Source organism: Bidens hawaiensis, unplaced genomic scaffold (genome assembly GCF_021521415.1).
Source record: "Bidens hawaiensis isolate Kalapana, Puna unplaced genomic scaffold, B.hawaiensis_p1.1 tig00020924_1, whole genome shotgun sequence".
Classification (NCBI taxonomy): domain Eukaryota; kingdom Viridiplantae; phylum Streptophyta; class Magnoliopsida; order Asterales; family Asteraceae; genus Bidens; species Bidens hawaiensis.
In genome coordinates this window covers 235868-380046 of record NW_027493233.1, presented here as the reverse complement: position 1 = coordinate 380046, position 144179 = coordinate 235868, and the positions used below count along the sequence as shown (strand labels likewise).

At 35.6% G+C, this 144179-nt stretch overlaps 10 protein-coding genes, 1 long non-coding RNA gene, 1 other non-coding gene and 6 pseudogenes across 17 annotated transcripts; 9 read left to right on the top strand and 9 right to left on the bottom strand.

Annotated features, from left to right (window-relative positions):
* Positions 1–10633: 10633 nt before the first annotated feature.
* On the top strand, positions 10634–13620 carry LOC143562303 (cytochrome P450 734A1-like). The gene is made up of 5 exons (XM_077050139.1): positions 10634–10915; positions 11806–12029; positions 12106–12347; positions 12435–12807; positions 12881–13620. The coding sequence occupies exons 1-5, from the start codon at positions 10648–10650 to the stop codon at positions 13328–13330; spliced, it is 1557 nt and encodes a 518-aa protein (XP_076906254.1). The 5' UTR covers positions 10634–10647; the 3' UTR covers positions 13331–13620.
* A 5396-nt stretch (positions 13621–19016) lies between these two features.
* On the bottom strand, positions 19017–35670 carry LOC143562302 (protein arginine N-methyltransferase PRMT10-like; annotated as a pseudogene).
* A 1834-nt stretch (positions 35671–37504) lies between these two features.
* LOC143562301 (deSI-like protein At4g17486) lies at positions 37505–39284 on the top strand. The gene is made up of 4 exons (XM_077050138.1): positions 37505–37723; positions 38429–38716; positions 38955–39032; positions 39157–39284. The coding sequence occupies exons 1-4, from the start codon at positions 37555–37557 to the stop codon at positions 39282–39284; spliced, it is 663 nt and encodes a 220-aa protein (XP_076906253.1). The 5' UTR covers positions 37505–37554.
* Positions 39285–43776: 4492 nt separating this feature from the next.
* LOC143562299 (uncharacterized) lies at positions 43777–46066 on the bottom strand. The gene is made up of 8 exons (XM_077050137.1): positions 45789–46066; positions 45679–45715; positions 45474–45543; positions 44593–44697; positions 44289–44439; positions 44110–44171; positions 43945–44038; positions 43777–43861 (listed from the first exon to the last, which is right to left on the bottom strand). The coding sequence occupies exons 1-8, from the start codon at positions 45923–45925 to the stop codon at positions 43777–43779; spliced, it is 741 nt and encodes a 246-aa protein (XP_076906252.1). The 5' UTR covers positions 45926–46066.
* Positions 46067–48425: 2359 nt separating this feature from the next.
* On the bottom strand, positions 48426–53374 carry LOC143562298 (uncharacterized). 2 transcript variants are annotated; one of them, XM_077050135.1, is made up of 4 exons: positions 53181–53374; positions 51462–51646; positions 49005–49057; positions 48426–48705 (listed from the first exon to the last, which is right to left on the bottom strand). In XM_077050135.1, the coding sequence occupies exons 1-4, from the start codon at positions 53337–53339 to the stop codon at positions 48695–48697; spliced, it is 408 nt and encodes a 135-aa protein (XP_076906250.1). In that variant the 5' UTR covers positions 53340–53374; the 3' UTR covers positions 48426–48694. The 2 variants fall into 2 exon arrangements, with proteins under 2 accessions (XP_076906250.1, XP_076906251.1); XM_077050136.1 differs by having other exon boundaries at positions 48426–48702.
* Positions 53375–70101: 16727 nt separating this feature from the next.
* On the top strand, positions 70102–73325 carry LOC143562308 (protein kinase PINOID 2 pseudogene; annotated as a pseudogene). Its single transcript, XR_013140464.1, has 3 exons — positions 70102–70658; positions 71541–72440; positions 73260–73325. The product of XR_013140464.1 is annotated as a protein kinase PINOID 2 pseudogene (transcript).
* A 5945-nt stretch (positions 73326–79270) lies between these two features.
* On the bottom strand, positions 79271–83795 carry LOC143562297 (uncharacterized). Of its 2 annotated transcripts, none has more exons than XR_013140462.1 (3): positions 82884–83795; positions 82723–82796; positions 79271–79442 (listed from the first exon to the last, which is right to left on the bottom strand). It is a non-coding gene; the product is annotated as an uncharacterized LOC143562297 (long non-coding RNA). The 2 variants fall into 2 exon arrangements; XR_013140461.1 differs by lacking the exon at positions 79271–79442 and adding an exon at positions 82540–82635 and having other exon boundaries at positions 82884–83794.
* Positions 83796–92990: 9195 nt separating this feature from the next.
* Positions 92991–96338, top strand: LOC143562296 (NADH-cytochrome b5 reductase-like protein). Its single transcript, XM_077050134.1, has 11 exons — positions 92991–93189; positions 94249–94291; positions 94382–94457; positions 94542–94601; positions 94708–94758; positions 94843–94968; positions 95058–95108; positions 95568–95646; positions 95734–95823; positions 95908–96021; positions 96122–96338. Exons 1-11 carry the CDS (start codon positions 93031–93033, stop codon positions 96245–96247), a joined length of 975 nt encoding a protein of 324 aa, XP_076906249.1. The 5' UTR covers positions 92991–93030; the 3' UTR covers positions 96248–96338.
* A 961-nt stretch (positions 96339–97299) lies between these two features.
* LOC143562295 (adenine nucleotide transporter BT1, chloroplastic/mitochondrial-like) lies at positions 97300–99986 on the bottom strand. The gene is made up of 3 exons (XM_077050133.1): positions 99401–99986; positions 99151–99312; positions 97300–97924 (listed from the first exon to the last, which is right to left on the bottom strand). The coding sequence occupies exons 1-3, from the start codon at positions 99947–99949 to the stop codon at positions 97451–97453; spliced, it is 1185 nt and encodes a 394-aa protein (XP_076906248.1). The 5' UTR covers positions 99950–99986; the 3' UTR covers positions 97300–97450.
* A 2941-nt stretch (positions 99987–102927) lies between these two features.
* On the top strand, positions 102928–104298 carry LOC143562318 (chaperone protein dnaJ 49 pseudogene; annotated as a pseudogene).
* A 2502-nt stretch (positions 104299–106800) lies between these two features.
* Positions 106801–109732, top strand: LOC143562316 (uncharacterized). Of its 2 annotated transcripts, XM_077050153.1 has the most exons (5): positions 106801–106925; positions 107130–107250; positions 108215–108318; positions 109315–109446; positions 109534–109732. In XM_077050153.1, the coding sequence occupies exons 1-5, from the start codon at positions 106923–106925 to the stop codon at positions 109558–109560; spliced, it is 387 nt and encodes a 128-aa protein (XP_076906268.1). In that variant the 5' UTR covers positions 106801–106922; the 3' UTR covers positions 109561–109732. The 2 variants fall into 2 exon arrangements, with proteins under 2 accessions (XP_076906268.1, XP_076906267.1); XM_077050152.1 differs by lacking the exon at positions 106801–106925 and having other exon boundaries at positions 107124–107250.
* A 1429-nt stretch (positions 109733–111161) lies between these two features.
* Positions 111162–111243, top strand: TRNAS-AGA (transfer RNA serine (anticodon AGA)). The gene has a single exon. It is a non-coding gene; the product is annotated as a tRNA-Ser (tRNA).
* A 172-nt stretch (positions 111244–111415) lies between these two features.
* LOC143562294 (pentatricopeptide repeat-containing protein At4g32430, mitochondrial pseudogene) lies at positions 111416–113756 on the bottom strand (annotated as a pseudogene).
* A 1811-nt stretch (positions 113757–115567) lies between these two features.
* Positions 115568–117500, bottom strand: LOC143562293 (putative sugar phosphate/phosphate translocator At5g25400). The gene is made up of 2 exons (XM_077050131.1): positions 117127–117500; positions 115568–116299 (listed from the first exon to the last, which is right to left on the bottom strand). Exons 1-2 carry the CDS (start codon positions 117425–117427, stop codon positions 115698–115700), a joined length of 903 nt encoding a protein of 300 aa, XP_076906246.1. The 5' UTR covers positions 117428–117500; the 3' UTR covers positions 115568–115697.
* A 2830-nt stretch (positions 117501–120330) lies between these two features.
* On the top strand, positions 120331–122083 carry LOC143562292 (UDP-glucosyltransferase 29 pseudogene; annotated as a pseudogene).
* A 1734-nt stretch (positions 122084–123817) lies between these two features.
* LOC143562315 (SPX domain-containing protein 1-like) lies at positions 123818–126160 on the bottom strand. Its single transcript, XM_077050151.1, has 3 exons — positions 125805–126160; positions 124502–124628; positions 123818–124408 (listed from the first exon to the last, which is right to left on the bottom strand). Exons 1-3 carry the CDS (start codon positions 126087–126089, stop codon positions 124023–124025), a joined length of 798 nt encoding a protein of 265 aa, XP_076906266.1. The 5' UTR covers positions 126090–126160; the 3' UTR covers positions 123818–124022.
* Positions 126161–130940: 4780 nt separating this feature from the next.
* Positions 130941–134876, bottom strand: LOC143562314 (phospholipase D alpha 1-like; annotated as a pseudogene). Its single transcript, XR_013140465.1, has 3 exons — positions 134699–134876; positions 131914–133789; positions 130941–131374 (listed from the first exon to the last, which is right to left on the bottom strand). The product of XR_013140465.1 is annotated as a phospholipase D alpha 1-like (transcript).
* Positions 134877–141969: 7093 nt separating this feature from the next.
* Positions 141970–143163, top strand: LOC143562307 (uncharacterized). The gene is made up of 2 exons (XM_077050142.1): positions 141970–142322; positions 142916–143163. The coding sequence occupies exons 1-2, from the start codon at positions 142175–142177 to the stop codon at positions 143161–143163; spliced, it is 396 nt and encodes a 131-aa protein (XP_076906257.1). The 5' UTR covers positions 141970–142174.
* The last annotated feature ends 1016 nt before the right edge of the window (positions 143164–144179 follow it).

Below are 144179 nucleotides of genomic sequence, written 5' to 3'. Positions count from 1 at the left end.
ATTTAGAACATAAAAACAAATGTTATTTAAGTAGATAATATGTAAACATATATAGTAATAGGTCGAAAGAAAGACGGTTTCATGTAAAATAAATAATTAAATATAAATGATCAAATGTCATGTTAAGATATAAATATTTAAATTTCGAAAGCAACCCAAGCTTTATATAAACAAAGCATTTATATAGACAAATTTAGAAACATGTTATATTCATGTAATATACATTTCTAAACATGATAATCGTGCAATTGAACTTCTGGTTCAACGACATGTGGATGATGGTTAAGGTTTGTGAAGTCTTAGATTTGAAACTTGACTTAACGGGAGGTTTTTTCACAATGATGAGTTTACTTTTTGATGGTGTTCTTAGATGAGTTAAGTCTGGTGAGTTGAAATCAATACATACTATTGGCAGCCAATCTCAAGGAGCTCACCCGGGTATTGAGGTAATTCCAAACGGTGGTAACAAAATAATCGTGAAAAATTACACGGTTTGTCAAAAGTCAAAACTGTTCTTTAGCACATGATTTGGAGGTTTTACTCCCATGATCCCAAAAAATGCATGAAAGAAAAGTAATTCATAAAGGTTTCTTGTGATTTTCATTGCCATATAGGTATGTTTTCTAGAAAAAATATTAAGTTGTTTGGTAATCATGTGTTGAATTAATAAGATATCTGACTGATTAACAAGTAACACATGTATCATTCAGCATGTCATTAAAATTAACCATTAAGAGGCTTCATACGTCATTAAGAGGGGTAACCAAACATACTTTACGTCTGACCGATTCAGGGATAATATTTTAATGAAGTAACTAATAGACTACTAAACAACCCCTTAATGATTTGTATTTAATTAAATAATCAAGTTGATGCCTTTTGTGTTACAAAGCACAAATTATTTCAATGGAAAGACACGTCCTATGGTATTTTCAGTTGTGACAAAGATTGAGTGGCCTACTTCAATAACATTCCAATATATAAATTATAAAATTATAAAACTTGATTTTATAACTCATTTTCCAAACTATTTTTAACGACATATATCTCATCACTAGACACTAATAATTCTACAACTAATCATCACATCAGTAGACATAGCACGTGTTTACGATGGCTCAATCATATATGGTAACTTTCACTTATCATTTTCCTTCTCATTCACGGTTTATACTTGTCTTGTAACGATACAATAATTGCCACCGGAAAATTAAAGCCGTCACTTTTTTATAGAAAAAACTGTTTGACATGCACTCATACGGACAATCCAGAACAAGCTAAAAGCCTTGGAAACTAGTGTCGGATTTTGAAAACCGATAAAACAATACTTTTTTTTTTTGGTTCGACACTCGTTACTTATGACCAGTTGGGTAATGATGCTAATAAGCTTTCGGTTAATGATGCCTATAAACCTCACTTAAACGGGTGGAACTAAACATAGATACATTGTAACTACCCTAATGTATCGCTATTACATGTCATCATATTTTTCCTTATAAATTAAAAAAGTGACAACTGTTGTGAATGGTTTGTAATTTTGTAGGTGGTAAGTTGTAACATCCTAACTTTTTTGTGTGTTATATCTTAAAAAGTATTTTATTTTATACAATAATGATAATAAACATCCACTCAAATTGTGTGCATGGTCTTAATTATTGTTAAAGTTTGACTAAAATAGTATAATGTCAAACTATAATTTCTGAACTTCTATGTTCATTATCAAACTAAGATAGTTTAGGGATTTAAGTTGCCAAATAGGTGAACTTAAATGTCGGAAACACTTACGTTATCGTTGTTGAAATGTTACCATTGATAATTTATTTGTTTGAAATCTTATATCAACAAATTGGTAATTAGGTAGACCATGTTCAGTTGTGACAATTAATCGGATTAGGTTTGTGTATCAGCACGACCAAACTACTATATCTAGTAATTTCTTATCAATCTTAACTGATGATTCATGTCTATCTATTTATCCAAATAGTTTAGTCTTGCCTCTACATGATGAACAGCTCGATTATGTGTTAAATGGATGAAAGCATGGATGAACCAATGGTTTGGGAGCTCTGAGATGGTGTAAAATTGCCCTCTAGGTCGCCAATGGTCTCTGAAAAGATAGATAGCTCGAATGTTGGCTGAATATTATTTTAATAACAATTAGGTTATTTCCCCGTCCTTGAGCTCCTTCGCGTAGTGCGGACAAAAGAATCGTTTTTTGCTTTCTATCTCCCTCGCGTTGCGCGAGGGAGTGTGATCTAACCCGTCGCGTAGCACGATGGGGCTCCTATGCAAGATTTTTTCCCACCTTACTCGTTTAGGCCTTGAAATGTGTGCTGGTCATTTTCATTCATTTTGAAAACGTCAATGCAAGCTCGTATCTAGCCTCAATAAGCATCATTAACATTTAACACCCTGAAAAAAGTATCATAGTTCACAACAAAAACTTAATAAAACTAAAAGTTTATTACACTAAAATACAGGAAATATACCCAACCATCAACAACCAACAACACATCGTTTAAATATGTTTTATTTTGTCATAAGCTATACGGGAACCACTATTATTCTAGCAGTTTCTTTCTATGGTTTATTATTGTTACCGTTGCGAATTTAACCGATATCAACCAAATTCGCGTCTCTACTTGTCGCAACGTGTCAGGTTTTGTTACCTAGTTAAATTCAAAAGTCAAAATATGTTTCCTGTAAATAAAAATATGTTATGTTAATTTATTATGATATGTTAAGATGAAACAAAACAAAACGAAAGTGAAAAGAAAAAAAAAGGTTGGGGTTTTTAACTATCCATAGTTCATAAAAGAGATGGCGGGCAGCATTCCTTGAGGAACAAAATGCCAAAAATGATGTGTCCTTCCAACTGTTTACCAGCTTTATTCATCAATATTAATATTGTTTAGTTACAGACCAATAGTGTCATCCACAAACGTCCAAAGCAAAAATAATTAATACTAGAATTTATATGATCTATATCTCTCTAATAATAGAACACATTTAAGCTTAAAAGATCGATTTTTTTAACACCAAAATTTAATCTTTACCTTATATTTATAACTTATAAGGATTTGAACTCACAATCTCAATCACATTTGTAAGAAAGGATTCATACCACTAGACCAATAATTAATAATAATAATAATAGACCAAAAGATCGAGTTAGATTACTGAATTATATGTTTTGCTAATATTTTGCAAATTTACAAGTAATGAATATATACCATACTAATATACTATATCAACAAGTTTTTATATAAATAATTAAAAGTTTTCCGTCTCGACGCCTCTAGTTCAAGTTGAGTTCTAGTTGTTTTGACCTATATCTATAAGACTCAAGTTCAACTTGTGTATTGTATAAGCTTGAATTTAGCTTGTTGGTATTGAATTGTTAGTTATTTTAGTTATTTGTAGATATATTTTTCATTTAGTGATAACGGAATCAAACACAACGTATGGAAATTTGTCTCGTATTTATTTATTAATGAGTATCATTCTAGGTTAGAGCTAAACTCAGTCTCATACAACCATCTTTTTTTTTGAGAGATTATGAGCGACTTGACTCGTTTACATCGAATAATTAAGTACATAAAACTTAAGAAATAAAATAATAAAATGTCTTTTTTTTATAAATAGATATGTACAGAAATATTTGTTTGTTTGTTTGCATGCTAACAAGTTCCATCAAGTGAAGTGGGCAGTGAATTGGCAAACTCAGAATCACATCCATATTGAAGTCAGTAAATAATAAAAATCAGAGTGAAAAATTATTAATAGATCAAATCGTTGTAGTACAAACAAAAGTAGTGAAAATTGTATCAAGAGCACACATAATGTTTATTCCATTTCATATTTTTTATAGTAGAATACTTTTACTACTGTAAATCTGTGTATAAGTTAGTGTCACTTTCGGCCATAAATTGATTTATAAAAACCACTTGTGACCGAAAATGACGATTACTAATTTTTTGATTTTTTTTCATTCTTAAAATTCGGCTGACATGCCGAATTTGCAGTAGGGTTCTAAATGTTTATAGTTCGAAAAAAAGAGTTTCGGTGACTAGCGAACTATACATGAATTGGCTGGAATTATTTATATTTTATAATAAAAAAGTGTATTAATAAAAATATTTTCTCATACACAATATGATTTTTGTAAACCATATTTCCTACACCACAAAAACTGTTGTAACACCACATCATTACAAGACATGTTAAGTTTCTTTTTGTCTTTTTTTTAACTGCAAAAAATATAAATAAAGATAAAGTTAGAAAAAACTAACCCACATTAAAGAAAAGTTTCTTTTTGACGATCTATTAATTATTTTATATTTATGCACACATCATATTTTAGTTAGTTCGTATAATTGTAACTAAAATAAAATGAAAGTTACTATAAATAAAATTTAACAAGTTAATTTTTATATTGCATATACAATCTTTAAAATCGTATAAATAAGATAATATGTTTTTGGTTTTATAGATAAAACACATTAGCTGAAATAAACCAGTACACACGTGCGCGTGCTCACACACACACGCATTTATATATATCGATGAGTATGTATGAAACAAGCTGACATTGATTTTTGGGTTGAATATCGGTGCTTACATCAAACTTTAATCATAATATTTTCATACATATACTTAGAAAAAATACAGCCTGCACTCTGGATTGTATCAAGGAAAGAGTGATATCAACTGCTAACAAAGTCAAATCTATCCAAATCAGATAAGATATGTTGTCAGCAACTATTCTACATACTCACTCACTCACTCTCATATGTATATTGTTATCATATATCCCTTTACATATGTTTATCGTTGTTCATATATGTCTGGTATATCTATCTTATGTTTGATTATTGCGAACATAAGGAGCCATATGACATCCCTTTTGGAGTCAGACTCATCTCTCATCTCAGACTTTGTTTTAGACGTCAGTATGGGCTCCCTAAAATCCGACCTGATCCCCTCAACATTCTTTGCTTTGTCCCTATAGAGCATGGCCGGCAACCCGACATGGTGTGGAGATGGAGCCCTGGACATAAATATACATCATCAATTTGAAATGAGTCATTTTCTTTAAAATGTGACAAAAAAAACCTGGTCGGGTCAGAGTAACTCTCAACTACTTGTTTGTCCATCTTTATGAACAATTAATGCAACAACTATAAAAGCAAAACATAAAATAACAACAATCTGAATCTATGAATCATATGACAAATATTTCATCCACTTTATATTACAATATTGTGACTGTCTCATACTTTCTGGATTGTCATCATCATCATCGTACTCAGTATATCCCACCAATAGCAAAGCTATGGTAGGGTCTGAGGAGGGTAAGATGTAGACAGCCTTACCTCTACCCCATGGGGATAGAGAGGCTGCTTCCGGTGAGACCCCCGGCTCTATAGTAGTTTTGCATCAAGCCTTGGACATAAGGCACATAGCACTCAATCATCGGGACGCTGGCTGATCGGTGCATGTACCCTTGTCTTTCGGCTATCAACGCCACCACATGATGCATGATTAACCTTCCATCACTTTTAACGTAATTTTCACGAGATTAGTAAAATAACGTCAAAATTAGTGCAATGTTACTTTTGCCCACCCGAGGGTTCACACATATATATATTATATGCGCGCACCACAAGCAGGGCACTCTTTCTGAATTGTGTTTGATGTAAATAAACAAAAACAAGAATTAGCAATTTAAAAGTATATATTTATTTAAAAAATAGTGTGGGAGGAATGAAGGACACATATCCCAAACATGTTTTGGTATTATTAGAACAACATTAGAGGGCAGTTGCCCTTATGTGGGGTAGTTCTTGTTTGGGTGCACCCAAGCATCTTTCCCTACCCAATGCAAAGGAGCTCTCAAATAGACACCCTTGTTTCCATGTGCATAAATTTAAGATCAACATTCCAACTTCACAACCCTCTTTGCACCAACCCCTCACCAATAATATTATTTTAATTAATAATTTCATACCCATCACCAGGTGGGCTTGTCCGGACAAAATTCTACGGGCGGCCCTTCCTTTCATATTCCTTGTCCTTACCAGCCCGTTACCATTTAGATATAGGGGCTGTCTGTTTACATATGAATGGAACCATTCAGATGTAAACATTTGATTCATTCAGACTTCAGACTGTTTGGTTCCAAACAAAAAAAAATCTGAATGGTTAAAATTAGGTCTGAATCATTCAGACTTATTGTTGTTGCTGAATAGGATAAATGCTCATTCATATTGACTCATTTAGATCTAAATGAACCAAACAGCTCATACCTCTTAACTATTAAGATGTTATGAAACATTAAGATGTAGCTTCTTAATGATTGTTGAGAAGCTACCAAACAGTACGTCTCTCAACTTATTCAACTCACCTCTCTTCGTTTCATATCAGACGCACCTTCTCCCCCCTTCATCTCTCTTCCAGATCGACCATAAATTTTTTCCACTGCACCAATGATGCAGGCAGTCTAATATGATTTTAGTTTATGTAAAAACAAAAAAAAAACATTTTTTTTTATAATTTTGATCGAGAGTTATAACAATAATCGTGAAATAATTGTGTGGATCTAATATTAAATAAATAAATAATGTTCTTATAGTTTATATACAATATTTAGCTAGAAATTTGTTTTTATGTGATTAATCATTTCATAGGCATTATAAGAAGGTACGATGAAGTACTTTTACTACCCTTTTTTAACTAGGGTAAAAGAATATAAAAATCTTTTCTATACAGCTTGAAACCTTATGGGAAATAGTAATTATCCTAGTTAAAACATACATATATATTATCGAAATGACTACTTAAATTTGTTAAGCGAGTTGTATGATCAATAATCGTACTATATGTGTCATGTTACTCGAGTTATTAACTTATTATATTTAAATTTGTTAAACATGTCATGGTGTTTATCGTATCGTATTGTGTAACTCGCTTATCAGACATGTTCATACTTTTACTAACATACGTTAAATGTGTCTTGTTGGGTTTGAATTGAATAGTCAGGTTAAACATGTAGTGTTAGACACGTAAATTTAACACGCCATGACACACTGGCCATAAAAAAAAAATTATGTGACATAATCATTATCGTATAAATATATAAAGAATATCATATAACATGTTACTGTCATAGCTTTCTTGCATTTATGATCATAACCGATATTAGTTGGAGACTGATCGACATGCATAATTTGATAATGACTTTGCATAAATAATCACTCATGAATCTTAACCGTTTGCTCATGTCTTGCGTAGTCACCCATAATATATATCCATTATTTAAAACATTTAAAATAACGGAATCATTACCTTTTTGGCTACAAGTCCTTGATATAACAAATAAATAAACTAAAGATGATTCTAAACTCATAGGCCAATCACATATCAACTATAAACATAAGTAGGGCCGGCTCCGAGAAAGCAAAAAAAAAAAAATTTGGGCCGAATGCGAAATTTTTTTCAGGCTTTAAGCAAAAGGAGTATTTTGTTGGGTTTAAACAATTTAATTTTTGTATGGGTTTACTTGGTTATAATTTTGGTTGTGTAAAAAGTTGTTTGTATAAAAATATGATTAAACATGTCTAAAATGAGACTAGAACTCATAACCTTTTGGTTGAGAGTTATACCCCTTTGTCACTAGACCATTGGTCTAGTGGTTATGTAATTGCGTTTAAACATTAAATATACATATTGTTTTTAATAAAAATACATATAATTTTTATAAATTTAAAAAATTCGGGCCTAGCGGTGTGTCGGGTCTGTGGCCGTCGATCACCCCGTCACCCCCAAGGGTCAGCCCTGAACATAAGAGATTCTTGGTTCATAAAATATGAACGGTCTCTCAAATGACACATTTTGAGCTTAATGCTAGTGGATGCATGAGAAAATTAACTTCGCTGGTAAGTGTGCAAGATAGAAGTTGTATCAAGATAGGTGACCTCTTAAAAAGTCGTCGCCTTGACAGCAAAAACAAATGTTGTATTTTTCGTAAGCAAAACGAACAATATTGATGGTACAGGAAGCCATATGCTACAAACTATTATCAAATCATATTCAATTAAAATCTTCAAACTATCACCTCAACCACTTTCACTTTCTTATAGTTTGTTTCAGAATTGACCCGTGATCTTTCCTGATAATCCGTTTCAGGATTAACTTCTAATATCAAGTACGAATTAGTTATAACTAAAAGGTCGAAATCAAAAATCCAGAAGATACTCCTTTCAAGTAACTTATCATGATATTATCTTAACCATTACCAGAATCTTTGATTATGATAATTCGGTAGACCTTGTACTTTTGAATTTGATTTAACCGTTTATTTAAAAAATGTTTAATTCTTGTTATACCCGACATGTTTTCTATTCTCACTTATGAAAAATGTTTTATAACCGACAGTTTTTGTAGCATTAAAAGTGGAACAAACGGAAGATCATGAGAAGCAGCATGAGCCCTGGGAACATATACTTCGAGTTACAAAAAAGGTGTATGTACTTTAATTTATTACACTTTTAGCACTCACCTATAGAATCTTTTAGCATTTTGTTCTGTTACTCTATAAAAAAATAAAGGAAAAATGAAAAGCATATAGGGTTTCCTTGAAATTTTATATATTTATTTTTATGAGGTTCTCTAACATTTGCAAGTGAGATACTGCCAGTTTTTCTTTTAACGATAAACTAACTCACTAGTAAATATTACTATAAACCATCTAGATACGTACCTTACAGAATTTGAATCCTCCACCTTTATTATAATAGAGGGAAGATACCTTATCAAATATTTAACACCTTAAAGTAGTCAAATCAAAGTCATGCATGCTTGTTGAGCCCGACCTTGGTTCGTATATATAAAGTTTTTGTTTAAACCCAACTTGTTTGAACTAAACGAGCTCAAGTTTAACTTGTTTAACTTAACATATTTTGACTAGGCTTGTGAGAAAACTTTTAAGTTTGAGCTCAGCTCAGTCTCAACTCGTCCTTATTTAATTATATATATTAACATACCTAAAATTTTACATACACATAATAATATAAACTATTTAGTTATTTTTATTAGATTTTTATATAAAGTAATTACATTTATATCAATAACAGACTTTTTTATGTTTGTGAGTTTAACCATGCTCAGTATATAAAGCTCGGACTAGAGCTCTTTTATTAAACAGGTATATTTTTTTCTTCGAGCTCATTTAAGTTCGACTCGATTGTAGCATTTAGTCATACAAACTCAAGTAGCTCATAATCGGTTCCACATATACATATTTTGTTATTAACTAGTGTTGTGCCTGGCGCGTTACGCTGGGACAGTTGGTAAAACCTCAACGTTAAAATCGGATATTGATAAAACCCGAGCATTATGTCAGTGAGTCGATGAGAATTCGGTCAGTATCGTTTACGTTCGTTATGGTAAAGACACCATTGATCAAACCTTAGTGTTTAACCAAAAAACAAATTCGTCAAATTAACATATAAATTTTATTTTTTTTAAAATGAGTTTGTTTGTCGGTAAATCCGGGCGGTGGTAAACCCAAACAATGTCGATCCCGGGCATTGAGGCGGTAACTGAAGACGAATTCGGTCGGTTTCGACTATGTTCGTTACGGTACCGGAGCTAAAAAGGGGAAATATAAAAACTGAGTGGACCAATGAGGTGACGAGGTCGGTAAACAAGGGCGTTGGTAAAACATGAACGTTGTTGGTCACGGACGTTGAGGCCATAAGTCCATGCGAAGTCTGTCGGTTTGATGAAGGCCCAAGTATTGATGAACAGGCCATGTTATATTTGGAGGCCCATGATCGTGTCTCCAAATGTGGCCCACGAAAACGGGCATAACTTGGCCCACGAAGCTCCGTTTCAGGCCCATTACCAGTCAAATCGAAGCTTGAGACAAGGAGCACAATGTGGCAAACGCCTACGGCGGTTTGGCCCCTACCCGAAGCACAGAAACGACTCCTAAATAAAGTTTTCAGCCATTTTATGTTTTTTTGTCAGTTTTTATGTTTTTGTTTTTGGGTTTGTGTTTGGCCCACGGCCCATTTTAGGCCCATTTCGTATTTGAAACTCTATTTATATTATGTTGATGTAATCTGAAGAGATAGACTTGAATTTTAATAATTATCAATTTTCTCTTCATTTTCCCTAAACCTTTGGGTGGGATTTGGGAGTTTCGAAGTTCATCACGGGTATTCTCCGAATCAACGTGATTCGATCTTCATTCTTTTTTATACCGCTGCATCACGGTTCCTGTCACGTTCATTACGATATCGAAATTAAACAAACAAAATTGTTGTTCGATCGGCTTCCGTTATATTCGTTACGTTACCGAAACAAAAAAAATAACAAAATGTTATGGACAAGTAAGATGCCGCCAAGTGGCCCAATGACAACTTAGCGGCACCAAAGTTGTCTTTTATATATTAGATATATAGATAATAGATTATTAGTTTGGTATTTATCAAAAGACAAAAGCCGAGTGACTAAAATGTAAGATGTACGATAGTTGAAGGATGATTACTCAAACATAAAAGACAAAAGTTGCTGCATAAAAGGCCCAAAAGACAAGTATTTTAGATAGAGAGAGATAGAAAGAGAGAGAGAGAAAGAGAAATGAAAGGAGAGATGCTGATGTTAATAATATTATTGATAGGATTACTAATTTTTGTTGTGAAGATGTTATGGTTGAAACCAAAGAAGATTGAAGATCATTTTGGGAAACAAGGCATAAAGGGACCTCCATATTGTTTCTTCACTGGTAATGCCAAAGAGATTATGAGTTTAATGGAGAAAGCTTCTTCACAGCCCATGCCTATGCCTTTCTCTCACAATATACTCCCTAGGGTTCTATCTTTCTACCATCATTGGAACAAAATATATGGTATATATACTTTCATTTTCTTTTATTGGTTTTTGCTTTAAACTATCATCATCATCTTAATATATGGGTTCTTGATCATTTGATGCTTTCAATCCCCATGATCATATTGATCATGTTAATACTTTGTATGTCAACAGTTTTGTTTTTTGTGTAAGTTTTTATAATACTCTTTCTGGTCATTTCTTTTGTGAAGGTTTTTGTTATTTCTTGTGTTTTTCTGGATGGTACATATATATATATATACACACACACATATATAGCACATGGGTGTATATGTATATATGAACAAAATATATGGTGTCTTTGTGATGTTTAAATTATCCTCATGATTATGTTAACTGATCACGAGAAGATAACTAGATAAGTGAGATTCAAACTGAATATGATTATCTAAATATGTGTTCTTGATTTGATGCTTTCAATTACCATGATCATGAATAGTTTGAGTCAACAATTTTGTTTCTTAGAAAAGTTTATGATTTATACTCCTTTTGTTCATCCTTTTTATATGGGTTTGTGTTTTTTTTTGTATTTTTCTATTTATGTTTATTGTTTTGAATGGTATATATAGCACATGGGTGTTTGTAAATATGTACACATAGTCCTCATAAAACAACTCTAATTGTGGCATTTGAAGTTAAGACTATGTCCTTCAAGGGGTTATAAATACTCTTTTAAATCATAAACTATTACTATTCAAATACCATCATCATCATCTATATGTACTTGTTTATAAGTTTCTTCTACTTAATGATTACCAAATCTAGCTCCAATTTTGGTCTATATACAAATGATTGAACTCCTACATATGACCATTTCATGCAATTTATGTCACTTTATTTTAAAGGTACGTGTAATTGATATGGATTTTGTTGATGCAAATAATGTAGGTCCCATGTTTCTTGTATGGTTTGGCCCGATGGCACGTCTAACAGTTGCCGATCCTGATCTCATTCGAGAAGTCTTTTGTTTGAAATCGGAGATGTATGAGAAAAATGAAGCTCACCCTCTTATCAAACAACTTGAAGGTGATGGTCTCCTTAGTCTCAAAGGAGAAAAATGGGCATATCATAGAAAAATCATCACTCCCACATTTCACATGGATAATCTCAAAGTAAAATTTTCTACCTCCCAATGTTCTAATTATTACTTTAATACTTCAACCATTCAACTTGTTATTTTTTTTATAGTTATTGGTACCCGTGTTAACGGGTAACGTGATGAAAATGCTAGACAAATGGTTAGGCATGTCGGACTTTGGGGAGGTGGAAATCGAAGTATCGCAATGGTACCGAAACCTAACCGAAGATACCATGACTAGGGCCACATTTGGCACCAACTACATAGATGGAAAGCGTATATTTCAAATACAAGCTCAACAGTTGGTCTTAACGTCCGAAGCATTTAAAGAAATTTTCATTCCAGGTTATAGGTATGCATCTCGGAATTGATCATTGAACACATTTTTTTAAAATGATTTCTTATTGAAATTTATATTACAACTTTTTTGATTTTTTAGGTTTTTACCCACAAAAGGGAATATCAAATCTTGGAAATTACATGATGAAATCAAGAAAAGCTTATTTAGGGTAATTGAGAGGAGGAAAAAATGGGGCGACGTAGACAATGTAGATGGACCTAAGGATTTACTTGGACTGATGATTGAAGCTAGTAGGAAACAATGCTTGCCATTGATCACTACACGTGACATTGCGGAGGAGTGCAAGAGTTTTTTCTTTGCCGGTGAACAAACCACCACCAATTTGCTGACGTGGACAACCGTATTGCTAGCAATGCACCCGCAATGGCAGGTGATAGCACGTGACGAAGTGCTTAATGTATTCGGACCACGTGACATCCCCACCAAAGATTGTGTTTCCAAGCTTAAGAAGGTAATTTTACTCTCAAACACATGTTGTATCCTAGTTACATGAGTTACAAATGTTAACTAATATTATTATACAGTTGAGCATGATACTTAATGAGTCATTAAGACTATACCCACCAATTGTGGCATCGATTAGACGAGCAAAAGCCGATGTTGAATTAGGAGGGTACAAGATCCCAAGTGGGACTGAGCTTCTTATTCCAGTCTTGGCAATTCATCATGATCAAACAATATGGGGCAATGATGCTAATGAGTTTAATCCAAGTCGATTCTCAAATGGAGTGGCTCGTGCGACTAAACCAATGGCCTTCTTTCCTTTCGGGCTAGGTGTTCGTACGTGCATTGGGCAAAATCTTGCAATGCTACAAGTGAAATTGACTATTGCAATGATATTACAAAGATTCTCATTTGAGTTATCTCCAAAGTATCAACACGCGCCAACTGTTCTTATGATGCTTCATCCGCAATATGGTGCACCAATTATTTTCAAACATTTACGACATGATCCTAGTACCGAGGAGACTTGAGGGTCATATAGTTTGCCCTAGAGTAGTACCCTACTTGTGTGAGTAGACCATTTGCCTTGTAGTGCACATAGAAACAACCACAAAGAGCAGCGTGAAAAAAAAAAAACCAAAACTATCATAAAAAACCAAATATATTGAGATTGAGATTAAATAGTAAATTATTTTTTCATATCTACTCCATTGTTTCACTATATTATATAAAAATGACCCTTCTCAAGTACCAAGTAATGTATAATTGATATTAGTGTTTAGATTTTGGGCATGTAGCTAGTTAGATATCTTTATCCACTCTTCATATGTATTTTATGTAAATCTTGTTCAAATCTAACACCACCTTTTGTAAATATGTGGTCTTACTTTCTTGGTTGATCCTTTGACTTATATTTTTGTTCAAGCTTCTATGTTTGATATATTTGCCGTATTTTAATGCTTGATATATATAATGAATTGCTCTATCTACAAATCTGGCTATGTAACTTACATATGATGGTGTTGCGAAAACCAGACTCGCGGTAGTTTAAGCCATCAGTGCGCTACAAGATAATAAATCATGCCACAATGAACATGTTGAAAATCGTCAATTAAAGGCGTTTAAAAATCGTCAATGTTTGTCTTCTCCATTGTGAGCCAACTGGTTTTTGAACTTAATTGGTTGACATATTTTTAAAAACACAAGTAAAGGATACTCTTAAACTATAGGTACATGTTAACTAAGCAAATTTACCAATAATATAATTTAAACCTAAACAGATTTTCTCATAAATTCTAAGGCATAGAGAACGAAATGATGCCCTTTTAAGTTGAGTTGAGTTCCCAAAAATAGGGGGAAAAACAAAGTGTTGTCCTCTCAATTCAAGTACAAAGGAAATAAACAATGTTAATGGTTTCGTAGCTTTAATTTGTGGTCTCTCAAAGTTATATCTATATGTGTTTAGTACGAGTCTCTCCCGTAGCTCCTAACGCAATAAAGTAATATATCAACCTAATTATAATCCCTTTATTTGGTCAAGTGGCACGAAAATTTGGGTTCTTCATAGAAGACTCAAATTTAATTCTAACTTGTGTCACTCTGGATAAATAATGACAATGAATGATTTGAGCTAGACCATGCGAGGCTATAAGTTCGGGTCATGAGCTCACTCGAGTGTTCGTCCCACTGTGTGTTACGCAGAGAGTTATGCTCTTGTGGAGGCACGACGACTAATATGGCCAGAGCAGGTCAACGGTGCTCTCCAAATTAAAGAGTGGGGTGACCTAAACGTAAAAAAGAAAAGTCGCCGTTCGAAAAAATATTGTAACAAATATGAGATCTAATATACAAATTAGAATATGATGTATGTATGTGTGTTTATTCATCCATATTAACAATGCATAAAGTTAGTGGTCGGTTTACTTTTTTTAAATCAAATATATGTTACAACTATTAAAAAACTTATTTAGAATAATAACGATATTAAATAATTAACCTTGTGACTTTTCCCCTAAGCATGCTTTTTAATATAAAATCTTGAAGATGTCTCCCACGTTGCACTAAACAACAAAATTTACATCCTAAAACTCCATTCAACAAAGTTTCCAAGTACAAAAGTTATTGCAACTTTTAAGGATGTTGTCTTTCAAATAAATGTTTATCTTGATAAGAATTTATGTTTGTTATTGACACTTTAAACGTTTTGCTTTTTTTTTTCAACATAACTTGAAAATTGAAATTGCTAGTAAAATGACTTAGAATAGACATAACCCATGTTTAAGGTTGACAATGCCAGTTTGGAGTTCGTTTGCCATCCCTAAGAGAGGAAGGGGCGCTTGCGGGTATATATGGTACCCTCATGTGGGTACATTATCGCCTACTATATAACTTCAAATTTAGTTACCCAATTTCGAGTTATAGTACTCCGATCATCAATGCCTTATTTTTGGGTCCTCAATCTTATATACCCAATCATCAATCGCCTTTTATAATTTATTTATAAAACGGTCTTGGGTATTTTAGAGGGATGCTGTCTGTAATTAACATTCTGAGATAGTACAAAGTGTAAATAACATGACAGTATAGTATTGGTAGAACTTATGATACTTGAGAAGATTACTCATCTCTCCCTATAGGTGAATTTACCTCTAGTGACTTGAAAATAACTTGATTAGAGACTTAGAACCTTAACACGACAAATATTCCGGTCATAATCCAAAATAAGATTGGAACACAATACAAATCTATTGAAGGTATCATAGGGAAGTGTAAATATGTAATAAGTAACCAAAATGGGTAATGGTTGTTTCATTTTGTAAGTGGATCATCAACCAATCATCCATCATTTTTACAATTTTTAAAAGAGAAAAAAAAAAAGAAAAATGATTTTAGTGTAGTTGAGAGAAGTATTTTATGTGCTTTAAGTGTTTTAGGGTAGTTAAATGTATAAATGATATTGTAGTTCAAATTATATCAAACTTGGAGTATATGTGTTAAATGGGTTAACCAAATTATGACCATCTAATAAATAGGTTTATTCAAACACAACTCGTCTACCACTCATCTAATAAATTATATCAAATTTGTTGGCAATAATTAAAAGAGTCTACCACTTGCACTAAACAAAAAAAATTTACAGTTTTCGTTCAACAGAGTCAACAATATCCATCATCATCTTCTGGTTTAAAGTGTCGTTATTTCCAACTATACTGCATCAGTAAGTACCTTTTAATTATTGCCAACAAATTTGTTTTGAAGCATTTATACTAATTCATTCTTTGCTTTTTAAGTAATATATTATTAAAGATTTGTTTTTCTTCTGTGTTGGAGTTTAAAACCTATGCGTATGCGTGAAGCTTAACAATGAAAGTGTTTGCAAGGTGATTTTTTTTTATGTTATAGTGTTAAAAATATAAATCTGGTTTAACGCAGTTTGAGAACATATATAAATCACTTTTTTGCAACCAATATGACTAATATTTATTATGCATTAGAGTATGTATAGCTCGAGGTATGATTTTTAATAAATTTTTATATTCTATTTTGTTATTTAGGTATTCTGTTAAAAAATTTATAGCTTAATTATCAAAGTTTTCATTTATTATGAACTATGAAGACTACTAAATATGTCGCTAGAGCTACTGAGGTCACTGATTTGTTTCACAAACTATTTATTGTTGTGTTATTTTTTGTTGATTAAATATGAATTGTCAAAAGTTTTCATTTTTCTGTAATTTGGGTTATAATATAAGGCCATTAAAAAAAACTTATTGTATACTCCATATGTAATATTTTTATTCATAATATTAAAAGCATGTTGCCTTTGCTGCTTTTTAATTGTTTATTGAATTAGATGATAAATATTTTTTATAACTGCTTTTTAATTGTCATTTTTTTAAGGAATTAGTACTTTATGTTCTTTTTATGATATATAAGGTTTTGTGTATTAGAAATACACATCAGAAAACTTTCAATGCTTGGCTGCTCCACTATTGATGCCTTAACGCAAGTTTCGATTAGAGGCTGCTTTGGGCTGGGTTTTTCGGTTATAAATTAAGTTTAGGGAATGAGTACCTAAATATATCTATAACTTTGTTCTGTAACTTTCAAAATATTGCCATGATAAAATATAATGCTTTATATTTCTATTTATATTACAGGTGAACGAACACGTTTAAACAGTCTGCATCAGATTCTAAAAGGCGCGCTTCTTTTGATAAAGTAAATATCAACTTACAAGTTCACCAAGTAACAATACCAATGGTAATATTCTATACATTTCTCATAATATTTTACATAATACACAAATTTATGAGATTCATATCCTTTACTATTTTTATAGGTTCCTAATTCAGCTCGTATGATTTGTAGTTATTTACAATAAGGACAATGTACCAGCAACCACAACACCTGTGGGGACTTTCGTGGTAAACTTTCTGTTTCATGAAATCACTCTTTTATAATGTCAACAGTCTCATTGTTTTCTAATGATATATTATATCAAGTCAAGTTTCATTTTTGCATCTTTTGAATGCTATATTATCTGAAGTCAACTTTGACTATTTTCGAGTCAAAATTGGTGTTGGATCATATTTGAATATTGGGAAAGTCAAAATAGAAAGTATAACATTAAGGGTATATTGGTCAATTATATTCTTGCGCGTTTCTCATTAACTTCAAAATTTATACTAAAAGAGGTGATTGGATGTGCGATTAATCAAAAAAGAGGGTGTTTGATAAAATTGTATTGTGATAAATGATTATCTGTCATTCATGGCAGCTTCTTTTTCAACATGGCCCCTGTCGATAGGCGAGCATGTTGTTTCAGTTAGCTAGCTTCATGCCAATCTACAAGGTATACTCACCACTTTAACTCTTTAATGTTGTTTGTTTTTACATATATGCACCATTATGAAAAAGGGTTATGCATGATATGTAGAAGGCGATATTTGACATTATTTATATTAAAGTTAAAGATTCTTATTATATGTGATGATTTGCAGGTGCTAGATGCATACTGGTTCATGCCTACTGAAAAGAGAAAATTATGATCTCTGATTTAAGTTTTAACATATCATGTTTTTTATACTTATTATGTCTAATTATTTTCACCCTTCCTTTTTTACCTTTTTGTTTCAACAGTTTGCCTACATTTATGGTTGTGCTCTTTTCTTTGATGTTTTATCCATCACTTTGCTACAATTTGAACAACTTATCTTGAATAAGGGTTGGTTAGACAACAATGTTGCTAAGGAAAGTCACTAAAGGAAAAGAAACTTAAATGATGTATCTAAGAATCATATGAAAACATAAAGAAGTGAGACTGGATTGATCATCATGTATGATGCTTCTTTGGAAATAATCTATGTGGAAGATATATTTGCAAAACAGAAAAGTTAGCCTAAAGAAACGAAGTGGTAACAGGAGACATCAATACCCATACGGATTTCAAAATGCCATTTTAGAAACTTTAGAGATTTATGATAACTTTATCATGTAATTTTTTTCCTGTAATTTGTAATTTATTTGACTTTATAATACATCTTTAGATTAATTCGTTAGAATCAAATTTTTAATTTTTTAGCCCGTGTGTCACACGGGTTACTAACCTAGTATATATATATATGTGTGTGTGTGTGTGTGTGTGTGTGAGAGAGAGAGAGAGAGAGAGATGGAGAGAGCCGCCGGAGAGGGGGGGGGGCCTCCACACCCATTGGCGCACATCGTTGGAATGATCCTCACCCACCGCGCCCCACCACCAAGGACGCCCCTTAGTTGTGTTCCGCGCCCAACAGCGCCCGGCCAACATCTCTTTAGCGCCAATAGCGACAGGGCTATATATGTTATTAGTACAAAAAGGTTACTACCTAAGAATAAATTTTCAGTGATTTAACTGTTCACCAGTTAATTGGTTTTATTGAATTTTCAATGATTTAAATCTGCACACACAATAATTCTCTTGAAAATAGAATTGTTGGGCTAGTGCTTATAGAATTCTCTATTGGGCCACAAAAAAGACTTATTATCAATTTATCATTTCAACTTTTCAAGCTGTGTGTTCATTTTTCAAGTTTTGTGTAGGGTCGGGTCGAGTTTTGACCTGGTATTTCGGTTCCGGTTTCAGAAACAACCCGACCTGTAAAAATAAATCATTTTAAAAGCCATATCATATCAATCAATCATTTTAAAATCACTTAATACATTAAAATGTACCACATATCAAATTAAGATTTGAGTTCGATCAAGAATCATAACGACTGGAGGTCAGGTGCGCTCTGGCAGCGATAGGTGGTGAAAAGACAAAAATACCCTCATAAATTGTACCACCGACAAAATTAAGTTTTGAGTTCCATAAAGAATCATGTTATCAAATGGTGGCCGGGTATGCTCTGGCGGTGATAGGTGGTAAAAAGACAAAAATACCCTCATATGACATTAAAGGTTTACAACTAACTCGGAGTTTTACATCAAGCAAAAGCATCGAAAACAAAAATACCTGATATCATACAACATAACTTACATGAAAAAATAACATTTTTCATGCTGGTTTCATCATAAATTAATTCAGTCTTTTAAAGTATAATGTCATAACCAACCTTTGAAATGTTGTAGTCGTTTTGTTCGGCTTCATTCTATATAGAACTTGTTTCTGACAGGTGGCTGTGTCTTACCAGACGACAACTTAATTTCATAGCTGAGATCAACGTTCATTAACCGATGATTTTCTTCAGATCGAGTCATTGAAAAGTCAACAACAATCTCATTCCCCTCGGTTACTCGAACAGGAGGATGCAAAAGGAAGACCTGCATAAAAAAACAAAGCCAAATTATTTATATATTTTTTTTATCAGTGATTCATAATTCTTTGTTGCAAATTTTATTTACAAATGTGTATGTTAAAAACATTTAAAAGTTTTTTAATTAAACTAATTTGTGCATATGTTTTTTCGGTCTATATTCGTAACTAAATATCATGAGAAATGAATAATTTTTTTTTTTTAATTTTAAAGACTGGAAAAATGAATAATTTTATTCTCTAACCTGTTGACCCCAATGTGTACCGTCATCGACGCTCGGAGCCATGGTCAACTCAACTTCACACTCAGCAGGATTCTCCTTTCTTCCCTATAATCATAAATATTAATTATATAAAAATCGGTTTATTGATCATTGAAGACGAATGAAAAATACTCACTTTAAAATGAACATCAAACCAGCCACCAAAACCGCATAACCTCGTATCCTCTTTAATAACTGTTGACGAAACGCTAGCTTCTACTTTAAGGATGTCTTCAACGGTAACCGTTTAAACAATCAATCTCCTTTAAAATTGCAGCAGTTCCAACTACTTGATTTGGATGAAGGTTATTCCACACTGAATTCTACACCATCAAGATCATTTTCAAAAAATGTTTAAAAATTATTTAATTAAACAGATTTTTTTTTAAAAGTTCCACTTTCCAACCTGCAAGTAGTACTTTTTTTGCTCTTCAGAAAACGGTTTTGTTAAAACACTCATATCAACGCCGTAATCAGATTTGGTTTCGGTAACGAAACTGCGCCAATCGTCCATACTTCCTTCATAATCACTCATTTTATGATCCGCTAATCCGGACCTAATCGGTGCCAACCACATACGAGCATGGCTTGGATACCTGCAAATTAAAACCGATCCGTAACCAAAAATAACCAAAAAATTCAAGCTCAAATGGTTAAACCGAAACCGAACAGTTTTCAAAAAAAATTTCGGTTTTTGGTTCGTTTTTAGCCAAAAACCGACCCATGCATACCCTAACGACAATATCTAACATTTATAAAATATGAAAATTTGTAAAATTACTTACATAACTCCAGTAGGTTTCAGCCATCGATCACGGGCACAAATAACCGAATCGAACATGGATTCACGCGGAAGAAAATATCCCATCCACTCGGATATTATTACATCAACTGTTCATTAATTATAGTTCATAAGTATTCAATATTATAAAATGAAAAAAAAATAAGTAAAAAATATATATAATTATATGATATTAACCTTTTTCAGGCAAAGTTATGTCTTCAATCGAGCCCTCGATCACTTCAACGACATCATGAAGGTTGTTTGCTTTCACAAGCTCGCGCGCGTGGTCAGCCATTTTAGTAGCTTCAACTGCATATACCTTCTTTGCCCCTGCTTGAGCTGACCAAATTGCTAAAATGCCACTGCCTGTTCCTACATCCAACACGGTCTTCACCATGGAATAATAACCATTTTAGTTCCAGTTTCAAATATTCCAACACAAATTTAAAGCTTATTATCATAAGAAAGCTACATAATAATTTGTGGTTTGAAGGTTGCATCAAACACATTGGTCTAAAGAATCAAAGATAGCATAAAATTAAAATCGAAGATAGTCATAATAATTTGACTCGTATGACCATTCTTCGCGCTATCATACGTATGATGTGACAGGCTCTGGTGTGTGGAGTAGAGTCACGTTAGTATAGTGTACATGCTATTTGCATTTACACAAAAGGTCAATCATATTTAATTCTTTGAATATAAACCTTTAACATCTTAAAATCTAATGCATGACAATATGACATGTAACAATGTTCATATGGGCATCATGACAAAGAAGAAATGAACACACGGATCGTATGAGTGGCAAATCATACGACTCGTATGATGTTTCTAACTGGCAAATAAAAGATGGATGTGATCATTGACCAAGTCATACAACCCGTATGACCATTTTTCACCCTATCATATAGCTTGTATAATGTGGCATGTTTTGGTGTGTAAACTTGATTTGACTTCATGAAAACCTTATGATGTCGAGTGGTGTTTGTCTAGGACCCTAAGGGGTGGAAACGAGTTACTCGAGACCATTTTCACACTATCATATAGCAGCTAGTGAGCTACTCGAGATCGGCTCGCCAAAGACTCAAGCCCGAGCTTCATATATCGAACTCAAGTTGACTCGCGAGCCTAAATAAGCTTTTTATTTATATAACGTGTATTTAATAAATTTATATAACAACTATTATTATATATAAGCATATGATAAAATGGAAGAAATAAAATATATCATATATAAAAGTACAATTATATATGCAAACCATTATAAAAATATATAAATGATAAAATTTAACAAATAATAAACGAACCGAGCCCAAGCCAAGCTAGAGCTTTAGAAAGACAGATTGAAACAAGTTGAGCTTGAGCTTGAGCCCTCTTTAACTTACGCAAGCCTAGCTCGAGCCTAACCGAGCCCGGGCTCGGCTCAGCTTATTTACACCCCTATCACTTACGACTTTTTCTTTAATCTTATCACCTCTCTCTTTAATCATTTATAAAAAGGTAAAACAAAATTGCACTTTTACATATACATGTGTATATAGAGTATCCATGTGTAGTACATTTAGACAAAATAAAAATATCTATGCTATACTCTTTAAAAAATAAATCTTTTAAGTATTTAAGTATATTAAAACCTAATACATTCGCGCCGGGGAGGGGGGGGGGTACAAACTCAAAATGTATTGACAAATTCATAAATGGGGGGGGGCTCAGATTTTCGGTCGAAGACGGGTAAATTTACACTAGTGCGCAAAAAAACAAGGGGGGGACCCTGGGCGCTCACTAAGCTTCGTCAATGCTAAAAAGGTACTCCTAGAATAATAAGCTCCTGTCCTTTCCAATGTGGCCCGACAACCCGATAGGCATGGACAAAGCTTATTGAGAGGCAGAGGGGTGGGCCCGGGCCCCCTCTTTTTTTGCTTAGTAGTCTAAATTAGCTCGTTTTTCGGCCAAAAAAATGTATACGTAATGTGAATATACCCGTTTTCGGCCGACAATTTGAGCCCACCTCCCCGGTGTTTTCTTCCAAGCTTCGCCACTGCCAATAGGCCCGGATTTTTAATTTTTTTTTAATTATACATATTTTTTTTGAATAAAATTTGTATTCTCCCAACTAATTTTAGGGGCAGCTTGCTTATCTGTCACTTCATTGTAAATCGTTTGGATGTTTTTATCGATAAGATAAAACTACATCTTATTTTGACTTGATATTCAATAAAAAAAATAAAAAATTTAAGGCTCAAACTTGAAGAGGTAGGTCCCAGCAGAGCCCAGTTGGACCCGCAAGACTCACCTAAAACAGGGACGTCTGCGCAGTGACCAACTGCTCCAGCAGGACCCACCATGCTCAAAGAACCTTACGCGCAGTACGCCAGCTGTACCCGCAAGGAAAGCCTCCCAATGGTGAAGTACCCCGCCTGTTCCCGCAGCTGCGGATACAAGCCATCAGGGAAGGCTACCCGCACTAACAGCAAGGCTACACGCACAAGGTGTTAGCTACTTCAGTAGTCACATGAAGGAATGAGCAAGGCGGGAATGCTCCCGCCCAAGTGAGCCAGTCTGTATGCTTCTGGAAGGTCTTTCGTACTATACCTACTAAGGTATGGGCGGAACAGACAAATTGACCAGAGCAGCCCATGAACCAATCACAGGGTGACAGCTCACCGACAACAATACGAGGAGGAGCACCCTCTAGTACTGTTTGTCACTATTAGCCGCTGCCTACTCACCAACCCTTACGAGGGGACGTGCGCAGCCTACAGTTGGTGGAACAGTGCGTAGCCGGCAGTAAAGGAACAGTATACAGCCGACCTTATTACTGTTGGCCGTAACCTATCCACCAACCAGCATGGCCTGTGCATAGTCCACTGTTGGTAGAACAGGAATACTATTCAGCCGGCTGTACCTGCTTGGAAACCTACCCTCGGCTATAAATACTCCAACACCTTGGAATGGTAAGGACATCATCTGATATCTCAATCTTATCTAGCAATCTCTTAATATACACTTATATTCAGAGCAATCTAGTCTGATTCTCACGCCGGAGGGTGGTCACAAGGAGGAACCCCCCCTTCTCAGTGACGAGCTTACGGTGTCTGTTTTGCAGGTCCCCTGAAGAACAACCTTCTCTGCTGGACCTCATCCATGGGAAACATTACTTAACCCCCAGATTATCTATAATCTGTCCAGGGTTCACTTAGTGTTTCTTCATTGGCGCCATCCGTGCATAAAAGCTAGAACTAATTTAGTTTTTTCAAAATTTCTGAAGAAATGGTTAACGTTACTCCGGTCCCAAGGCCAGTAACCGACCAAGAAACCCCGGTAACCACAACCCCAGCAACTGGGGGGAACACCGGCGGTTACACAAATCTTACGAACACTACCCCGACTACCCAAGCCGGGGCAAGTGCAGTAAATATTCCACTGGGGTTCACTGATGCCCAGTTGGAAAAACGAACGAGGGCCCCTCGCCAAACACTAGATCAAGTGAAGGCGTGGGCCGAAGCACGCCAAAGAGAGTTCCAAGCTGAATTGGATGAACGCTTGCGTTCAGTTCAACAGGCTGACGAATTCGGCAGTACTCGCCAACAGCTCAACATGAACAGCGAGTGCGAGTACTCAGACGAGGAAAGAGAAGAATCCGATACCGACGCAAACCCTCGCCATAAGGCGAAAGGGAAGCGTAAGGAAACGGACTTCCAGCCAAAAAGGAATTTTGGGGAAGCTTTTAAACCAACAAATGCGGAGAGAAACCCGCGTGACTTCTCAAAAACCTTTAGGCCAACTGCTACAAATGCAGGACAGTCAAAGTTTGCAAGGGACATTGCGGAAGCAATCGCCCCGAGAAGTGCCAAACAAATGTCTAACATTGGCACTTATGATGGTCTATCCGACCCAGACGACCACCTGAACAGATTCATTGCGGGGGCAACCGTCAGTAACTGGACGGAACCCACGTGGTGTTATATGTTCCAGATGACTCTAGTTGGAGTAGCCAGGGCATGGTTCGATCGTTTGCCGGTCCACCACATATATGACTGGGCGGACTTTCAGAACAAGTTCAGCCAGCACTTCAGCCAACAGAGGAAATACACTGAGGAACAGTGGACGATCCTCAACTGCGTTAGAGAGGAGGATGAATCTTTATTAGACTTCATCACCCGCTTCAACTCCAAAAAGCTAAGTCTCGGCAACGTAAGTGAAGATCTTGTTCGCGCCGCTTTCATCCAAGGCGCCGAATACCCGGAGCTTATCCGCACATTGACGGGTAAGGATGGCATGCCATCAACATGGGATGCCATCATGACGGCGGCCAAGCGCTTTGCCGAGACGGAGAAGCAACTGGGAAGGGACCTTCCCCAGAGTACACACCTCTACACGCAGAGGACAAGAGAGAACAATGTCCGGATCGCCCGGCAGAACAAAAAGAGGAAGCTAGGTATCTGGCAGTCAAGGGTAAACTTTGACACCTCATCCAGCTCTCGCCCTCTTGTCGGCGGAAGAGATCGCACACACCCTTCAAGCCAAAAGCACCGGTGGACGCCACTCACCAAAAGCGTCACGGAGATATTTGCCACTGAAAAGCTACCGTGGCCAAAAGCTCCAGTGATCCGGCACCGACCTAATGCGGATCAGAGCAAATCCTGTGACATCCACGGGACAAAAGGTCACGGTACGGAAGAGTGTACATCCTTGAAGGATATTATTGAAGCATTCGTCAAGGATGGAAGACTGGCACACCTGGTGGCATCAATCAAGAAGGGAGGACGGAACGACAACCGGTACCGAGGCAACGGACGAAAGCCCGTTGACATCAGCATCAACATGGTTCATGGTAGCATCAGAGGAAGAAAAAGGCGAACGCCAGAACCATGTGCGTGGAAGGAAGCTGAGGTGCGCTTCACGCGAGTGCCAGGAGGACCCAGCAAAGAAGGCCCTATCGTCATCAAAAGCCAGCTGGGGCACTACATCACCTCCCGCACTCTTGCTGACAACGGCGCATCGTCGACGGTGATGTACAGGCAGTTCTTCGACAAGCTTGATGACGAAGACAAGAAACGCCTGGAAACGATCTGCGCATCGATGGAAGGGTTTGATGGCAGCACAAACACCCCCCTGGGTATCCTATCTTTCCCTGTCACTCTTACGGATGGGAAGCACTCCCGCACTGAAGATGTGGACTTTGTCGTGATGAGGAAGCCACACCACACATACGACATTCTCTTCGGGAGAGACGGGATGGCAAGATTCAACGCCGTGGTATCCTCAGTCCACGGCATGATGGGATGGCCAACAGCTGAAGGTGTAGCGATGATCACCGGCATTCCCCAGGTATGCATCGCATCTGTCTCATCTAAACCCAAACCAAAGATGGCTAAACCAACCATCACCGAACCAGAAAGATGGGCCTTCAACGGCAAGTACCCGGACCAGGCCGTCACCATTGGCCCAACAATTGTTGATCCCACACGCACCTTACTTAAGCGCTTGTTACAAAGGAACGCCGACATCTTCGCGTGGACACCAGCTGACATGACTGGTGTACCCCGGGGTAAGGCAGAGCATAAGCTCAAATGCGATCCGGCTGTCACGCCGATCGTACAAAAGCGCAGAGTAATGGGGCCAGAACAAACTAACTCGTGTAGAACCCAAGTCAAGGAACTCCTTGACGCAGGCATCGTACGCGTTAGTAGATATCAAACTTGGGTTGCAAATCCCGTTATGGTACCGAAGAATGACAAACAATGGCGCATGTGCATAGATTTCAAAGATTTGAACAAAGCATGCCCCAAAGATTGTTATCCGTTACCTGAAATTGATCTTAAGGTGGATTCGTTGACACCATTCCGCCTTAAATGCTTCCTGGATGCGTATAAGGGGTACCATCAAATCCACATGGCCGTTGATGATCAGGACAAAACCGCTTTTCGGACGCCCGATGGCACATTTTGTTATCAAATGATGCCATTCGGACTTAAGAATGCCGGGTCCACATACCAACGTCTGATGGACAAAGAGTTTCATTCCCAAATTGGGAGGAACTTGGAAGTCTACATGGATGACTTGGTCATCAAAAGCCCTGACCCAGAAGCGATGTTGAAAGACATCGAAGAAACTTTCAACACGCTCAGGAAGATAAACATGAAGCTCAACCCGAGCAAGTGTGCCTTTGGAATGGAAGAAGGGAAGTTCTTGGGGGTCATCGTCACTAAAGATGGCTTCAGAGCGAACCCTGAAAAGGTCGAAGCCATTATCAAAATGGAATCACCTACTACCATCAAACAGGCTCAGACACTTAATGGACGATTAGTGGCACTTAATCGCTTTTTGGCAAACCACGCGGATAAGTCGTTTCCATTCGTGTCAACATTGAGAAACTGTTTAAAGAAAACGCACTTCCGCTGGACACCTGAAACGGAAGCAGCTTTTCAGGAGATTCGGTCACGCTTGATCGAACTCCCAACGCTGACAGCACCAAAAGCGGGAGAGGAATTAATCCTATACCTTTCCGCAACTGATAGAGCAACCGGGGCAGTCCTGCTAGTAGAACGAAAAGGCATCCAGATGCCTATCTACTATGTTAGCCGTGTCCTAACAGACGTAGAAACCCGGTACTCTACCCTAGAAAAATTAGTCTTAGCACTAATACACGCTTCACGCAGGCTAAGACGATATTTCCAGGGTCACCCAATCACCATTCTCTCAAACTTCAAACTTGCAAACGTTCTAGGCAAACCCGAGTTATCGGGACGCCTAGCCAAATGGGCAATTGAGTTGGGGGAATACGCGATAAAGTATAAGCCAAGACCAGCCATAAAAGGCCAGGTTCTGGCCGACTTTATTGCGGAAGTGCCTACATCGCGGGAAAAAGAGTGCCAGGAAGAGGCTCAACCCTCTCCAGCACAAGACATCAATGATGTCTGGCGACTCTACACTGATGGAGCAGCCAGTAACGAAGGTTCAGGCGCAGGGCTAAAGCTAACCAACCCAGCAGGCCAAGAATACACTTACGCTATTCGACTGGATTTTCCAAGTACGAATAACGAAGCCGAATATGAGGCATTCTTGGCTGGGCTGAGAATTGCGCGTAAGATGGGGGTGAAAAACTTGGAAGCCCACGTGGATTCCATGTTGGTAGCTAATCAAATCAACGGGACGTACACGGCCGTGAACGACACAATGGCCCTGTACCTCGCACAAGCAAAATCCCTTATGCGCGATTTCAATGACTGCAAAGTCATACACGTCAAGCGAAGTGAAAACAAATCTGCGGATGCGTTAAGCAAGCTTGCATCATTAGCCTTCACCCACTTAGGAAAGGATATCCGCATTGAACTTCTCCAGACACCATCGGTCCCGCACAAGGAAATTTGTGTCATCCAAACAGGCACGGAAACGTGGATGACACCAATAATAAAATACCTTGCGGCAGGTACACTACCGGAGTCCAAAACACAGGCAAGAAAACTACGCTGTAAAGCACTGAATTATCAACTCATCGATGACATCCTTTACAGACGTAACTTTCTTGGCCCACTCTTAAGATGCGTGGACAACCAAGATGCTGACTACCTCCTAAGGGAAGTACACGAAGGCATCTGTGGAGTACACGCAGGTCCCCGCGCGGTTGTTGCCAAGCTAAACAACGCGGGATACTTTTGGCCGGGGATGCATACGGATGCACTGGCATACATCAGAAAATGCAGGTCTTGCCAGCTTTACGCACCCAACACGCACCGCCCGAAGAATGAACTTGTTCCAGTCACTTCTTCATGGCCATTTCAGAAGTGGGCCATCGATGTGACAGGCCCATTTCCTACAGCAGCAGGAAATGTTCAGTTCCTTGTGGTAGCCATCGACTACTTCACCAAGTGGATAGAAGCAAAACCTCTAGCCCAAACAACCGCAAAACATATCAAAAAATTTATTTGGGAATTTATTATTTGTCGTTTTGGACTTCCACAGAATTTGGTGAGCGATAACGGCACCAACTTTGCTGACAAGAAGCTACAACAATGGCTGAAAGAACTTCAAATCACCCACACCTTTACCTCAGTGGCACACCCGCAAGGTAATGGTGAGGTGGAAAGAGCAAACAAGAGCATCGTCGAAGGCATCAAGAAAAGACTCTTGGAACACAGATCCGGTTGGGTGGACGAGCTTCCGCACTTCCTTTGGGCAAACAGAACGCTGAAGAAGGCCAGTACGGGAGAAACCCCGTTCAGCCTCACTTATGGCACTGAAGCCATGGTCCCAGTCGAGATTGGTTTACCCTCACCAAGGGTCTTGATTCAGCCAGAAGACAATGATGCGGAAAGACGGTTAGACCTTATGCTAACCGAGGAACGCAGAGACTTAGCCGCAGTGCGTGAAGAGAACTACAAGCGACAGTACTACAACACGCGGGTAAAACTCTGCAACTTCAAAATAGGAGACTACATACTGCGTAACAACGAGGCTTCGAACCAAGAACGCCCAGGAAAGCTGGCCCCGGTCTGGGAAGGGCCATACATTATCAAAGAAGTCCTGGGAAAGGGCGCATACCGGCTCGAAAGGCTCGATGGCACTCCCATCCCAAGAACATGGAATGGAGCTCAATTACGCAAATGTTATATGTAGATCAATTCCAAAACTTGTAAAGAAAAGGCCTAGAGCCACTTCTAATGGAAATGATTCTCCTTTCATAATGTGTTAACTTTACCTTTATACTTACGAACTTCCCACACTGGTGCCGGTATTCACCGCATGAATGGGGAAGAAGTAAGTCGTTACGTGTGGAAGGCGGCAAAACCCGCATAAACACGTTAAAAATAAGGAAAACCTACACGCAGGTCAGATGTAAGTAAAGTTTAGCCATCCTTGTAAGTGCAAGTGACGGTCCTACCCGCACAATCACGAACAAGGAAGCAAAACTTCAACCTATCATCTACCACGTTCAAAGGTTATCCTAAAAAGGATAAGGAAAACCTACACGCAGGTCAGATGGTAAAGTTTAGCCATCCTACTACGTGCAAGTGACGGTCTTACCCGCACAATCACGGAAGAGGAAGCAAAACTTCACACCTATCTACCACGTTCAAAGGTTAACTTATCCTCAAAAGATGAGGAAAACCTACACGCAGGTCAGATGGTAAAGTTTAGCCATCCTACTACGTGCAAGTGACGGTCTTACCCGCACAATCACGGAAGAGGAAGCAAAACTTCACACCTATCTTCCACGTTCAAAGGTTAACTTATCCTCAAAAGATGAGGAAAACCTACACGCAGGTCAGATGGTAAAGTTTAGCCATCCTACTACGTGTAAGTGACGGTCCTACCCGCACAATCACGAAGAGGAAGCAAAACTTCACACCTATCTACCACGTTCAAAGGTTAACTTATTCTAAACACTTGGAAAATTGCTAATTTAAACTAAAATATGCAAGTCATATAACGTTTATAAAGCAAGGAATCCAATAAAAGAAACGGTCTTACCCGCACAAAAGATTTATATTTCATAAATATTCGTTACAAGAATGGCCGGGTAACTACCCGCCTACAAGAGTAAATCTATACAACTATATCTATCCTAGCAGCGGGAAGGGATCTTCAGGATCAGGCTTCAGGGCCACTTCCACTTGGACCAGCCCCATCAGTAGAGCGTGGCAGTTCAAGGAAAGCTCTGAGGATAGCTAGCCCGTCATCAGCAGCAGCAACTTCATTCACCTTCTCCACCACTGGATGCGGGAAGGCGGCGTATTGATTTACTGCTTGGTCGTATACAGCTTCGGTATCTACATTGAATAAAGGGAAGTTGGAAGGCGGGATGCCTTTCTCAACGAACCCTAGACCAAGCAGAAAGCCGGCCTTTTCCCCATCCTCGTGAGAAGCGTTGAGGGCTGCGCTCATAGCATCGTCGTAAGATGTCTCTGAGAAGACCCGATGCACAACCTACAAAAGAAAATATACAAGTGAAACCTTTTCTATTTACAAAGAAAAGCGTAAAGACATGAAAACATACCTGAGACAACGCTTCTCGAAGAAGCCATTCCTTGGCATCCAGAGCTTCTTGGAGGGCAGCTTGAGCTTCGTTACGGGCGCGTTCGGCTTCACTCTTGTTGAGGTTGGCAAGCAACACCTCTTTAGCCGCAGCCTCTTCGACGCCCTTTAGCTTACGCTCGGTATGGTCAAGCACCCCCCTCTGGTCCAGGATTTCTTGAAGCTTCTTAGCATCCTCCATTGCCAAGGCATCATGAGCCTGCTGGAGAGCCTCTAATTTTGCTTTAAGCTCTTCATTCTCCACGCGTAGAGGCTCAGCAACAGCTTCAGCCTTGGTGGCCCTCTCGGTTGCGTTCCTCGCAGTTTCCTTAGCCAGCCGAAGCTGTTCATTAACAGCTTGGGCAGCCTTGGAACGGGCCTCGAGTCGAGCCTGAACTTCAACCTCAAGGGCCTTGAAGGCCTTCTCCTTCTCCGCAGCCGCTGCGGAGAGTTTTTGGTTCTCCTCCCGGATAGCCCGCGCCTGAGCTACTTCTTTAGCGCGAGCTGCTTTTAACTTGTCGTTTTCACGACAAAGCAGCTCGACGCGCGGCTGCATCCGGGCGAGGAGAACCCGAAGCTCATTGCTTAGCCTACCCTCTTGGTAGCTAGCCATGGCTTCCCCCAACGCACCACTGGGAGCAGCGTGACGAGCCCATTCCACGCACTCCACAGGGGTACGAAGGGTTGTTCCTCGGCGTATGTTCCATCGCGGAACATACACTTCATTGGAATCCGACACTGCAGAAAACAAAAAGCAGTTAGGAAAAGATGATAAAAAATATATGTGAAAAAGGGCCAAAGGAACCCTACGCACCTGTAGGGTCAATAACAGGCCGATAGCCGCCGAACCCATCACCTGAACCCAAACGAAATCCATCCAAGAGGTCAGGCAGATGGGAAGGTGGCAAAGATTGGCGGGAAGCCCCATGCGTACCTGAGGGACCGGCCGCCGTGGCCGAGGGCGGGGGCATGGTAGCAGCCGCAGTGGTCGCCGCCGCGGTCGCTGCCGCGGAATCCGCAGCAATGGTAACCGCCGGCTCGGTGAATGATGCTGTAAAAATCGAACTCACGGCCGGCGGTGATGTCATCTCGACTGGAACAGTCGGCTCAAAGGAGTGAGCAACTGATCCAGCGGAAGCAGGCGCAGGCGCCTGGGTCGACGCCTCAGGTAGGCTGACCAAGCCTACCGTCATTGGCGGAGAGGTACTACTCGGCCCTTCACCCTGGAATGCGTCAACATCCACGCCTGCGTAAAGAAGAAAAGTGTTAAAAAGGATAAAGCTATGAAGATAAAAGCTGAAGGAAGTTGTACTTACGGGTTTTCTTGAGCCTGAAAGTACGAACGGGCGGGGATGAACCCGATGGAGCCGGCCTCTTTGCGCCGGTCACCGTCGTCTTCGTGGGCTCTCCGGAGGTGACAGTCGCAACCTCCGGAGCCGTGGTCTTATCACCACCGGGATTCCCCGCCACCTCCTCGCTCTCAGTCTCTGAGTCAGACAGAGGCACCGGATCGACAGTGGAGGCCACCTTCTCCTTTCCCTTCCCGCCGGCAGCCTTCTTCTTCCGCACCAACGGAGGACCATCTGCGGATTCCTCATCAGAACAGACAATTAGAGGAATTCCAGCAGAGGTTTCAACATTGAGGGGTCGAGGGTTGAAGAGCGCCTTACCTGGCCGCCTGGCGCTAAGGATCTCATGGCCTAGCGGATAGACCTCCACGAACCGATCCGCAGTTTGTTCGAGGATGGGCAACTCGTTCTCGTCAAGAGCGCGAGTACCCATCCGTACGGGAACGTCAGCCTCCCGCGGGTTAAGGAGCGACTTCAGGTTGTTCCCCTCTGAAATAAACAGAGAAAAAGTTAGAAGAAATTTAAAATCAACAAAAGGAAAGAAAGCATACTGTAAGGAACAGAGTTCGAACCGTATTCAAGGACGATCGGAACCTTCTGCACGTCCGCCGCCTTCCAGACCCGGCTCATCCCCAACATGACCATCCCGGACTCCGCAAACCGGTAAACCGGAGATTGGATCCGAGATATCCTCGAAAACCATTCCGCCTCCTGGTAGTTGGAGGCGTGAAGGCTTGGGAGAGCTTGCCCATTCTTAAACTTCATGGCAAGGGGAATGGCGCGAGCGGAGATAAAGAAGAACTCCCGCTTCCACGCGCGAAGACTGCGCTCGGTCGCGCAAATCTTTAAACCCTTAATACGGGTTGTCAGGGTATACCACCCCTGGATGCACCTCCAAGTGTAGAAGGTCATCAGGCGGTCAACATGGGGCTCGATGCCCAAAATCCGGCACACCCACTCGAAGTGGCGAATCTTGGCGATCGCCATGGGGTGCAGCTCGGTCAGATGAACACCGTGCCTCTCAAGGACACGGTAAACAAACTTTGTCAATGGGAACCTAAGATTCCCATAGACAAAGAATGCTGCATAAACCCCGATCTTGCCTCTGGGGGCATCGTACACAGTCTGATGGGGTTCAGGAAACTCAGGCTCGAGAGGATCGAGCATGAACTTCCTGACAACATACCGGTACAGATCGCCGGGCAGAGCACACTGGCACTCGCCAGCAGTACTCTTGTCATCGGCTGCAGACTCGAGATCACGTGAAGACATCTTGCAGAAAGAAGAAAACGATTTCGGGAAAATGCTTGCCTGAAAAGGTGAGTATTTGCCGGAAATCGCTAAGAAGAAGAAGAGAAGGGTGAAAGTGTGGATTACAAAGAGCCCTCTCCCCCTTTATATACTAATCGCAATTAATGCGATGAATTTAATGCGGAAGAGAGAGAAAACGAAGGTGCAATGAAACCACGACACGTGGCAAAAAGCAAGCTGGCAACAGCTGTTGACAGGACGCATACCATTAATTTCGCGGCCACGCGCCTGAAAAATCGCGCCCACGCGCCTGAAAAAGCGTCTGGAATGACCATGTACTGTCACGTCACCATAACTTCCTGCACGTCCTGACACAGTCAGAAGAAACCGTCGCACGACGTTTCAGATGTTTGGACTGTTCCTATCTTTCCACCAACTCTTCGAATTTCAAAATTCAAAATTCAAAAAGATTCAAGTGAGCGGGAAAATACCCCTTACCTTGGCAACCAAGTAACCGTAAGACGGACGCGGGTACAGTGTCAAGGCAAAACCCTTCACATACCTAGCACCCGCAGGGAATTGACGCCAGGAATACCTTGGAAATAAAGTAACCGTAAGACAAGTGCGGGTACAGTGTCAAGGCAAAACCCTTCACATACTTGGCACTCTGCAGGGAATCCAAACCAAGAAGGATCTTCTGGGCAATGCTTGCGGAAACGGGAATAACATCCCCGCATGACGGGAACGTCGAGAACTATATTGTTTGAAACTCCAAGATGGAATTGGTGGTTTTAGCATAATTGATCACTATGTTGAAAACTACCAAGACCCCATGGAGAATCCACACAAATGGGACTCAACGCTCCTGATGTGCGAGGAGGTTACAAACCTACCCGCTTCATACCCAAAGATCAAGCAGAAAAGTCGGGAATTTCTGCGTGACATCAGGAAAACCGCGGGAAGAATCACCACGGAAAACCTAAAAACTAAACCCTTTTCAAAACCCTTAGCTAAGTCCAAAAGTTCACCTCACTTATTAATAATTCATGAGAAGAACATTGGACTGGGGGGACTTGAAGAGGTAGGTCCCAGCAGAGCCCAGTTGGACCCGCAAAACTCACCTAAAACAGGGACGTCTGCGCAGTGACCAACTGCTCCAGCAGGACCCACCATGCTCAAAGAACCTTACGTGCAGTACGCCAGCTGTACCCGCAAGGAAAGCCTCCCAATGGTGAAGTACCCCGCCTGTTCCCGCAGCTGCGGATACAAGCCATCAGGGAAGGCTACCCGCACTAACAGCAAGGCTACACGCACAAGGTGTTAGCTACTTCAGTAGTCACATGAAGGAATGAGCAAGGCGGGAATGCTCCCGCCCAAGTGAGCCAGTCCGTATGCTTCTGGAAGGTCTTTCGTACTATACCTACTAACGTATGGGCGGAACAGACAAATTGACTAGAGCAGCCCATGAACCAATCACAGGGTGACAGCTCACCGACAACAATACGAGGAGGAGCACCCTCTAGTACTGTTTGTCACTATTAGCCGCTGCCTACTCACCAACCCTTACGAGGGGACGTGCGCAGCCTACAGTTGGTGGAACAGTGCGTAGCCGGCAGTAAAGGAACAGTATACAGCCGACCTTATTACTGTTGGCCGTAACCTATCCACCAACCAGCATGGCCTGTGCATAGTCCACTGTTGGTAGAACAGGAATACTATTCAGCCGGCTGTACCTGCTTGGAAACCTACCCTCGGCTATAAATACTCCAACACCTTGGAATGGTAAGGACATCATCTGATATCTCAATCTTATCTAGCAATCTCTTAATATACACTTATATTCAGAGCAATCTAGTCTGATTCTCACGCCGGAGGGTGGTCACAAGGAGGAACCCCCCCTTCTCAGTGACGAGCTTACGGTGTCTGTTTTGCAGGTCCCCTGAAGAACAACCTTCTCTGCTGGACCTCATCCGTGGGAAACATTACTTAACCCCCAGATTATCTATAATCTGTCCAGGGTTCACTTAGTGTTTCTTCAAAACTTTATTCGCCTTTGGCCCAAAAACATTTAACGATTCTGGGAGACGGCCCTATACACAGACATTATCAAAAACCAAATTAACATATCATATAACAGCAACTCAGCAAGCAAATAAGTAGTCACTAGACAGATATGATGGAAATAATGAGTAAAGATACATACTTTACCAATGAAGTGATGTTTATTGTTGAAGACAGAGTTGTAATAAGCGTCCATACGAACACGGTCAGAGAGCATCTCTTTCTGGTGGTAAAGAAAGGCGTAGGTGCAGAAATAGTTTGCAAAGTCAACGCCTTTGTCAACGCCATTGCTGCTGCTATTGCTGTTGCTGCCGCCGTTGTTGTTGTTGTTAATTCTGCTGCCCATTTGAGTAATATTATTATTATGGAGGGAGATGGTGTTTGGAAGAATGAGGTGAAAGAAAGAGGGAAGATTTATGTGTGTATGGGGCACAAGGGGTATGGGCCACGTCAGGAAATATCAGGGGTATTTTAGTCATTTATGAGAAAACTAACAACCGGTTAAAAGAACATAAATGGCCGTTAATAGTTAAACTGGTTAAAATTGTTAAACGATGTTTTCATAACCGGATCGGACGGTCAACCGGTCGGACAACCGGTTCACCGGCCGAACAACTTTCGTCCAAAAATGGCGGTAGGGCTGAAAAAACATTTTTTCACAAAAATATATTTGTTTTCATGGTAAACTATTTCAACCGTTCTCTAAAAACGATCAAACTGCACGGAACCGGGCCGGTCCGTTCCGGTTTCAACAACATTGATGTTCGACTAAAAAGTTTAATTAGCTTTAAAGTAAATTGTGGTTTGAGTCGTTTTGGTTTTGAGTCGGGAATCACGTGGGCCCCTACTTTGAAGTGTTTGCGTCCATGTGGTTGTCGGGGCGGTATCAAAGTGATACAATTCAACAATATAGGGACGCAAACAGTTCATTTTTCAAAGAAGGAGCTCAAGTAACTCCCACCCCATAACCACAGGGATACATGCTGCAATTTACTCCCTATATCATGCATTAGGTCGCAACACAACAACAAGCTCATATTAGAAAAAATAAGAAGAAAACTTACGATAAAAAGGTTATTGATATTTCTGGTTTCTTACTAGATGGTAAAAATATAATGAATACATGGTTCTTTAGTTGTTGGGTACTTGTCGGATATCGTGCAGATACATGGGCATCAAGTATACTATATAGTACTACATTAAAAAGAAATACCTCTTTAGAATTTGTATGTACATTTTCTTTCTTTCTTTCAGTTCTAACGTTTATGTAACTTTATACTTTTAAAAACATCACTAAACAGATAAGTTATTTATATACATATAGTCATCACTAAAGAAAACAAATGAAATACCTAAAATATGTAAATTTTATATTGAGTTCAAAAATATTTTTGTACTTTGTATCATGCACATATAATAGAGCTAATAGAATAAAGGATTAATTGACAACATATAAGGAAAATGAAAAAAAATAAAATTTAAATATTTTGGGTATACAATTCATAGAAATTAGTATATGGTTTAGGGTAACCGATTAGGTATCGCCTAATCCCATATCATCTCATACCCGCGAAATATTTTTCTTTAATCACATACTCGTCCTGGATGTTTTGTTTTTCATATATTTCTATCAGGCCCGTATAATTTGCCATCGTATTCATAAACCATTGAAACTAATCGAATCATTCAAATTGAAGCAAGTAGATTGATTGAACAAGTTCGATATCCAAAAAGTTTGGTTCATGGTTCGGTTATGGCCGTTTTAAATGTTCTATCTAGTTTGGAACTTGACACTGACCGTTTAACCTTTATTATTTATCTACTTTAGGAATACGTTGTTAAGTATATGCAATGTAGTCATCATGAACCATTAGTATCATGTTAAAACTTTTAATACATACCAATGGTTAGGTTATGTGGATTTATAAGTGAAATATTAGCTCTTCAAAAAAGAATAATGGTGTCATCAAAAGCCATTTTCATTTTTGGTATTAATTCTATGAGCCATAAAAAAAGTTGATCAAAGTTGCCCCATGCAGGAGTACGTCTGGCTTAACCCTCCTTCAGATTTTTAACTCCAGTGGCCGGAGAGAGGATCGGCATGTGTTTGCGGCAAATGTTAACATTATGCAACCCAAGAACAATCCATTCCCTCAATAAAAGGGTTTTTTTGTTCTTCATTTAAACCGAAAAAAAAGAATAATAATTTGTGTTTGATCTTTAATATAAGATGGAGGGTAGCACCTTATTAACAACATCATCATCATTATCAAATTGTGCAACAATTGTTGGTGATGGATTCATGGATAAAGAGGTGTTCTTGAATGTATATGATCTCACACCTTTCAATTCTTATAGCATTTGGTTTGGATTTGGTATCTTTCATACGGGTATTGAAGGTATAATTCATTTATAATCCATTTCACATTTTTATTATATGTATAGCTTATCAATTTTGAAATTAAAATTCAAGATTTGGGTTCAAAGATTATTTGATGAAATGTCTTAATGACTTAAAATTGATTATGACCATGTGTATTGATTTTTGATTGTATATGAATATTGTTGAGGTTTATTGAAATGATTCATATGGATCAATAGGGTTTCTTATTATAGCTTTTAATTTGAGCGTTTTATAATAGACATTTTTTATAGCCAAATTAATAACACCACTAATATGCTATTCAGACACCATTAATGTATCGCACTACTCGTAAGACATGAAGAAAATGATCACGTGGGCCCTATGACAGACAAAATGGGCATATGGGTTGTGTGAGTGACAATCATACCGCTTGCATGATGTGTTGACTAACAATAAATGGTTGATGACTATTCGCAAAGTCATGCGTTTAGTATGACCACTTTTTCACTCTATGATACAACAACATATTGTGACAGACCCTAGTCCCAGAGTTTGATCTGACATCAATATGGCCCGTGTGATGTGACATGCACATGTGTGGTGGTGTTTCTATAGAAAATTTAGTTGGACGGGTGAATAGACCCCTTTAGCTAAGACTTCTTATATGTTTTCATGTAGATGTTGTTTTCTGTTATATTTTACGATACATGAAAAAATGATCAATAAAAGCTTGTTGTAGTGTATGGCATGGAATACGGGTTTGGAGCCCATGACTATTCGATTAGTGGAGTCTTTGAAGTTGAACCAAGAAGTTGCCCTGGTTTTATCTACAGATGTTCGATTTCTTTAGGCCATACAGACATGTCAGCTTCTGAATTTAGGGAATTCATCGAGAGCATTGCTTCTGATTACCACGGGGACACATATCACTTAATTTCCAAGAATTGCAATAACTTCACGGATGATATTTCTCATAGACTCAACTGTAAAGGGATTCCTGGGTGGGTAAATCGATTGGCAAAGATTGGTAAGTATTTTAACGCGTTTATTTGTAAATATGTTAAAATGTGTACATATATACAATGGCAGAATGGTATCTTAATATTTGCTTAAGGGTATCTGAATACATAAAATGTAGAAGAAAAAATAACTTTTTGCACTGATTTTGTACTTCGTCGTGAAAGTTAACCCACCTATATCCGCCCGTCTATATATACATATTTATATATGTTACATGAGTCAAATAAAAAATGTTTGTTTTTCAGGTAGTCTATGTAGTTGTTTACTTCCAGATAGCCTTGAGTCAACTACTGTCAAACAGTTGACTGAGTACTATGCATATGGTATGTATCAAATTATTCAAACAATAAAAAAACTCTTTTGTAAGTTATACTTTTGTTATTTGATATAATATTTTATTAAAAAAATGTTATATACAATATAAAGTATTTTTTGATATTACAGAAGATGAGGAGAGTGACTCCGGATCAACTTCGAGCAGTGAAAGCGAAGAGGCCGACCAAAAAGTCTTCCTTTCACAAACGTCACAAACGTCGCAGACTGAAGTAGGTTTCATTAAAGAGGTTGCAAAGTAATAGTTGTGTTTTTATATGATCTTAGGCAACAATGGTTGTGTACAATGACCGATAAAACATGCTCGTTGTAGAAATATGAAATAAATCTGACCTGATCCATGACGATGTTCCCGGGTCTTCGGGATGAACGAACCACGTCTTGATCTTCTTCTCCGGTTGCCTGAGATCTGCAATGGCCTTTCGGGGGTGTGGAGGTGACTGCTAAGAAATCTCGAGGATCTCTTGTTTACAGACACAAAAATGGTTATGGTGGTGGCTCTTATTGAGAAACTGCCCTTAATAAGGAGGTGGAGACCTCCTTATATAGAGAGCCTCATGGCCACCATCATGGTACCCTAATGGGCCTAGCCCAGTTAGGGTTACCTCCACAAAACCCCCTCAGCCCAATAATATTGTATTAGTCCATATAATAAAATAAGCCAAACATAATAAATTAAGGTCGTAAGCCGGGTTTAGTACCATACCCCTACAAGCCCCCCAAGTCCATTGTTGCTCCTAGGCGTGCAAGCGTTTAGGTGGAGCGCTGGACTTCATAAGGTGTGTTAGGATATGAGGCGGTTTTTTCCCCTTTCTTTGGCCTTGTTTTTATTGTCTTTGAGTTTTGAGAGGTTTTCTCCATGATGGTGACATATTGTGATCCTTATGATAATGATGGTGCACTGGCATGAATAAGATATAGCACGCATCATAACAATAGTGGCGCGGGGCCTGATAAAAGATAGAGTGCGCATCTCGATAATAATGTAATGCAACTTGCGCGCGAGGCAGCTTACGAGCTATAAAAATAATTAAGCTTGCGCGCGAGGCGACTTACGAGCTATAAAAATAATTAAGTTTGCAAGCGAGGCGACTTACGAGCTATAAAAATAATTAAGCTTGCGCGCGAGGCGACTTACGAGCTATAAAATTAATGAAGCTTGCGCGCGAGGCGACTTACGAGCTATAATATGATGATAATGACTGGCCCACAAGGGCCTCTTCTGCGCAGGATGACTATCCCGGCTTGTCTCCAAAATAATAATGGGGGCACAAACGGCCAGAATAATAATGATGTCATAGGTGCTTGTGCGACTCGTAGCCGAACCTGCAAAAACATATCAACTAAAAGTGGATGTATTACAAGGTTCCCATCCTCGGGCAAATTATGAGGTGTGCCCAACCTACGTTGGCGCGTGGCCATTTTGGAATATTATTAGGCTCCCGACCTTTATGTTTGGCGCGTGGCCATGTGGGATATTATTAGGCTCCCGACCTTTATGTTTGGCGCGTGGCCATGTGGGATATTATTAGGCTCCCGACCTTTATGTTTGGCGCGTGGCCTTATGGGTTTATGAGGATTCCCAACCTTTAAGTTTGGCGCGTGGCCTTATGGGTTTATGAGGATTCCCAACCTTTAAGTTCGGCGCGTGGCCTTATGGGTTTATGAGGATTCCCAACCTTTAAGTTTGGCGCGTGGCCGTATGGGTTTATGAGGATTCCCAACCTTTAAGTATGGCGCGTAGCCGTATGGGTTTATAAGATTCCCAACCTTTAAGTTTGGCGCGTGGCCGTATGTTCTGCATTAATATAAGCACAATTTTTTGTGCCATTTCATGCAAATCTTATATACTCATACTTTTCGTTTTGTTTTTATTTTGATTGTTAAACCAAAATCAATATAGGCAAAAAAGTTTGAGGTTTTGTAAAAACTTGTGAAGTAATTCACTTGAGGAATTTGTAACCAAGCATGTGCTATTGTTAGCGCTCTGGGATTTGGTCGCGAGGATTCCACGCTTCCGACACGAGTGTTCCGTGCCTCTGACGCGAGAATTGTTTTCGCTTTGCCATGAGAATTCCACGCCTCTAACGCAAGTGTTCCGCGCCTCTGACGCGAGACTTTTTTCAGATCGAGGAAGGTTTCCTTGTTATACTTGTGGAGGGGGGTAAATGTCAACAGCTTAAATCCTTGCTTTGTTATCATAATAAATATGACTCAAGAGTTGAGGGTGCTGTTTTGAAAATTTGGAAATTAATTCCTTCATCAAGACTTTGTTGTCATGTGACATGTGATGATACTGACAATACTTACATTGCACTACTGACATGCTATAATATTATTTATTTAGCTAACTTTTTCTTGTTCGAAGACCCACAAATTTGTAAGGGATGCCGTGTCGGAGCAGAATAAGACCTCCGCCCCAGTTTGTCGATTTTTTAAAAAGTTGCGTTACGAAGATGTATGCGTTCTTTAGTGATCGGTCTTGGTCTAACGAAGTGTTGATCTGCGGTGCGCGCATGCATGGGGGCGGAGTGGTAATCCAAGGTCGCGTATGCATGGCGGCGGAGTGATGATCCGCGGGCGCGCATGCATGGCGGCTGGAAGTTGAGCGCGCATGCATGGCGGAGAGTTGAGTGCGCATGCATGGCGAAGAGTTGAGCGTGCATGCATGGCGGCGAGTTGCGTGCGCATGCATGGCGTTAGTCTTGACCCTCAGCACTGCGCATGCATGGAGTCGGGGTGTTCCTCCGATGCGGCACATGCATGGCCGGGAGAGTTCGTCCGCAGCGCACTTGCATGGCGTCGGAGTGGTGATCCGTGAGTGCGCATGCATGGGGGCGGAGTGGTGATCCAAGGTCGCGTATGCATGGCGGCGGAGTGGTGATCCGCGGGCGCGCATGCATGGCGGCTGGAAGTTGAGCGCGCATGCATGGCGAAGAGTTGAGCGCGCCACGTGTACTTAGGACACCTGGTGCTTTTTCATTGATTATTCTCTGACCAAGGTATTTCACCCGACCCATGTGCCATCACGTGGTGGCACATGGGCTTTGCTGAGTTGTCCACCCTTCAGTGGCAGCTGTCAATATCAGCACATCCTTTATTCCTTAAAAGATACCTTCTGGAAGGTTGTCTGATGAGTACAATCATGGTTGTCCTTATCCTGATTTGGATTAGACTATTCTCATTTGTTGTGTCGCTTACGCGCGGCCTTTATGCGCCTATCCCGGGGATGCGCAAGGTCTTCTCTTTATTCTCACGCGCAGATGCGATATGCGCCACGCGCAGATGTTTCATGCGCAGATGTGATATTCGTGAGCATATGTGATATGCGTGAGCATATGTGATATGCGCCATGCGCAGATGTGATATGCGCGAGCATATGTGATATGCGCGAGCATATGTGATATGCGCCATGCGCAGATGTGATATGCGCGAGCATATGTGATGCGTGAGCATATGTGATATGCGTGAGCATATATGATGCGTGAGCATATGTGATATGCGTGAGCATATGTGATATGCGCCACGCGCATAGGTTTTGGCTTTGTGTCTTCATGACATCCTGATTTCAAGCCTCTTGTCTATATCTTGTGGGTTGACCCGCCCCGCTCGATATTAAGGCGGGCGCATACCCCTTCAAGCCCCCCCAGTCTAATGTGTGTCTTGTCTCGCGCGAGCGAGGTAAGATAGATATTAGACTTAATAGTTTGCTTTTTTAATAGGGCTTGTTTTTTCTTTTTCTTTTCTTGTACGCGCGTTGCACGAAATTCCATCCCTTTGGTTAAAACGAATCGTCAATGCATGTGGTTAGTTGGTGTTGACATGCATCAGAGATGGAGACGTTGTGTCAGACCTTTCGTGTGCTCGGCGCCAGCGCGCATGCATGATGGCGCGCTGCTGCTTCATAGCGGTGAAACTCATGCATGGTGGCATGCATCATGGCGGCCAGATGGTTACCCGCGGTGGCGTGTACTCGTGGTGGCGCAATAACATTACGCGGTGGCGAGGTTCACTTGTCGTGGCGCGTATGAATGTTGACGGAATGTTAATCCGCGACTGTGCGCGTGTATGGTGGAAATGTATTGAACTGCGGTGGCGCATGCGTGGTGGCGATGTACTGAACCGTGGTGGCGCATGCGTGTGCTTGTTGAATATAAGATATGCTTAACAACCGATCACTAAAGAACGCATACATCTTCGCAACGCAACTTTTTAAAAAATCGACACTCGCATTCACACTCATGTTCCTCTCTTTCTTCGAGTATAGATTTTTTGGTAGTCCGTTTAATTTTTTAGAAATGTATTGTAATTATCGTACGTATGTACTATGATACGATCGTTGTTGTAATAACATAAGTTGTGTTACAAGGTTTGTCTCGTGTGCATGACATGTGATGGGTATTTTAGTCATTTCTCGCTTCATCTAGACCCCAGACTGATCCTGTTATACAACCAAGTACGAGATTGGTATATAACAGGATCAGTCTTATTTTCCGACTCTTGAAAACCGAATTACAGAAGGCCAAAAAACATGAAACACGACAACCGGACCACACAACATACAATATCATGACTTAAGATTTGGTCCTTGGTAGCAATGTACCATGTAACCGTTAAAACACTCGTAATATACATCAAAGGTTGATAGGTTGGTTGAGGCGGGCCCCTATAGTCATCGGTATGTATAATTTACATATTTACATGTGTTAGGTGTTTTGTTGAATGGGCCGAACTCTATGACTTACCCTCGAGCTCTAGTTTTGAAGTTAGCCATGACGCGACCTCAGCCATTTCTTCAGGAGTTATGTAATGACCGAGCCTGCACCGTCAAGAATACTCTTACCGACACAATTACACAAACAATATAAAAAAAGACGGTGTAACATGAAGGAAGTCACATACGAGTTAAACGGCTTGAATGTCAAGTTTTCGAAGCCGGCTGAAGTTAGTTTCTTGGCCGACTTTTCTCCATAGTGAAACCGAACCACCTCGTCACCTGCCATAATTATTATTAATTTTTATAAAATATTTTCAAAACTATGATGGTTTTCTTTTGTTATATAAAACCTTTGCCATGACAAAGCAATATAGGTAAGGAAGCCCGAACTTCAACCTCGTCGCTTAGAGCCCTAGCAAAGTAAACGAAGATTATTACGATAATAATAAAATTTTGTTTAATATCTGACAATTGGTGTTAGAACTATAAAGTTTTAAAAACTAAAATTTTAACCGAAACCTGTTCTGACCTTGCACACGGAAGCCAACCACTAAGGGCAACAACTGCGTCCAAACGGGCAGGACAACTGGTCCTGTTTCCAAATTTTCGACACGCAAAGCAACTTGCAGAGTATATTGCAGCGGCTGCACCCATACTAAATCCACCTACACCGAGTTTGACTGCAAAGTCAAACATAATGACATGAGAAAGAAAACAATATAGTGAATAATAATATAAGTTGAGGTGGTTCAACTTCAACCTGTTTCTTTTTTAGTTAATTTTTTTTATCTTAACCGTTTGACCGGTTAAGGATAAAAATAACAGAAATTTACTGTTTGGAGGCTCGGTGGAGAGCAAGCTCAAAACATATGCTGCTGATGCATCCATTCCTTGAACATCCGGACTTGCATCTTCCGAGATGCCAACGACATCAAACCCTGACATTCATGACACCGAGTTTTGATAATTTTACTAAATCTTGAAACTCTGTTTTCTAATAAATAACTAATCAATACAACGTTTGGTTCAGTGACAAACCCGAGTATGCACCCCTAGAATGCATATTGTTTAATATCTAAAATATAACTCAATGAACCTAAAATAATATATAGCAATAATAACTTTCTGAAAAGAGTAAACTGCAGTTTTCGTCCTTGTGGCTTGTCTAAATATGCGGTTTTAGTTCAGTAGTTTTGAATTTGCGATGTCCGTCCCCGTGTTTTCATTTCACTTGCAATTAAAACCGAATTCATTAACCTCGTTAAGTCTGGTAGTTGAACTCATCAGCACGCCCCTCACGTGAAGGGAAATTTTGTCCTTTTTCTTCCGAAATAAACCCCAGTCTTAATTCACAAGCCCCCTCAAGTGAGAAGCTGGGGTGTATTTGGTGAAAAAAAGGACAAAACAACCCCTCACGTGAAGAGCACGCTGATGGGTTTAACGACCATACTTAACGGGATTAGTAAATTCAGGTTTAATTGCAAGTGAAATGAAACCACAGAGATGAAAATCGCTAATTTGAAACTACTGGACTAAAACCGCAGATTTAGACAAACCACATGGAGAAAACCGCAGTTCACTCTTCTAAAAATAACTAATGGCAAAGAGGTAATTTTGGATTAAACTACGCCAAGGAAATAAACGTTGCATTCACTTTCAAACGGATGAAGTAGTAAGAGTAATAGTTAACGATGAACACAGTATAATTAGTTACATGCAGTTGTAGAAATCCCGCCAAATATAGTTAACGGTTGAACAGGAGAAGTAGGACATATCCATTTGATCTGCAATGTATTAAACCTAGAAATGGCATCAAATAAACTTTACAAAGAATTCATACCTCTTTAGGCCGATTGTCGATGGTATTAACATAATGAAAACGATATATATAATGGCCTAGGCGATAAACTTGTGCTCACATTTGGAAGAGGAAGAGTCTCCAAGACCTGAGACCAGCTGCAAAGAGAAAACAGATGAATAAAACGAGAGCAAAGGCGCGCACGTCGAATATATGTATAACTAGTCATACCTTAATCCATCATCACCAAGACCATGCAACCACACAATGGTTGCTTGGTGTTTCGCTTTAGGTTCCACCACATAAGTTGACCCAAACTTAACTGCCTTGCTTGCAGATGTACCGCCTTTCATTTCATACGAAAACATGATCAGTTTTGTCGTTACAAATCACTAGGCATGTAAAAAACCGAACGTTTGGCGGGAAGTTCGTTCATTTAAAAAATGAATGAACATGAAAATTTGTTTAATTAAATGAACGAAGATGAACACATGTTTCGTACTTTCAGTTATGTTCGTGGACGTTATGTTTATATATTTATAAAAAACAATTAAATATTATTTGTATTATACAAATTATATCACCCTGATACCTAATACATATCTAACTAAATATTATTTGTTCGTTTGTGTTCATTTATGTTTTTTCGTGTTTCTTCAAATATGATCTTTTATGTTTGTGAACTGTTTGTTTAGATTTTAAGCAAACGAACACGGACATGTTCACTTTTTAAACGAACGAACATGAACATGAATATTTGTTTAGTTAACTGTTCATGTTCATTCGGGTCGTTTACAGGCCTACAAATCACCATAGATTTACACAAACTAACCAGTATCCGAAGGAGCATCCGTATAATTCATGTTCATGATCACAGAGATGCACCCGGTTATCGCGGCCACAAAAAAGAAAACATGTAATGAAGAAATCCCACACTTCCACATTGACTTCTACTTTATCTATGAATTAAACCAAACCATTATTTACATAAATTTACGATCAAAAACGTCGGATTGTGGGTGCAAATAGACTCAGCTCATGAGTAGTTTTTTCAAACTCGAGCTTGAGTCATTTATTATTTAATATAATAATAAATTAAGTCGTCTATATATCCAATTATATTTATCTTTACTTTTCGCAAAAAAAAACCTTAGTGAGACTAAGCTCGGATCGAGCTCGTCTATGTAGTGTTAAATTAATTCATATAAGTCAACAAGAGTTAAAACTCATAAATACAGTAGGCTCGTTAATTTGCTAAAAGGCTCAACGAGTAGTACCGTCTTCGAGAATCGTTAAAAAAATTTGAACCCAAAGGCGAGAGCAATAAAAAGAATTTGGCCTTAAGTAAAAAAAGAACTTTTGTTATAATTGGGTTTAGACATTGAAATTTTCAAGTGAGTTTATTGGGTAATTGGATTATAATTTTGGTTATGCAATTTTTTTTACTTTTATTATTTTTTTTATATAAAATTAGGCTTCAAAAAACTGGATAAATGAGTTTAAACATTAAGAATACATAATTATTTTTATAAAATATGTATATATAAAAAAATTTCAGGCCTACCAAGATGATCAGACAGGGACGGTCACTCTCCCCGCCCCACCCTAGGACCATTGGCACTGGCGAAGCTTCATTGAGGCCACGGCCCTCTGTTTTTTTTTGCCCAGTAGTGTAAATTTACCCGTTTTCGGTCGAAAATTTTTTATACGTAGGTAAATTAGCCTTTTTCGGCCGAAAATTTCCGGGCCCCCTCATTTGTGAAATTTTGTGTACATTTTGAGCTCGGCACCTGGTGCCTCAGTCCAAGCTTCGCCACTGCCTAAGACCGTCAACAAGCCTAAATGATTTTCCATATGCTAGGCTCGAGCTCAGGCTTGATAAAAACACAAACTTTATTTGAGACTCAGGCTCAATATATAAGGCTCGGATCATTTCAATATTTTTTTATCGATCCTGTCTCAAGTAGCGCGCAGTCAGCCAACACTTGTTGGTTTGTTTACCTTTTTCTTAATGATTTGACAGTTTTGAGTTGTGAAATATTGTATCATAGAATCCATTAGAATAATCAATATTATTCTCATGAAGAAGAAGTACAAATATGTGCCTTATGAACAATTGGACGTTAATAAATGTATGTGTTTGCATATAGCTAGGGTATATATTCCAATTATGCACACCTGGATAGTTATATGTACACACACCTGTTGCATGCATGCTACGTGCCAAGTGATTAATTGTATGCCCAAAAATAATATACGTGCAACTAAAAACTACCATGTAATGTAGTCTTTGGTTTTTTATTTTTATTTTTATTTTTTGTGACATGGATGATATAATGGATAATAATTATTACACGACTGGTTTCAAGGTTTAAGTCATGTTACTGTCTGGATATCAAACCAAACAAGTCCTGCTTTAGTTTAAACGATTCGTTTGATTTAAACGATTTTTTTAGAAAGAATGTATATTAGTTTTTATTAATCCCAACTATCACCTTTTGGTAGCTGTCGGTCCCAACTTTAATGTAATTGTTCCTAACGGTCAGCGACTAACAAGATCTTAACGCCGTTAGTTGCAGATCGCCGGAAAATCGTTTTTGCCCGGAAAAGACACATTTTTTTCGGAAAAAAACCACCTAAACACCGCCGTAGCCTTATTATTATTATTATTATTTTGCTTGGGTGCATATTGGCTCTCTGAAAATGCAACTAAATTGTTAAAATTGTCAAATTATTTAGCACATAATTGAAAACGTGATTTCAAATGCCCTTTTACATGTCCATCCCGAGCCCCAGAATTTTAAGAGATTCTTGGAGAAGACCCTGCTTGCAGTCGGTCACCAATGACCATCAAGGAGAGAATTTATCATTTTTACAATACTAACCTTGTTTATAGTAATCTTCGAGTCATTTAAACTCTCGAATCGAATTTGTTTTTACTACACACGATTATGATGAAAGAAAAATGCTCACTAAGCTATACAAATGAATCCAAAACCTTAATCCGTCATGTACTCACGTTGAACTTAAACTCGACTCGTTTGCAGCTTTATCAAAACCGAAGAGAATCCTTACACGCAATTAGAGAAGAGCTTCCACGAAACACGCAAAAAACCGTTATCCAGGCTCCAACGCGTTTAGTCATCTGCTGCAAGAAATTTAAAGCAATAAAACATATCTTACCTCACAGAATTAACAAGAATGTAAAGTTTGACTTCTATGGTCAAACGGGCTACTTTGAAACTAAAACTAATATTATGATCATATTGATAGTTTATATGCAACATTTTATTTACTTATATAACATTTATAAAGAAGCTTGATGCAAGATTCAGTTTCTTGATAGTTTAAACTTTAAAGAATCCAAATCAATTTTGATAAATAAAAATAGTCCAGTTGACCACAAAAGTCAGCATACATGTACTTCAAACAATCTTTCATAAATACCTTTAGTTTGTTGAATAAATCCACTCCCCAAACAGTTGAGACATCTTTGAATCCTAAAATCAAAATAGCAATTTTACAGTCAACCGTCCACTTTAATCTGCATTTTTGCTCTTTTTTTTATATTATAAATTATAATCATTTTGTTCCGATAAAAACAGTCCAAAAATTTTCGTTCCAAATCAAAATTTAACATAACTTCAGTAAAATTTGAAGATTAATAACTATTCATTTGACTCTAGTCAAAAGTCAATAAGAGCTATAGATACACACATTAATTAGGAGTGTAAACACGCCTAGCTGAGCCCGTGTTCGACTAGGCTCGAGCCCAGCTCGTGTCTTGTTTTTTCAAGCACGGGCTATGCTCTTTTTTTATTTATTAGGAAAATTGGATTTTAATAATCCCAACTTTACGCAGTTGGCCGATAATAATCCCAACTTTGAATATAGCTGTCACTGGTCCCAACTTTCACACTATTTGTTTTCATTAGACCTCCGTTAAAAAAAACTTAACGGCGTTAAGTTATTTTCAAATTTTAAACTGATATTTTAGGTCTTTTGATCGGAATGAGTATACGAGTCGATTGATATAAAACTTACCTCCAAACAGTGGTCCAAACGACTAAAGGATGCTTCAGTTCCGATGTTTAAACTATTAATTAACAAAAATCAAGTTGTATGAAGCGTTGTTTCGAGTTAAGTTTTATATCATTCGATTGGTATTCTCATTCCGATCAAAAGCCCTAAAACATCAATTTAAAACTTGGAAAAAACTTAACGTCGTTAAATTTTTTTTAACGGTGGTCCAATGAAAACAAATAGCATGAAAGTTGGGACCAGTGACGGCTATTTTCAAAGTCGGGATTATTATCGGCCAACTGCGTAAAGTTGGGATTATTAAAATCCAATTTTCCTATTTATTAATGTATATACATTTCTAATTATTTTCATATATTTTAAGAAAAATCTTAAACGAGCCTAAGCTCGGCTGTGCAGAAACTTAGAAATGCATAACGCTCAAGCTCGACGAGCCTAAACGAGCTTCCCATACAAGGCTCAAGCTCGGGCTCAATAACTAAATGAGCTTTATTTGAGGCTCGGGTAGAGCTCGAGAAAGATCAGCATGTTTCAAGCTTTTATCGATCTGAGCTCGAGTAGCTCATGAGCAGCTAGAGTGCTAGACTCATTTGCACGCTTAATATTAACAATTTCACTGTCGACTATCCACTTTAATTTGCATTTTTTTCTCTTTTTTGATATGATAATTAGGGGTGAGCAAGATAAGGGTCGGACCCTTGAAACCCGATTACCCGATTCTTAAAACCCTGAATTAGACCCAAATAAATAATATGGGTCAGGTAAAGGGTATTTAAATTTCACCTTCAAGGGTAAAAGGGTTTCAAGGGTCCGACCCGTTTACTAGATAGATATACATCATATTCACGATTAATCTTAAATTTATGAGAGGTTTGTATTTCATATATGATTTATCAGAAATTTCCCAACTACTAAGAAAAATTAAAATTAAAGGACCATACCACTAAATGGAAACATATATATGGAAATCACTGAAATGTTCTCTACATGTAATTTGTGAATATGAATATTTTTTGCATCAGTTCAAATGGTTGATAAACTTTCGAAGTTAAACTTTACTATGTTAATAAATGAAAGTATTATTGTTCTAGGATTCATATATTAAAGTCATATATGAGAGATGCGCATAATATATGATAAAAAAGAAGATGTGATTAATATTTTAAAGGGTAAAGGGTTAGACCCTTGAAACCCTTATTTATACCCGACCCTTTTATTGTTTGGAGGGTAGGGTCTCGGGTCCACGTTTCTTCCTAAAAGGGTAAAGGGTCCGGGTAAGGTATTAGGTAAAAGGGTCGGGTCTTACCCTTTGAACAGTCCTAATTGATAATAATTTCGTCCCGATAAAGACAGTCCAAAAATTTTCATTCCAAATCAAAAATCAACATAACTATTCATTTGACTCTAGTCCAAAGTCAATAAGAGCCATAGATACAAATGTTAAAGGGATGTAAACAAGACGAGCCCGAGCTCGACTAGGCTCAAACATCGGCTCGTTTTGACTTACGAGAGCTCGAGCTCTTTTTCTAAAGCTCGATTCTGGCTCGTGAGTTGTTATTTTAAGCTCGGGCTCGGCTAAATTGTTTAAATATTAATTAATTTATATATACATTTCTAATTATTTTATATATTTTGAGAACAAATCTTAAACGAGCCTATGATCGGCTCGAGCTCGGACACAAGGCTCAAGCTCGGGCTCGATAACTAAATAAGCATTATTTGAGGCTCGAGCTCGAAAAACTCGGCTCGTTTCGAGCTTTTTATCGATCTAAGCTCAGTATCTGGCGAGCGACTCGACTCGTTTGCACCCCTAATATTAATATTCATCGAGTTTTTGTTTCTCAAAGGCGGAAATGAATATACCTATGTCCATCACAAGTAGGGCAAAGGCATGGATTAATGAACACAGGATCATACAATGGAGACCACTCTATTGCAGCATTGCCTTTGCATAATTTACACATGTAAAATCCTGTTGCTTTACATACATCACATGATCTTGCATTCTTTTTCATCATAGATGTTGATGATGATGACCCAATTTGTTTCTGCACCAAAATAATAATAAAATCAAACGTCATATAACCACGTTTACAGAAGTCGCTAGGCGATGCCAGGTCGGTTGATATATAATAAAACTAATTTTGGGTAATGATATATATGTTAAATAAATATGTTATATATCATAAGTTACTAATATTAATAACAAAATACGTGAATATCAATAAAAACCAAATGAGATGTAGAGAAACTAAGTATATAAAAAAAATTGATAATTATTCGTTAATATTGTAGATATATTAATCATTTAATTCTCGTCTTCCAAGGTATCTCCGTAAAAAAAACAGCGAAAAACCGAATTGAATGCGACGTCCAAGTTGGACCGTCTACCTTCAAGTTTGACCGATACCGAGTAACGCTGGTCGAGTTGAAACTCGCGGAGACAGATTTTTACAACACTGCATACTAGGGCTGCAAACGACCCGAACTGAACAAGGCCTTGTTCATGTTCATCTGTTAAGCTTTTATCAGAAAAGAGAACGGTTCACAAACAACTAACGAACGAAGTTGCTTGCTTTTGTCCGCTCATTAAGGAAATGAACTTGTTCTTGAATGGTTCACAAACACAAACGAATGAACACACTGTTTTATTTGATTTGGCTAACCGAGAATGGTCAGTGTCAACAGTTCGGTCCAGCTACCAAGTTTGTGTTGTTTTTTTTACATATAAAGTATCACACAATACATATATATGTGTTTGTTTCATAGTAAATATATTGTTTCTTTAATCTATATAATAATATTAGAAAAGTCATTAAAAAGTATTAAAACCTTTAATGAACAAACATTAACGACCATAAACGAACACATTATCAAATGTTCATAAACACAAATAAACAAACATGGCCCCTATTCGTGTTCGTTCATTTAGTTATAGGAAAGAAATTCCTTCTTTCATTTACTAAGCGAACAAACATAAAATAACTTCCAGCCGAACAGTTTGTCCAACGTTCGGTCCGTTTACACCCTACCGCATGCAACTACATAGCATCATAGCATAAAGGTACTAGCCTAATTCTTGATAAATAAAAATTGAATCTTTCTTGTTAATTTCCACAAATTAAATATCTAAAAGATTAAATAAGCAAAGATATTTTTTTTTCATTTTACATCTAAACCAAACAACCCGAACTAAACTAACCCAACCCGATCAACCCGAACTTTAAATGGATCACTTTTTCTCAGCTAAAAACTCAAAACAACCCGACCCGAAAAACCCGAAAGAAAAAAACTGAATCTTTCTTGTTAATTTCCCCAAATTGAATATCTAAAAAGTTAAATTAAGCAAAGTTTTTTTTTTCATTTTACATCTAAACACAAAAACCGAACAACCCGAACTAAACTAACCCGACCCGAATAACCCGAACTTTAAATGGATCACTTTTTCTCAGCTAACAACTCAAAACAACCAGAACCGAAAAACCCAAATGAAAAAAATTGAATCTTTCTTGTTAATATCCCCAAATTGAATCTTTAAGAAGTGAAATTAATAATCAAGAAACAAGAATTTGTGTTAATTACCCTATTGTGCAGAGTGATTAATGTGGATGAAATTGCTGTGATGGAGACGATACCACCTACAGTTATAGCTGCACCTTTGGCTAACGTACGCAGCAGAGGTGATATATTAATATTACCGCCGCCGTCGCCGGAGCTACCGCCGCCGGCAGCTGAAGCCATTGCGGTGAGATTTCTCAATTGGGGTTTGTCGTTTGACGCCAAAATTTGATTACTTTTTTTGTTTGCGATTTTAGTGGCCAGACTGTATTGTCTTAATCGGGTTTACGCAGATTTCAGTGCTTGGTTTGGACGTTTTTTCATCGACTGCCACTTGAAATTCGTGTCGTCACAAGTGCAGAAGATTGCGTAACACACAGTGAAACGAGATATCGGAGGGTCAGGGTTAAATTGACAACATTTGTGTCTTAATCGACCAAGAGTGACACAAATAAGGATCGAGTTTGGGTCTCCACTTAATAACATAAGCCTCCTGCTACTAGACCACAAGTAGTTTTATCGTTACTTAATAAAATGTATTTTTGTTTCCTACGATAGATTAAAAACGTTATCTTTCTTTTTCATCCAAGAAAAAAAAACCGAACTTAGAAAATATATCGGGTGGCTTTCCGTCCAAGTCGCCAAATGCCAAAATGGATAGGGTGTGAGGGATGGCAGAGGGCGAAGGCACCTCGGGTTTAGTCGGTGTGAGGGACCGGTCTATTTTCTAACCAATCACCTCTCAACTCATATTTTTTTTAAAAATAGTTGTGTTTTGTGTTATGATTGTCCATCATTTTTAAACTTTTTAGTTAAACAACTAAACATAAAGTTGTTATAAGAATGTTGTGCCTCTAATCTTTATTATCACTATTTACTAATTTTTACTTTCCTGGTCAAACTAGTTATCTAGAAATTAACATTTTGACAAGATATGTATTTTTAGTCTCTAGTAGCCTTTTTTTTTAAAGCTTAGAGTATCTACAACAAACCGCACCCCCAGGTTTGGATGATGTGGCAAGAAAGCAAACTTGATATGAAAATAATCCACCATTGTGGTGCCAAGTCCATGAACTAAAGTCTGTGGCTGCAAACTTGCACAGTGGGTCCATCCCCTCAATAAGTTTGTTGAGGTTTGTTGTTATGGAAGAAAGTTGAGGTTTTTAAGAAAAGTTTGAAATCTAATGTGGCGATGATGTGTTGGTTTGTATAAGTTTGTTGTTATGTATGCTTTACATAAAATTTATTGTAACAAGGTGATTTTGTATCCCCTAAAGTTGTTTAGATCTAATGATCATAATGCAGGTGATAGTTTTTCCTCACAATAACATATATAGTCTATAGATGCCAAGATAATGAGATATCCCTACAAACAAACATAAATTTCTAACCTAAGCAAGCTGGTTAAATGGCTACATGATCACTGTAAGGACTCTTATTTTGCATATACAAATTATCAAACACTGTTGTTAATGGTATTGCAAATTCAGTTTACAAGTCACGTTTCTAGGTGTTTTTGAAGTACATAATAGATGGTTTTAATGTTATAATTCAAGTAAAAGAATAAAATAAATATAAATAAATACTTATATTATATTATATTATATTAGTTTGTCTCAAATGTTTTGCAACAAGAATATATTAAAGATCGATCAAAGCTGTAAACATTTATCTTGTTTAATTCTGGATCTCAAAACCTTTTATCACATATAAAGTAGGAAACAAATCAAACCTTCAAAGATTTGTAGGTGTAAACATACAAACAGATCTTAAAAAAAGATTTAACTTTGTTTAAAAGATGTATATATTAGGGTTAGGCTAAACATACCCCCCTCCCTTGCTAACCCTACACCCCCCCACCCCCTCCTAACTTTCATTTCCCCTTAACATTTGTAATTGAAATTATAGCCCTTCTTATTTTATTTTATAATTCTCTCAAAATATCAAATAAAAAACTATTAAGTTTTTATTTTTGTTTTACAACTTTTTTTATATATTTTTGTTATTGATTTTATTATTTTATCATTAAAATCTTATTAAAAGTTTGTTTATTTTTTTACATGTATTAAAAAAGTTTTGTATGTTTTCTCTAGCTAGTTTTTATTTTATTTTATTTTATTTTTATAAAATGTATTTAAAACAATTTGATTTTTTTGTTAGGTTTAGATACATGAGTTAATGTTACTTGAGAAAATAGTCAAATTTGTTTATTAAGTTGTATGCTATTTAACCTTTTTTATTTATAAAAACTAACATGATTTTTTATAAAAGAATGTGAACTCTCTTAATTTAAAAAGAACGCTCTTTAAAAAGATTAAAAAAGTATAGAAAATAAAAAAAAAATTAAAAACAAGAAAAACAATGTTTATTAGATAAGAAAAAAACGTTTTTCTAAGTAAGAAAAAATACGTTTTTATTAAAGGTTTTTGAATATACATAAAAAGATAAATAGAAAAAGAAAGTTGTTAAAAAAATAGAATAAAAATGCTTTTATAAAAATAATAATGATAATAAAAGATAACAAAATGACAAAAAAAAACAACAAAAAGGTCTAAATCGTATTAATGTAAAACTTAAGGGTGGGGTATGTTTAGTAAAAATGGATGAGGGTGAGGTATGTTTAGCAGCACCCATATATTATTTCTAGTCCTTAAATGTTTTTAAAGTAGAGCCAGTCAGCCAGATGCTAATGTTGTATGCAAAACACACATCCAACGTTGTCACGAGAGTGCAACATTTGTAAAAATGCACCACCTCATATTACTAATAACGTACGTATTCTCTACGTATTGGTTGTGGATGAGAGGAGAAGTGGAATTCAGTATGAACAACCCGTTACGAGAGAGCCCATGAAAAGTTTCTAAGGCATTCACACAAGTACACAACCAAAAACTAATTTGTTAGCTTTTCTCGTGAACAAAACATGAACAATATTAGCTGGTATGAGATGGCAGATTTTACGAATACTAGCCTTTAAGTTAAGTTTTTGGTAGCAACTTTTAGGTATCAATCAGACCAACACACACGAAAGCAAATACACATGACACAAGAATTTTACGTAGTTCGGTCAAGACGACCCATGTCTATGGGTTGCAAATAGGGTATGTTTCTTTATTATGTTCAGTACAAAGATTACAATACAGTGATATGGATATATGTAAAAATATAGTTAGCTTAAATGACTTAGGGACCAAGAAAATTGTAAGGCTCCGTTACAGGTGCCTCACATTTGGACGTTGGATTTACTCATAAACTCAGTTATAAATATCAGAGTTAATTAAAAACTTACGCGGAACGTAAATCTTTCATAAACATTACATATCAATTCATAAACATGTCTTAAAACATTCTTCTTGTCTTTTCAAAATCAAAACATAACTTATAAAACATAGCAGATCTTCAGATGCCAGGCTTTTATTCTTCTGCCATGTGTCCCACTCACGCCAGTTGTCGCATACTCACCTGTGTGCATACTAAAAATCAACTACGCTGAGTGAGTTCTAGTTAATCATACAACAAACAATCTGCTCACATACTCGCACACATGCCCGTAGGGGTGTACGTTATCCATACTTACTTTTCATACATAACTATCCATCCTATTTAAAGAGTCTTTCGCTCTATAATCTCACAGATATTATAAGGGTCTGGTCCCTAACATCACAGATATTATTAGGGTCTGGTCCCTACCATCACATATATTATTAGGGTCTGGTCCCTACCATAACATATATTATTAGGGTCTGGTTCCTACCATCACAGATATTATTAGGGTCTGGTCCCTATCCTTACAGATATTATTAGGGTCTGGTCCCTATCCTCACAGATATTATTAGGGTCTGGTCCCTTTGTTTCATGCAACTATACCGTACCTGTTCTTACATACTTCCTTGACCATACATGCAATCTCCGAAGAGCGTTCACGTACTATCAACATAACATACATACTTTATGCATACATCATATATTCACACATATATCATATCTCACATCATACTTATCAATCATATCTTTAACTACCACCTGAAGGTACATGCAATATCCGAAGATCGTTCACGCACTGTCAAGCAATCATCATACATAAATCATACGAAGCATACACTTACCACTTAAGGTAAGTGTATTAACTATCACATCGAGTATGCACACAGCCCCGAAAACATAACAAGGAATGGGGCTAGAAACTCACCTGGATCCTGTTGCGCTCGCCGTTAATAGTAATTCCTTTCTTTAATTGGGCCCGGCTAACTGTATAACATATGTTTGTTAATTAACCGTCTAACTATTTTAAGTTAGTATTCTAGTTAGCCATCATATTTCTAAGTTGGACTTGGTAGTTTCATGTTTAATGGTTACCATCTAGGCCCAACTGTTCAGGCTCAATTAAACCCAGTCTGTCAGCCGAGAACTCTGGCCGAAATCCCAAAGATGACCGAGAACCATAGTCTTGTCCGAGAACCCGTGTTTCAGCCGAGAACCATATGGCCGAGAACTCGTTGGCCGAAAACCCTTGGTCACCGAGAACTCTCCTTGGCCGAAATCTCAAGTTGACCGAGAACATAAGGGTTGACCATGGATTCTCCAAGCTTGGCCGAGAACCCCCAACTCAGACTATCTATCCATTTTATCATTTCTAACAGCCCCATAATCATGCTCTATGATTCATATTATGAACTTTTGATCATCAATCCTCATCATTCATACCCGTTTTTACCTATATTACCAATCCATTATCTAGATCTAGTTCGTTTTAGGCGTAAAGCTTGGATCTTTATACTTTTAAAATGTCATAGGCTAGATTAGGGTTCATCTTGTTGGAATACCATATGCCTGAGACACATAATTAGGTTAATGTAACTAATTGTGTTTGATCCAAGTCGGGTCATACCCAATAACGAGTTAGACACACACCAATTATGTATTTGTTAAGATAAGATCTATGAGACAAATACAGAACACGATACATTCAGAAAATCGGGTTTCTGAATACTTACTTGAAAGTGTTAAATAAATTAATTGGTTAATTTATTTATTCAAATAATTATTATTGGAATAATTATTTAACTATGTGTTCTTTTATAAAATGGTTTATAAAAGATGGGGTGTTTTTATATTTTATAAAGTATAAAATAAATAAAAAAAAAAAAATTATATTTGGGGCCGGTTTTGGGTGGGCCCCACACCCCATGATTTTGGTCAATATCTTGTCATGGATTTGGTATGGGTTACTTGACCAAAATACCTAACACCATGTTTTGATTTGATGGAAATTATGATATAAAGATCAAGATCATCAATCAAAACTTTCAAGTAACCAAAAACCAAACAACTCTTTCTTTTTCTTTCTTCTTGTTTTCGGCCAAGACAAAAGGAAGAGGCTCGGGTCTCGGTTTTTGGTGTTCAAGCTCCCTAACATAGCTCGGTGTGTGTTGGAGGCTCGGGGTATATTCCGTTTGAGGATTTTCCTTTGAAAGTCTAGCATCAACATCATCATCTTCTTCAACCATCAACTACATCTCTTAAAGGTTTAAGAATGTAAGTTTTACAAGCTTTGATAGTTTAGTTTTTCCGTATTACTTGATCCTTGCCTCGGGTTTCTAACATATAGATTATTGGTAATCTTATGACATGAATAAACTAGGTTGTTCATGAACACATATCATATAAACTTGTAATATATATATATATATACACATGGATAGATATGTTTAGTTTGTAAATATCACGCTTCCGCCTTAATTGTGACTAGTTAAATGGTTAACTTAGTATAAATTATCCATAGAAACCCAACAAATGGCATCAAGAGCCGGGATACGGGAAACTAGGCTTCGGGTTTTCGGTTTTATATTTTTCCCCTTGAAAGATTTTATACAAAAATAAACATGCATGATTTTTTGTATTTAATCTTGTTATTATTTTTGGCTTTGTTCAAAAAAAAAAAATATATATATATATAAAACCGAGTTCATGGGCCGAAGCCCAATTCGGATGTGATTGGGCCGAAGCCCACTTCTTTAAGTTAATGGGTTAACCGAGAAGAAAAATAAAGGAGGGAAGAAAGTTAAATGGGCCGAAGCCCATTTTGGTTAAATGGGCCGAAGCCCATAGACTTTTCATTGGGCCGAAGCCCATGTGTTTTGCACATGTGGGCCGAAGCCCATAATCAAGTTATTGGGTCAAGCCCAAATGGGTTGGGCTAGGCCCGATAAGGTCAAGGGGTTTTGGAACGGGTTCCTAAGACATAACGGGTTATGTTTGTTAAAACTAGACCGAGCCGTAGACCAAATGGATGTTTGTTGTGATTGTTATTAATTATTCAAAGTTTCGGTTTGTAATAATTAATTAGGGGCAATTTTGTAATTATTTATTCATATGGGTATGTAATAAATAGTTTATTTGTAATATCTTTATTTTATAGAAAAAATGTATTAGGACATTTGTTATGTAAATTTAAAGAAGATTGCAAAATTGGAAGTTTGGGCCTTATTGGGCCGGGTATGGTGATAATGGGTCTCACAAGCCCATTAAGGGGATTCAAGCCCAAAAGAACCTAAGCCCACCAATTAAGCCCAAATGGAAGCTTATGGAAGCTAAGGCCCAAGTTCAAGCCCAATGGATCACAACGGGGTTGAAGAAGATGCTTGACGCATTTGGATGCGGGATCAAGTGGGAGCTACAACATCCATGTGTCGTGTGTCCCTTAGGATCGGACCTAAGACACACACTTGTTTCGGCTAACAAGTGTGGTCTAACTTAGTGGCTCGTGTCTAGTATAATTATGTATGCTTGTTAATTGATTGTTTGATTGTGTGGTTGTTAGATATTAGGATATCAACTTCGTCACATAGAATTAATTAACAAAGCATAAAACGGGTTCTAATAATTATCGGTAATTACGTGACACGTAGTTTAATAAAATGGATTTATTAACTAGCCATCTCACGCCCATAATAAAATGGTTTTATTATAAATTAGAATTTTGAAAATGGTTTCAAAATAATCATGTTACTAAATGCATGTTAGAACATGATTTAAAGTTTTATAACTAGATTTATTAAAACTAAAAATCCATTTTAAATTTAAGGATAACAAGTTAAACACCATCCTTTTGTATTAACGCTTAACATATTAGTAAGCTCTTAGTGGGAAAAAGGTCACCTAACCGCGTAGAGTAAATTAATATGTTGAGGTAATATTGGCATATAAATGGGAAAAAGGTCACCTAACCGTTTGTATGTTAATATTACAAGTTGATACAAGTAGGACGACTTAAATTAGAACCATGTGAAGAGGGTCACCCAAGCATGGGGTCTAATAGGTGTTGATGGGATAAACATGCCGATACGAAATATGATTTCGAACCGGTCCCATAAACTCTAGAAGTTGCAAAAGGGTTTGCAATTGTTATGAATAACTACCTTGATAAACCGACAATGGGAAAAAGGTTACCTAACCGGAGTCGTGTTTATCGTTGGATTCTAGATTTTAATTATTAATTATATTTGGTATATATAAAAGGGTATTAATAATTAAAATATGTAAAACACTAAAATGAACTTAATTAAAATTCTGCAGATGGCCGCACACGTCGACGACAACATAATCCCTAACGTCCAAAACGTATCTCTCCGATCTATTCTCGCTAAAGACCGTCTTAACCACAATAACTTTTCGGATTGGTTCCGAAATTTAAGGATTGTTCTAAAACAAGAAAAATTATATCATGTTTTGGAAACACCTATCCCCAATGAACCGGAAGAGGGAAGTGAGGTCGAATATATGAATTGGGTCCAACACACGGAAGATTCCATTCAAGTGTCATGCCTCATGTTGGCGACTATGGTTCCCGAAATCCAAAAGGATTTCGAAAACCATAATGCGTACGACATGATTACTCAACTTAAGGAAATGTTCCTTAAGCAATCGAGGGTTGAAAGATTCGAAACGGTTCGAGCCTTGCATGCATGTAGAATGGATGATAATCAACCAGTTTCAACTTATGTGCTTAAGATGAAAAGTTACATTGATCGCCTCGCCAAGCTCAATTGTCCCATCTCAAAAGAGTTAGCAACGGATTTGATCCTTAACTCTTTGTCGAAAAGGTTCGACACTTTCGTGTTAAATTATAACATGAACGGGTGGGACAAAAACATTGGAGAACTTCACTCAATGCTTAAAACAGCCGAGGCGAGCATGGGTAAAAGGGTTTTACCCGTGTTTGCGATCAATGAAGGTAGATCCAAGAATCGATCTCAACCCAATCCTAAGGCTAAGGTAGCAAAAAGAAAGGGTCCTCCTATGCATCTTAAAGGTAAGGGCAAATCACCGGTTATGGCAAAGAAACAAAAGGTTGTGGAACCGAGGGGTCATAAGGATGATCCTTGTTTTGGTTGTGGGGAGACCGGACACTGGAAACGCAATTGCCCGGTCTACCTAAAAGAGCTAAGAGACAAGAGGAATGCGGGGCATGCCTCGGGTAATGTCTTTATGATTAATATTGAGCTAAATCTTATTTCTTCTAACACATGGGTATTGGATACCGGATGTGGAACTCATATTTGCAATTGGTTGCAGGGGTTCAAAAGGAATGAAGACTTAAAGAAGGGCGAAGTGAGTCTTTTCATGCGCAACGGTGCAAGGGTGCACGTGGTCGCTAAAGGAGACTTCACTTTATCGCTTCCAAGTGGTTTGGAAGTTGTTTTGAGAAATGTTTTGTATGCTCCTAGTTTGACTAGGAACATTATTTCTGTGCACCTTCTTAGACAATGTAACTTTGACTTTAAATTTGTAAAATCAGAAATGCATGTATCATCTAATGGTATCTTTTATTTTAAAGCTGTACCAAACAACGGTATTTATGAATTGGTTCATGATAATACCTTAAATAGCTCATTATATCAAACTTCCACTAAAAGACTCAAAAAGGATTTGAGTGATTCCTACATTTGGCATTGTCGTCTTGGACACATAAACAAGAATCGTGTAAATACTCTCCAAAAGAATGGTCTTTTGAAAACAAATGAGTTAGGTTCGTTTGATGAGTGTGAATCTTGTATTCAAGGCAAGATGACCAAAGAACCTTTTAAAGGTACAAATGAAAGGGCTAAGGACTTGTTAGGTATCATACATACGGATGTATGCGGACCTCTCAAGCCCACTAGTAGGAATAGTGAAAGGTACTTCATTACCTTTACTGACGATTTTAGTCGATATGGGTATGTGTATCTAATGAAACACAAACATGAAGCCTTTGAAATGTTCAAGGAATTTCAAAATGAAGTACAAAATCAGCTCGACCGAACAATCAAGGTACTCCGCTCCGATAGAGGAGGCGAATACCTAAGTGATGCTTTTCAAAGTCATCTTAGAGATTGTGGAATTATTTCACAGCTCACTCCTCCTGGTACTCCTCAACATAACGGAGTATCCGAGAGGAGGAATCGAACACTGTTGGACATGGTTCGATCAATGATGGCACGAAGCTCACTACCAACATCATTTTGGGGATATGCGCTACTTACAGCGGCTCGCATTTTGAATATGGCCCCGACCAAAAAGGTGGATCGAATACCCTATGAAGTGTGGCATGGAAAGGTTCCATCCTTTTCATATTTAAGGGTATGGGGATGCATAGTTTATGTTAAACGTGACACCCCAAATAAGCTTGAGGCTCGATCCATCAGATGTATCTTCATAGGATACCCAAAGGATGATATAGGATATATATTCTATGATCCTAGTGAACAAAAGGTGTTTGTTTCACGCAAAGGATACTTCTTAGAAACTAAGTTCCTTATGAAAGGACCTAGTGAAAAGAGAGTGGAACTTGAAGAGGTTCAAGAATCACTGGATGATACACAGTTGGTCGATACTAGTTTTCAACACGAGGATGTTGAAGGTGATCAAATGGTTGATCATACACACGTTGCTCGCAGATCTAGTAGGATTAGTCAACCTCCCGAGAGATATGGATTTCTCGTGGATGATTGCTACTTGGTCGATTCGGATGAACCGATCTCCTACAAAGATGCTATGTCACAACCTGATTGTGACAAGTGGCTTGAAGCCATGAGCGCCGAGATGCAATCCATGCACGATAACCAAGTTTGGGAATTGGTTGATCGTCCACTTAACTCCAAACTGGTTGGATGTAAGTGGGTCTTCAAGAAGAAGACCGATATGCATGGAAATTTAGATACTTACAAAGCACGACTTGTAGCAAAAGGTTTCACGCAAACTCAAGGGATTGATTATGATGAAACCTTCTCGCCGGTCGCGATGCTTAAGTCGATCAGGATATTATTTGCCATTGCAGCTCATTTTGATTATGAGATATGGCAGATGGATGTCAAGACCGCTTTTCTTAATGGATATCTTGAGGAAGATGTCCATATGGTTCAGCCTGAAGGTTTTGTCGATCCATCTAATCCTGACAAAGTATGTAAGTTAAGGAAATCAATCTACGGGTTGAAACAAGCATCACGGATGTGGAATCATCGTTTCAATGAAGAAATCAAAGCGTTTGGTTTCGTCCAAAACGGTGATGAGGCGTGTGTGTATAAATGGGCTAGTGGGAGTATAGTCATGTTCCTTATTTTGTATGTCGATGATATACTTTTATTTGGAAATGATATACCAAGTATGGAAAGCGTTAAAGCGTGGTTAAGTAGTCGTTTCTCAATTAAGGATCTTGGAGAAGCGACATATATCTTGGGAATAAAGGTCTATAGGGATAGACAAAGGAAATTGATCGGACTCAATCAAAGTGCATACATTGATAAAATCCTGAAAAGGTTCAGGATGGAAAACTCTAAGAAAGGTTTGGTACCTATTCCTAGAGGAACCGTGTTAAGCTCATCCCAAAGTCCTAGCTCTAAGGAAGAGCAGGATAGGATGAAGCATGTTCCTTATGCTTCGGCAATAGGATCTATTATGTATGCAATGATGTGCACTAGACCGGACGTCTCGTATGCTTTAAGCATAACGAGTAGATACCAGCACAACCCAGGTGACAGTCATTGGATGGCTGTCAAGAATATATTAAAATACCTTAGAAGGACTAAGGATATGTTTTTAATATATGGGTCTGGTGAGGAGGAACTCGTCGTAAAGGGTTACGTGGATGCGAGTTTCCAAACTGACCGAGATGATTCTCGGTCACAGTCGGGATATGTCTTCATTTTGAATGGAGGCGCTGTTTCTTGAAAGAGTTCAAAGCAGGATGTTGTCGCGTTATCCACTACAGAATCTGAGTACATCGCCGCTTCAATGGCAGCCCAAGAGGCTGCATGGATGAAAAAGTTCATCATGGATCTAGGGATTATCTCTACCATTCAGGAGCCCCTAGAGATATTCTGTGACAATGAAGGTGCTATTGCACAGATCAAGGAGCCTCGTGCTCATCAGAAAACGAGGCACATTGAGCGCAGATTCAACTACATAAGGGATGAAGTTGAAAAGAGAAAGATATGTATTCATAAAGTTCATACCGATCAAAATATTGCGGACCCACTCACGAAGCTCCTCGATAGGCCAAAGCATGAGGGTCATGTTTGTGCATTAGGACTTCGGTATTCTAGTGAGTGGATTTAATCTGTATTTAGTGTTTGTATAAGAACGAATGTAATGGGTATCTCATGAAAATTAATTATGTTTTAATTATTCAATGAGTTATGTTCTATATTTGCATGTTTAATCCATGAATGACTTATGTTGTTCTAAACGACCGTAGTCGATCATACTTGTGGGAACAAGTATGAAGGTAAGACTATTATGAACCCGGATTGGTTGATATTCATGTGATGAATATAGGGCATAGGTTTGCCACCAAGGTTCATAGATATTTGTGGGATACAAATATTGGACATGATCCGCTCTCAAGGATCACTGCATGGAGTTAGTGCAACTGATCATAAGTAATCCTTGAGTAAAGGCGAGTATCATTGTGTCCTTTGACCTGAGATGCATATCGGATCTGGTTTTTCATCAAGTCTGATATCTTGACTCTCTTCTTTGTTATTTCAGTAACACGATGACGTGTAAGAAAGAGCTCAGATATCATATGAGATGTCAACGAGGATGTATGCAGTCAAGATGGAATTTGTTCCTCTTATGTGTTGAGAGTTTAGATGTCTAAGGCCTGTTAAGTTAAATCATTGAGAGAATGATCACTCTGTGTCTCTTCGATTTGACAGGACATCTAGTAACAAAGGGATATAATGATAAAACTTACCTATATCATATCAAGTATGGACTTGAAGGGGATGATGTTATTGAATGGCACTTAGTCAAACACACTAGGGGTGGTGACCTGTTGTTAGGCGGTATTCACCATTAGCATTAACTTCTTATGAGTCACGTGCAAGTGGGAGATTGTTGGAATACCATATGCCCGAGACACATAATTAGGTTAATGTAACTAATTGTGTTTGATCCAAGTCGGGTCATACCCAATAACGAGTTAGACACACACCAATTATGTATTTGTTAAGATAAGATCTATGAGACAAATACAGAACACGATACATTCAGAAAATCGGGTTTCTGAATACTTACTTGAAAGTGTTAAATAAATTAATTGGTTAATTTATTTATTCAAATAATTATTATTGGAATGATTATTTAACTATGTGTTCTTTTATAAAATGGTTTATAAAAGATGGGGTGTTTTTATATTTTATAAAGTATAAAATAAAAAAAAAAAATTATATTTGGGGCCGGTTTTGGGTGGGCCCCACACCCCATGATTTTGGTCAATATCTTGTCATGGATTTGGTATGGGTTACTTGACCAAAATACCTAACACCATGTTTTGATTTGATGGAAATTATGATATAAAGATCAAGATCATCAATCAAAACTTTCAAGTAACCAAAAACCAAACAACTCTTTCTTTTTCTTTCTTCTTGTTTTCGGCCAAGACAAAAGGAAGAGGCTCGAGTCTCGGTTTTTGGTGTTCAAGCTCCCTAACATAGCTCGGTGTGTGTTGGAGGCTCGGGGTATATTCCGTTTGAGGATTTTCCTTTGAAAGTCTAGCATCAACATCATCATCTTCTTCAACCATCAACTACATCTCTTAAATGTTTAAGAATGTAAGTTTTACAAGCTTTGATAGTTTAGTTTTTCCGTATTACTTGATCCTTGCCTCGGGTTTCTAACATATAGATTATTGGTAATCTTATGACATGAATAAACTAAGTTGTTCATGAACACATATCATATAAACTTGTATATATATATATATATATATATACACATGGATAGATATGTTTAGTTTGTAAATATCACGCTTCCGCCTTAATTGTGACTAGTTAAATGGTTAACTTAGTATAAATTATCCATAGAAACCCAACACATCTATGAGCCGTATATAACCATATGTCCATTAAGTCCGTTTTAATCGTCAAGTTTGCTACTTTATGAACTAACTAGGCCCGATCTACTCTAGGTTTAAGTTTCATAGCAAACCGTTCATAAAAACATAACCTTTAAGGTTAAAGAACATACCTTTTGACGCTTCTAAGGTCACGACTAGCTTGCTTTAGGATCTTGGACTCGTTATCTAGCTTGAATATAGAAGATCTAACGTTGTTATGGTCGATTTAAGGTTTGGATTTGATCTCGGTTTCTTAATATAGGCGGCGGCCGAAATAGGAAGGTTTGTAGGTGTGTTTTGGTGTTTAGAGAGAATAAGATGGATAACTTGGGTGGAAATGGAAAGATTTAGGGTTTAAGGGGTATTTATACTCCCTTAAGCCCATGGACCTAAGGCCCATCTTTCCTTTTTAGTCCATCATTAATCCCATCTAATTAACCCACTTATCATACCATCCTTTATTATAATATTTACTATCCAAGTAAACTTTTCCATTAAATGAAATGATATAAAATATTATTATTTGAAAATTCGGGATGTTACAAAAACACGAACAAGTCTTTCCGCCTCAAGTAAATGGGCCGCTCCCATTTGTCTTCTAAATGTCAACCAAATTAAACCCAAAAGGCCTTCACAAACCTAACAACAACGCCCTACAAAGAAAAAGCGATAAGATACTAATCCATCCTCTTAGGCCATGTATAGCGGAGGTGCTACAAAATGAGGCGTTTTGTGACATGTGACGTCCAGTCAGCAAATGGTTGATTTTTGTTTTAGAGGTGTGTAGTGGTGTGTGTGTGTGTGTGTGTTATATATATGCATATATATGCTACACACAAAAGACTAAAATAATAATAATTGAAACAAGAAATCAAGCGACATAAACTAGTCGCCCTGCCCCTTGTCATCGGGATTATCGCCCGGGGGGCGGTGTTCCATCCTTTTGTCGCCCATTATCACCTGGTTTTGTAGCTCACTACACATACTCTTATTAATAAAGTTCAAAATAAAAAAGTAAGAAACAAAGAACAAAACATATATGATCACTATTCACTAAATGTTGGTTGTTGAGACAATTAGCTAGGTAGGTGCAAAGATATGCTAGTTGGTAAAGATATGATGTAGAATATTTGATTCCTAGCTAAATGTTGAGGTTGATGGTGGTGGGCCTGGTTGTGAGGCCTGAATGTATGGGACATATTATGTTATGGAGGATTGAAGGTCCCCATAAAAATACCACTTTGAAGCACGACATTTTCTGGTACGTGTGTTGTTAACTGAAGAAGATGCAGCCCAAAAGTGGGAAAGGATAAGATTTGCATAGTGTCATATATACAAAGGAAACCAAACAAACAAATAAAAGAATATCACATAAGATGACTGATGACATATATCCTGTCATTGCTAAAAAAGAGAAGATTTTTTTTGTGTTCATTTGCTTGTTTTCTTTTGTGTGTCACAATATCCCTCCATATCATAAATCGAAGTCCTCTTCTCTTCTACCATTTCTTTTGTGTTTTATTAAGATTTATTATGTGACATCGTTAAGGTTAGTTTAGTCATTTCACGTCCACTTAACTGGAAAAACTAATGCCCGTCCATTGAAAAATCCGTGTGACAATTACAAACTAATGAAAACCATAGATGTAATTTCTCAAAGGTAGGGATCAAACATGCAATACAGACATACCATAAGGACAATCCATATAATTAACTTTGTAAATGTTTAACTACGCCTATATCAATTTTATACTTAAATAATTTAACTTTTTAACATCTTTAAAGTAAATAATTATAAATAATATCTTTTTTTAAAAAATCGGATAATAATTTTTAGCATATTTTCTATTTTACAGGATTTTCATATCAAATATTTGATAAAATTAACTTTTAATTATAACATGGATTATAATGCATGTGAGTTTGATGAGACTCATACATGTGAATTCAGTTATTAAATGCATGAGAAACATCCATTTACAAATAAAACAATATAGTGACTTGCATTTAGGGAGCTTTTGTTTATATATATTTAAGATAAATAAATTCAATACTGATGTGGGTAAACCACTATAAAATCATTTCGGCTAATAAGATACACGTAGCATATCCATAAAAATATTAAAGTTCATGTTTGTGTTTGGAAATGGTCGCGAGGTGGGAATGTGGTATAGGATCATCATCCCACGTCTTTTAATACCAAGTCAAAACCTTCCTGATCGGCATATGACAACCGTGATATCTAATTCAAGAAAGAACAAAGAAGAAATTGGAGTATGCGGGTAGGATTTTGAGATGGAGGATGAATTTTGGGATCAGATGGAGTAGGAATATCACCCCACCTCAGTTGTTACCGAAGAAAGATGGATTAACCATTACGTGACGGGAAAACCATTTCTTTCACCCTTATACTAGAGTCCAGACATATATAATACGTGTATACATATATGATCAAGTAAAACAATTTTATAAAAATTAATATGTTGCACGGCAAATCCGTGGGTATGAGCAATTGAGCATCTTTGTTTCTTACAACTTGATATCTCTTGCAATTATGGCTAACTATATATAAAAATTATTAAAAGCACACTCTTCTTTATATCCACCGTTGGAAAGAGGTACCTTTTTCACTTTTGTAAGGGTACGTTTGACCATCTTCAAACGGTGGAAAATAATATATTTATGTAATTATTAAATATTAATAAATTAATTGACTACCTCAAATTGCATCTTAATCCATTCCATACTTTTAAACTTAACTAGGGAATCCCATGTATTTTTTTTTTTGTTTGAAAGAGTTAAATAATTGTTTAATCTATTGGTCATGTTGAGGCCTTGATTAAGTTGATTTTGACAAAAAAAAATGTGTTAGTCACTAATAGGTGAACTGGCCGGGTTGGATGAGATGACAGATTTTCATAGTTTACGGGTTGATGGTTCAATTTTGACGATTTTAGACAAAAGAAAAATATTTTTTTTATTAAATTTTAAAAAGAAATCTAAGATTTGATGATGAATATGACACATATATACATAACTTTATATCCCTAAAATAAAATTTAGTTAGTAATAATAATAATTGTTAAAAAAAACCGTTGATCCAAGTTTCAAAACATGAAACGTCAAATCATTAAAAACTGTTCATCTGCATTCCAAACCAATAAAAAATGTAACTTTCTTTGCTGGAATGGTTCAACCGGTTAATTTCATGTTAAAACCAAAACATAAATAAGTATTTATTTGGTTTCATGTTAATTTTTCCCACCTTATTTTTTTCTCGAATTTTAAGTGAGACTAGAATCCTAAACTATCTTTTAACTTGACAAAATAAGTTAATAAGTCATATATGTGGTGAAAGTTAAAGTAGTAACACTTAAAAATTAAAATCCTCATGGTAATGTGTTTTCTTCTATCTAAATAAATAAATAAAGTTAATGTAACAACAAAAAATACTTTATCAATAGAAGCCTGTCTGCCCACATACACATTATACATATATAAAAAACCACATGAACACAAATTATAATCTCCCATTCATCTTATTTCTCTTCCAATATTCACCCCATGATCATGCCAACCATAACAAGAGATGATCAATCCGACTACGACAGCAGTTGCTCGTCTATCACCGTGCCAGACTCCATCCAGAGCTGGACGAGCAACGCCAGTGTCAGTGTCAGCAGTCGCAGGATATCAGTATCCAGCGACTGCTCCAACAAACCACACAAGGCAAACCAAGCTGCATGGGAGGCTATAAAACGCCTACGTAGTGAAAAAGGTGGCCATGTAAGTCTAGACCATTTCAAGATATTGAAACGGGTCGGGTCAGGCGACATAGGGAACGTGTACTTGTGTCAAATCAGGAACCCGGTGGCGGGTTTGGCGAATAACTTGTATGCTATTAAAGTGGTGGATAGGGAGGCATTGGCTATTAGGAAAAAGTTGCAAAGAGCAGAGATGGAGAAGGAGATCTTGTCGGGTTTGGATCACCCGTTTTTACCGACGCTTTATGCCGAGTTTGATGCTTCACATTATTCGTGTTTGGTTATGGAGTTTTGTCCCGGTGGTGACTTGCATGCTGCCCGGCAACGGCAGCCGGCAAAACGTTTTAATATTTCATCAGCCAAGTAAGTAAACATATTATTATTGTTGTTATTATTATTATTATTATTAAGGAAAAGTTAACATACAAATTAAATTAACGTGTTAGTAATTACATTACACTATAATTACAGTATGTTTTATATATAGTTACACTGCTTGATATAACACATTAATTTAATTTGTATTTGATTGAAATTCATTTTCATTATTATTATTATTATTATTATTATTATTATTATTATTTGCTTAGAAGGGTTGTAATTAATAAATTTGTAGTTTACGTTCGACAAGAATGATTGTGGTTTATAGTATTTTTATATTTTAGTTGATGATTTAGGCAGATAATGATAGCAAAGTAACTTTTATAAAGGGTATATAAATTTGTATAATATTAAATTTATTTAATAAATAAAAGGGAAATATGTTTCTATTAAATATGACCATTGTATTGTTCTTTAATTTTTTCTTTATACCTTAGTCTTATAATCAAAATTCTTATATAAGAGAAACAATTTAAATATGATAATAGTAAAATGAATATATGTTGATATTTGAAGTTAATTTGTAGAAGTATATGTGTAAAATAAATAACGTTTTTTTGTTTGTTTATCTATATTAGTGTGAAAAAAAAAAACCCTCTGTTGGGTTTTATTTTATATACTGTAAATCAGCTTTGTATTTTATGAGGGATCTATATGGTTGAATTATATTATGATTGCGATATTTTTTTAAAAAAATTCGTTTAAATTTTGTATTGCGTATAAATTGTTTCTTATAGATGTGAAGAAACGTATGCTTATGTTACTGTAGACAATACAATTTATTAATTTCATATAATAGTTTTAGTTTTTATGTTGAGATATTTTGCTAACATATATATGTTTTCTAATTTCTAATCATTTTAGGTTTTATGTTGCAGAAACATTGGTAGCCCTAGAGTATCTTCACATGATGGGCATAGTTTATCGAGATCTCAAGCCCGAAAATGTGCTTGTTAGAGAAGATGGTCATATAATGCTCTCAGATTTTGATCTGTCATTAAAATGTGACGTTGTCCTTAAATTTGTTCGCTCTAAACCTGACTCATCTAGACAACTTGACCACGATGATAATAGTGACCATGACCATAACCTAAAATGTTCAACACACTCTTGTGTTACCCCAATACAACCTGTCCTCATGTTTCTCATTGCGAAGAACCAAATGCGCCCCTCCAACCACCATAATCACTGAAACAATCAGGTTTCAAGAATACAACACTAAGTTAGTGGCTGAGCTCCTAAACGCAAGATCAAAGTCATTCGTGGGAACTCACAAGTATTTGGCCCCTGAAGTGATCTCAGGCCAAGGTCACGGGAGTGCTGTCGATTGGTGGACCTTAGGGGTTTTCTTGTACGAAATGTTATATGGGATCACACCCTTTAAGGGCGAGAACAATGAGAAGACACTCATCAACATATTGAAGCAACCACTAAGTTTTCCAAGAATTGGTGTGAGTACAAGTAAAGAGTATGAAGAAATGGTGAAAGTGCAAGATCTTATTGCAAGACTACTTGTGAAGAACCCTAAAAAAAGAATTGGAAGTTTGAAGGGTTCCATAGAGATTAAAAAGCATGAGTCTTTAAGGGTGTTAATTGGGCATTGATTAGGTCAGTTAGGCCCCAGAGGTCCCAAGTGAGATGATGAAGGTGAGAAATAGACTAGTTGTGGTGCCTAAGCTCATGAGCAAGAAACAAAGAGATGCACCATTTCAAATCCCTACTCCATTTGCCTTTGATACATTTGGTTTTCTGGCTCCAGAGGCTGTGAAATTTTTGAGTAGGGTTCAGCGCGTCGTACACGGAACCTCTTCAGCTTCTAGGTCCCAAAGCTTCGTTTTTAGCAGGATTGGCTTTGCTGTTCAAAAGGGGGTTGCGGCGCAGCTTGTTGCCCGTTTGCCTGCCACTTTATTGTAATCGTTTTATAGTAAATTATATAAAACAATTTGAAATTAAAAAAAAAAATTAATAAAGATATATATGTATGTAAATAAAGATCAACTAATTCTAGGCTAGACTTGCTTTTTGGTTGTTAATTTTCGATTTTTACTTCGTTTAATCTTAATACATACGTGAGATTACAAATCGTTATAGCAATGATCTACAAAATGAAGAAAGTCAGATTAGATAAAATGGATCTAGCCTAATACTAGGGGCCAGTGATTACAATAGTTTAATCTTTAGCGATTAATTCACAACTGTTTTTTCGTTCACAATAGCATGTTCTAGTGGAAACTAGTACACTATTGGTTTTATTGAATCTATAGGAGCCCTTAAATACACTCCATTTATATGTTCATACCTTAGCATTATATATTTAATTTAAGATTTAAAGACTATTACAATTAGGTTTAGCTAGTTCAAATTTTTTACAGAAGAAACCGTGGAGTTAGAAACTAGTAATGTTGATTTAAAAAGAAAAAAGAAAAAAAAATCACATGTTAAGTATTTAGTAAGAGAAAAAGTTAGATCATTGATATGTGATTAACAAATTACAAAGCACTTTTTGGAATATTTACTACTTGCATTCATGGATTTCTTGCATATTCTTTTTATTTAAATTCATATAATATGAGCAAATTGTAGGTGGAAAGTGTGGGGCAACTCATTATAGTCCTCTTCACTGTTTTTTCCTCTCATGAATTCATGTGATCACCATTATTACTTACCTCCTAAATCATGAAAAAAAAAATAAGTTATAAAATTCAAAAAAAAAAACATTTCTAAAACCGTTGCCCAAATTTTCAAACCGTAAACTATGTAACATTTCCTAAACAACGTTCGAAACTATCCCAAATACTTGAGTTTTGAGTGATCCTTTTGAAACAGAATATCAACTGTCTATACTAATTTTAACGCTTTAGTCATAATTCACCCAAGAATACCATTAATGAGAAAACTCACCACTACAGAAAACCCCATGAGTCATGTTTTCGAACGTAAGACCATAATTCATATACCTTAACCATACCGACATACCCCATGTCATTAGACCATAAGACCAACCACAAAATTATCAAATTGTATAAATCCTATGCCGGCTGAGCCATACCAATTTGCTTTCAAACTACTTGACTACCCAACTTTTAGCTTTCTTTTATCAACTAAACATTAAATCAAATACTTAGTTCACAGTTTTTGTACTACAAACATATATACAACATAGGTTTAAATTTTAATATTTATTTATTTTTTTAAAATAATGATTATGAATATAGTTTATTAGATTGTATGAGTCCAAAAAGATAGTAGTCAAAACAAAATAATGAAGCATATATCCAAGTGGAGGATGTTATGATTTCATCATTCAAAAAGACTCTTCATGAATTTTGGGTCACTTTGTCAGCTAACATTTTGCATGCGGCACTCACTTTGTTCATCCCTTTTCTCCTTTTTTTTTCTTTTTCTAAAGAACAATATTAACCCTTTTATTTTGATTTATCTTAAAAAAAATATTTATTTATAAGACAATGTTTCAAGTTTTTCTTGTATCAATCATTAAAACGTATCATATAGCTATTATAAATATGTAACATCCACACGTATTTATAACTATGCGTTTATTTCTATTGAACACTTGAAATGAAACGAGTGACAATCTTATAGATCTATTTTATAACATTTGCGATGGATATTATCAGTATGATATGATGATAAGATTCGGATAATATTTCTTCCAAAATCGATTTGGTATTAGTTGGTACGATGAACAATCTATCGGTAATCTGTTGCAAAATTGAAAGATTAGATTTTCTAGATAAGTTCTATATATAAATAAAGTTGCAGGAAAATATATTTGTTTCAGATTTTCACATTCTAATGTTTCTTGATATCATCTTGGGATAATGGCAACACTAGTACGTGTATCCATAGAGAGTGAAATTAATAATAATTCCCACCAAACGTAGGGGTAGCGGCGCAGCTGCTTGCCCATCTATCTGTCGTTAATCTGTAATTTAAAATTGATATTTGTTACTAAATTAATGTGGGAATCTCATAATAATTTAGTGTCTTGTAAGAACGCAAAGGATGATTTTTAACTATAGAAGATCGAACTTAAGTAAATGTCAAGTTAGTGGGATTTATCTTAATTATTGACCCACAATTACACTTTGCTTATTCTCTTATTTTGAACAATTTAAACACATGCAAAATTCGATGTAAAGGGTATAGCCCAATAATATCCTAATATGATGGACTCCGTCCTAGCCCATTAGCTTAGGATACTCGATCACCTCCCCCTACATCCATACCACACTTTACAAACATACAATTTTTTCTAATCAGCGTTTGAAACTACCCCAATACTCGAGTGAATATCTCTAAGACAAGATATCAATTTTCAATACTGATTTTAACACCTCAGACATAACTCACCTATAAACACCAAATCACCACTATGTGTCAGATTTCAAACTTGAAACCATAAGATCTCAAGCCTTAACCATAATTTTTGTGTTATTGGACTAGAAGACACATATGTAGACATGTTCATACATTACATCTATAATGTATTCTTGTTGACTTGATTGTTAGTGCTGATCTCGGGGCTCTCAAAGCAAGTTGATTATAACAGTACATTTAAACTAGTTAAATAATTACATGATAAATATAAGTTACACACGACAATTAGAAATTTAATTTATTTTTTTTATGAGACTTTAATAAACCCGTAGGTAATTTTCAAATGAAACAGTTAATTTGTTTTGGGTTTCACTAGATTCGTCGGTAAATTTTGGAAAAAGCTAAAAGAAATTTTATTTCGTGAGGTCCAACGATAATCACCAACTAAATATTTTTGTTTTCGTTTTTTTACTGGGATTTCATGTATCCATCAAACGGGTTTTTCTTTTGGTGATACTTATTTGTGTTGTATTAACTTCATGTAGTAATTACTAAAAGCCAAGATTACAACAATCACCAACCAATGACAAAAGTTTCATAATCTATAATATTATTTTAGAATTAACACATGAATAAGGAATCTTCACTAAAACGTTGAAAAATGGGCATGAAAATCACTTTTACCAAATGCATCGATGGAAGTAAACCTGCATGGATTTCATGAGATATTTTGGCATGAAATAGGCAAGAAAATGTGACACCATTGGCATGATATTTGCACCATTTCAAAGGAATATGACAAAAAACGAAATTTTGTTTCATATATATCCGAAAAAATATTGAAAAATATATCATAATATATTTCATTTGACTGCATTCAATCAAACTATATCATATAAAACAACTAAATTCATGTTAAACAAAGACTGATATATAGTTTTTTTTATTATTATTTTCTGCCACAACACACATTTATCCCATTTGCTTTCGGCAATGTTGTAAAATAGCTAGTCGGTAGTGGAGTGGTGAGGTGGGGACTAACGATTAATCGGGATTAATCGAGATAATTCGAGATTAATCAGATCGGATTTTCATGTATATTTTTTAGTTTTATAACACACATTTTTATATGTAATTTTTCAGTTTTATAAATACACAAACATATTTTGGCCGGAAATTGGTTGGAATCTCACTGGAAATCGCTAGTTTTTGCTGGAATCTCATCGCAAACCGCTGATTTTGGTCGGAATCTCGCCGAAAACCGCCAACTAATTTTGTCGGATTTGACCGATTAATTAGCCGACTAACCCAAAATTAATCAGTGAAGTGGGGACTAGCGATTAATCGTTGCCTAGTCGGGATTTTTGCAACAGTGGCTTTCGGTACATTTGGTATATAGTTTCGGAGGTTGTGGAGTTTCTGAATAAGGTTCAACCAGTTATCGATCATAACTGATACATTTTATAACTACATGTAACATAGTAAAATCATTGTCACGTCACCATAGTTAGATATGTTTGCTAGTATCATATCGGTTAAGACCGAGCATAACAATTTATATTCTTATTATATAGTTATAGAATTACCTTTAAGAACACTATATATTCTTATTTGAAGATTGGAGAGTTTTTGGTCCATTATAAAAGCTCTTATTTTATTCTTTTGTTCTTGAATCTATGAAGGATTATAAAGTAATGTTCAAATCAATAATTCATCTTTGATTAAGAAAGGGATCGAACAAACTAAATGTAGTTGACTTGTATCGGAAATGCATAAGAACAATATTACAACACATCGCGATAGATTGAAAAATTTTAACAAATGTCAACTCTCTAGTTATTGAAGAATATGCAACTATACAGAACCTTTTATTATGGACCAAAGAAAGCAATCGATCGTTAGTAATCCATATTATAATGAATGAATAACTTTATCCGACTCGTGTCGTTTTTCTATGAGATCAACTCTTATTTTTCCTGTACATTTGAGATCGTATATAATCTCTTTGAACTTACAAGCATTTCATATTTAATTATTTATGATATGTCATCTCTCCATGAAAGTTAAAAGCTCATTTGAGATCCTCCTGTAATTGCTCCAATTTGAAAATTATGTATATACATTGTCATATATTGTTGGGGAAATTCGTATAAAGCAGTAAACTGGATGATTTTGAAGTCGTGCATTCACTTTCAGATCAAATAATTGGAATGTATACCAATGATTTGACCGGATAAAATCATAATACAATTCCAAGAATTTTGAATGGATTTTGGATGCTATGTATTTCGAAAAATTGCAAGTAAATTCGAATGTTCATATAGAAATTGAATATAGGGAAGAAACGGTTTTTGGAACATAACTGCTAGAGCAGTTTTTGCACATTTTACACATTTAGTCCCTCAAGTTGAATTAATGTGGATTTTGGTAAAAAACCGAATTTCTAATGCATTTTGTATAAAGGACTTTTGGTGTAAATAAAGCTCAACCCCTTGGACCCAGCCAGGGCTGCCGTCCCTTGAACCCCGCTTCTCTCGGGGGCGCTGCCCCTGAACCCTCGCCTGCCCCTTGTATCCCTCGTTAGTCCCGATGTCGTTCAAGCAAGCGTACACCCTTGTTTGAATGTCATACGCAATCTCTAATTACACTAAATATCCAACATATATATGACATAAAAAAAAGACTAACCAAACTTCAAACCATTGCAAATAATACCAATTGCACCATGTAAAACAAAATCTATGTCACTTTCAGTCATGTCTAAAAGAAAATTTAAAAATGTATTTATCTGGTTCAAGCTTAAACAAGATATTTTAGTAAAGCATCGGTTTCGTTCAAGTTATAGGCCATCACCCTATGTAATACACGGGATCCTAAGCTAGTAACTAAATATACAAACCATTATCTCCATTCATTAATTAACATATACCGACAACTTGAGTTATAGGATTATGTTCAAAAGCCTATTTATAAAGTCATTATTATTTAGGCACGTTGCCTTCAAAGGCTTATGTTCAGTGACAACGTATAGTTGTAGCGCACGTTTTTGTTCAAGCTTCGTCATCGCTCATATTTAATGAGAATGGGTACTGCCAGTTATGTATATATAAAATATAAATGAGTAAAAGTAACATCCGGTTCTGGCTCCATGCATGCAAATTATTGAAGCATTATTTTGTCTTCGGATTCTTAGGGAATAAATTTGTATATATTGCTCCTGAATCAATGGATAGCTTTTGTTTACTGTACATACATACATACTCTCAGTATCCATAATATTAATGGATACTTTTAGTTTCAATTGTCATTAACTTAATTATATGTTAAAATGTGGCGGGAAATGCTTCAAGAATGGTGGTCCAAATTGGTTCTTTGGAGTTCTATCCAATCTGAGCATCAATATTATTGTTTTTCTACAGTTAATATTCGTATTCTAGTATGGACCGAAGGTCACAAAATTATAGATGTCGACATACATGTGTGTTCTTTGCTACAAACACACACACACACATAGGTGAATAATGACACAAGGTGAAATAATTATGTAACATATATATAACTTATTAATTACATACAATAATAAATCATTACTCGGTATACTTGACTAATTACTAATAATAATCATCAAGCAACATATATAAATAATTATGCAACAAAGATTACGAACTTATGATAATAATTATGCAACCTATATTTGTCGTATTTTTGAACATTAATTACAATTGTTTGTATTTAAATATTTTCACACACAATTACAAACACACATATATAAGGATGCAAATGAGTCGAGTCGAGCTCATCAAGGCTCGAGCTTGGCTCAGTTTACTTAGGAGACGTAGGGCTCGAGTTCGTTTAAATTATTGAACTTGAGCTTGACTCGTTTATTATTTAAATATTTTTTAGATATTTTTAGATATCCTTATAGTTCTGTTTTTATGTACAACGTAATATATATTGTTTAATTATTTTATCTTAGTTATATATATATACTTTAATAAAAATTATGAGCAAAGTGCTCATTTAGACCGCTGAGCTATTTGAGCTTGCATATGTGAAGTTGGGCTTTAGCTCATTTGCTAAATGAGCCTAAATAAAACTCAAACTCGGGCACGATCGAGCTTGTTTTAAGCCTGGTTTGAATCGAGTTTTTAGCTAACCGACGTCTAGTAGCTCACGGAGGCGAGAGCAGAGAGAGAGAGAGAGAAGAGGAGGGGGGAGGCATGCATGCACAAACAAACAAAAGATTTGTAGGGTTCCATAAACTTCATGTAAGAAGAGATTACACCCACAAAAGTACATAACTAACATTTAAAAAAAACTAGAAGACTACATGACAATGACAGAGAAACATAAAAAAAAAGGAAGAGAAACAAATTAAAATTGCCATCAAAGCACATGCTTATCTTCCTCAAATTCATTTGCATCCTGTAAAAACAGAAAAACAAATCTTTATACATCAATCAAAGAAAAAAAAATATCAAAACACAAACATAATTTTGAAAAAAGAAAATATTACTAAATTAATTACCTCAATTACTCCTTGGTGCTTTGCATTTGTAGCATTCCATCCTGCTTGCATATTGTGAAGCCCACAACCTAATATGCTTGAAATCAAATAATATATAAACAAAGACTAAGTAACATCTCACATAAACTTAATAGTTTATATCACTAGAGAATCTTATTTATACCTGTTGCAAATCCAGTCTCCGGTTTTCCAGCCTGGAACAACACTAGCATCATAACCATACGCGTTAGGAGCAGCCGTCATTGCACTATAATCTCTAAGGGCACCACATATATAGCATGCGGTTCTACTCGCATAATTGTGTGTACCGCAGTTGAATGTGGCACAATACCAGTCGCCGGCTAAGATGTCCGTTCTATTCATCCCATAATATGACACCTCATCTGGGGTTGCGAATTTAGGACAATGACATCTTTGACAAGCGTCGCGTTTCTTGAAGTTTAAATGTTGGCATGCAGCACACATCCAATCTCCACTGCTCATTTTCTTTTGTTAAGTTTTATAACCTGAAAATACCAAAGAATATTAATTAAAAATTTAAAACCATCACATTTTCATCTCACTTATAAAGGCATTGGAAATTAATGCCAATTTCTTAATGTTGTACTAACCTAAGAATGTGTTATGTTTTAATCAAGGACTAGTGAAAGCAAAATAGCAACAGAAGAGAGGATATGTTGATATTTGAGTTGGTGATTTTTTGATTGAAACTTGAAGGGGTTATATACTTGCCAAAAGATTCTAAAAGCATAGGACCCATGAAAGAAAATGAAGTGTTAATATTTATTCCAAGACATTTTGGTAGTGGCTTGCATATGGCCTCCTTGGAATGGGATTCCAAAAGTAGTAAAAGAGCCATTCTGTTAAGATAAACCTTCTAATAAGTTTTATTTCCATGCAGCAAATATACGTGACGTGTTTAAGTTCATGTGTCTGACACGATTTTTAAGATGAGATTGTGTTTGGATTCGTGTCAAATTTTCAAGTTCGCGTCCATATTTTGTTTTAAATTAGTTAGTTTTATGTTATTATGACACGTGCCCCGTCTTTTGAAATTATATAGTGACCATTAAATGTCATGTTCTATAACTTTAAATGTAACTTGAGTATTAGTTAAAGATCTAAAATCTTGTATGAATATATAGCATAACATGTATAAATAAATTCATTTATGATTCTTATTCAGTTAAAGAATAGGCTCAATTTTCTTTGTCATTGCCATGTGTCTTAAATCCTCAATCCATATGCTATCCTAACTCCTACATGATAAGTAATTAAACATAGAAAAAGGTTTACATGAAGGAAACAATGTACCAAGGAATTAACAAAATCACAAGAATGCCCTTCTTACATGATTCCTCTTGCATTATTTGGGTAAAGAAATGCTTTTAGTTATTCTCTTTGTTTCTATTTCCACTTGAAGTAATATATTATCAGGATCACTATTGTTAATTAAGAGAAAAACACCCAAATCTCTCCATTATATTGGAATATTAATTTATATTTAGGTTTATTTGTATGAGCCGAGTTGAGTTTAGGTTTATAGGATTTATAATGATTTTTATATATTGTATGACAAAATGAAGTAATTGATATCAATTAAGTCTTTCATAATATTTCATGTCATGGGCAGTGGCCTGACTCTTTACCATCTTCACCGCGCCACACATATATATACAAACCCTAGTTGTCACTAGATTCAATCCCTACACAGGGCAGCCAGTCACCGCCACTTTTTGTAGCGTGTTCCCCGTGTTGTCAATTCCTTCAGCTTCGTTAGTTTTTTTTCTTTTCATATTAGCCATTTATTTTTCATAAATTTCGTTATAGTTCAAGATTTTGATCTTGAACTAATTTTACGTTATCATCTTCTTTGTTCGATCCGTCCATGGCATCTATATATATATTATCTTCCTTTTTCTTTGATTTACCCTTTTCTTCATTGCATCACTACCTTGACTTTCGAGTGCGAGTGTTTTGAAATCCTTTTTAATGCCAAAATCCCCAAATGATTAACATCTTTTGTATGTGTTAGAACCTAATGTCGACATTGTTGAGTTCAAGTCTCACAGAAGACAATGATTATAAGAATTCATGGTTAAAGAAAAGAACTTAGACATTGTAGTTAAAAGACAAAAGTCTATACCAAGTGAGTTGCCATACGTTTGGAGATTGATAGTTCTTTTGAATTAATTCCTATGAACGATCAGTAGCTATCTTTTTCTATAATTAGTTATTTCGAATTAATAATTAGTAGCCAATCTTACCTTGCATCTCCAATTTTTCTTTTAAGCCGCCTACTTGTTTTTATCGTTTTTCTTTTCAGTTTAACTCCAAGCCTCACCGTGTTGATTCATCTCCTGATTTTCCTATATTAAGGCTCTCATTCACCACGAAGATCTTACTACGTTCCTCTGGCATCGCTTCCTCATTGAGTCGCTATCTCTTGCAGGACTACAGTCCTCTAGTCACAAATTGGGCCGCCATCGCTCATTTGTAAGACTATGGTCCAAGTAGCGACCCGCAATATTATTAAAGCATTAGTTTATGAAAGAATGGTGGCGGCTCAGCTTGTGACTAAAGAAAGAGAAATCGGCATGGAGTTCAAAAGAACTTTTGGCATGAAATAGGCAATAAAATGTGTAAATATTGGCATGAAATTGCTTCCACAAATTCCATGATATTTTGGAATCTAGTATTGGCATGAAATTTGCATCTTTTCAAAGAATATGACAAAATTTGACTAACTTTTTCCCAATCCAAAAAATTGTTTTAAAAATGCATCATAAATATTTAATTAATTGTACTCATTCTAATATTTAAATATTTAATTAGTTGTAAGTAGTAATTTTTTAGTTAGCTGCGCCTAAATGTGTCCACTTACATATATCTAAATTGTATATAAGATATAAAACCAGTGCAATATCATTTAATTAACTCAACACAATGTTATAGACTAATTTGCTTTGAAGCAAAAAAAGTACAAGGCTACATTATGATGAAAAGAGAAAAAAAAAGAACAAAAGAAACATATTAAAGATGATCATTGAGGCACTTGGTTGGTTGTCTTCCTCAAGATTCATTTGCATCCTGAAAACAAAATAAAAAAAAATATTGGAATTTTAATATATTATTCATAAAACATAATTTAGAAAAATGAAAGTTTTACTTGATTACCTCAATTACTCCTTGGTGCTTTGCATTTGTAGCATTCCATTCTGCTAGCATAATTGTGCAGCCCACAGCCAAATCTACTTGAAAACAAACAATATATGAACAAAGATTAAGTAACATTTCACATAAACTTAATCTATTTCACTTGAGAATCTTATTTATACCTATTGCAAATCCAATCTCCGGTTTTCCAGCCTGGAACAACACTAGTATCATACCCATACGTGTTTGGAGCCGCCATCATAGTACCATAATCTCTAAGCGCACCACATATATAACACGCGGTCCTACTCGCGTAATTGTGTGTCCCGCAGTTGAATGTGGCACAATACCAGTCTCCAGCTAAGATTTTCGTTCTATTCATCCCATAAAACGACACCTCATCCTGGGTGGCGAATTTAGGACAATGACAACTTTGACAAGCGTCGCGTTTCTTAAAGTTCAAATGTTGACATGCAGCACACATCCAATCTCCACTGCTCATTTTCTCTTGTTGTAAGGTTTATAACCTGAAAATACCAAATAAAGAACCATCACATTTCATATCATCTAAAAGCTAGCATTGAAATTGTTAATCTCCAAAGAATAAGAAAGTACTTTGAGAATGTGTGATATTGTGAGGCAAAAGAAGAGAGGATATATGGCAATATTTGAGTTGGTGATTTTCTTGATTGAAACATGAAGTGTTTATATACTTGCCAAAAGGCTCTAAAGTATGGGACCCAAATAACCAAATGAAATATTAATTAATCCTTTTTACAAGACATTTTTGGTAGTGTGTTTGCATATTGCCTCCTTGGAATGAGATTCCTGAAGTAGAAAAAATGCCATTTTGTTCAGATAAACCTTTCTAGTAAATTTATATTAGTTAGATAAACTCATAAACCTTCCCATGCATTTATTATCAAATTTCATCCCTACCAAGTTTTCTTGTATTTGGAGTGACATAAACGGTCGGGTTGGATTTATTTGAGCCGACTGGTCATCGTGAATCGGACCAAGTTGTTGAACCAGATTTAAAAAATAGCATACTTTTTTTTCTTCCAAAATCTCATTTACTGATTCAGTTACTACTTTAAACTCCGTATTTTGTTTATTTCAGTCTTCACATCTTTTAAATTAAGTATGCAATTGCATGTATATTAAATTCATTTAAACATGAGTATTAAACATAAGGGGAGTGGGAGCGCTTCTTAGAGTACTTTGGATTACCCTAGATTTTTAGGATTCCACCAATCCGGCATTGTCATCTCTTTTTAATTACCCTTAACCACTCTGAAGTTCGGACTACATTAGAACACCATCTTTAGTGACAACACTTATCTTTCAACTACTCTATACCATTTTAATATCCCCTCTCTCCTTTGCACACACATGGCTCTCTCTCGAGCTCACCTACTTGCATCGGGTATTATAATATAAACCGCGGAATATAACCGCAAACAAGCGGCAAAGCATCGGCAATGGGGTTGATGATCAACAAAGTGACTACCCAGGGGTGATTTTCAGAGAACCCCCCCCCCCCCCCCCCCAAATCCCTAATAAAATATTCAATGGCATTTATATTAAATTCATTTAATATTCTTACTCAATCCATGTCTTGTAAACTATATATGCTATCCTTACTCCAACATGAAAAGGTAAACATATAAACACTTAGATGGAGGTAATGTACCAAAGAACAGTTCACAAGCTATAAATTCCAAGAATGCCTCACTTTGGCACTTTACATGATTCCCTTGCATTATTTGGACAAGAAAAGGCTTTCAACTTATTCTCTTTCTTGCAATCTCCACTTGTGGCCGTAATATTATATAGGTATATATTTTGTTAGAAAAATCTACAAATATCGAGTGTTTATATTATCTGACTAAGTTTTTATGAATTATAACATATTAAGTGCTTAGATCTTGATAATTTCTTTGTGACCAAACAATTTTGATATTGTCTTGATCGATGACTAGAATCTTGGAATGGGCATTTAGATTCTCACTTATGTTCGTTCGTCAGAAGCTCGAACAAATACGATGAAATTGTTAACCTAAAATGATGAGCCTGACGTGTATGCTAAAAGTCGGATATACTGAGTGTATACAATTTTGATATTGTCTTGACGACTAGAATCTTGAAATGGGCATTTAGATTCTCACTTATGTGTGTTTGTCAGAAGCTCGAACAAATACGATGAAATTGTTAACCTAAAATGATGAGCCTGACGTGTATGCTAAAAGTCGGATATACCGAGTGTATACTAGTTTTATATTTCACAAATAGTAGTTAAACTGTGAATGAAATCATTTTGTTGTGGAAACCATAACATATCTTTGAAACATCGTTAGAAACATTAGGTTTTGCATAATCTTAAAACAAAAGGCAATCTTAATGATTTGTAAAGTTCTAGATATCTTATTTTTAAGCGACGAATTTTTTTCCGAGAGACCTGTACTCAAGACCTCCTAAACCTTTGGTGATTAGAAAGATGAAATGTACATTATATGTGTATATATGTGTGTGAATGCATGTTTTCCTGTTGAAAGTGATTATGGGTATAATTATTCCATACCTCCCTTGTGGATACAAAGAGAAATTATGGACTTTGTTGATCATAAAATTCCCAAAATCAGAAGATACTTATATGGAGGACCATATTAAAAATGGTCACTAAATAGGTTCTCATCAACTTGTCAATATTTTGGTGCTGACATGTAAATTGTAATGCCTAAGTTGATTCCAAGTGTTGAGTGTAAACCTAGGATTGGGTATGGAAGAATCCTAGTCAGCAGCATTCTTTAGACAAAATGAATATTTCAAGAAATGAAGGAGAGGGAGTTTGGAAGAATAAATTCAGCCATTTGTCCCTCAATAATATCAAGAATCTACTAGTCATGCAATGTAGCGAATAGCCGCTGTGTTTTGAATTTCGGAATATTCCTTTTACACACACGTAATACACACATACGTGCTACTTTAAATGTAGTACATAAGATGGTTATATAACCGCACACTTTCTTTCTCCCACTAAATGGATTATCTTTAGGGCTGGCTGGAGGGTAGTGCCGGTCGGACCATCGGCCGGGGCACGTAATTTTTGGGGGCCAAAATTTTTTGTATCTATATTTTTTATATATACATTTAAAAATATAAAATTTATAAAATATAATTTGATCTTTACCATCTTATAATTACTGGGCCCAAAATTCTTTTTTATTCATAATCCATTTAATCAAATTTAAATTATTGGACCCAAACTAAAACTAAAAACTAAAAAAGTTAAATAAACTCTCAATGCAAAATAAAAGAAATAGTTGTTGATTGAAATTCCTGTTTTGCTTCCTTCATTCTTTGCAAATGTTGGAACAAAACCTGAACAATGACTAACCCAGCTGACCACCACTGTTGGTTCATTGTTGACCACCAGGCTCTTCTGCGGTTGACCAAGCCAGCCACCAATGGCGAAGCTTAGATATACACGTCGAAGGGCCGGAATCAATATATATATATATATATATATATATATATATATATATATATATTAACTAGAGGGGGGCGAGCTCAAAACTTCATTTGGAAACGGGTAAATTTACATTATGTATACACTTTTTTTGCCCAAAAATGATACATTTATGCTACCGAGTGAAAAAACGGAGGGTCTGGGCTCAAAATTTCGGCCGGAAATGGGTAAATTTACACTATGTATAAAAATTTTAGGCCGAAAAAGGATAAATTTACACTACCAAGCAAAAAACGGAGGGGAACGGGCTCAAAATTTCGATCGAAAGAGGGTAAATTTACACTATGTATACGGATTTTCGACCGAAAAAGGATAGATTTACACCACCGAGGAAAAAAACAGAGGGGCCAGGGCCACCCCTGGCCCCAACTAAATTACGCCACTCGGAGCCTTCAAGGACAATCTATTTTTTTTATCCAATATTAGTAGTGTTTCACAAATAATTAGTTATTACGGTATTTGGTTTTAATAATATATTATTTTATGCTTATTGTTATAACATTAAGCGTCATTTAAAAAAATTAGCTTATATAGTTTGTTGTTAAGGTATGGGCCTTTTTATTTCAGCTCGGCCGAGGTATATAAATCCTTAGAGACGGCCCTGATTATCTTCAATGCATTATGTGCAAGTGAATTAAGTGCACCGTTGATATTTAAGAACTACTATAATTTGTTCTATCTAAATTGACCTAAAGAGTGGCTTTTCAGGAAATCAAATTTTTATCATCGCAAATATTCAAAGCAATCTATGCAAGTTTAATTAAAAACCAAAGGGCCTATATTGGTTCCCTAACATATATGTAAACATAAATAGAATATGCATGGGGATTTAAATAATATAATACAAATGATAACAGGTTAATAAGATACTCAATTAAGTTTAAAAGTAAATTAACAACTAAGTTGACTTTATAAAAAGTCAAAAAGGAAAGAAAATAGTTTACAAGTTGTAACTTTCAATAGAAAAGTTTAAACAGTGTTTCATGCTTATAGTATGATTGTGTGTTAAGCCTTGACTAGAATGTTAGTTAGTGTGATTGTTTGTTAAGCCTTGACTAGATTGTTATTTTCGACTTCTTATGCATATAACTTTGACTTACATGAGCATTAGTACCCAATGTATTATGTGTTTTGTGGTAAAATCTCTTAATTGATGTCTCAAGAATAACCAAATTGGGAGATACGAAGCTTATTAAGACTTTGAGTCATATTTGAGTGTTTTTAGGCAAGGCAATACGAATGGAATAACAAAGTTATCGAGTCTCATGATAGAAAATAAGAATGCATTTTAGAATAATCTTTTACATATTATTGGTTATTCAAGACATGAACAAAGTTTTAGTATGTACATTCGAATAATCTTTTACATGTTATGGGTAATTAGATAGACGATATAATGTTGTGAGATCAAAGTGGGCGATTACTACATAATAGTGGTTTTTACTATGGTAGATAGATGTTGTGATTGATTATTTGTGTACATGATGAGATGAAGACGCGTGCTCCATTTGCTAATGCTTTGTACTCCGCCTTGGTTGAAGAGCGAGAGACCGATTTTGGACGCAAAGAGCACTAGGAGATGATATTGGAACCAATTAAGGTAGATGATGTATGCAGTTGTGGACTGTTCACCATCTGTGATTCCACCCAGTCGGAGTTGGTAAAGGCGGTAAGATTGATAGGAGAATCGCGGTTGACTAACAAACCATGATGGATTGTGCCTTTTAGATAACGAAGAACCCGTTTTAAGGATTGCCAATGAAGTTGAGTTAAAGCATGCATGTATTGAGAGAGCTTATTAACTGCATAAGAGACATCGGGTCGAGTAAAAGCAATATGTTGTAGAGAACCTATTAATTCACAATACGGGGTAAGGTCAACATGAGACGAGCCATCAAAGGGGGAGAGTGGCTTAGTGGAGCTAAGAGGTGTGGTAACTAGTTTTGCACAATCTATAATCGTATGTTAATTATGAGAAACATGAATTAATTTCCTTAATAAGATATAAGCATCAAGATCTGTCTATACGGACAATAAAGGGCAAGAAATATGAGAGGTAAATGAAAGGTAAAAAGGAGAGAGCCATGCTTCTGTGGACAACGATGGATAAGTACAAGGGTGAAACCAAAGGTCAAAAGAGTCCATTGACTCCTCGGTCATCAAAATATGTCGATTTTTATATATAATATTTGAGGTTCTTCAACATAAATATGGGTTACCCTTTGTTACACTTAGTTGAAAATATAACCTAATATATATTAAGGGTAAAGTTAAAATACAAATGACAAAAAAAAATAAGAATGGTGAGAAGGAATCCAGTCCATTGATCTTAAATTTTAATGGCTGAGATTAATTTAATAAATAAAAGTTGATGAAAAAGGCATGAAGGTAATAACACACATTTGTTGACTTTCTCTCTCCACATGCAAGGCACATGTCAATTCCCTCATCATTTTAAAATGTCCATAACTTTTTCATACAACATTATTTTTTTTAAAAAATTCACCATAACAATAAGCGTTTTTTTATCTTTAATATGAGTATCATATTGTTATAAAAAAATAAAAAAAATTAATGGGTTTTTTAATTGTGTTTTTTTGTTGTTCATTGTATCATTGTGTAATATGTTGTTTCCATTGTGTTTTACGTTTCAAGTCATTGTATTATACGTATTCACCATTGTGTCTTACGTTTTAGGTCATTGTGTTATACATATTCACCATTATGTCTTACGTTTTAGGATATTGTGTTTTACGTTTCAAGTTATTATGTAACATGTATTAAGCATTGTGTTTTATGTATTAGATAAAAAGACACAATGATGTGCGAAAAGACACAATGACAAAAAAAGACACAATGATAAGCGAAAAGACACAATGACGAAAAAAGACACAATGATAAGCGAAAAGACATAATGGTGTGCTAAAAGACACAATGAAATGATAAGCGAAAAGACACAATGGTGTGCTAAAAGACACAATGGTGTGCGAAAAGACACAATGACGAAGAAAGACACAATGATAAGCGAAAAGACACAGTGGTGTACGAAAAGACACAATGACGTGATTTTTGTTTTAAATTTTATATAACAAAAATTATACTCATATTAAAGATAAAAAACCGCTTGTTATTATGATGATTTTTTTTTAAAAAAAATATCATACGAAAATGTTATAAATGTTCTAAAATGTTAGGGGTATTAACATGTGTCTTGCATGTGGAGAGAGAAAATGTGTACAATTACCTCTATACCCTTTTTCTTTTAGTCCCCACTTGACACATGTCAATTATTTATGGCTTCTCATACTTCTCATTTTCGTTACTCGTTGTAGAATAACTTAACCCTATATATTAATGACCATTTGACTTAGTTTAAATATTGTCACCGGATAACTTGTTATGTTCATGATTCTTTTTGCATTATATCCACTTATTTCTCACATGAATGGCCCCACTTGTGGATAACATGGACTCCATGTATGCATACACTGCATACACCTTATTCATATGCACACTTGTTAGGTTCATATGCACGAGTATCAAAACATAAAGAATTTTACTGTCTTCCATATAAGAATAAGTTCCTCATAATGCAACACATTGCTTACATTCCTCTTTTTATATGTCAACCGTTATACTGTTTATTGATTAAACACATTTAAATGTATAATAATAATTGTACAAGTCTCATGTTTAAGAGTTAAACCAATCATTTTTAAAGTGTGGTTGTTTTCTATGGTTCGACGGGTTGTTCTTAGAGCATCTCCGATGCGAAACTTTTACAAGTCGTCACATCAACGACCACATCAGCTCCAAACATCATTCAAAAACTCTTATATCTTCTACAACACCAAACCTCCACAAACCCAATAAAAAAATTATTAAAAATTTATAATATATATATATATATATATATATATATATATATATAGGGTAAGGATCCTAAGAGAACCTTTTGCAAATTGAGAACTTTGAGAACCATTTTGGACCACTAAAAACATATTTAAAAAAATATTTAAAAAAATTATAAAACAAAAAATAATAAAAATTTTTAAAAAGTAAAAAAACTAGAATTCTTATATTTCATTCCGGTTTCATTAAAAAAATAAAAAAACGTCGTATTATACACATATGTATAATTTTATATAATCTTTAGTTACGTAATATACACATATGTACAGTATCATATATCTTAAATTATACACATGTGTACAAAAAAACATGTAAATATACATATATGTATATATTATACATATGTGTATATAATTTAGCTAAACCGAGTTTTTTTTTATGAAACCGGGAGGATAAAATAAGAATTTTGGTTTTTTTACTTTTTTGATTTTTGTGTTTTTTTTATTTTATGATTTTTTTATTTTTGAGTTTTTTGTGGTCCAAAATGGTTCTCATAGTTCTCAATTTCAAAAAGGTTCTCTCATGATCTTGATCCTATATATATATATATATGTGTGTGTGTGTGTGGCTTTGCAGACTTGAGGTCCACACCGCCAGTCATCCACTTCCTCCTCGTTTGTTCCATCATTTCATGTCACGCAATCCAGACGAGGGGTGGAAAACCCCCGTTGGAGATGCTCGTATATTTGAAGTTTACTATATATGTCTACATTATGAATAATGAATTAATAGATATATGAAATTAGGGATAGTCAAGAGAAAGTTTTAATATTTTTCTTATTTGTGGAAAAGCTTAAAAATTCTTCATTTCTAAATTAGAAACAATGGCCACAAATAATGTTTTGAAAATCGAGCAGGCAACCAAAGCGAACGCTTTACTGGTAAAATCTAACCAGATGACAATTTATAATGTCATCTGGTTATGATCAAGATATATTAAGTCTTAATAACCCCACAAATACTATAAATTTTCTGTCTTGTGACAACTTAAAACATTTTATAAATTATAGTATTTATTTATAGCATCAAACATCCAATGCATCCAATGTAGAGAATATTAAGCAAGACCACTGATCAAGAAAGAAAAAAAATGCTCATGCACACCTTTATTTTGTAGATTGCAATAATAGTTGAAGAATCTATCTGTCACGAGATACATCAAAAAGCCATGGCTTTAGAAATGTGAATATCTATAAGCTTCACATGTTTCATAGTCAAGAACTTTTATCTCTTTACACTTCTTTTGTTATTATATTGTTTCAAACAATCTAAGATTTTTGGTGAAATGTCTAAAAGAGATTTTGTGATATAGATGTGATTGTGTATATTCTAGCATTTACGCGGGATGTGATGTGAGATAAGGTGATGAAGATAAGAGAAAAGATGGAGTATAATTGGGTGCTGAAAGAAGCTAGATGTAGTTGGAATGAAATTGGTAACGAGGTTCGTGTTTTTATTGTTTAGAGTCAGATCTCATCGACAAATGGGTTTGATTTATAAACCGGTTAATAATCGGATTGATCATATTAGAACATTACTTTATGAACCCGGTCCTTGTATGATCTTGATAAATGATTTTGAATAATGAAAAAGATGTGAGTTAAATGAGTGATCTTTGGGTCCATTTTTGCTTGTTGGTGGCAATAGGATGAGAATAATTTCTAACCGTAGGGGACCTATTAATATTTTATTCGAAGGTCATTCTTCGAATATGTGTGATTAATCAGAGTCTACTCTTCGCATATTACAGATAAAATAATTGGATATCGTATAGCACTAAAATAGTATGTTGGATCACTTAACCTCGGTATATAACACTTGGGTCTGCTACAGGTTTTAAACCTAAGTTTTAGTAATAACACGTTAGTCAAAAGTGATTGATCAAACCACCTATAGCATGCCAATTGTTAAAAGGGTTCAATAAGGGGGGTTTTATTGATTCTACGCTCTCTTCATTGCCACATCAGTCATTATACGAGTGTTTAACTATAATGATTCCTTTTAAATGCCCCCTTAATATTGTTAACCTATCTTCAAAGTATAACTAAATTGAAAGGCAAGGATGAACATTGACCGAATTGTAATTGGAAACCGAACCAAAATTAACTGATAACCGAATCAACCGAAAACTAATTAACTGGAAATTGGTAATCGTTTTAGGTATTCTCTGTTAACCGAACTGAACCATTCATATTTTCATATATTTCTACGTTTTATACCTTCGTTTCATGTTTTATACCTTCATTTCATGTGTTTCTAAGCAAAACTTTTAGCCCAAGTTTGGTTTTGGTTTGTTTATTAACCGAAATTAACCTACCCAAACCGGAAGCCAACAAACTAACCGAATAAACCGAACTGATTAACCAAAAGCCGATTGGTTTATAAAACAGATTAACCGGTAAATTTGAACTCGATTTATGTTAACAACCGAACCAAACCAAGCACACCTTAGCCTAGAGGTGGATTTCGGACCCTACCCTAAACTGAACCTGGTTCTTCTTGACCCAACAGGTACGAATCAGGATTCCAGGACTCGCCGGAATTGGTTCCACCTCTACCTGGTTAAGACACATACCCGACCCGATAAAAACCCAGCAAACTCGGACCCGATTCATGGTACCTAACCTGAAACCGAACCTGGTTCCGCCCGACCTGCAGATATGAACCATGTTTCAGTTTCTTCCCGGTAGAATCTACCGGAACTGGCTCCACCTCTACCCCAACTTGACCCGAGCTGACCCAATCCAACCAAAACCAGTTTTTATCCTACCCGAATATTAGCTTTTGTTTTTGTTGACCAATCACTCTCTTTCCCCTGGAATCCGTTAACGATCTGAAAACCAAACCCTCAAAATCTCACTTTCCGTCATCACTCTCAATCGCCAAACATGTCGACTTTCTTCAGAAGACTAAGCAAAGCTACACCGATCACATTCTCCAACGCCTTTCGAGGCCACTCGCAATCGCATTTCCGGATTCCAGTCGGAGCGGTCGCTGCTGTCTCCGGTGGAATCTCCTTTTTTTATTACTTTTCTGAGCCTAATTTGGTAATTCTTCATCATCATATTGTTATTATTATTATTATTATTATTATTATTATTATGTGTTTACGTTGTTGTGTGGAATATGTGATCTGAAATTGTGCCTTTTAAGCAGTTTTGTTTGATTTCAGATGTTAGGATTAGGGCTGTTCACGAGCCGAATCGAGTGATGGCTTGCTCGTGCTTAGCTCGTTTACAAATCAAACCGAGCCGATTGGTTCATTTACAAAACGAGCCAAAATTGATCGAGCATTGCACAGCTCACATACAAGCCGAAATCGAATTAGTGTTTTTTGATTGAGCATCAAGCGAGAGCAACTTTCTGAGCGTTATTTATAAAAGGGTTTAAAAAGACTGTGTGTGTGTGTATGATTATTTATATAGAAAAGTAAATTAAAACGTAATTTGAGCCAACCGAACCAAACCGAGCGTACATTTGCTCGTGCTTGGCTCATTTACAAACTGAACCGAGCCGAATAGGAACGAACTTTTTCCAAGCTATCATCGAGGATCAAGTAGTTAGGATGCTGTTAATCAGGTTTGTGTGTATGCTATTTAGGAACTGATTGTTATATAGTTTTATCAGATTGTATAAATATTAATCTACGGAAGATGAAAACGCTAAACTGTGAATCTTGGCTCTCAAATAGGCTGTGATTCTATAATTTCTATCATGCTTTTAAATATAGTTAAGTGTTTGAGAAGATCTTCAGCAATATATGCTATAATAATCTCAGACACGTAAGTAAGATGTTTTAAAGTGTCACTCTAAAAGGGATTATTCAACATCGAACGAAACTCTCTAATATATGAATGTAACATGGTGAATCATTTGTTTGGAGAATTAAAGTATTACACCACTTGTTTCTAACAAATCCTTAAAACTACTTGGAGAACAAGATGATTTACACAATAATAGGTTAGTTTAAGAAAAAAAATACAAAGTATGGAACTAGTCGTAAGTTGTTTCACTGAGCACTATTATACATATTTTGTAAGCACACACAAATATTGTGAATCTGTTAATGGGATCGCTGACCAGTTATTTGTTTTCTCTACTTACAGGTTCATTTGGATCAAATCAACGAGGAGACTGGCCCTAAAACTGGTAAGTATTGATTGTTGCATATCTCTCATCTCATAGTTAAACTGCTGTAATTTAGCTTAAATGGTGATTCTTTTGTAATTTGTATTTCAGCTCTCATTTCTGATAAATGGGTAGAGTTTAAGCTTCAAGAGAGGGCTAAAGTCAGCCATAATACTCAGCTATACAGGTTACATTCACAGTTTTTCACTTTCTTATAATAAAATTATCGAAAGTTACTAATTAAAAATTGCAAATGATATTATAATTGTAGGTTTTCGTTTGATCCGAATCTCAAATTGGGACTCGATGTTCCATCATGCCTCATTATAAGGCAAGCTTGTTAAAACCTTTACGAAATCAAATTTATAATGTTAGCAACATAGGTTAACTACTTGGTTTTAGAAATAAACCTTATGTGTTTTATTCTTGATTTGCAGGGCTCCGTTGGGAGAAGATGCTGAAGGGAAGACAAAATATGTTGTCCGCCCGTAAGTTTCATGTGAATATGAACATAATTATTAGTTAATGTAACTGAATAATAATATTGAACTTGATGACTTGTGAATGCTCAGGTACACCCCGATATCAGATCCAGATTCTAAAGGTTACTTTGATTTGATGATCAAGATTTATCCTGAAGGGAAAATGAGTCAACATTTTGATAAACTAAAGCCGGGTGATGTGCTTGAAGTGAAAGGGTAAACCGTTTAACTAAGCTAATATAAAACTATCTAATATTCAGTGAATTGTGCGTTTGATTACAAATGATTGAATGGGTCTTATGCAGACCCATTGAAAAGATCCGATACACACCCAATATGAAGAAACACATTGGCCTGTAAACGAACCAAACATTCAGTGAATTGTTTATGTTCGTTCATTTAATAAACGAATGAACTTGAACATTAGTTTTCGTTCATGTATGTGCGTGAACGTTTGTTCATTTAAATTCGTTTTTGTTCATTACTTTGCATTACGTTTGTTCATTTTTTTACACCCATTACAGTTTAGTTTAGTTTTAATAATGTTTTTGGCCCAACACATTGTTCACAACTTCACATCTATTTTCAGTTGGTTTTTATCAGTTATGTTTGTGAACCTTTCGTTTATACATTTAACGAAGGAACATAAACGAACGCAAGTACGTTCATTTTTTTAACGAACGAACACAAGCAAGAAAATCCCGTTTGTTTTGTTGTTCATGTTCGATCGGTTAAAGTTAAACGAGCGAACACGAACATGCTCCGTTCATGTTCGTTCGGCTCGTGTACGTTCGCTAATAAATTTATGTTTTCCAGATTGCAGGTGGATCCGGTATCACCCCAATGCTTCAAGTCATTGAAGCCATTCTTAAGAACCCCGAAGATAACACCAAAGTAAGCAAAGTGTTCTTCTTTTAGCATGTCATGTGTCGTGCACATAATCAAGGACAAAAAGGTAATTTACTATTGATATTATTTCAGGTATCTTTGATTTATGCAAATGTATCACCTGATGACATTTTACTGAAAAAGAAACTCGATATGCTCGCTGCTAGCCATCCCAATTTAAAGGTACCACCATACCACCTTTGTTTTTTCAAACCATGTATTATAGCGTATTCGTGTTATTTATTATTTATTAAAAAAAACTTTCAGGTGTTTTATACGGTTGACACTCCATCGAAATACTGGGTTGGAGGTACGGGTTACATATCAAAAGATATGGTCTCAAAAGGGTTACCTGCTCCAAGTGATGATACACTTATACTCGTAAGATCTTCCTTCATAAATTATATGACAACGGTTTATTTGAACATTATTATTATTATTATTACTACATGTGACATATATACTATGTTGGTTGTTTTAGGTTTGTAGTCCACCCGGAATGATGGCACATGTGTCTGGCGGGAAGGCGAAAGATTGGACACAAGGGGAGGTGAGCGGTGTGCTTAAGGAGCTTGGATACACAGAAGACATGGTTTACAAGTTTTAGAATAGAATTAATTAAAGGAATAAGTTTTGTTATCAGAAGAGCGAGGTCGCTTTTCAAAACTTTTTGAGTTCATACCGAGAACAAGTCAATATCTATGATCTCATGGAAGTGTAGCATTTGATTCGGCTTGTGAGTGTATGGTTTTGTTATTGTGGAAGACTTGGGTAGTCGGGTTGGTGGCAAGTTGTAGTAGAATAAATATATGGGTGGTTGTTTAAATCGATTTTGCCTTCGATGGCAGCACTCGCACTTGATTTTGAGGTTAAATCGATTATGTCTGCAATTGGTTTTGGTTTATGTTTCCAATGTTTTTCGTTTCTGATTTTGGTTTAAGGTACTTGTTCGTGTTCACCATCGTCTGCAACTAACGAAAGCAAAAATGCAAATGTGTCATATTGGCATATTGCACATCATATAGCCAACACGATGAGCACATACGATTTTGTGAAGTACTGATACCGCGATTGTGTACAAATGTTTTGTAGATGTATTATTGAAATCTTTTCAAAATAATACCTAAGAAAGTGAAGTCCTAGTGACATCCGACGATTACTAGAAAGTACATGCAAATGAATTAAACCGAATACTGACTTCAAGGAAAGCTATAAAGCATTGATTGTATGCATTAAGCTTAGAAAAATTGCTCATTGCTCACTTCTATAGAAAAGTCAATATACACGAGGTGCCTATGATATCCGACCATTATGCTCGAGGCAGTTGGATCACATGATCTCTAGATTTGACATGCATATATTGGCGCAACGAAAACAGCATCAACTTGATTGTCATTTTTTAGTTTTTAGTCTCACCATTGAAATGATCTTAAAACATTTTTCATTAGATTTTATAAGGTGTCAGTCAACAGTTTGACATGTGCAAGTCAACATCATAGTATCACAAGTAGATATGCTATAAACAGATTTGATAGTCATTTGTTTGACTCAAAATGTTATTATTAAAAATAATAATAATAATAATATTAATAATAATAAAAACCAAAATCATATCAAAAACATGAACTATTTCCAAAATGCAAATTCTCATTCTGAATCTTTCATGTAACATCAAATATCCCTTTGACCAAAGATGTTAAATTTTTCCTCATCCTCAGCAAAAAAAAACCTATAAAATCAGATTTTATTATCTTTCAAAACCCAAAAAAAAAAAAAAACTGAATCCCAACTTTCCATCCGAGCCCGCTTCTCACGGTTCATCATCTTCTTTCTCAACCAATATCTTCTTACACGCCTCGTAACACATGAACGATATCCCAGCAGCAGGAACTATCTTAACACAGCTCGGGCCCAACCCACGATACAAACCCGCAGCCCCTTCTTTTTCAAGAATGCTCAAAAGTGCATGAAGCATGTTATTATAGACCCGCCCGTTTACAGCGCCCGCCTGCATATGTTTACGGGCCACCACAAGTGGGAAAGTTGCACTGCTTGAAATTGCACCTGCTGCTGACCCGATTAACAAAGTTGCAATGTTCCCAATATCTTCTTTTTTCAAGATTTTCTTGTATGCTTTTCGTAACGTGTCGTATGCGAAATAATTTGTAGCAGCGTACGGGATGACACCGATTAAACTTGGTGTGAGGCCTCGGTAGAGTTCGGTGGGACCCTCTTCTGTCACAATTTTTATAAATGCGTCCACAAGATTCTTGTACACGCCCCTCTGAGGAAGGGAAATACAATGTCAACTATTTATATTAAAAAATATATTATAAAAATTTATTTCTTTTTTGTAATCGTGAAATGACAATATAGATCGTAACTTTTATGTGAACTTTTTTTTTGTTTTAAAGTGTGAGAAGGGCCAAAACTTATGTTCATACTTCTTAGAAATATGTCAATAATATGTTCTTTTGAATGTATTGAATATTTTATTAATTTCATTAAAAAAATTATCTTGAATATAAAAATGATTATTTTAGCTGCAATAAAGTTTTTAAAAAAATTATCATTATTAACCAAATTTGTAATAATATGTTAACTTAATTGGCAACATGCCATTTTTAATTCTCTTTTTCAGATAAATCAACTTTCGTGTGGGACAAAATGAATATAAGTATTGGACGCGGTTTAGGTGAAAGTTAGAAAAAGATGAACTTGACATTCGGGTAATTGATCAACTACACAACATAAAATCAATTATCACAACTCAACTATAAATCAAGGGTCCATTGGTCCAACCTTGAAGACGTACATCAACGTAAATATAAATTTGAACGAATAAAACAACAAAAAAGTTTAGAATGGAGAACATGAAGTACAGATTATTGATTGCGATGCTTGTTATGGTGGGATGCTTTTTGTTTTGCCTCTTGAAATGATACTTTTAGTACCACCGTCACTCCCACTAATTCTTTTGTCGTCAAATGGCCACCAGTAACACCGACACCAAAAGAAACAACATAGGCAACAGTGGTGCCAGCAGTCTCATTCCCGAAGGCAAATACAACAAGCATTCCACCACCATAAGTATCACAACCCCCTAATTGTATTCCATATTCTCATTCTGAACTTATGTTGTTCTATTAGTTAAAAGTTATAACTAACTTCTTGTGCGTCTCCATGGCTTGACCATTAATTTATAATAGAGTTTTGATACCTACATCCACGTTGCGTAATTAATCACTTACCTAGAATGTCACGTTCTTCTGTTTTTAAATTTCACTTAAATTGCGTTAGCCAAACATATTAGTAAAATGTGATATTTTTATTATGCGAGTGCCAATCATACTCATTTAGTGCAACGGCCTATTTGTTTAACATGAATAAACAATAGAAATTGTTTGTAATATATATGTACCGCTTATATATAACACAGCCCAAATAGACCCTTTACAGAAACCGTCACCTCGATACGCAATTCATAAGTGAAAAAGGTTAACTTTTTACCTGTACCGTAAGTCGAGTTTTGAGCAATTCAAGAGGGTAGGTGCATATGGTGGAGCTAATTCCAGCACAAGCACCTGCAATCAATGACTCGGGTATACGCGGCTTTGACTTTTCTCCAGCTTTAGGAGTCAAGCTTTTCTTAACCGTATCATAAGCAAATAACTGCAAAATATCACATACACTCTCATCACACATTTACTACTAAAATTAATAAATAAAGATTGAAGACAAATAACTAAATAAGTTATACCTCAATCGCTTTGCTCGGAGCAACACGAATGACATTGACCAAATTGCCCCTAAAGAGGCCGGTCCAACCTTCGGTCTGCATAATATCTTGAAACACTTCAGTGCTAGAATGCCCACAACTACCGACCATCAAATGAGTTCTTATTGTCTCTAATGGAGCAACACAAGTTCTTGAAACCGCACCCGCAATCGCACCACTGATTAACCTCCGTAAAGACGGATTCCCAATCTTGATCTTCAACTTCAAACCCTTTTTTTTCTTTAAAACAACACCGTTCGATACCTCCATTTTTGGTACCTCAATAACCGCAAAACCAGATTCGGGTGCCAATAAAGATGGAAGTTTGACACCTTCATTATCATTTGTTGTTATTGAAGTTGGTGAGTTATCGTTCACATTTCCAAAACTACCCCTACCCATCTGCCCAACACTTGCGAAAAAGGCTCCAGATTGAGAAATATTATCATCTCTAGAACACCAAAGAAACCCTATTCCGGAATTTGAAAATAACTCGTCTTTATTATTCTTCAATAAACCCCTTGTATCCATTAAGCTCACCACCAAGATTAAAATAATCCCAACAATAAAGCCCAATAAAAAAGGTCTGCTTTCTACAAGAACATGATGATAACAACAATAATTAGTGAAATAAAACCTTAAAATATGGCAAAGGCTGTGTCTTTAAGCTAAGAATATGCGGTTATGATGCTGACTATTAAAAATGATAAACTATTTAAAAAATCAAATCTTTTTTCAAGAAATATAAATACCCATTTAAGTGATTACTTAGGGTTTTGATTAACATAACAATATGATGAAGAAGATTGATAAAGGATTAAAGGTTGAATCTTTTTTTTTAGAATTAAAGGACACAATTAAGTGATGAACACTGTGAAGAACTATGTATATTAAAATCGAAATCTTGGTTAAGAAACAGGGGCATTATATGCCTGCTTTCTACAAAAACATGACAATAAAAAACAATAATTAGTAAAATGAAACATTAACATATGGCAATGGCTGTGTCTTTAAGCTAAGTATATGATAAAATATTTTAAAAAATCAATATTTTTCAAGAAATTTAAATACCCATTTTAGGCATACTAATTAGGGTTTTGATTAACATAATCAAATGATGAAAAAACTGATAAAGATTGAATCTTTTTGAAAAAAATAAAGAGTCCAATTCATTGATGAACACTGTAAAGAACTATGAATACTAAAAATTGAATCATAGTTAAGAAACAAAGGGATTAAAGAGTGTTACATAGAAACAACAATTAGTAAAATAAACCTTAGCATATGAAAATGGCTGAGTCTTTAAGCTAAGAATATGATAAAAGATTAACAAAAAACCAATCTTTTTCAAGAAATATAAATACCCAATAAAAACCTTAAACATATAGAAATGGCTGTGTCTTTAAGCTAAGAATATGATAAAATATTTTAAAAAAATCAATCTTTTTCAAGAAATTTGAATACCCATTTTAGCATACTAATTAGGATTTTGATTAACATAACCATATGATGAGAAGATAAAGATTGAATCTTTCTGAAAAAATTAAAGAGCCCAAATATGTAATGAACATTGTGAATAGCTATGTATATTAAAAATTGAATCTTGGTTAAGAAACAGAAGGATTAAAGAGTGTTACCAGGTGAGTTGTTGGTCTCTCTCTCAATACAAATTGCAGAGAGAGAGAGAGAGAGAGAGGGCAATGGAGGTGTTTGGTGTGGCGACAATGGAGTGAGTCGTTTGGGTGGTGTATACAATTTGACCTAATTTTTATATTGAGCCACAAGCCCACAAGATACTCTTCAATTCATGTTGTCAAATTTAGTTCAAGGTTTATATCATCATCAATAAATCGTAAATCCCATCGATAATAGTAAAGCTATGATAGAGTCTGAGGAAGGTAAAATGTAGACAGTCTTGCCTCTACTTCGTAAGAAAGGAGAGGCTTCTTCCGGTGAACCCCCGTCTCGATAATGGTTTTGCATCGTCTTGGGCGTAAGGCGCATGACACTCAACCATTGGGATACAGACTAATTGATGCATGTACCCTTGTCTTTCGACCATCAACGCCATCATATGATGCTTGATTAACCTTCCGCTCATGTGAAAGGTTATAAACTTATAAATCACTTTCAAGTATATTATTTATGTTAATATTTTAATTTGTGTTGGACAAAAGAAAGCATTGTTCGTGTTTGTTCATTAAATATTTATTAGATAAACAGGTGGTTCATGAATATATAATGCTAAAAAGTTTCTTGTTTGTGTATGTTCGTTAAGAAATGGTTTTGTTTGTGTTCTTTTGTTGATTTTGTAAATGAACACAAGCAAACTTATTAATCTGAATTAAAATGAAAACAAAATTCTTAAACTCAAACATTGGAGATACTCACCCAAGATATATATAAAGGCATGAACTGATGTACGTTACATAATTAGTTGAAAACACTTGACATGATAATCGTATGAGGCTAGCAAGTACCGATAATTTGTGAAACTTGGAAGTTGTGAGGAAGGAAAAGGGGATGCGACAGTGTGAATTTTGATGAGTGGGAACTAGGGGTTCTAGTTTAAAGTTAAGGTGGTAACGCCTATATCCAGGTTAAGTTGTTTCAGAATTGAAAAGTTAATTAAATTTACTCAAATTTAATCTTCAAAATCAATTTATTTTTCACTATCAAAATTAAGGATCATAACCAACTTTGCTCTTCAATATCAAATTGAAGTTCGGTGTCAAATTTGAGGCGTCGTGTTAATACTATTCACAAAAGTAGCAAATGTGGTATTGATGTCAACTGATAATTATGGTGATTATAACTGCATGTCATGATGTTTCATGAAGGATTGTGATGATTCTTGCACGTATTCACCTACGTAGATATAAATCGATTTGGCCAAATTAGGGGTACAAAATTTGAACATATTTTCATACTTCTTATTGAACTCAATAAGAATTATCTAATTAAATATTCATGAGTGTTAGCGAAAGAATTTAATATAGAAATGTTCACACGATTTCCAAAATATATCAGAGTTATCACAAACAACAATTTCAACAAAGACGTTGCGTATGCACCACCATTTTGTCAAGAGAGCGATATTGGTATCTCTCAAATGAGAATAGTACACCAATTGGCGTAGAACTTCTTCCATGATACTGATAAGGGACAACGAGATAGCCAACTCAATTTGGGTTTGTCAAAAACAAGAAATAGACGGAACACGAGAGTGATGTAGAATGTAGAGAGCTCGAAACAAGATGAAAGAGCAAGAACTTCACTATGTTGCGGATTACAAGAATACAATAATACCAACATCGAGACCCTTTAAAGAAGTTATATTCAATGAATCATTCATAGTTACTATGAATGATAATTAAATCATAAATACAAAATTATATAATTAGAAAAAGAGACATTGTTTTGTTATATTGAAAAGTCAGAAGAACATACTCCGTAATATTTATTTATTTAACTTAACAAAATACAAACACTAAATTAATCCCATCAAAACAATGAAACCTTCTTCCACTATACCACCCAATTAACCCACAATTTCCCCCAAATCCCATACCCAATCAATCCATCATCAATACCCAAATCCACCCAATACCCACTTCAAATCTTCAATCTTTACACTCAATTACCCATGGACGGCAATAAAGACGAAGCCTTGAGATGTCTACACATCGCCAAACAAGCCCTCGCCTCAGGCGATCAAACCCGTGCTTCAAAATTCATCACAAAGGCCAAAAGATTAGACCCATCACTCCGGGTCAACGATCTGTTACCGGATCTCGATTCGGGTCATCAAGATAACCAAAACCCACCTTCCAAACAGTCTGAAAACGTCTCCTGCGAGTTTTCCGGCGAGAATTCTGGTCAACGGCGGAGGAATCCGGGACCCGGGTCCGGATCCGGATCTGGGTTTTACTCGGATGAGCAAGTGGTGATTGTGAGAGAGATTAAGAGGAAGAAAGATTATTATGAGATATTAGGGTTAGAAAGAAGTGCTAGTGTTGAGGATATTAGGAAGGCTTATAGGAAGTTGTCATTGAAAGTGCATCCTGATAAGAATAAGGCTCCCGGGTCCGAAGAGGCGTTTAAGAAAGTGTCGAAAGCGTTTCAGTGTTTGAGTGTTGAGGAGAGTAGGAAACGGTATGATGTTGTCGGGTCGGATGAGCCCGTTTACGAGAGACGAGGGGGGAACGGTAATGGTAACCGTAACGGTTACGGTAACGGGTTTTATTATGATGGTGATGTGGATGCTGAGGAGATATTTAGGAACTTTTTTTTCGGGGGGATGAATCCACGGGCGACTACGCAGTTTACGGGTTTTAGTTTCGGGTCGGGTGGGGGGACGCAGGGTGGGAACGGGTCGGGTGGGATGAGGACTTTGCTTCAAGTTTTGCCTGTGATTTTGATATTATTGTTGAACTTTTTGCCGTCGAATGAGCCGGTTTACACGCTTTCGAGGACTTATGGTTATGATCGTATGTTTACGACGCAAAAAGGTGTTAACTTTTATGTGAAATCGAGAAACTTTGAGCAGGAGTATCCGAAAAACAGTGAGGAAAGATTGGGGATTGAAGAACGAGTTGAGCATGATTATGTTTCGATTCTTTCTCATAATTGTCGGCTTGAAATGCAACGGCTGCATTGGGGATATTATCAGCAGGAGACGCCGAACTGTGACAGGTTGAAGCGATTTGAGGCTATCGCTTGATGCGGTTTAATAAAGGTCGAGTTTCTCTATAATTTGAGTTTTTATTTGTAATTGTTTGATGACATTGTTAGTTTACTTGATGCATACATATACTATTGGTAAAAGAGAAATCAAAGACATCAAAGACATCAAAGACAATAAGTATGCAATTCTTTTTGCATATTGACTATCAAATGTATCTTTACATATCATTATTTGTTTTGGTATATATTTCTAGAATAAAAGTTTGAATCTTGATCTTTGTTTGATGGACATTTTTGTGTTGTATTGGAGCTTTGTTAGGATATGTTCGAGTTTGCATGTGATTTAACACCGGTTTATACGCGTTATGTTACACTATACAGTCTTCTTTGAAACGAGTTGTTTGGTAATTGGATTGTGTTCTTTAGGTAACTAGGCTGATGGCTTAAAACTTTTTTTCTAACATGGTCGTTTAACTAACGAGCTCACCTCTCTGTCGTTTGATTTTACCAACACATACCCATCCGGGCATGACGGAGCAAGCTCTCCAATGTGAGCCGATTTATATCGTCATTTTTTAAGTATAGAAAGCATTAAATTTTATGTCAAATCATTTATGATTAAACAAGAAAGATTACAACTTGAAGAAACATTTGGACACAAGTATAGGCTTGGGGGCACGATAATCGTTTGATTAAACAAGAAAGATTACAAAATGAAGAAACAATCGAACATGAGACGATGAGTATAGTTCTATTTTCTTCGTGTTTGTTAGCATGAGATGGAATGATTTCATTTAGAACATTATAGGCCATAGGGAAACTCGTATTGAAGAAACAATCGAGCATCAATATCACAATATGTAACAGGTAGAGAGCTCGTTAGAACTTGTTAGAAGATGACCCGAGGTTAAAACAATGAGAACACCCTCCGACGATCAAGTTAGTATAAAAAAGAGTCTCAATATAAAAGATGTAGGTGTTTGAGGTTCCTTATTTTACCTCCTTACAGCTTATAACTTATAAGGTATATGTTATAAGTTATAAGTTATAAGGTGTTTGGGAAAGTTATTTATAAGTGTATAAGTCATAAGTTACAACTTTATAACTTATCACTTATGTAAGTCATAAAAAGGTAAAACAAGGAATCCTAAACATCCCCGTGAACATGTATATAAGCATAAAAAATATGAGTGGATTTGTTATAGTGGTAGGTAGAATCCAATAAGCCCAATATATCTAAGTTTGGGCCTGAATATCAAGCTCTAATGTCTGTTCTTGAGTTTTTTTAAACGAGGGAAAAGAAAGGAAAGGAAAAAGGATATTTAAAAAATAGATGTTCTTGAGTTTTTTTTAGAATGGAAAGGAAAGCAGTAGGAGGAGTTATGAGAGATTAAATTAATGTATTTTCCCAATAAGTTATCCTCCCAAAAATGGGATGATTACTAAAGATAACTATTTTTTAACATAGTTATCATTTCCTTTCCTCTAATTTCCTTCCAACTCAAGAAAACACCTAATTAAAAAAAAAAATAATTCCCTTCCCTTCCCTTTCTTATCCTTCCCTCTCATTTCCTTTTCTTTCCTTGGTTAAAAAACTCAAAAACAAGGCGTAAGTTTCTAACCAAAACAAAACATTAAGCTTTGTTCTTGAATATGATTCACATTATCATTTCCTTGCCAATGTGTTTTCCAATTTTCAAATGCTATTTTTTTGTTCCTTTAAATTGTTAAATGTAAACTAGGTGATGGGAGGTACCCGCCAATAGCTATGATATTGGTAAAGTCTTAAAAAGATAATGAGATATAGATAAACCATAGAGATGGTTTCCGTAGAGATCCTCAATTCCAATAACCAGTTGTAGACCTGAGAAGTAAAACATAAACATAAATTGTTTCTCGTATAATCTGGACAGCATAAAACATATAACATCAGTAAGCTATTATTAACTGACAAAAATGCATGTAAGTAACAGAAAAAGGTCATAGAAACATGAAGAACATAGCAAGTGATAGCATACAAAGTCCATCACAAGTAAAGATAAAAACTAAACAACTAAGAAAGAGTTAGAACAAATATGTACCATCACATAAAAAACCATATCATGTATTGTAGCCTACATGAAGTCCTATCCTCGACTATATCCTCGAATATGTGCATATATATCAAGTCTTGTGTAATCCATTCTTCCTAATTCATTTTGGCTCTTCCTCTACTCCTCCCCTCCATGGTGAGGGCTTGCGCAACTTTAACCAACATCATCATTTATCTCCTTTACACGTGTCCTAACCATCACAATATTCTTTCCCGTATCTTATATTATATATTAATCACCTCTGATTTTAAATTATTATTATTTTTTTTTGAAAAAATTCATTTCTTATATGATCTAACCTTCCGTGCCTACACACCCACCTCAACATTCTCATCTCTACACGCTATGTCTTCTTGATTCATGGTTGTAAAATGGTCAACTAAAAACCGATTAATCCCAATTAAACGCTAGTCCTCACCCCATTATATGACTAGCAACTAGCGATTAGTACAAAAGTAATCAATATGTAATATGTATGAAAATATCTATTCAAACTTCAAAACACATGTAGAAAAACAAATAAAAACGTTTTAATTTTTTAATAACAAAAACAAAAAAAATTAAAAAAAAAATATAAGAATCGACAAATGAGCAAGTTGTCAACTTGTTGTCAACAAAAAGACCAAAAAGCCCTTAAATACAAACCCTAGCACCTTCATCTTTAAACCCTTGTAATCATTCTCTCACAAATCCTGTAAAACCCTAATCTTGTATCCGCCGTAAAAATGGTACCTTTATACTCTCATCTTCAAACCCATCAATCTTTAGCCAATTTCCCATCTGGGTTTTTATAATTAACCAATTTCTCATCTGGGTTTTGCTAATTATCCAATTTCTCATCTGGGTTTTAATAATTATCCAATTTCTCATCTGGTTTTAATAATTAACCAATTTCCCATCCGGGTTTTGCTAATCTTGGTTTTTTTATGCAGACTGGTGAAGCTGTGAACCCAAAAGCTTACCCACTGGCTGATGCTCAGCTGACAATAACAATATTGGATCTTGTACAACAGGCTGCTAATTATAAGCAGCTTAAGAAGGGTGCTAATGAAGGTATGAGCTTTAAATTATAATCTACAAAACCCTTGTTTGTGTTTGATGATTTATGTGAGGATTTGGTGTTTGTTTGTTGGTCAACTGTTGGTGCTTGTTTGGTCAACGGTGATTAATTTTTAATTTTTTTGTTGATTTTATGGATTATAAATAAATATTACAAATTTTAAGGAATTAATTGTTTGGATATGTGATATGTCTTGTTGAGCTGGGAGAATAGTGTAAAGTAAGATGGTCTTATGACTCTTATTGCAGTTGATTTGTTTTGTATACAAATTCACATATGAAAGATGTTAATATGTTGATAGAAATATGAAAGATGTTATATGTTAATTCGGGAGTTCAAAAAGCTTGTGATTCGAAACTCGGGCTCGCATCTCGCTCTATAAAAGCTCTAATAAAACTAGCTAAAAAAACTTTATTTGAAACGACTTGAGCCAAGCGGGCTCATTTTTGTAACCGAGCCGTACTAGGCCCAAGCTCGGCTCGTTGGCTCGATGTTAGGCTCGCTTAACTTCAAGATCGACCTCGAACCTAGCTAAGCTGCCTCGTTTAATTTCGAGCTCGAGCTCGAACCAACCCTGGCTTGACTCGTGAACATCCCTATTTTGTTATACACATTTGGATGAATTCATGTCAAGAAAGGCTTTAAAGTTGATTTATCGTTTTCTATACTAATTTGAATGGATTCTTGTAAATGAATAAAATCATGAAAAATGGTAATTTGTTGATTTGAGAGTTTTTTTTGTTCATATTTGGATGAACTCATGTAAATTAAATGATTACAAATTTCATTACTATAATAATAACGGAGGTTTCCCAATGTTTCATTTTCTTGTAATTGGTTAAAACTTAAGTAAATGTCTATGAAAGCTATATATTTGACTTATATGGATGTCTCTTTCTCGATAAAGTTTTTGAACTTGTTAACTATAAATCTTGTTTTTATTTTTTTGGTTTGCAGCTACAAAGACCCTTAACAGGGGTATATCTGAGTTTGTAGTGATGGCGGCAGATGCTGAGCCTCTCGAAATTATTCTTCATCTTCCCCTCCTTGCTGAAGATAAGGTATATTTTAGCGTTATCTTGATATAATGTGTGCTTGGTTATGCATTTACATGTTTTTAAAGCAATGGGTACTAATTATTGTCATAAAGTTAAAACATGTGCTAAGCAGTTAATTCGGAAAAATATTGGATATCGGTCAAGTACCGTTATTTGATATATATATATATAGTAATTTAACACTAATAATTCAATATACTCTCCTACTATTAACAATTTAACCTTTTGCAAATTGCAAACACACTAACAATCGTAGCAAGAAGGAACCGATTAAGACTTAAAACACTGACATTGAGCATTAAAAATTAATAATTTACACTACAAGTTACAACACTGATATCGGGAATATCGGCGATATATAGGTCAACTATCAGTCAATATCGCCGATATTATCAGTGTCGATATTCTGACGGATATTTTATCAAGGGCCCGATAACCGATATTTATCGGCGATATCGACTGCACAGAACATGTGATAAAAATGTTGACATAAATGATTGATTATTGATGTTGTTAGATTAAAAAGATCAAAATATAAAGAATTTTTAATGGGATCTGGTTGATTGCAGAAAGTTTTTAGCTTTTGATTAAAATTGTTAAAAAGATTCACAAATCTTGATGCTATTAGATTAAAATGTTGAGAAAATCAAGACTTTTGGTAGAATTAGCCGCGGCTTTCTTTAATTTTTAGCATGAGGTTTTAATGATGCTATTAAGATTAAGCTAATGAAGAAAGTCACAATCTTGATGCTATTAGATTAAAATGATGAGACAAATCAAATACTTTTTAATGGGCATCTTTCAACCGTCGTTAAGTTTATAGCATTAACTTTAAAAGATTGAAACATCATGCGTCTTTATGTATTTTGATCACAATGACAAAAGGCTTAAAAATCTTGAATTATAAATCAAGATTTTTGTTCTTGAATTATTCTTAATCTTTGTATGCAAATCTCAATTCTTTTTGTATCATTAATCAATTATTACTGTCTTATGCAGAATGTACCCTATGTTTTTGTGCCATCAAAGCAAGCCCTCGGACGAGCATGCGGTGTCACTCGGCCCGTGATTGCGTGTTCAGTGACTAGCAATGAAGGCAGTCAATTGAGATCCCAAATACAGCAACTCAAGGTTCTTAATTCTTATTACATACCATTAATGTTATATTTGCACAAATTTTGTTAAAAAGATTCTAAATTTGTATAATTTGAATTGCAGGATGCTATTGAGAAGCTTCTGATATAAACATGGATTATGGAAATTCGGTGTGATGGGTCGGTTATCGGCTTTGATCTTTCTTTTCCTGAAACAACTATGATTATTGTACTGTGATTTTCTTTATGAATTATGAACACAAATGACTTCTAGTTTGCTTTATGCTTCAGAACATTATCTTTAATGGATTGCTAGAAATTTTCTTAATTTGTGTGTTCATAATTTATTGTCATTAATGTTATTTTGAGCCAACTTTTGTTAAGAGGCTTGCATCATCGGGTTGAAACCCGACCCAAATTTGGAGTTTTTAGATATCAAAACCGAATACCAGACCGATATAGAATGAATAATATAGGATGGTAGTTTTTTTTTATTCCTAGATGTTTCATATGTTACATCAATAACTTGTAAATATAAGGTCAGACGAACATAATTAAATGTTTTAATTTATAACCTATCAGAAAACCAACAACCATACACGGTAGATATCCTGCCAATAGCAGTGCTATTAGCAGGGCTTGTAGTCCCTTTATATTTAGAGGAAAGACAGGTTGCTTCTGATTACAAAACCGAAAAATGAAAGGTTTTTGGTTTACCGGGACTGACCAAACCAGAATTCACCATCAAAAGTAAGAATGAGAACCGAACCAAACCAAACCTGTTTAATCGTTATAGTCTTTGGTTGATCCTATATCGGGTATTTGGACCCATTATCATATCTTTGGTACACGTGTTATCTGGTGAAAACTACTATATATTAAATATATAAAGTTTGATCTGTTACATATATATAAGGTGTATTGGTTTGTATTAAAGTTTCTAAATGTCTAATCCAATGTTACAAAGATGTTTGGGATGAACATATTGAGTTTTCTGGCCAAAACGTTTTTTCCAGCGACCTGTGACTAACGTCGTTAGAATTTTGTTAGTCACAGACCGTTGGGAACAAATATGATAAAAGGTGGAGACCGTTGGGAACAAATATGATAAAAGGTGGGACCGTTAGTCAGCAACCAAAAAATAATAATTGAGATTAATAAAAACGAGTATACCTATTATTATTATATAATATAAAGAAGAAGTTTGGTGCCTCAAGTGCCCTATTGGGCCACTTGGCGGCACCGAACTAATCCACAAATTTTGTTTTTTTGTTTTTGTTTTATAGTTTAGTCATCGTAACGATGTAACGTTAACCGACTAAGCGTCAATTTTTTTTGTCGTTCTATTTTTTGTCTTAGTTTCGGATCGACAACGGTCGTAACTAACATAACGTAACCGACCGAACGTCAAATCTTTTTGTCGTTTCTTTTGTATTAGTTTCGGGATCAACAACTGTCGGGTTTTACCAACGCTCAATTTTTACCAACCAACATCACCCCTTCGGTTCACCTCAAGTTTTATAATTTTTTGTTTTATATTTGGTTTTAATTACAGCCATTAACACATGTCGACGAAAACGACCGAATTCGCGTCGATTTACCGGCTCAACTTTTGGAACCTGTAACGTTTAGGTTTTACCATTATCCGAGTTTACCGACCTGCCCAGCGTAACACGCTGGGTAAAAATCTAGTTTATAATAACTACAAAATCAGCATAAAGACTTATACTTTTTGAAAGAATCAAAACTTAAGTGGACGTGCCGGAGTGGTTATCGGGCATGACTAGAAATCATGTGGGCTCTGCCCGCGCAGGTTCGAATCCAGCCGTCCACGTTTTTTCAAACTATTTTTTTAAATATTCAATTTTAGTTGTTCAGTACTATATGCTTTAGTTGCAAAATTAATCAAGTATCATTTATCATATACTCATAACACATGAACATATTCATATCCTTCAACAATTCCTACAAAAATTGCAAACTCTAGTTTTCAATTCTATTAACTGTTACAAAACTTTAACTTGCTCGATAACATCGTCGATCTTTACCGACTTCATTTCCGACCCCAAAAACCACGCCATGCGATAAATCTCACTCGTTCGCGGATGCGACGTATCATCCGACGAAAACGCGTGACACGACCCGTCAACAGTATTCACGTCAACCCAACTAAACCCGACAACTTTCTTCACATTATTCTCCCTCATCCCTTTCCTTATTCTCGCAACTTCATCCCAATTCTCTCGCTCCGCATGCAAGTTCGACATCAACACGTACGAACCCGACTCTCTCGGTTCCATTTTCAATAAAGCGTCCGATACCCGCTTCCCCATTTCCATATTCCCGTGAACTTTACACGAGCCCAATAAGCTTTGAAGAACTGGCAGCCCGACCCGACCCGGTATACGACCCAAAAAGTTCTCCACCTCGGTTAACCGCCCGGCCCGCCCGTACATGTCCACCATACACGAATAATGTTCCGGGGTCGGCTCGATTTTGTACACGTTGACCATTGACCCGAACACCTCTTCTCCTTTCTCCACCATCCCTTTTCTTCCACACGCGGTTAAAACCGATAAAAACGTTATCGAATCCGGCCCAAAAGACTCGTTTTTAACGTCTTCGTATAACTTCATAATCGACTCGTAATCCCCGTGTCGTGAATGGGCCGATATGATCGGGGTCTAGGCGACTTGGTTCTTGTCCTTGATTTCGTTAAACACTTTACACGATTCGTTTATACTTCCGCGTTTCGCGTACATGTCGAGAAGCGCACCCGACACAATCGGATTCTCGTTTAACCCGAGTTTTAACAAATAAGAGTGGCACCACTGACCGTATATTAACGATATAGACTCGGAAGACGCGATCGCACTTAACACACTCCCGAACGTGTAGTCATTCGGTTTTGAATCCACGATCGTTTCCGAGAACGTTTTCAAAGCTTCTTGAAACATTTTGTTTAAAGTGAACCCGGAAATTAACGCGTTCCATGTAATAACAACTTTGTTTTCGATCTCTTCAAATACTTTAACCGATTCGTTTATCGACTCAAACTTTGCATACATTGTAATAAAGCTGTTAGCAACCACTAGTTCTCGAAAAAAACTCGACTTTATGCATAGCCCGTGAACCGTTAAACCTTCTTTAACCATATTATTACCGCATATCGCATGAATCAATCCAACAAATGTAACCTCATTCGGATAAACATCATCATTCCTCATATTATTAAACAAAGAAACCGCATGTTCTTCACTTATCGAAATCATAGTGGTCCACGACACCACATTGCGGTTTACCATCCCGTTAAAAACCATCTTTGCATCGTCGATACACTCGCATTTTGAATAAGTCGAAATCAAAACATTGCAGACCGATTCGTGTGTCCCATACCCGTTTTTTAAAGCTAACCCGTGTATCTGTTTCCCGAGAAACAAGTTTCTAGCATGCCCACAAGCCGAAACCGCGCTAGTAAATGAAACATGATCAAGTTTCAATCTTAACCTAACCATTTCAATAAAAGTCGAAAACGCTTCTATTCCAAAGCTTCCTTCTTGACTATACCCCGAAAGAATCGCGTTCCACGACACTAAATCTCTTTCAGGCATTTCATCAAACACCTTTTCAGCCTCGGTTATACGCCCCCATTTCGTGTACAAAGTCACAAGCGCGTTCCCGATAAACCCCTCACGCTGCATCCCGTTTTTCACCACTAACGAGTGCAACTGCGTCCCGAACACAAACTCTTCACAGTCTGCACAATGTGCCAATGCAGTAGTGTAAGTCACTGCATCAAAAGAAACCCCTAAACGATTCATTCGACACGCAAAAGTCAACGAGTTTTCGTTATCTTTAAATCCAGAAAGCAGCGTATTCCACAAACCGTGTCCGGGTTCGTTAACTTATCGAAAATAACCAACGAGCGATCAACCTGCCCCGATTTTGAGTACATGTGCATTAACGAATTGGAAACCGACAGGAACGAATCGAGGCCGGATGACACTGCGAAAGCGTGGATGAGTTTCGGGTCGCCACGACACGCTTTAACGGCGAGTGCGGTCGACACTTCGTCGATATGAGTGACACCCAGATGCTGAATTTGTGTGGTGAACATGTCAAGAGCTTGAAATGGGCGGTTTTGGTGGATAAGATTGAGCATTGAGTGGTGCAAAGGTGTGGAGTTTGGTTGAGGCATTTGGTCGAACACTTGGTGTGCATTTTGAATTGAATGGAAGTTTATTGTGGGCTAGGTGTGGAAGTGTTTGAATATTAATTGGCGGGTGATCATTACATTGGTATGATGGTTGCAGTGTTTGGATTGAACGACAGGTTGACAAGGTATTGACTTTGTGATGTGTTGTGTTGTGTTGTGTTGTGTTGTGTTGCGTTGACTACCTAGTAGGCTAGTACCTTAAAAGTTAAAATCACTTTAGGGTTTATGTATTATTAAAAAAAAAATTATTTACTTATAATTAATTGATTATAATATTATTTAATAACATAATTTGAAAATTAGGGACTCTCATCGGTCAGTTTCGTTACGATAAAAAACACGTAATAGTTAAACTAATAACACAATTATTATTGGGCAAATACCATAAAAAACCAACATACTTTCTGTTTTTTCGCACAAAAGTCTCTCAACAACTTTTTGCACGTAAAAGTCCCTGCACATGTTAAATTTGAACAAAGAAGTGACGTAACTTTTAAAGACAATGAAATTGATTTTTTTTTCCTTATGTATTTGATTTTTCTTCAAGTGTGTGTGAATATATAACTTCTTTCAACGTTATAGTTAACGTTATATATGTATATAATTACAAAGAATTGAACAAATCCACCTAATTTTCTAATCCATCTAGCACAATTGCTACATCCAACACTCAAAATCTGTGTGTACCAAATGATAATAACAAAATAACCATGTCAAAGATGAATATGTATGGTGAATTTAAGCCAACACACTTTCTATTAGTTAGCTGAAATAGTATTAAATAATTTAAACAAATCTAGACGAAAAAACATACAATAAGATTGTTTAAGTTGTCTTATACATTTTTAATCGTGGTTAATTAAAAAGTATTTGTGAATAGAAAACTGTTTTTTTTTTGTTATATTTTCGCAAGAATCCATTATACAAGGAACACGGCACACTCACGTAGTATAAAGCTTAGGAAATAAACATGTAAAGCTTCAAAAAATCAGTTTCATATTATTTTTAAAAGTTACGTTACTTCTTTGTTCAAATTTAACATGTGCAAGGACTTTAACATGCAAAAAATTATTGAGGGACTTTTGTGCGGAAAAACAGAAAGTATGTTGGTTTTTTATGGTTTTCCTCCATTATTATTTGAAATTTTAGTTTTATAAAAATGTGAGTAGGTTAATCTGATTGATAAGATTTGGTTGTGGCTTCATACACTTGAGCTCTTTACGTCGCTACCCGGTTGGTGACAAAAGGTCTCTAGTAGTTGGGGTTGTTAAAAGGTTTGGCGCTTGTGTAGTGGGTGAGGTGGCATGGGCGTAACCTGCTACACATAACTTTAAAGTATAACTTGCGTATGTAGAGATGAAAATAGAGATATGAATTTGGATAGAGAAGAAAAATAAAGAAAATGTCATAGTCTAAAGATTGTGAATAAAATAGAGATTCCAATGTAAACGTAAGATCTCTCACAAGTCACGATGGATATTGTTAATTTTCAGTGTTATAATTTAGCCTGTGTAATATTAGGGGTTTGTATGTTAGTATATTTTGAAAGATATACTCTTGATTTCTCATATAAACGAGGGTTAAGTATGAACAACGGAGAAGTAGAAGCGGTGAATTGAATAAAAAATAAAAGAACATAAAGATTAGAGAATGAATTAAATGATTAATTTATAGTTAAGAGATGATTATTAGAGTTAGTATTATATGTTTGAGTATTATGAATTAGAATTAGGAAACAAGTTTGGTTTAGTATAAATAGAGGTGTAAGACAATTGTATACAGTGTTAGAGTTACCATAAAATTTAAGTTGTTCGTTTTGCTCAATTCAATTAAGTCAAACATATTTATATATCAAATCTAGAAAAGGGCAATTTTATAAATTCCAAACATTAAGAAACAAATGTAACTTCTAACACTAGACATTAAGACATTGTGTAAAACTGTAAATCAATCTATACATCTATAACAAAAGTCACACACTCACATGTTAAACTCATCAACACAAACCAACAAACAAAAACATCATACAACCCAAATCCTAACCAACAATTAAACACAATTAAACCATAAAATCATTCATTAGATTCAATCTTTCTTGTTACTTTCTCATCAACCAATTCACTATCAAACTGAGCAGCCTTCTTCTCCTCAGCATCTTTAGCCTTAAGCCCTTGCAACTTTGCATGGTTATAATAACCAACTCCTATAAAAGCAATCAAGTAACCAAACAAATTAACCGGTGTCACCGTATCCTTAATCACCGACCACGAAAACGCGATCAACAACCAATCTTTAACCACACCCGCAACATTCAAAGTCAAAGCGGATGTCTTCCCAACAAGCAAGAACACCGTTAGGTTCAATGCAAACGCGCATAATGCGTTTGTTGAGAATATAAAATAATCGAAACGAAAAGTAGAAGTATCCAATAGCTTTGGGAGCTCGACCGCAACCCATGGGACCGATAAGAATACTAGACAACACGGGGCGACGTAGTACAATGATGTTATCGGGTTAAATGTGATTCCTTTGGATGTTAACAAGATTTGAATCAAAACTAATCGTGTTGCTTCGAAAATAACCGCGCCTAGTTGTAATATAACCCCCCATGTGTTGAATTTCGCTTCACCGTATGCTGCGATCGCGACACCGAATGAAATGGACAACATGTTTCCTGAAAAAAATTAACCGAAGAACAAAACGATATTGGTGAATAATATTTTCTATGTATTGAATAACTGAAAACTATGAGTGTAAACGAGCCAACGTCTCTCTAAATAAGTTTGTTTAATAATCTAGGATTCTAGTCCGAGCTAGAGCCTAAAAATAAACTCACTTAACGCCCGAGCTGAACTTATTGAGCTTGCTAACTAGCTAGCCTAAACGAGCCTATTACGTATGTATTTTTAACATAAAAATATGTATATATTTTTTTATAATAATATTTATTATATATAATGTTATGAACTATGATCAAAATAACTAAATAGTATCTATTATATACAAAATAAATACTTAAAAAAATAATTAAATAATTATATTATAAATGCAAATAATATAATTCGTAAATAATAAACGAGTTAAGCCAAAGCTAACTTGAGTTTAGAAAAACTACTAACAAGTCACAAAGTCACAATCCGAGTTAGCTCAAGCTCTCAAAATAAAACTCGAAACTAGTCGAACTTGAATTCAAGCTCTCGTAAGTTAAACAAGCCGAGTTCAAGCTCAGCTCGGCTCGTTTCAGGGGCAAAGGATATCAAGGGCCAGGGGTGCCCCCTATTTTTTCTGAAAATTTTTATACGTAGTGTAATTTTACCTTTTTTTGGCCAAAAGTTTGAGCCCGGCCCCCCTCGTTTATGATTTTTATAATACATTTTGAGTCCCCACACCCCCACATTCGTGTCCAACCTTCGCCACTGGCTCGTCTAGACCCCTAGTGAAAACAAGTTTAATAATAAATCTAACCATCTAGTTACATAAACAAATAACAATAAACATTACCCATAGTTTGTGATTTAAACCCTTCTTTCTTAAACAAAACACCAATGGAGTAAACAGCAACCGGCATTAAGGCCTTCATCATCTGAATAAACGAAACCGATAAATAAATATACGCCGAATTCGACAGCCAAAGGCTAAGCGAGTACAGAAACCCGATGGGTACAACCGACTTGATATAAACCTCTCGAGTCATTTGAACTCGTTCTACCATCTTAAACACATTAACAATCACATAAGCCATTGACGAACAAACCGCCATGTGGATCATGGTTAGTGAAACCGGGTACGGCCAGTTGTACATGTTGTGGTCGAGAATGTTCTTGTTGTAGATGATTACTGTGAAGCTGAGGCATATCCAGATGAACACGTAGGTGTATGTGGTTATTATTTTTTTTAAGATGGATGAATTGGTTAAGGTTAAGGTTAATGTTGTTCCCATGGATTGATTTGATGGTTTTGATGATGTTGAGGTTGAGTTTGGGGATGTTAAGGTTTAAGGTTTAGATACAAAGTGATATTGTGTTACATTGTTATACAGACGTCGAGTTATGAGAGTACGTGTCTTCTTGTTGTGTCAAAGGTGGTCCAGTTTCCGAACATGCAGAGTTGATTCCGGACGAAATAAATTTTATAAGTTCACCGACATTGCAATAAATTCGTGTTTTAACATGTTTAAAGACATGTTAACCTATTACTAACATGTTTTGATTTTTAATTTAAATAAATAAATAAATATACACTCTTAAAGTTTTAAACCCAAAGTCATACTTATATACTTATATATGATATTTCCTTCATTCAAGGAGAAGCCGATATTCTATTTTTAATGAATGTTATGATTTGTCTTTAAATATGTCTCTTAACAGGTTTTAACTGGTTAACCCGTTACCAAACAGGTTCGTGTTCGTGTTTGGAAAAAATGACACGATTAGTTATCATGTCGTGTTTGTGTTTAATACCACAAGCCATCGTGTCTTAACGTGTCGTGTACGACATGTTATGATAGCCCTAGGACCTAACAATGTTGTAAAAATGATGCTTAGGCTGGGATTAATCACTAGATGTTCTAGGCCAATGAATTTTTAGCTAATTTGTAGGCGAACCTAGATGACCAAAACCGGACCCAAACCTTTCCACATCGAACCAAATCAGACTCTTTATTTATATTTATTTTAAACTTTTTTTAACCCGTTATTAATCCTAGATTCCTAGTTATTGTTTTTTCTCATTGATTTGTTATATTTGCGTTTAATTGTTTATGTTTTATCTATATAATAATGTGAACTTTATATGTAGTTTTTCATAAATGTCATATAAAAGTTTCAATTCAATTGAGCACTAGTCCTCACATCACTGTTCGACTAGCGCCTATGAAGTTTATTAGACATACATTGTCCTAAATAGCATCAACGTGTTTTGATTGTATTGATTGCCAATGAAATGATCTTCTCCTAATTAAACTTGTTAAAATGAAAAAAATCCTAATGATACTTAAGACAATCTAGAAAGTGTAATGAACAAAATCATGAATTTGTTGGTATGTATGTAAAATAGTATATAATACTATATATGTTTTATCATTTTATAGGTGAAGCATTATTATGATTTGTGTTTATTGGTAAGGCTTTTGTTTTACGCTAGTTATTTAAAATATTATAAAAGCAACAATATGCCGACACAAAGGTAGGTGACAAAAAATAAGAATGGCCACGTGGGCCTTTTAGGAAATATACACGTAAAAATTTTAAAGTTTCCGGATCAAATATCATAAGACTCTTGTCACGTTCACTCTGACTTTTAATCTTTGTAACCTTTTCTCTAACATATGAATATTTATATTATAAACTAAATTAGTTTAGATAAGCTAATATTGTTCAATATTAAGTTTTAAGTTGCTAGAAAAAGGTTTGCATTTAGTTAGGGTATATTGGGAAAATATATAACCTTGTAACACATCTGCTATAGGCATGATGTAATAATCTCGTCTAGACGTTGATTAATTCTAGATTAATCGCTAGTCAGTACCTCACCGACTAGTTGCCGATTAATCACTACTTGATCAATATTGGTCAAAATTAAAAAAAGGTTTTATATAAATTTGGTATTACATATAACTTTCAATCCGACTGATCCCAATTATTTAAGTCTCTACCCTACCGTCCGACTAGCTCATAGCGTTTTCTACAACACTTGTTATACGCGTATAACTAAAACGATGTATAAACGTTGGTAACTAACTAAAAGATTATCATTTCAGTAACATGATTTTTGCTATATTTAATGGGTTACACATTCACTAAAGGTGTATTAAAACAAATTAATAAACCATATGATATTAGGCATAAACTAATAAACTATGCATGTAGTCTTCTTTTGATAATCAGCATTCCTACATATAGAGGTTAACCAATAATCGGGCCAGGCCCATTGTTAATAAGCCCAACACATGATGACCCATAAGCCTCCTAATCATTACTACATGGGATTTTACTCTATACGACTATGCAAGCATGCTATCTAGAATTATAGTTTGTAACATATAATATTGCAGTTAAAAACGAAAATTAACTAAAAAATTAATGAAATCTTTTTCCAAATTAAAGTTGAAATTAAAGAACCAAAGTTTTAAACTTTTATTGCATAACATGATTTTTTTTATTAAACGATCTAAAATTTATATTATTCAACCGGTTTACTCGTTTAGTAGAAGAGTTTGTATCCTAATTATAACAAGTATATTCGTGACAAAAAAATATTTGCTTTATATATATCCCATAATATTTATCAAAATTAATACAATAAAAGATATCTTTAATGTCTTAAAAAAAATAAGACTTTACTGTTAATTAGCATTGTTTTAGGATATTTTTTAGGATAACAACCAATCTTAATTATACAATAAAACCTATATATAAACTAAGCATTATTTGCGGATGCAATTAGCCAATTACCATGCAATAATATTGGTAACACTAAATATATATCTCATTAAACCCCTAAATCAATTCCAATAATAACTAGAAACAATCGCTATTTTCCATAATAAAATCAAACATATAGACATATAGTTATAACGGTTGTAATCCAATACCAAAATAATAAATCTTTTTCATTTTTGAATACATATTCATCATCCTAAAAAAATGATTCCAAAAAGTTTATAAAGAAAATGAATCATGTCTTGAAATAAACCAACACCTTGTACTATATAACAACATCTTCAAAGTTCAATCTTACGTACTTATTCTTGTTCTTATTCTTATACTCCACAAACAACCTCAAAAAACAAACACACAAACAGTTTTTGATGTCTACGACAATGATAGGAAAGAAGCAAACTATTTTGATGTTCCCATGGTTAGGCCATGGTCATGTTTCACCTTTCCTAGAACTAGCCAAAAAACTAGACAACACAAACCTCTTCAACATCTACCTTTGTTCAACTCCTGCTAACCTTGATTCTGTCAAGAAAACCAAGTGTGGTTCGTCGTCGATAAGTCTCATCGAACTTCACCTTCCAACGTTACCCGATTTGCCACCAAACCTTCACACCACCAATGGTTTACCTCTTCATCTTATGCCTACCCTTAAACAAGCTTTTGACTTGTCAAGTGATCAGTTTTCAAAAATCTTGAAAGCTCTTAAACCCGACTTGCTCATTTACGACATGATTCAATCGTGGGCCCCGGCGTTGGCTGCCGCAGTTGGAATCCCTTCGGTTGTGTTTGTCACCACAAGTGCCACCATGGCTAGCCAAATGTTTCATCTTTACTTAAACCACTCCAAAGGCATTGCTTTCCCATTCAAGCCGATTTACTTTCGTACTTATGAGTATAAGCATGTGCATGAGATTCTTGAGAGCTCGGCGAATGGGCTAAAGGATAAAGATCGTGTGATGAAATGTGTTGGGAGTTCGTCGAGTATTGTTCTTGTTAAGTCTTTCAAGAAGGTTGAAGGTAAGTATGCTAATTATCTTTCTAAGCTCACTGGTAAAAAGATTGTACCGGTGGGTCCGCTTGTTGTTGACCCTTGTCATGCTGATTTGACACAAGACAGTGTGTTGCAGTGGCTTGACACGAAAGATGTTGGATCCACTATCTTTGTTTCTTTTGGGAGTGAGTATTTTCTTTCTAGTGATGATTTGAAAGAAATAGCCTATGGTTTGGAAATGAGCAATGTGAACTTTATTTGGGTTTTAAGGTTTCCAAAAAGTGAAACAAAGGTTGAACTTTCACAACATTTGCCATTAGGGTTTCTTGATATGGTAAAAGATAGGGGTTTATTGGTTGATGGGTGGGCTCCACAAACAAAAATACTAGGGCACAAAAACATAGGTGGATTTGTGAGTCATTGTGGTTGGAACTCGGTGCTAGAAGCAATGAAATTTGGTGTTCCGATAATTGCAATGCCAATGCAACTTGACCAACCGGTCAATGCTCGTTTGGTGGTGGAGGTTGGGGTTGCGATGGAGGTTATTAGAGACGCAAATGGGCGGCTCATGCGAGAGAAAATGGCTGCGGTTGTGCAACGTGTGGTGGTGAGTGAGTTAGGACAAGTTGTTAGAGAAAAGGCGAAGAAAATGAGTGTTTGTTTGAGAGATAAAGGGGATGAGGAGATAGATGTGGTGGTGAAGGAGTTGCTTAAGTTATGTCAAAGCGGCAGAGACAAACGTCACGCTGATGGTCTTCGGAAGGGGATTGCAAAGACGAAAAGCGAGACGTTTGTCCTTGACTCGCGTCTTGCGATGAAAACTTAAGTTTAAAAAGTGCATCATTAATCTCCCTTGCATTTTGCCTTTGAAAGTAATAATACCAAAGTTAGAGTTTAATTAGACTCTTCCTTCAGAGTATTATTTTAGACTAATTAGCTACACGGGTTGTTTTTGAAATTGTTTTTATAATTGTTTTCACTAAAACAAACTCAATTTCTGGTGTTTTTATTTTTATTTTTATTTTTATGTTTTAAGGTAGTGATGGGAGATATGATCAAGGGGAAAGGCTACCCTCTTTTTGTGTAGCCTATATTATTAATATATGACTATTTATGAATAATTTGAGTGCATGTTTCAATTTTAAGTTTATATTTTTATACTATGTTTCAATTCAATATCAAATGTTAAGTGTATGCTTATTTCTTTCTAATAATTTGTTTTCATGTGTTAACAGACTTGAAGCTAGTTGTTATTGTATATCACTCACTATATCAGTTTCTTCACGTTGCGATTATGTTCTTGTTTCTTTAATCAATTATTCTTAACGATATGATTCTTGTGAGTCATTTCATATATAGATTATCGGTTCTATATTCTGCGTTGTATGTTATTAGTTGATTTCAATAAAGTTTTGATTGCGTTTTTGACATGTCGTCATGATAATCACCTCAATGAAAAGAACTGTTTTCGGCAGTGCAAAAGGTTAAATAACAAAACATGAAAAGATTGAATACTCTCATAATCAACAAAAAAACCGAGTCTCATTTCTTGAACTTCGTTCGGTTCTTTGTTTGCGCCGAAAAGAATCATGACAATAATGTTTATCAATTTGCATGTACAGTACATGCGTGTCAAGTCAATTTTCAATGCGTGATGTTTGAACAGGTCGGGTTGGTTGGCCTAGCATTGACAATCTCTACCTTGGACCTGGGGTGTGCACAAAACCCAAAAAACTGGATCGAAACCGAAAAAAACTAACCGAATCAGAAACTGGCGGTTCGGTTTTGAACTTTAGCAAAAACCAATATATTGGCTTTGGTTCGGTTTTGTATTTTGTTAAGAACCGAAAAAACCGAATTGAACCGAAACAACCAAAAAAATCGAAATAAATATAACATCTTCATCGTAACCATTAAAACAAAAACTACCGATGACTATTTTTAGTTTTAACTTTTAACATATGGTTAATAACAAATATATTTGGTTTCCACATATGATTAATAACTGATAACTAGCTAGAAATTTTAGTTTTGAATTTTGATTTTAAATTAATCTTTAAAATATTTAAGGTCTAAATATTCAATATTCTATTAATTGTTAGTTTAAAGGGAAAAAAATACAATGCCCAATTTCAATATCTTGATTAAAGTTTTTTTTTGCCCAAAAAGTTTTAGCTCGATTAGCAAAACCGAAACAACCGCATCCAAAACCGAACCAAACCCAAAACCAGAAACTGAAACCGAAACCGAACGGTTTTATAATATCATAAAACCGAAAGTTTGGTTTTTGGTTCGGTTTTAGTCAAATCCGCACCTAATCGCACCACGCACACCCCTACTTGGACCTACGAGCCTATGACTTTGTTTCTCAAGAAATTCTTGTGGAGGAAGATCTTGAATTTGAGTCTTTCTACACCACGCTGAGGATAAATATAGCCTCTTTAACTTTTATTTTGACGGAGTTTCAATTTCTAGAGAACAGTCGCTTCAATAATAGTGGCAAAATTAAACAAATTCAAGGCGCATATGAGTCATTTAAAAAATATAGTTCGGGTCCGGGTTGGATAACCCGTTTACTTGACCACCCTGATCAGAACCACTTAACCCACCAACCCATTTGACCCGACTTAACCCTCCAACCCAACTACATTAAGCTATGCTTGCCAACATAACAAGAACCATGACGACAAAATCGACATACGTCAACACGCAAACGAAACACACTGCATAAAAACGCAGAAAGTTACCATAACTTTATACAAACACAAAAATAAGCATAGTTTCGTCGGTAGAAAAACGGAAACAAAAGGTACAAAAACCTTTGTGGTTAATTATCATCATCATCAGCTATGTATTATACAACCATAGTTAGCATCTAACCCAAAGCACCATTGTGCACTCAATGTATAACAAAGCTAAACACAACATATTATCGTCATTTCGCTAGCTGCTCATGCAGAGGAAGCTTATTCCAAGTTTCCTCCAATCCCGCTTACTTGCAAAGGCGGCAACGAGAACACACTAACCGTCGAGCTTTTGCTTCTTATTTCCTTCAAAGACCTCAAAGCCGAAATGGTACTTTTTGTGTACAAGCTCTTCATATACTCCAACTCAGCAAGCTCTTTCTCTTGCATTGGCGCCTCATTGGCGGCTGCAGTGGTGGTGGGTCCCTCACCAGCTTCTGGTGATTCAGTTAGCGGAAAGTGACGGTCTAGCATTGCTTCACACTCCTTTACTAGCTTGTAAAGCAAGTCGGTCATGAAGAACGGTTGTTGCAGGACTTTTTGAATGAATGGTAAACGAAGAAGGGCTCCGGTTCTTTTATCGTATTTCTTTAGTATTTTCACTATTCCTGTTTTATCAATACAAATAACAAGATTTTAATATCGAAACTAGTATAAATAATAATAATAACAATAATTTACAAAAAAGATTAATGATATACCTGTATAGTTAAGAGCGCTATAATTCTCTAGCAAAACCATCTCGCCATGAAAATCGACGATTTCTTTTCGGATCTTGATCATCTCTTCGTTCGAGTCTTTAGCTTTCATAACACTATCCTGAAACTCCTATATAAAAAAAACATGATTACAAATTAACAATCAAAATCTTGACTTTAAAATTTTGACTTTTAGAATTGACTAAAGTAGTAAAGTTTCATATATCATATTCATATTTATATCTACCACTTCAAGGTATTGAGGGGCTGTTTTAACTGTTTATATGGTTTATAAAACATAAAGAATCTATATACAGTCAAGTCCTATTTTCAAACTCTCCAATGGTAAGAGTATTATATTATATTCCATCAGTCAAGTTACCATTTTTGGCTTATATATCATTAAAAATGCCAAAAAGATAGAATCTTTAAAGTCATGGGGTGCAAACAACCCGAGCCTTACCGAGCTCGAGCCTTGTATGGAAAGATCATTTAGGTTCGTCAAGCCTTTATGCATTTGTAAGTTTCAATTGAGCTCAAAGCAAGACTAAGCTCGTTAAGGTCTTTCACAATTTATATAAAAATAATTTAAAAAAATTTATATAAAATAATTATCAAACTAATAAATTAGCTAAAACTCGAGCTTGAAAAAATGACTCACGAGGCGAGCCCGACCTAGAGCTCTTGTAAGTAAAAAATGGACAAGCTCGAAACGAGCCAAACTCGAGCTTCAACTCACGAGCTGAACTTGAGCTTTAGAAAAAGAGCTCAAAGCCAAGCTTGATCTCTTGTGGGTCAAACGAGCCGAACTCAAGCTTGAAAAAATGACTCACAAGCTGAGCTTGAGCTTTAAAAAAAGAGCTTGAAACGAGCCAAGCTTGAGTTCTTGTAGGTCAAAAGAGCCAAACTCGAGTTTGAAAAAATGACTCACGGGTCTAGCTCGAGCTTTAAAAAAAGAGCCCTGAAACGAGCCAAGGTCAAGCTCTTGTAGGTCAAACAAGTCGAACTGAAGTTTGAAAAAAATGACTCACGAGCCAAGCGCGAGCTATTAAAAAACAGCTCAAAACAAACAAGCCAACCTCAAGCTCAAGCTCGAGCTTTAGAAAAAGAACTCAAATCAAGCCGAGCTCGAGCCTAATCATTTGCACCTTGAAATCTGAAACCTTTTAGCCATATACTGTATCTATCCTGCAAATGCAATTCCTACAGTTTCCCTATATCACTAATCACTAATTAACACTAATCCTAAACAATAACCCAATTCAACAAAATATTAAAAACCCAAATCCAATAATAATAATAATACCTTCAATTTAATAATATACTCTTCTTCTTTCTCGACAAAGAAAGAATTAAACTTCTCAACTTCCTGTTCCAACAACTGCACAAACTCACTCTCTTCATTTGACATTTCACCGGAAACCCGCATCCGCTTGGCCGGCGGGTCACCGGAGGATTGAAATTCCGATGTGGGTTTAATAATAACAATAAGTTTCAATCTTTTTTTGAGTTCTTTGTAGGATAAGAACTTGTCACGCCATTCGGGTAACGTCTCGTCGATCTGGGTGCTTAAGCTTTTGCCGAATTTCATTATTATTATTATTATTATTATTTGATTGATTGATGGGATTTGATATGTGGGTTTGTGAATGAATATGAATATATGAAGGTGGGGGAATAATATTATTATAGGGTTAAGGTGGGAATATGCTGCGGAGAGGAAAAGCATATTCTGGAGAATATTTGGGGTTTTATTCTCTTCTCTCCGGGAAGAAAGTGAGTGAGATAATCGAACGGTGGTGGCAAATTAAATGTTTAATTAACAACTTATAAATCTGCTTTTATACGGGTGTTTTGTTTTTTGGGTTAGGTTTTAATGTTATAATTTTAAAAGAAATCTAATCCAAATCTCTCACGGTTTTTCGGGTTTGAGATTTGGGTTCAGGTTTTGAATTTCAAGTTAGGTTAATCAGATTTCGGGTATCTTAGAATATTTGGGGTTCTGCATGGGAGAGTGAGATAATAACAGTGGTGGACCGGTGGTGGTTTGGTTTTAAACTTTTAATAAATAAATTAATTAAACATTTTAAATTTAAGCCTGGTTTTATGTTTGTAGGGATTCAAACATTTAGCTAACTATTTAGCGGAAAATTTGTTTATATAGCTTAATAAAGGGATGTTCATGAGTCGAGTCAGGGTGGGTTTGAGCTCGAGCTTGAAATTAAACGAAGCAACTCAGCTAAGCTCTAAGTTGATTTTGAAGTTAAACAAGCCTGAGATCGAGCTTGGGATAGGTTTGGCTGGGTTACAAAAATGAGTTAACTCGGCCCAGGTTGTTTCAAATCAAGTTTTTTTTAGCTAGTTTTATTTGAGTTTTTATCGAGCGAGCCCGAGCTTCGAGCCGTGAGCGTTTTGAACATCATAACCACTTTTCGCCTATACAGCACATATAGGGGTGTACGAGTCGTATTTGACCTGAGTTGTTGAAGACCTAGACGACTCGTATAGGTCTATACGAGCCATTTACGCTAAAAAAAACTTTTTTGTGTCTCCCTACATTTGCATAGTCACTATGGGGGTTGGTGTATGAAGATCACATCTCTATGCTTACATTTAATTAAATGAACGAATACGTAAAGAGGCCATGTTCGTTCAATTTTGTTTATAAATGTTTGGTAATGTGTCTGTTTACGTACATATATCAGGTCCCGGAATTGTACAAAAATATTACCTACCAAACACAATTGGTAATGATATTCATTTTTCATGGTTTGGTATTTTGGTATCAGTTTTGGTATCTTTAGATATTTTCAACGGAATTGGTACCAAAAAATGCCAAACAGAGAGAATCGGTATATATAATATTTTGTCAGTTATGATTCGATCATCGGCATCGGCATCGGCATACCAGTAAAATGTCAAATCGTGAAAATCTGATTGTAGCATGACTGACCTTAAATCTAAAATTGTTTAAGACGTTTAAACGGTTTAAATAGTTTGCTAACACATCAATATAGTGTAGTGTGTTTTACTTAACATTATTTCGCAAGACAGGCACCGATGAATAAAACTAAAAAAACACATATAACAAGAAGAACGTTTTAACGACTCATGATTTTAGCCTAGTTCTATTTTCCAGTTATACATACAATTTTCAGGATTTGAACTTTGAACCTCTAAAACTAATCGCACCGCGATGTCCTAAAAAAGCCACCAAGAAGAAGAACTAGTGGTGAGATTATGATTATTTAGACAATTGACTTATAAAATAACTTTATTGTAACTTTGTAATATGTATAATATTATGCTATGTCGTAGATTATATACCCTATATTATATGGATGCATAATATAATGTTGTACGTAAGATTATATTGCATAAGTGTATAATATAATATAACATATTATTTAGCAAATAATATATGTAAAGGGTGATGGTTAGATTAGATGTGATAGAAAAGCATATTATGAAAGATCCCTTTAATATTCAAAGTTTTAGCATCCAAAGAAAAAGGGGGATAAAGGCATATTCTAAGGTTTGGTTCTTTTGTCCCACCCACTTGATCATCTCCCCTTCATTCTTAATATTAAAATCTATTTACTTTATATCTTCTCTTATTTTTTTATAGTTTATGTCATTTTCATATTTACTTTATTGTTATTATACTATATATTTTGCTTTTTATTTTTTATAACATTATTTTATTAGTGTCCCATTTGACACTTTGGTATAAAAAAATGATAATCTTAGCTCATGGCAACATGTTATTATTGAAATGGTTTTTTTCATGTCATTTTCACATTTGTATTTGAAACATTTGTTTTTATGAAAAAGGCTCATGTACTTTACTTGTTTAAAGGAAATTAAGGGTATTCGGGGCACCTCTTCCAAGAAGGGTAGGGTTCCACGGTTTCATTGGCAACATCGTCGCAAGTGCTTCACTTGTAGATTCGGTTTCTTGAACCTGAATCAATTAACTTTGCCAAATGATTGTGTATTTGTGAGTGCGAGGGAACCAATGATTGGTTGGGTTTGTTAAAGAAAAGTGATTCAGGTATAGAGAGTATACCGTCACCAATGAATCAGTTTCAATCAGTAACAATGAGGTGGCTTATTTTAAATGATTGTCCAGCTTGGGTTGAGCGGGCTATGCCCCTTGTGCCTTGAGAAAATAGTCACGTTAAGTCAAAATTGTAAGAAAATAATTGTTGACTTTTAGATTTTCAGTCAATTTAGTGAAAACTTATCACGTGTTATAGTTATGTGTGTGTTGGATGATAGACAACTCTCATACTCATACGACGAGCCAGCCCGTTAAAAAAGCTCACTACATTGCACATAGTATTCGAATTTGTGGGTAAATGGTAAATCGCTTATATTTTAAGACTTTTCAAAACAATTTTATTTGCTCTTTCTAGTTCTACCTCTTAACGAATTTAGCTTTATAAATCATAATTTATAAATTTATATGTTGCAATTAGTTAATGCTTGTTATGCTAAACATGTTGTAACTACAATTTTTTGTGAAAATCATGTGACATGGGCCATCGATAAACACAACACATTGATAAATAATGGTTTAAAGAATATAACAAAGAAAGAAATCTATTGGGAGAGAAATAGAAGTATAAGTAACAAAATACATAAGCTTTATTTTAATAACCAATTTTATATTAAAAGCTACGAGAACCGCATAATACACTTACACATTACGCATTCATTACGTATTAATGATTTAATGAGATAGTGAAATTGAACATTATATGACCACTCTCTCTGTATAACACTTAAATCAAGTTGTACAAGTTGATTATACAATTATCACAATTCTTCATATACTTGGTGGTTATGAAATGAATGTATCATGTTTATATAAAACAAAAATGTTTAAATGTGTGTTTTTTGCTTATGAATTTTGAATTTTCATTTTGATCAATGAGGCTTTTGGTTCAATCTTGTGACCGTTTTTAATTAATATAATACACCAATGCCGGTCAAAAACATTATTAAAGATATAATACATTAATACACGTGAAAAAAAAATATATTACTGTATGAGTGAGAGAGACATATATATAAATATCTTGTGATGCGTTTTAATATTTGGAATTACTTAAAAAGTATCTTAACGTAGAAATATGTATGGCCGGTAATTATTATTATTATTATTATTATTATTATTATTATTATATTATTACATGTTTATAATTTGTTAGAAAATAAATTTTTTAAAAGTTGACATATTTTTTTATGTTTGAAGTAAAATATACATAACGAAATTACTTACACGTTACTTAACTTCTCTAACTATAACATTTTGCACATTTTCATATAATCTAAACAAGTTATATGTGAGATTTGAGATAGAAAAACATGATAATAGAATTGACGTTATGAGGTTTATTTTAGCCATTATATATGTGTGAATGTATAAATTTATAGAACAATAACATAAGCAATAACGTTGCTTACAAAAATGTCAAGTCACACATAGAACACTTACAAACATTAAATATGTCAAGTCACACATAGAACACTTACAAAAAAAAAAAAAAAATAGACTATGCATAGTGGTTTAACTAAAAAGTGAAAAACGTTCATTTGTTGTCATGTATGTGCGAAGACTCTCACTAACCGTTTCATAAAAAAACGCGTAACGGTTTAACTTACAACATGGCTATTATTCTTTTTAATAAAAGTTGAGTTTGGTAATTTAAATGGTTGGAGGGTTTTGGACCTGCATAGGAGTGCTTTGACTTCTATGATTGTTGAGAGTTTAATCTGCCCTCAAGACTGGCTTCGTGACTGATGAAGATTAAAACACAATTCAAACATGCAACTTGTGACTGACGAAGATTAGAACATAATTCAAGAAATCGATAAATATATGTGTCTTTATTATTACTAGATTTTTTAATGTTTGTTCACCAAAAAAAAACTTCATAACCCAACAAAAAAAACCTTTTAACAGCCCGAAACCCGAATTAAGCCGGCCTGATTGAACCGACTCAATTAACCTAGAACCATATAATCCGAATATAGAATGGTTCAATTTTCGGGTTATATTTCCATCTTTAAAAAGAACCAGACTCAATAAACCCGATAAAATAACACAAAGAACATACATACTGAACACATAACACCTAGAGTGAATTATGCATTTACGCTTTGATCTCGGATGACATTCTAACAAATTTTTGGATGGTTACTAATTTGAGCAAATTTGCGTTAAATTATTTGATAAAAATTTAAAAACAAACCAATACTTTTCAAAGTAGTAAACTCCAAATAAAACATCTAAACTATTAACACCAATTAATCAACACTCATCACTTTAAGAAAAACTCATTATTAATACAATACGATAATAAAACACCTTATAAACCTCATCACAATACTTATATATATGTGATGCTCTAAGAAAGGGTATTTTATCTTGGTTTCAAGTGGTTAGAATAGGAGGCATGTAACCCGCCAAGGCTCCAAGAACCCGAGCCTTTGTGTCAGGGAAGTACTCGCACCCTGGTAACTCGGTAACCTCTCCCTCTTCGGTAACTCCAATGGGATAGCTAAGTAGGTGTCCGGGTAAATCATGGTCCAACGTCTCCGAACAATAAAGATCCCAATATTTTGTCGATATCTGATTTACCTTTCTGATACATTCTAATTTCTCTGGACACGTTAAACAATCGTCAAGGAGCCCCAAATGTTCATACCACAACGACATTCTGAAACCGTAGATCTGACCCCTTGCCGGTTGTCTTTTGGATAGATGACACGGTTGGAAAGCCCCCATCGCTATCTCAGAGTCTCGTGCTCCATCCATCGATCTTTGGTTGATGTTTGCGGATCCGACGATCATGTACTCATCATCCACTAGAAAATATTCACACATTTTGGATTACTATTTCAAGTAATGTGTGACAAATAACTTCTATAAAATTTCAATTAAATAAGTATAGTTTGATAAATATTTAACAACTTATCTAATAAACAACCTAATTTAGAGGTGTTAGTGGGGTGTCGGGTTGGTGGGTCGGTGGTTAACAGCTTGAATTGATCAACTCAAACATGACTCACATTTTTATTCGTGTAAAAAATATCAACCTACCCCCCCTCCCCACACACACACTTAAATTGGTGTATATAGGCCAATGGGTTGACGAATAATAATCAAGATGTAAACACGCAAATCAAGTTTAAAGGTTGTAAAAATGGGTTAAACCTGCTAGTTGCTCAACCTCTTTAATTAAATAGGTTAACAGGTTGACACGTCTACCTTGGCTAATTAAACATGCAAGATACGCCAACGCAAAACCTGTTTATTTTCGTGTAATGTTCGAATCCAAGATTTGAGTAGTATTTAATATTTGAATTATGTTTTATATCAGTTTCAAGAGAGTAATGAACCTTACCTATCATCATTTTGGCATGAACATATATCATAAACCTTCGTGATTCTTGAGCTTTACTGTAATTACTACCAACATCCGGCGGAGACGCCGGAATATACTCGTCGGGCCGCTTAACTTCCCGGTTACCTAGACAAAAGAACGTTAAATAATCCTTAGGGTTCGCCACAATACGCTTCACTTTCAATGCATGAACAATATCAGTGTACATTATTTGCATGGTCCTCCTTTGCCAATCCAATATTGCTTGCACCGAAGCACTCTCCGGCTCGCCTTCGGGCCACATTGGTAGCACTATGTACACCCGGAAATCTTCTCCGGCTTCAATCTTGCTAACAATCTTTAATGATAGTTCTTTTGGTATTAGATGTAATGCGTTAATGTCTTCGTCTTTAATGTCGTTCGAGTTCCACTCGAATGAGCTTCCTAGAAAGTATTGGTTTTCGATGTAGATAAATTTTTTAGCTCGACGGATTGCGTTAATGTACCCGTCCTGGATGCTTCGGTCGATAATATTGTCTTCCGCTAATCAGACCAGCGCGGGCCGCGTCTTCAGGTTTGTCCGGAAACCCAAAAGCGGCCCCACCGTCGATTGAGCGAAATAATTGTACATTCCACGATTCTTGGTCATGTGGATGCATGACCGCGGATGGTGGAATGATGATGTGGTCAAGGTCACGAACGTCATTAAGTAAATCTTTCCCGCCTTGTTTTAGCCACCGTTGCTCAAAGTTGAATAACACGTCCCACGCGATGGGCCCCTCGAGTTTGCAATGGATGTCGTGCCATGGCTCGCGGGGCCCACCTTTGTTGACCGAAGAGTTTGGGAAGTTTGGTTGATGGAAGTCGTCGTGGTGGACGGAATCTAGGGTTCGAAAAACGGAGTGGAATGGGTGTCGTATCGTCCGTTGCAAAGATCGATACCGCCAATGAAACTCACTATTCTTCGTTTCTCGGGGTTGCCGTTGGGTAGCGCGCTATCGACCACCACAATTTTTTGGTGGTGAGTTAACATAACGGAAATTTGGATGTTTTGGACCAAACTGCGTCCATCATCAGGGTTACGAGGACACAGGACGCAGTTAACTTCTGAGTCACGGAAGTAGCTTCCTGTGTCCTCATCATGGGTTGCCATGAACCCGTTTTTAAACAAATCACCCGAAGTTCGGTCATCCCAAACGAGCATTAACACGCGAACTCCATCACTAGCCTTTTTCTTAAGTAATTCACCAAGAGTCATATCCCCACCGGGCTTCGGCCTTCTCAAATCACGTATCAAAGTGATTTCAGTATAAACTGACCACCCTGCTATGTAAATTAAATGTTTCGCGTTTGAAATGGCATCAAATATATCCTCCCAACATCTATGAGGTTCATACAATTTTCCACCGCTTAAGGGTATTTTCGGTGTAAAATTATCAGGTAAATGCGCATCTTGATAAAGTGTAACCTTACACCCATTTCTTTGAGGGAAAAATGTGAAAGATACCCCTGGGAATTTTACGCTTTGTATCCCTCTAGACCACTGGCATTCTCGTGTGACTTCAAAAAATTGTACTCTAACGTGGATCTTAGAATGAGCGTGTATTGGTTTGCCACGGTCATCAAGTACTTCTAGCCATTCATCAATTACTTCTTGGGACAAAAGTCTAATAACAGGGATATGGGCGCGACCAATTACAGTCGCGCCTACTGCTTCATCTTCTTTGACTGTGAAGATGACTTTGGATGCCATGTGGGCGCAATAGATATGAAATGACTCGTACCATCGTGGGTTTGAGTCATGTTCTAGCATGCGGGTTCGACCCACCCGAGCCTTTTCCAAGTCTATGGTTGCATAAAGGCTTGCACCATTTTTCTTTAGCAGTCCATCTACAATCTATACAAAGTAAAACAAACATGATCAATAAAGTATTTAATCTTTATTAAATAATTAAAAGCTATACCAAACTCTTAAGTGTTTGTTTATTGGGGTAGGTGGGTGATTGTAAAACGAGTAGGTACAAGGCGGCCAATTGAAATCAAACTTTGTCCATGTGCTCTTATTGATGAAACCATGAAAAACAAATAATTCATTTCTTTTAAAGACATATTAAAAATGTTAATCAAAGTTTGGTTTAGAGAAGTTTAAGTTAATTTCTAATATTTAACAAGTGAATATGTTTAGCTAAACAGATCGGTCTCTGTCTAACATGATGTTTCTATCACCGTATGTAAAACCAGGGTGGTTTGGATCGGTTTTAAACTCAAACCGAATCAACTCAATAAACAATTTAGAGCCAAGTTGACTTCTAATTTTTAAGCACTAGCACGACTCTAACTCCACTATAAATATACTCTAGCCCTAGTAGAACTAATTATTGATAATATATATGTATCTTTTTCTCCTAGTGAATCTTTAATTAACTGAATATCCAAAAACCAATTTTCCCCAAGTTAACTATTTTCAAATACACTTTATATTCCTTGACCATCAACATATTCTAGAGATTACAATAACTTTACCTTTACCTTTTCATGTGCATATGCATAGTATGAATATAGATATAATAAAGGCATCAGCAATATTCGAGCAAACGATCGTATTGGAACATATAGTATTTAGGGTTTTAATATCAAGCCCCACGACCCAGTTTATCTCTATATAGTGTAACCCTCTATTGTATGGAAGACAATCAGTTATCGTAATCTTACATGGTATCAGAGCCACAAATGATCGGAAATTATGAATGATGGGAAATTAATGAAATATAGCATGAAACTTAGAGAGTGAGAGAAAGTAAGTAACCTTGTGGAGGAAATTGGACTTGAGTTTGTCTACTTCAAAGATAGTGGCATGAAGTGTTCCATGTAGCAATATTTGAGCCATAGATATCTCCAACCTTCAAACAACTAATCTTGATATCTCCAATTATATAGAAACAAGGTTGTTCCTATATGTGTATGTAGGAGAGAGAGAGAGAGAGAGAGAGAGAGAGAGTTGTGTGTACGTGTATGTATTTATATATGTATAGAGAGAGTGGGAAAGATACTTTTATAAAAATGACAAGTTGAATTAAGCCACCTAAGAAAGAAATAATAGCAATCAACAAATTAAGCAATAGGAGATTAGGTGAGAAATACTCAAGATGCATGTTTCACATTGATTGAAGAAAATAATAATAAAGCTTTGTGTTTCGGAAACTAGTGACACTAGAAGCAGGTTTGTTTGGACCTTGTGACATGTGGGGTATGATATATATATATATATATATAATATGTATATCAATTATCATAAATTATCAAACCCATTATAAGGAAAATACTAAATGAAATGAAATGAAATATGATCATGTAGATGAACCTGTTTTTTTAAAGTGCCAAGTGGATATTAAAAATGGGAAAACAAGTGAGGACTAGGGAGTGATGTAACACTATAAAAATTATGAATCATATAAGTTTGCCAACTACAATTGGTGAAATATATAATGCCTTCGAAGGCGACTCTAGTTAATCGAGTGTTTTGTTCATATTGTTAATCAGTTGTGTTGCAGGTGCGACGCTTTGGAGGAAACTACCAAGCGTATTTTGACAGCTTCTTGTTCGGTGGCTAGGTCGATTTGCTGGCAGGTGCTTGTGTGGTTAACACTTTAAACTCCTGGTCCATTATCCGATTGTTTTAATGAAATGGTATTTAGCACTGGTCAAAATGGTAACAAGGGGTGGGAAAAAAATAACTGAAGCGGTTTTGATGACTACTTTATGGTAGATTTGGAAATTAAGAAATGAGAAAGAGTTTAGCGGTGTCATATTCCTATCCCTAAATCGGTGGAGGACGTTAAAGAGCTATTGTTCTTGTGGATTAAGAGTATATCCAAGTTTAAAAATTGAATAGCGGGAGATGGTGTGATTTTAATGTTAGTGATGTAATTTTGTAACCATTGTATGATGGATGTTTCAGTTGTTTTCTGGTCCGTTTTCTAATTTTATATAGATCTTGTTAAGAAAAAAAATAAGTGAAAAAAATGATGGGAATTAAGCGGGATGGTTGAGCTCATAGTGACGTGACAATTCGGTACCGTATGAGAACGTCACCCAGTCTTTAGGTATCACAAGATTAATATCATGTGTTATTTTCATGATATAGTGATTAGTGAATAAGAAGAAAACATTTTACAAAGTATGTGTGGTAAACATTTTGGCAATATTCTTGTATTAGTTAGGTATGATATCGAAGTTAGATTAATTTTTTATAATTTTCTATTAAGTTAATAGTTGTTCAAATGTTACAAAGTGAAAATGATTGATATAGATATTTTCGTTAAAAGGAGATATAATATTAATATTGTGTGATATAGAATAATAATAAAAAAACAAATCATTGTTTATGTTTTATTAATTTATTTAGTGGACACTTGTTCATATAACGCTGGCAGCCCATATTACACACTTCTACAAGAAAGCCTCCACTCTCCAATTGGCTTAAAAATCACGTTGTCCAAGACAAACTCTCACTTATTGTTTTTTTATAATGCATAACAAGTATAGGATAAATTATTGTGTTTTTGTTTTTTCTTTAATAAAATATGACTTATATTATCATATTATGCAACTGTTGGGACTTTGGACTTGACGACATATCAAACAACATTGTCACATTCGAAATGATCAATGCCATCGATATCACTAACATCGACCACCACTTTTACCACACGTGTTATGAGGAAAATGTACAATCTAACGACTATAATAATTTTACGTCATTCTGTCATTCTGAACTGACTTATCAACCACACAAGGAAACAAGTATTCAGAGATGACACGTGTTTGTCGATTTTAATTCGGTTTAAATCAACTTGTTTTTTTTAACAAAAACCGCACTTGATGACAACTAGTTAAGAAAGTGAACAAATACATGTGTTCTACAATTGGTTAATAATATTTTTATGTTTTGTTAAGATAATTAAAATCTCCGTGATAGGGTATGTATTTTGCGACATGGCAAGTAAAAACCGTTGGCAAAACATTTAGTTACATTGGTATTAAAATTATCAGAATAATCTCCTTCGACAATAATTGAGTTATTAATGATCGCTCAAATTGTTGTTGATGCAAATAAGGGTAGCAGCAATTGCTGCTACTCTCAAATGTTGTTGATTGCATAATTGAAACTAATAGACTAAGTTGTTGATCACACTTACTATTGATGACGGTTATTACTGACAAACGGTTACCATTGACAATTTTGTTCCTACCATATACTAACAATCAATTTTCATACAACTTCCCATTATCAGTACAAATTATATAACGAATTATATTTTTTTTTTATCTAGGATTTATCATTACAAAAAAACACACTTAGGATAAGTTACCACTAGGGCATTGTCGATTTGTCTATTGACCCCATTAGGGTGTTACCTCAGACTATGCCACAGATGCGATGCGTTCATGAAACCCACTGGTCAAATAAGGGGTTTCACACCCTTGCACCATCGGGTTCTTTGCTGTCCTAAATCACCATAGTCTTGAATACGTGCATACTCAACAACTCCTAAATTATCTCGAATGGATTATGATTCCAGTTTAGTCTGTAGTAAATCCGTTTAAAAACAAAATGTCTTGATGATACCAAATTCATCAATAATATATCGCTACAATATATAAATGTTAATAATGTATTTAGACATTGCTCAAGTACACGAGGTTTACAAATATGAAGTTTAATTTGATACAATGGTGTTTATTGGGATGGATAGGTTGAATTTGATACAAGTTAGCGAGTTTGGTTGAATTTCAGTTCGCAACATAAAAAATTAAATCGTTTAAACCATCTCATAACCTAATTGAACTTTGGTTTGACTTGTCATTAATTTTTTAAAAATCGAATTTTCTAAGTGAACAAAAATCAGTTGTAGTGGTAAGTTTGTCTTGTTAAAGTTTAAACCCACATCCTAAAACTAACTTATGATCCTTTGTTTGTATAGATATATCTAAGGATGACAAACAAACTCAAGCCCCCCGGTAGCAGACCTAAAAGGTATTCGAATATGTGACTAGTTTTAACAAAAGTTTGCAAGTAAAGACGTTTATGGTATTAAATGATATTTGACACAATTACCCAAAACATAGATCCCCAATTACCGAAACCACAATTATCACTGGTAATAGAATAAACTATCAATTCACTATTTTTGTAGTATTTATTATTTTAATTAAATTAGGTAATCAAATTATATAAAATTTAAAGTATTAAGAAGTTTATTTAGGATCCCAACGGGTAACTTTTAGCAAACTAACTGACATAGATAATACTCCATCGAGAATTACGCAATACATAACTGGCGAGCATCGTGCCATGTACAAGACATGATTTTAAAATCGGGATCACACAAACAACTAGTTATACGAATATACGTTCGCGAGTTTAAAAATAGAATTAAAAATGTAAATTATACCATGAAACAAATTTACATTTTTTTTTCATAATATCTAAAGTCTAAACTGCTCTCAATATTGGGTTAATCAACGAATGATCACAGGCCCACAACCCATTTAAAAGAAGAATGCGTGCAATATAAAATATGGGCCACAATTTCTTACAAAAAACCAGGCTACACTTTCCAAGCCCAGTCAATCAACTTTATTGTTTTTTATATTTCTTTGGTTGACCAAAACAAATATTCTTCTAATTTGACAGTCAATATAAAGTTTGGTCTAATGATAATAAAATATTAAAAGCAATGTGAACATATCAAATATCATGTAAGATTTTAAAGTCATGTTGATTTTGGTCATCTTGACCTTAAAGCTGGTATTCAACATATGAAATATGTTTGAATTTTTAAATTAGACTCTTCGAAATTCTGAAATTTGAATTTTAAGACTGGTAATGGGACTTTATTTGAATAAAAGACGGCTATCAAATTAGTTTTATAGATTTTTACATGTACAATATTAGATGATGACTGAGAACTCTTTTATTACATAAACCATAATCCTAAACCGAATATATTATTATAATATCATCTCCTAAAAGATACAATAAATAGTATGTTGTATGTTTGAAGTTGTTATTAGTGTAGATGGATAATTTATACTTTTAAGTCGATTTTTTTTGGTGATTTTAAGATGGAGTTTAACAATAATGACTAATTAGCATATGATTTTTACCCATAAAAGACCATAAACGAATATATCCAATATCTGCAAATATGATACACGGTGTAGCAATTGATATGAGGTATCGTTATATAATCCCGTCTCATGATATAATACCAACATCCTTTCCTCAAAGTTAACTTTCTGTTGAGAACTCACACAGACTCTAGCAATTGAGAGAATAAAGTACGTGAGAGTAAAGTATTATTGAGTAAGTGAGGTCCCTTAGTCCTTACTAACTTCAGGTAGGGGTGTTCAAAACTGGATATCTGAAGTCGGATATCCGAACTTCAGATATTCGGACCTTTCAGATAGTGAATTCACCAAATAAATCAATTATTATTGTATCCTAGTAGACTTAAAAGCACAATAGTTGTCTATCTCTTTAAAAGTTGATAACATAATAATTTATCCAAATTGATCTAGAAATAGACATTATATTTAAAGTTGACTCATTCTTTTTATTGACTGGTTGGTACTTTCCTACGAGCCTGAATGTGAAACTAACATGGTAACATATAGTAATAATTAAATAATTTAAAGTTGTAAGAATACGATGGAAATTTCTAGGCATGTGATGTGTGTCTTCCACTTTCTATCATCTTTCAAAAAAAAAAAAAACAATCACCATTGAATCACATAATGTGTTGATAGGACTTTAGTAATAATAATAAGTGAGTACATTCTAACATGTATTTTTATGTATATTATTATACGCATGAGGTAAATTGTCATTGTCGTTACTTGTAATATCTCCATGTGTTTAGGAAGGTTGTTTCATTGAGCATACCTTAATGAAACGTTTGGTATATCGGTGATATCTTCAGTTTAAGAGAAACATGAATGAAGCAACTCTCGGTTGGAGAATCAATGAGGGGACATAAATCGGATGAGTTAACATCTACTCGAACATATGTAAGTCTTTATCGTTATAAAAATTTAATAATCTTGACAAATATACTTGATAACTATCATTGACGTATTAAAAGAGCAGTCGGCGGTTCACAGAGAGACACGATTTACACAATATTGTTAGCTAACACAATTAAATTAAGACGTCAAGTACTTTACGCAAGTGGAAAGTTCATTTCACGCGAGTTTAACTATTTCTGACGATATTTGTGATATCACAACTAATGTAATTAGTATTTGTAAGTCATCTTGTACAAGGCTTAACCATTAATCATGCGAGCATAAAGCATTGTCAACAAGCTTTTTGGATTGAATAAATATATACATAAAATGAAATAAGAAGTGTTTTATCATGTGTGTTAAGTGCACTTAACACATAAAATTTCTATACCAGTATGGTTCACATAAAAATAAGTTTTATTCACTTGTCACTATAATGAGTTTTAATATTTAAATGTCTATCCATCGAACTCATAAAATTTATATATCAGTATGGTTCACATAAAAATGCAGCACATTGCTAGTTATTAATATTTTATAAAAGCTTTCACCACCAAAAATAATAATATTGACAAATATATTTGATAACTATCATTGACGTATTAAAAGAACAGTCGATGGTTCACAAAGTGACACGATTGCACAATATTGTTAGCTAACAAAATTAAATTAAGATATCAAGTTTACGCAACAAGATAATTCATTTAATGTAAGCTGAACTTTTATGACGATATTACGTGATATTACGACATTTAATATAATTAATATTTGTAAGTCGTCTTGAACAAGGCTAATTAAACCATTAATCATACGAGCATAAAGTATTATGATCAAGTTTTGTAGAGTTTTTTATAAATATACACACGCAAATCAAGTAGAAATGTGTGTGTTAAGTGTAAATGGACTAGTAGATAGTATTAGTAGATGAATAATTCTTATTTACATGTCTCGGTAAGTTTTAATATTCCAAATGTCTATCTAACCAACTTATAAAATTTTGAGATCATAATGTTTTTTAAAAGAAATACAATATCTTGCTAGTTTTTAATATTATATAAAAGTCTCAACCGCTAAAAATAATATTAATAATCTTCACAAACTTACTTGATAACTATCATTGACGTATGGAAAGTATAGTCGGTGGTTCACAAAGGGACACGTTTTACACAAGACTGTCCAACTAACAAAATTAAATAAGTCGTCAAGCTTACGCAATAACAAAAGTTCTTTTTGCGTGACTTAAACTACTTCTACTAATACCGGGACATCACGATAGTTAATTAATGTCATCAATATTTGTAACTCAGTCTTATACAATGTTTAACCATTAATTATGCATTTCAACAACTTTACTTTCTAATTAATTGGTTTAAAACCAAAATATAAATTCAATTCATCAATGTAGAGGTGCACAAACCGGTTTCAAACCCTAAATCGGTTTGGGGTGAAACAGGTTCGATTTTGTAAACAAAAGTCAAAACCAGTTTACGACCGGTTTCGGTTCAGGTTAAATCCGGTTTATCGACTGGTAACGATCGTGTTTTCGATTCGGGTTACGATCAGTTTTTGTCCATTTTTGACCGGTTTTGGTTCGGTTAACTGGTTTGAAACCGGTTTCGATAGTGAGAAGTACAAACCAGTATTAAACCTAAAGTTTCAATCGATTCCAAACCAATTTCTACATAATCAATTTCTACCCGTTTCAAGTTCTCAAATCAGTTTAATTAACCTGTTTATTTACCCACCTCTACATAAAAAGTGTAAAACTTACCATTTATTTAGTGTGTGAATGTGAAACTCTTTTCTTTAAAAGGGTTCAGATTTTTAGACCAATCATTCATTACTTTTCTTCACTTGTCCAACAAGAAGTCATCAACCCACCCCCACTCCACCCCACCCCACACTACCCTACGCTACCCTACCCCCACCCCAGCCTCATATATTTCAAGAACCAACCAACCAACCCATCAATATAAAATTTCCCATATCATTCAAACTACCCATCCTCCAATATTATATGCATACACACGGTAAAAAAAAACACACACACACATATTTGTACTACAAGTTTCTTGAATCTTGATCCTGTCTTCTTCTTCATCTATTTCTCTTTCTCTTATTATTACCATAAATAAATCTTGAATATTGTGTCATACACCCATTGCTTTAATCATCCAAATTTTGTAAAAAGTGATTATATATTCATATTATCATGTCATCAATCTTGGCTTCAAATGGAATGGTGTTAGCCACCGCCATGGCTGCCGTCTCCGGCACCGTACTTCTCCTTGCCGCCTTCCACCTCCAGAAACAACCATCCACCGTCCACCACCACCCAAGACCTTGCATCTCTAATTCAGGTTAATTTCATTCTTTTACTATTATAAGTTTTCAAAAAGTAGAGATTATATCTGTTCGTCAAACGAACAACAAGCTGCGTCGCTATATATTTTTGAATTCTTTTACTTGTTTGGTCAAATTCACCGGCTGACCTCTCTCTCTCTCTATATATATGTGTGAATATACCGGAGTGTTCATATTATAATCAATAATAATAATATGTTTGGTCTCGTATAATGCACTTGTATGTAATGCTTTGATGGTCACGTAACCGGTTATGTACTATTTTAATCATCTTTTATTTTATGTTGTTTTACCAATTACCATATTTTTTATTTTCTAAATGGTTGTTTATGTATAATCTAAAAGCATGTTATATTATAGCTTTAACATGTATATAAAACCATTTTTTGCTAAGACTAAATATTTTGTGTGTGTGTGAATAATATTATACCGGAGTCAATAATATGTTTAGAACCGTATAATGCACTTCTGGTTACTATTTTGATGATTTTTATGCATAATCTACAAGTATGTTATATGATTAATTATTATATATACTTATATAGTTTTAAATATATTTAAAACAATTTTATTTTTTATTATTTTTTAGAGGGGAAGAAAAGAGAAAAAAAGAACAAGAAAGTACACTTTGCAGAAGATGTGATGGAGCCAAGTGGTAATGGAGAAGAGTTTAGGAGGAGGCTTCAAAGTAAGAATAGGTCATTTTCGTCAACTTCGAAAGATGAAGGGAGTAAAAAGAAATTAGTGAGGGATTACAAGGGTATTCCCGCAAATAGGATGGCTCTCTACTCGGGCATCCTTAGAGATCGTGGCGTTCATCGAGCAACATACTGCTAAAAGCAACGTTTTCATAAACGAACTAGTTATTAAACCAGCTGCTTTATCAACGTGTCCGGTCCGAGCTTTAAAACTCTAGCAAAGAGCTAACTATAGACTCTTTTTTTTTTTGAATTTGTAAATTGTTAGTTTTAGTCCACATCTTTTATGGATGTGTAAGTTTAATTCTTTTTTCTTTTGGTTACAACAACCGTTTGTTTGTATCTAGTTATCAACTGCTAGTGTGTTATGTATGTTCTACAATCTTGCACATACTTAAATGAAAAGGAATACTTTCCTAAAAATTGGTGACTTAATTATTTCAAACCATAAGTCAACTTGAAGTCAAGTCGTCACTCGGTAGAGAAAGTTGTTTTTTAGAGAGTTACCACAGACGTTTAAACCTGGGCAAATGAATGGAATTATGTATGTAAAATGTAATAGGAGTAACATTCCATTAAATAAATACTTGAAGTCACATTAATATGGCATACGGGTCAGTTTGTAACTGTTTTTTTAGGTAAAAATTACTTAAAGTTAAGTGACTACTGTTGAATTTGATGGGTTAAAATTAGTTGATGATGATGTTGATAAAAATTATTAATTGGGTTATTATGACGTCATTGAAAAAATTGTGCATAATTCCAAATATTCATGGTCAAAGATAGAAGTGTAAGTTAATCTTTTAACAAGATTTTCTTTTGTCATGGTGCATTTTGTTGGTTTGTTCAAAGAATTTTATCATTCACTAAAGTTTAGCATAACCATTTTACAACAGTCTTCGTTTTAACACAATGCGATTGTTTTTAAATAGTTTCTTTATTTATCAAACGTAGCACGGTTGAAAAGATATTGATAACTAATACGTGTACAACACGATATATTGATAACTGAGTAAATTAACTTTTAGTGTATGGTCACATAGAGTAAGGGAAACGAGATAGTCACGTTATAAGAAGAAAAATATCACAATTATCTTAGATATTAGTCATTTTCTAAGAATATGATTCAACAACTAAGAAAATAGTTGTCTAGGT

Coding starts and splice junctions, on each gene's coding strand:
- LOC143562298 (XM_077050135.1), bottom strand. CDS start 53,339: ATGGCTTCAGCTGCCGGCGGCGGTAGCTCCGGCGACGGCGGCGGTAAT. Junction 51,647..53,180: donor TAATCACTCTGCACAATAGG/GTAATTAACACA, acceptor ATTTTGGTGCAG/AAACAAATTGGGTCATCATC. Junction 49,058..51,461: donor CCTACTTGTGATGGACATAG/GTATATTCATTT, acceptor TTTTGATTTTAG/GATTCAAAGATGTCTCAACT.
- LOC143562295 (XM_077050133.1), bottom strand. CDS start 99,949: ATGGATACAAGGGGTTTATTGAAGAATAATAAAGACGAGTTATTTTCA. Junction 99,313..99,400: donor CTCCGAGCAAAGCGATTGAG/GTATAACTTATT, acceptor GATATTTTGCAG/TTATTTGCTTATGATACGGT. Junction 97,925..99,150: donor AAACTCGACTTACGGTACAG/GTAAAAAGTTAA, acceptor TCCCTTCCTCAG/AGGGGCGTGTACAAGAATCT.
- LOC143562303 (XM_077050139.1), top strand. CDS start 10,648: ATGAAAGGAGAGATGCTGATGTTAATAATATTATTGATAGGATTACTA. Junction 10,916..11,805: donor TCATTGGAACAAAATATATG/GTATATATACTT, acceptor CAAATAATGTAG/GTCCCATGTTTCTTGTATGG. Junction 12,348..12,434: donor ATTTTCATTCCAGGTTATAG/GTATGCATCTCG, acceptor TTGATTTTTTAG/GTTTTTACCCACAAAAGGGA.
- LOC143562299 (XM_077050137.1), bottom strand. CDS start 45,925: ATGTTTTCGTATGAAATGAAAGGCGGTACATCTGCAAGCAAGGCAGTT. Junction 45,716..45,788: donor CTTGGTGATGATGGATTAAG/GTATGACTAGTT, acceptor TTCTCTTTGCAG/CTGGTCTCAGGTCTTGGAGA. Junction 44,039..44,109: donor ATTGCTTTGTCATGGCAAAG/GTTTTATATAAC, acceptor TAATTATGGCAG/GTGACGAGGTGGTTCGGTTT.
- LOC143562293 (XM_077050131.1), bottom strand. CDS start 117,427: ATGTACAACTGGCCGTACCCGGTTTCACTAACCATGATCCACATGGCG. Junction 116,300..117,126: donor GTTTAAATCACAAACTATGG/GTAATGTTTATT, acceptor AATTTTTTTCAG/GAAACATGTTGTCCATTTCA.
- LOC143562316 (XM_077050152.1), top strand. CDS start 107,124: ATGCAGACTGGTGAAGCTGTGAACCCAAAAGCTTACCCACTGGCTGAT. Junction 108,319..109,314: donor CCCTCCTTGCTGAAGATAAG/GTATATTTTAGC, acceptor TGTCTTATGCAG/AATGTACCCTATGTTTTTGT. Junction 109,447..109,533: donor CCCAAATACAGCAACTCAAG/GTTCTTAATTCT, acceptor TTTGAATTGCAG/GATGCTATTGAGAAGCTTCT.
- LOC143562307 (XM_077050142.1), top strand. CDS start 142,175: ATGTCATCAATCTTGGCTTCAAATGGAATGGTGTTAGCCACCGCCATG. Junction 142,323..142,915: donor ACCTTGCATCTCTAATTCAG/GTTAATTTCATT, acceptor ATTATTTTTTAG/AGGGGAAGAAAAGAGAAAAA.
- LOC143562296 (XM_077050134.1), top strand. CDS start 93,031: ATGTCGACTTTCTTCAGAAGACTAAGCAAAGCTACACCGATCACATTC. Junction 94,458..94,541: donor CATAATACTCAGCTATACAG/GTTACATTCACA, acceptor TTATAATTGTAG/GTTTTCGTTTGATCCGAATC. Junction 95,109..95,567: donor ATGAAGAAACACATTGGCCT/GTAAACGAACCA, acceptor TTATGTTTTCCA/GATTGCAGGTGGATCCGGTA.
- LOC143562315 (XM_077050151.1), bottom strand. CDS start 126,089: ATGAAATTCGGCAAAAGCTTAAGCACCCAGATCGACGAGACGTTACCC. Junction 124,629..125,804: donor AGTATATTATTAAATTGAAG/GTATTATTATTA, acceptor TTTTTTATATAG/GAGTTTCAGGATAGTGTTAT. Junction 124,409..124,501: donor TAGCGCTCTTAACTATACAG/GTATATCATTAA, acceptor TTGATAAAACAG/GAATAGTGAAAATACTAAAG.
- LOC143562301 (XM_077050138.1), top strand. CDS start 37,555: ATGGAGGGTAGCACCTTATTAACAACATCATCATCATTATCAAATTGT. Junction 37,724..38,428: donor CTTTCATACGGGTATTGAAG/GTATAATTCATT, acceptor AGCTTGTTGTAG/TGTATGGCATGGAATACGGG. Junction 39,033..39,156: donor GACTGAGTACTATGCATATG/GTATGTATCAAA, acceptor ATATTACAGAAG/ATGAGGAGAGTGACTCCGGA.